This window comes from Urocampus carinirostris, chromosome 17 (assembly GCF_059441175.1).
Source record: "Urocampus carinirostris isolate Australia breed hairy pipefish chromosome 17, RoL_Ucar_1.0, whole genome shotgun sequence".
NCBI classification, from domain to species: Eukaryota; Metazoa; Chordata; class Actinopteri; order Syngnathiformes; family Syngnathidae; genus Urocampus; species Urocampus carinirostris.
This window is the reverse complement of record NC_142365.1, coordinates 7037351-7144771: the sequence shown is the minus strand read 5'-3', so window position 1 is coordinate 7144771 and position 107421 is coordinate 7037351. Positions and strand designations below refer to the sequence as shown.

General features: G+C 42.0%; 9 protein-coding genes and 1 pseudogene across 13 annotated transcripts; 8 read left to right on the top strand and 2 right to left on the bottom strand.

The window, feature by feature from the left end:
- Positions 1 to 2599: 2599 nt before the first annotated feature.
- Positions 2600 to 6977, top strand: crcp (calcitonin gene-related peptide-receptor component protein). The gene is made up of 6 exons (XM_088321398.1): positions 2600 to 2855; positions 3002 to 3038; positions 5344 to 5442; positions 5813 to 5907; positions 5996 to 6053; positions 6329 to 6977. Exons 1-6 carry the CDS (start codon positions 2848 to 2850, stop codon positions 6455 to 6457), a joined length of 426 nt encoding a protein of 141 aa, XP_088177524.1. The 5' UTR covers positions 2600 to 2847; the 3' UTR covers positions 6458 to 6977.
- On the bottom strand, positions 3474 to 3620 carry LOC148349045 (5.8S ribosomal RNA; annotated as a pseudogene).
- A 4542-nt stretch (positions 6978 to 11519) lies between the features above and the next one.
- On the top strand, positions 11520 to 25402 carry tpst1l (tyrosylprotein sulfotransferase 1, like). Its single transcript, XM_088320812.1, has 6 exons — positions 11520 to 11740; positions 16036 to 16559; positions 20506 to 20664; positions 21461 to 21714; positions 23588 to 23780; positions 24969 to 25402. Exons 2-6 carry the CDS (start codon positions 16152 to 16154, stop codon positions 25002 to 25004), a joined length of 1050 nt encoding a protein of 349 aa, XP_088176938.1. The 5' UTR covers positions 11520 to 11740; positions 16036 to 16151; the 3' UTR covers positions 25005 to 25402.
- Positions 25399 to 34818, bottom strand: htatsf1 (HIV-1 Tat specific factor 1). Its single transcript, XM_088320811.1, has 10 exons — positions 34632 to 34818; positions 32892 to 33050; positions 32610 to 32820; positions 32257 to 32304; positions 32019 to 32173; positions 31756 to 31919; positions 31587 to 31683; positions 29647 to 29736; positions 29440 to 29577; positions 25399 to 28191 (listed from the first exon to the last, which is right to left on the bottom strand). Exons 2-10 carry the CDS (start codon positions 33048 to 33050, stop codon positions 27958 to 27960), a joined length of 1296 nt encoding a protein of 431 aa, XP_088176937.1. The 5' UTR covers positions 34632 to 34818; the 3' UTR covers positions 25399 to 27957.
- Positions 34819 to 35210: 392 nt separating this feature from the next.
- bod1 (biorientation of chromosomes in cell division 1) lies at positions 35211 to 38932 on the top strand. Its single transcript, XM_088321392.1, has 3 exons — positions 35211 to 35528; positions 36437 to 36561; positions 38650 to 38932. Exons 1-3 carry the CDS (start codon positions 35385 to 35387, stop codon positions 38837 to 38839), a joined length of 459 nt encoding a protein of 152 aa, XP_088177518.1. The 5' UTR covers positions 35211 to 35384; the 3' UTR covers positions 38840 to 38932.
- Positions 38933 to 46084: 7152 nt separating this feature from the next.
- Positions 46085 to 50889, top strand: LOC148349040 (stanniocalcin-2-like). Its single transcript, XM_088321391.1, has 4 exons — positions 46085 to 46455; positions 48082 to 48224; positions 49264 to 49475; positions 50204 to 50889. The coding sequence occupies exons 1-4, from the start codon at positions 46311 to 46313 to the stop codon at positions 50433 to 50435; spliced, it is 732 nt and encodes a 243-aa protein (XP_088177517.1). The 5' UTR covers positions 46085 to 46310; the 3' UTR covers positions 50436 to 50889.
- A 1897-nt stretch (positions 50890 to 52786) lies between these two features.
- On the top strand, positions 52787 to 62977 carry LOC148349039 (clathrin interactor 1-like). The gene is made up of 12 exons (XM_088321445.1): positions 52787 to 52966; positions 54852 to 54956; positions 55028 to 55124; positions 55228 to 55336; positions 55415 to 55585; positions 55679 to 55847; positions 55918 to 56149; positions 58305 to 58386; positions 58448 to 58528; positions 59290 to 59576; positions 59660 to 59843; positions 61387 to 62977. Exons 1-12 carry the CDS (start codon positions 52926 to 52928, stop codon positions 61608 to 61610), a joined length of 1782 nt encoding a protein of 593 aa, XP_088177571.1. The 5' UTR covers positions 52787 to 52925; the 3' UTR covers positions 61611 to 62977.
- Positions 62978 to 63258: 281 nt separating this feature from the next.
- On the top strand, positions 63259 to 76064 carry tcerg1b (transcription elongation regulator 1b (CA150)). 3 transcript variants are annotated; one of them, XM_088321379.1, is made up of 21 exons: positions 63259 to 63361; positions 66944 to 67205; positions 67292 to 67444; positions 67771 to 68149; positions 68353 to 68592; positions 69563 to 69622; positions 69948 to 70154; positions 70934 to 71040; positions 71200 to 71288; positions 71364 to 71524; positions 71612 to 71693; positions 71768 to 71903; positions 72362 to 72451; positions 72523 to 72641; positions 72746 to 72896; positions 72963 to 73127; positions 73221 to 73403; positions 73468 to 73647; positions 74913 to 74996; positions 75119 to 75219; positions 75301 to 76064. In XM_088321379.1, exons 1-21 carry the CDS (start codon positions 63315 to 63317, stop codon positions 75500 to 75502), a joined length of 3198 nt encoding a protein of 1065 aa, XP_088177505.1. In that variant the 5' UTR covers positions 63259 to 63314; the 3' UTR covers positions 75503 to 76064. The 3 variants fall into 3 exon arrangements, with proteins under 3 accessions (XP_088177505.1, XP_088177504.1, XP_088177506.1); XM_088321378.1 differs by having other exon boundaries at positions 68350 to 68592; XM_088321380.1 differs by lacking the exon at positions 69563 to 69622 and having other exon boundaries at positions 68350 to 68592.
- A 2045-nt stretch (positions 76065 to 78109) lies between these two features.
- pcyox1l (prenylcysteine oxidase 1 like) lies at positions 78110 to 85148 on the top strand. Of its 2 annotated transcripts, none has more exons than XM_088320997.1 (7): positions 78110 to 78382; positions 80093 to 80299; positions 80362 to 80536; positions 80609 to 80820; positions 80900 to 81040; positions 83967 to 84366; positions 84679 to 85148. In XM_088320997.1, exons 1-7 carry the CDS (start codon positions 78250 to 78252, stop codon positions 84932 to 84934), a joined length of 1524 nt encoding a protein of 507 aa, XP_088177123.1. In that variant the 5' UTR covers positions 78110 to 78249; the 3' UTR covers positions 84935 to 85148. The 2 variants fall into 2 exon arrangements, with proteins under 2 accessions (XP_088177123.1, XP_088177122.1); XM_088320996.1 differs by having other exon boundaries at positions 83964 to 84366.
- A 5257-nt stretch (positions 85149 to 90405) lies between these two features.
- Positions 90406 to 105275, top strand: crebrf (creb3 regulatory factor). Of its 2 annotated transcripts, XM_088321036.1 has the most exons (11): positions 90406 to 90577; positions 92899 to 93018; positions 93239 to 93364; positions 94674 to 94852; positions 94913 to 95889; positions 95958 to 96155; positions 97018 to 97207; positions 97270 to 97343; positions 98339 to 98458; positions 99200 to 99314; positions 99425 to 105275. In XM_088321036.1, exons 2-11 carry the CDS (start codon positions 93010 to 93012, stop codon positions 99549 to 99551), a joined length of 2115 nt encoding a protein of 704 aa, XP_088177162.1. In that variant the 5' UTR covers positions 90406 to 90577; positions 92899 to 93009; the 3' UTR covers positions 99552 to 105275. The 2 variants fall into 2 exon arrangements, with proteins under 2 accessions (XP_088177162.1, XP_088177163.1); XM_088321037.1 differs by having other exon boundaries at positions 99200 to 105275.
- The last annotated feature ends 2146 nt before the right edge of the window (positions 105276 to 107421 follow it).

Sequence of the window (107421 nt, the reverse complement as noted above, 5' to 3'; positions counted from 1 at the left end):
GGCCCTGTTTCCTGTTGGTATTTCCTGTCTGGTATTGTTCCCGCTTATTTTGTCCTGTTTAATATCGGTGTCCAGTTTCGTTCCCGTCTAGTTTGTCCCGTTTAATTTCGATATCCTGTTTTGATATCACTCCTGTCTGTCCTGTCCTGTCCGGTATCGACCACATCTGTACAATATCTGCTCGGGCAATTGATATCGATCTCGTCGGCCTCTGGCCTCCTATCATTCCACGCCAGACTGCTGCCTAACGTTCATGACTCCCCATTTCTCGTAAAATAAAAGGCTTGTGTGAGAAACGTCACGCATTTGGGTCCAGATCTAGTTCCAGTTCTTGACAGGCAATGGTCTCAACCATTACTGTAATAAATCGCGGACAAGTTCGAAGTCTGACATTATTCTCGCCGCCCATCCTACCAACAACATTAGTACTAATAACAATAATAATCATCATCATCAAATTAATACTAATACTAATAATGATACTATTAAGCTTTTATCTGCTATGTTAATTACATGGGGAACGTCATTAGATTTGATCTCCTCATCACACTATTTCAATCACAGTGTGCTTTTTTTTCTATCTTGAAGGAGCACGTGATCGGTCAATCGTAGTACGTTGTTTTGGCTGAATCATTCCCTCAAATACTCCATTACAGGGCCATGTTGTACAACATTGTAATGGAGCATTATGGGAATGAAATCAGCCAAAACAACGTTGTACAACGATTGACCAATCACGGGCGCCTACAAGATTTTAAAAATGCTCGAGACAATGTGGTACCAAGAGTGAAAGTGTGATAAGAATCTAATGCCTTTCCTTATGTCATCAAGAGTGCTCTCTTTGCTACAATCCGGACTTGATTCCCATTGCATCCAATGTTGTGATATAAGTCAAGTGATTAACCAAATGCTATGGTTTGCCACTATAAAACCTTACAAACTCTGAAATTATTATTGCTAAAAACGTAATTGATTGTATACAGTACCCAAGCAAATACTATAAGCAAAAACCAAAGGCAACTTTATTTCTTTCTGTGCGGTACCAAACGACCCACGGCCCGGTGGTTACCGACGACTGCCGTAAAGAACTTTTCTTTGGACACATTCCAATCTCGCCAAAGTCCATCTGGATTATTCTACGTGGCGTCCAATAATTTAGAAAACTGTTTAAAAACTCACAAAACTCTTTCAGAAATGTCTTGATTATGTTTTTGTACATCTGTGTTGCTTGCGCACATGTTTAAAAAATGAATTTCATTTATTGAATTTGTCTCTAGTTTATGTCAACGCAAAGTGATGACACAAAGGTAGATAGGATGGGAGTAAAATTTGTGAAGCAATTGTGAAAAGCGTGATTTGTTCAACATTAGATATTTTCAAGACTCTACATACCTGTCAACCTGTACGTTTTTGCAGTACAAAGTACGTTTATTATGCATTTTAAGACGTGTACGACGTACAAGAAAATCTGTACGGAAAAACGCAAATTTGTCAATTATGGGTACCATCCAGTAAACACCGACTATCACGAAACAGCAAATCAATCAAGTCTAACGAGTTCGCCGCGGTAGCCTCCATCTCGGTATCGTTTTTCTCGTTGCAAACGAAGCGAGTGGTTTGATGCTACTGTGCGCATGCGTCTGCTGCCTGGAGATTTCCCATCGTGCCTCATGGTGTAAGATTATTTCGTATTTTGTAAGGGAAAATACGACAGTTTGTACGGGCATGGAGCCCTGGAGGTTGACAGGTATGACTCTAGTTTACTTATGATCGCTCCATTTTCTTTTTCCTAAGAAACTTATTTCCATCTTGCCACCCGGCTTTTCACAGGGAAAAAATCTCAAATAACATTACAGAAAGCAGGTTCACAACTTTAAATTAATGTAGCACCCTTTGCTCTGCACAGCACTCTTACGGAGTCATCAAAGCAGCCCAGGAATTCATTGGCAACATGATTACAAAGTACTCTTAAATTGCTGCCCACTGGCAGACACTACAAATAAAACAAGAACCAACAGCCTCAGACAGTTTCTTCCCCAGGGCTATCATCACCCTAAACAAGCACACAAGACTGGAAAAAAAATTTCCCTATGAATTGAAAATTGCAGACAGTATAGCGATTTTATTTCTAGACTCTTATTTTGAAAATATGTTACTGCTAATGTTATTGAACTATTTTTCCTTGCAATATTGTTCTGCTGCCACAAAAAAATGTGAGCCACTTCTTACCTCGGCGTTCATTTCCCCAAAAAATGTCCTTTTGGTGTGGATGAAAGGAGCTGGTATATCAGGTGAAACTAAACTTAATTTGTGTTAAAAGTAATTGAGAGGTGAAGAAAAGGAATTCAATAAGTCACCCGCATCAACGCTTGGAGACAGACCTCCAAAAACAATTTTTTTTCCTCGACTTGTTTTTGCCTAGCTAGTTTCGAAAACTATGCTAACTGCAGTTAACACGCTCCAAATTCTTAATTTAGTCCTCAGAATGGTGCCAAGAAGATGAAGATAACTCAAACGAGATAAAAAAAAAATCTGTCTGAGACGGATCCAATGCAATCAAACGATGACGTCGGCGTCGGGAGCGAAAATCCAACCTGATGGGGCGAAATGCATTCTGGGATGGGTTTACACACAAAACCACGGTGCCGTCTTTATTTGTTATCTGACGCAAAAAAAATAAGAATTTAAAGAGCAATATTTTTGACTTTATTTTAAAATACAGTGTGGTCATTGAAAAAAAAATGTATTGTCACTATTTAAACCTGGTTTGTTTTGACAACGTGGAACTATAGTGTACGGCGGCTTGTTTCACACGGACTTTTGCACAGCATCCAATTGCCTGGTATTATGGAAGTGTAAGTCCAATTGATTTCCTCACATGTTGTCTATTTTCATTCTAGCGAATAATTGAATGTACAAAATGCTACCTTTGTTGTACATTCAAAGTACATGTTGATGATTGAACTTCGATTTAAAAAAAAAAACATTTTCTTCCAAATAGGAAAAACGCAAACGCTGCCATGCTCAGCAACTATGAGGTAAAATGCTTTTTTTCCTGTTGTTTTTATTGTGTTTAAATCTCACTGATTGTGCAGATATGGAAAAGAAAAATATTAGGACAGCAATGGTTGGTGGCGAAAAAGGACGAGTAGAGATTGGATTGACGATAATAAGCATTGGACAAGGTCCCTTCTCAAGGTTTCTTCCTCATGTCAAGTCAAGTCATGTTTATTTGTATAGCCCGTCAAGTCATGTTTATTTGTATAGCCCTTAATCACAAAGAGTCTCAAAGGGCTGCACAGACCACAGATTATTGAAAACTACAGACTACAGTGGGACCTCGGTTATCGCGGTTAATGGGGACCAAAACCACCCGCTAAAAGTGAAAATCTGCAAAGTAGCGACGCCCCTTCAAAAAAAAAATCTCATCTCATTATCTGCACCGCATATCCTTATTAAGGTCGCGGGGGGGCTGGAGCCCATCCAAGCTATCTCCGGGCAGTGGAAAGGGGACACCCTGAACTGGTTGCCAGCCAATTGCAGCTGCAAATCACATCAGTTCTCGCAGCTAGCTGCGTTCCTCATCGACGCACGAGCCGAGTGATCCACCGCTAAGAGTCGTACAGCTGGGCGATTTTACGTCCGCCCGGGACGATCGGAGACAAATTCACGACAGGGATTATACTTGCGCCGCACCGCGGGTGCCATTCGGTCGCTCCCGTGAGCGAGCCCCTAACCCGCGGCGTGGGTACTTTCGGGTGCGATACGCACGACACCGACACAGTTACGGGGATCCCGCACACGTCCGCTGCGCGCTGCGCGCGGACGGCCGCCTGTCGTCGCGCCGCGCTACTGGGGTCGTCGGACGAGCGGGCTCCCCCCAGTTACGGGGGTAGCCCGATCACGCCCGCGGCCTTTTCTTGTGTGACGCCGCGTCCGCCGAACCCGCTCCGTCGCGCGGCCCGGGAGTGACCCCCGCCGTGACCCCCGAATTACAGACCGCAAAGCTCTGAAGCTGCGAACGTCGAACCGCAAAGTAGCGAGGTCCCACTGTATCATTATACCATTTTCTGATCCAAAACCTACATGAGGGCAAGGAAAAACTCATAAACCTAAACATGAGGAAAATGACGAAACCTTGAGAAGGGACAACACATGAGGGTAATCCCCCTTCAAGGATGACCAGGCTGCAATGGATGTTGCAATAACAAATAATACACAGATATTGTCAACATAAAATATCGGTTATTCATATGCTATAGAATAGAAGTGTGTTTTAAGCCTAGATTTAAACAGTTCCACTGAGGTTGCAGATCGAATCTCAGGCAGGAGAGCATTCACAGCACCGGGGCCCGAATGGAGAACGCTCTCGAACCATAAATATGTATTCATGAAAAAGAGCCATATATGGCTATGGCTCACAAGACATGTATACTCGTGAAAAGAGCCATATATGGAGAGCCATATATGGCTCGCAAGCCATATCATGTTGAGTTTTTTGAGTTTTTCCTTGCTCTCATGTAGGTCTTACATCAGGGGATGATGTCATAATAGTCTGATTTGCAATAATCTGTGGTCTGGGCAGCACTTTGAGACTCCTTGTGATTAAGGGCGTCACAAATAAACATGACTTGACAAAGTGCCTTGAACAAATCATTATAACTGATGAAGAAACATAGCACTGGATTGTGCAAAGAGTGTCTAAATGAAGAGTCAGTGGAGCATGTTATAAAGGGATGCATAAAGAAGGAGATGGTGCAAAAGGGAACTTTTAATTTGTCACAGAAAAAATTGCTGGACTCAAATTATAGGCCACAATGAGGGATTCTTTTGCATTTTTTGTGGAGTACGGGACTTAGAGCACTTGAATTTACGTTGATTATTTAAATCTACTTTTAAATTAAATTAATTTTTTTGTTGATTGGATCACATTTGGCGTTTGGATTCTATTTAAACCAAGGTACATATTCACTTTTTCCACATTTTGCAGAAAATATTTCCGTTCCCACAAGAATATTATATATCGCTGATTTTATACTTTACTAGTCAGTTTTTGTTGTTGTGTCCTTTGAGACTTTTGGTGATAAAGGGCTATACAAATAAATATGACTTGACTTTATAATAGAATTTGAGGAGTGGAACAGAGAAGAGAATCTGTGATGATAAGGGAGAGTAATGCACCAAAATGATGGTGCCAACTCAAAGAAGAATATATGTAAAGGAATAGCGTGACAAAGCTCGGTTTTAAACGATAATGCACCAAAATTTTGGTGCCAACGTAAAGAAGTAGTAAATTCTTGAATATGCCTTGTTTTTATGTGCAGACTTTATAAATGCTTTCAGGTGTTCCAGCTGCTAACCGATTTAAAAGAACGGAAGAAGGACGGTGGCAAAAGCAAACACAGCGCCGGGCAGCAAAATCTCAACACTATTATGTATGAGGTGAGAACATTGCATCTTTTTAATTTTACTGCATAAGTGACGTGTTAAAAATTGCTAATCACACTGATGGGATATTTCGATTTCCCAGGAATGTTGAATAATCAGATAAGAATATGAACGCATTAAAGGATTTAAAGAAAAGATGTGCACGGATCTATAATTCTTCTGTCTCCTTTCATTCAATGACAATCTCTTCCTATTTCGTTACACTTTTTAAATGTTCTAGTCTGCCTGGGACCTCTTTTTTTTTTTTTTCAAAGTACAATCCTCATTTTGACTAGCTAAGGAAAGAACATATTTTTCAAATTTAGGGAGTATAAAATTGATCTTTATTGACACTTTAGTCCCTCTCTCATTAACTGCAACCCAGACCCTCAAGTACTTGTCCCAGACTCCGTGCAGCCGCCAGCGTCCTGAGATGGTCCAAGCGTTTCTGTCCACAATGATGAATCACAAGCTTACCAAGTAAGTCCAATTGTTTTCTTCGCAAATTAGAACATGTGCTTGTGCCCGCCTTGCTATCTTACTTGATCCCTTTTTCGTACTTCACTAGGGCCGAGAAGCTGCAGTTACTCAACCACCGACCACAAACCGCTGTAGAGATGCAACTAGTAAGTCGTTTTACTCTCCATCCATCCATTATCTGCACTGCTAATCCTGAGTGGGGTCGCGGGGGTGCTGGAGCCCATCCCAGCTATCTTCGGGCAGTGGGCAGGGGACACCCTGAACTGGATGCCAGCCAGTCTCATATGTTATATTTATTCATTTAAGTAACTTGTCGGTGATACGTCCATTAGAGGATGCAGCGCACGGAATTTGGATTACATTTTAAAAATGCTTCCAAATATTTTCATCACACTCTCCACTGTGTGTGTTTTCATTCGAGATGGTGGAGGAGAGCGAGGAGCGACTGTCCGAGGAGCAGATTGAGGAGCTTATTCAGACCATCTCCGAAATTCTACCCGGTGATCCAGAGCAGGAAAACGCTGGGACTTCCGATCAAGGGGCGACGTGAATGTGGTCGAAAAAGCCTTCTCCAGCTCTTGTACAGCCACCGGCTCGTTCAATATTTGGAGTGTATCTTCAACTAAGGCTGCAGTCCCATTTCAGTATAGCTGCTTGTATTGTGGAGGTCAATCCATTGTCTATAGCAACTGGAAAATGTGATTTTCAGTGGTTTTGCGGAGTGTCTTTTGGATGCCGAACAACAAAAGTTTTTCATTTAATTTATTGAAAGCAAACACACTTGGATTTTCACGTTTGGATTTTTCCTTTTTTATTTCTACATGTGTTTTTATCGTCCTATGTTTGAATATTTCCTAAATTATTGAGGCTCATTTTCAGTACTGTGGAGACAATGAAATGATGAATTTGCGAATGTTTTGAACTTGTGTAAGAGGACAGAAGATCATAAAATGATCATGACCTGTAATTTGCGACAGTTTTGTTGCTTTTAAGTCACTCAATTTTGCAAACTGCAGCATTCTGATGCGAGTAAAAAAATTTGGTTTATGAAATAAAATAATTTTAACATATTTATGTGCCTTTTCCTGCCTGCCAGCTGTTCAAATACCAATATAATCAAGTCATGTTTATTTGTGACACCCTTAATCACAAGGAGTCACAAATGGCTGCACAGACCACAGATGATTGCAAACCACAGACTATTATTACACCATCCCCTGATCTGAAACCTTCATCCACCTGCTACTCCAATTGACCAGTTAAAGTAATGTCACACAAAAGGTAAAAACAATGTACCTTTTCCTTCACATGTGTATTTAATGATAATGTTATTTAATCATATTACATATAAGTTGTATTTCCAAACATCTACCTGTGAAAACATAGTTTATATTTGTTGCTCATTTAGTAGTACATACAATTTTTCTATGATAGAATATATCAACAAATATTTTATTACCAAACATTCCAATAACCATGTAATTGCTATATTTATTTTTTTACCCAGTGGTCTGGAATTTGTTATTATCAGTTGTCTAATAGCAATGATGTGAATCCAATATTGACCTCTCTGGCCCATAATACAATGCACAAATGATCTGAAGCAACTGACACTTGGAAGGGGTTTGTACTTCCTGTCGGTTTGTCAAGTAACAGTTCCTGTTTTGGGAGCAACACCAACGTAGCATAAACGTTGGATAGTCGATTGCCCCAACTTGTATTTGCACTCGTCTAGGTATTTATTTCTCCATGTTTTTTTTTTTTTTTTCCTTTTCTGCTGCTGCTTTTTTAGCTATGGTCCTGCAGGAGTTCATCTCAGCTAAACATGGGGCTGGTGTGACAGTTGAGAGCAAATCTGCACAGTGCAAACAGAATATTTGAGATATAGTGCCTGAAGCTCAGGAATGCTAGGCAGACGTGCTTGGAAAAACACGCGCATTAGATTTTTCCAAATGAAGTCATGTTGTGGATGTTGGCTGGAAGTGCAGAAAGAATTTAGACGTGTCCACTAGCAATGCGTGAGAGCAAATGTTTCTTTGATAACAGGGCCGGGGAAAAAAGAGTCGATAACTGTTTTACATCACTTCCTGTGTGACAGCCCAACCATCTGTCTTCACAAATCAATCATTTATTATTTATTGACGCATATAATTCAGGATGACTGTGTCCGTTTGCGCATGCGTGCGTAAAAATGCTTAACAGAAAATACACTAGTCACGTGGGGTTTTCTACTCAAGATCGGGATTTTACAGACACTTTTTTTGCACTACAGAAACCGAAATAGAGCATTTAACAATTAAATTGACCTCAAAAATGGAAAAGCTTAGCCATTCCATGATCGTCTTTGTTTTATATTCTGGCAGCGAAAAAAAGGCAGAGTAGGATGAGAGCGGAAATGTGTGTTGTATCTATTGACAAAATGCATTTGTGTGTGTGATTTTGGGGAATCAGATGGTGTGATGAAATATGACGGTTTATAAATTGATTACAGATGTCATATTAAGCTCATTTCCCTTTCAAAAATATATGCTTTGCAACCTATTCCGATATGAGTTTCTATTTTCTTTTAACAATGGTGATATAGTGTGATAATCTGTTATTATCACTCTGTTTCTAACGTACAAATGCAGGTTTCATCATGCTTTTTGAAGCTCAGGACTACTATTTGTTTCGTATAAGCTTGAAGGACTAGTTTGATACGCATTTCTAAAATAACTTATGTTATTACTATGTTGTTACTGTGTTATTACCAGGTCGCAGTGACGTGCCGTGCATTTTCACACCTGGGCCTTCAGTAGTGCTACGTCCAAATCAATCCAACTATATTAATATTAATTATTTACTGAAGCTACAACTGCGACACATATAAAAATAAGCATCAACAATAAGCTTATTGTTAATAACAACAAGGTTATCCTCTTAAAATTTCAATATTATTAATGAATATAGCCCCATTTTACTCACCAAAGATCTTTTTTATTTGAAAACAAAATCAATTTTCCTTTTTTTGCTCAAGAAAAATTAAATTACTCTGTCTTACAGATTTAATGTGTGTTTAAGTTCTTTCCTATCGCCATCAAAGCTAATGCTGAAAGTAGAGCTGGTCCTGTTCTATTTCTGGAAACAGTTTTTATTCTATTTTGGACTGAAAGACCCCATACGACAAAAGCAGTGGACATAGGGATTTTTTTCTTCACGTTTTTGTTGTGATACTTCCGTTAACACCCCCCCCCCCCCCCAGCCAGCCAATTATAGTTTACAAAACCAGTGACATTTCCAGGGGCCCCCTAGCAGGCGCTGGCTCGCTTATTCCGAATCTGATTGGCTAAACCAACAGCTTGGTTGTCACTTATTTCATGCCCACGGCCTGCAAGGCTGATCGTGAAGGCCTCAGGGCAGACTTTCGACCCTGGTAACAAGTAAGGGATGAAATGATTTGTTTAATGTTTAAATATGAAACTACCTATTCGGAAGCAGCACAACCAGGGGAAAAGCAATGAAAGAAAGTTGATACACAATATGGAATTATTTAATAAGTATTCATGAACAAAATATAATTAACATCACACGATTCAGATATTTTATAACCCTAATCCTAGGACAGCAGAGAAGACCTTGCAGGCACTTACCGCCCACCACTGCCAGGTTGTAATTAGTAGACGTAAAATAGGCCCAGTCAACGGCTAAAGCATCGTGCCAATTAGAAATCTTATTTCCTAGAAAATCACAATGTCGAAGGCCCCTGTACTCATGAAAAAAGACAGTTGATGGGACGGGACTAAGATATTCCCCGTATTTTTCCCGTTAGCCCTTCATATTTTCATATTACCTGGGTGCAAAGCGAGTATGGTGATAATATTTTTGTTTGGATCCAAGTATATTTATATAAAGGTGTGTTTTTTATTTCTATGTTTGTGTGTCTGTCCACCCAAGAAAAGGGGGAAGGGGTTTAGATACAACCACCACATGCGGTCAAGTAGGTTACCCTACATGTAAAAAATGCCCCACAAAAAATCAGATTCAGCACTTTTGGTTTTATCGAAGTAGCATTTTTTCCATGGAAGACATTCAACTCTCCCAGGCCTTAACGACATTGAATTTCAACACCATCTTTTACAGGCAGTGAGATAGGTTATCCCAGATTTGAAAACTGCCCCAGAAAAGCTGACTTGGCATTTTTAGTTTTGCTGACTCCGCAGCTTTCCTAGAAAGACATTCTGCTCTCCAAGGCCAGAAAAAGTTTGCACTCAATCTACTGTTTGTGTTTTCCATTTTCATGTGCCAATGACCCTGCTAAAAAGGGAAATGCCACCCAAAAATGGTTTCGCCTCTCAGCGCAGGTGATGCTTTAACGGCTGTTGGAATTAAATATCAAAATGTACCGTTTACCAAATTGTTCGAATTAGTTATCTAACTCCATTAACCAAACACAACCTACATTCACCCAACAATTTATGCACGCTCGTTTCTTGAGGGAAAAGATGAACAGGAAGCCGACATTTCCACATGGGGGCAGATTTAATTTCATTAACAATTTAACTAAGTGTACTCCATCGAAAACGGACGAATTAGTGACGTTGGAGTCTGTGTGAAGCCTTCTTCTGAAATCCTTTAGCTTTTTCCTATTGGCCATCTTCTCCCTGCATAATGGCGTGCCGGCTCCTCCCTTGGGCATGCCAAGAAAGCCCCCCCTGGGCTTCACCATCTCGTTGAAGAGCGTCGCGATGTCTGGAATACTCAAAACAACACCGAGCGTTTCTACGTCATCAGGGCCTTCCCGCCGTTCATGTAAACAAAATTTTCTACCAGGGTGCCCTGACTTCGCACCACAGCCCAGCCAGTGAATATCTTTTGAATTAAATGTAATTTGTATTCTATCGTATAAAATCCTTTATTGTCAAATGTGTAAAATCCTTCACGGCACACAGCCGTCCTATCCATCCATCCATTATCTGCACTGCTTATCATCAGTAGGGTCGCGGGGATGCTGGAGCCCATCCCAGCCAGTGGGCAGGGGACACACTACACCTAGGGACAATTTGAACCGGTCAATCAATCTGACATGGAGGAAACCGGAGTGCCCGGAGGAAACCCATGCAAGCACGGGGAGAACATGCAAACTCCACACAGGAGGTTCGATCTCATGACTTCAGAACTGTGCCGCACAGGCGCTAACCACTGCGTCACCGTGCTGCCCACAGCTGTTTTAGTTTTTATTCATTTTGTGATTGCAAAATAGTCAAGTTTGAATTCATTGTAACTTTGCATTTGAATGAACAGAGATGTAGAAAATAGAATGTCAACAACTTTTGAAAATTTTTATTTCCTGTATATTTTTAGATTTTATATAACGTTGATTAAAAAATAGATTTTTCATCCCAAAAAATCGGAAATACTTGAGGTACGATTTGTTTTCAGTCAAAGTCCCCGGTGAGCTTTTAGTGGAAACATAAACAATCGATGAGCTGAAATCTTTTTGGTCTCGAGTGCGGAAGTGGAAAGGGGAGGAGAATGAAAAGAGTACTACTATGACGGACTTGCCATTTAAGGCCTCGGCCAATGGGAAGCCTCTTAGAAAAACGCTTGTCCAATCAGGGGAAAGCTTTCACAAGGGGGCCGCTTGCTCCTTTTTGCCTTTTCCCTCCATCCTCGTCGTCAATTCGTCGTTTTCCATCTTGCACTCGAGACTGGCTCGCTTTCACCAACGACGACTGGAAAACTTGATTTTGCTGGGATCCTCGGTGACTACATGGCGGAGGCATTTCCGCCGCGGGCTCAAAGCTGAGAGTTTTTGCAAGCGATCGCTGTGTTTTTTCCTCCACGGGAGGTTCGGGTGAGTCAAGTCCATCGGAGAAATGGTGTGGCGTTCACGACGCCTCGTAGCGGCGGGCTAGCTAAGATCACGTTCGGCTGGCCGTTGCTCATTCGGCTCCGGGCCCGGCCTGCTCTACGTTGGTGGCCCACCTGGAGCTTAGTCGGGCAGTCGGCCAGATGTGCCGACGCTGGTGGCCGTCAGGCCTCAAGGAGACCTCGGGGAAAATTGACCTGTTGATGGCGCTGCTCGTAAATTTGAGATACCTCACCTAATAGAACACACGTTCACGCGTTTTGGGTCAGAACCGCGTCTACGTCTTGTGGGATTACGTCGGTTGTGAGGCCTCGGTTCTCATTTAGAGTCATAGTTCGCTCAATAATTACTTAAATACTTCATCAGCTATCAAAATATCTGGGGAAGTTATTTATTGCACGTTTGTAAAGCTGTACAGTCAGTATGGCTTCAGAGATAAACATTATAGGGCTCTGGCATCGATTGATCTTAAGATATAACACAAAAAATAGACTAGCTATATCCCGTCAGTATTTTTGTAGATTTAAGGAAAGCTTTTGACTGAGTAAATCACAATATACCACTTCAAAAGCTACAGCAATGTGTAATACGCACAGATTGGTGACAACAATTCAAGTCTTGGGAGCATATGCTGTGGAGTCCCTCAAGGGTCTGTGTTAAGACCTTTATTGTTTATATATTATACAAATGACTTATTTCATGGTCTGCATTTATATAGCGATTTTCAAGTCAATGAAGACCTCCCAATGTGCTTTACACTTACCCAGCCATTCACACACACACTCAAACACCAATAGCGGCCATGCAAGGCGCCGACCTGCTTATTGGGGGATTCAGTGTCTTGCCCAAGGACACTTCGACATCTAACACGGAAGAGCCGGGACTCGACCCTGCGATCTCTTGATCCCAAGACGAGCGCTCTACCTCCTGAGCTATGTATCATTCATCCATTTTCTGCACCGCTTACCCTCACTAGGGTCGCTGGAGTGCTGGAGCCCATTCCAGCCATCTCCAGGCAGTAGACTAGGGGACACCCTAAACTGGTTTCCAGCCAGTCACAGGGCACACAGAGACAGACAATTCACTTGCTTATCCGCGCCTAGGAACAATTTTGGACCCGCCAATCAACCTGACATGCATGTTTTTTGGAATTTGGGAGAATATTGGAGTGCCTGGAGGAAACTGCACAGGGAGAACATTCAAACTCCGCATGGGGAGACTGGTAGCTGGAATTGAACCCTGGAATTACAGGCTGATGCACTAACCACCAAGCCGCCATGCAGGAATTAAAATATATACTATTTGCTGACCACAATACAATAAAAGGCTTGGGTACAAATCTATAGGAGTTGCAGGAAAAAGGCCTGCAGAACTTAAAAAAGTAAAATACTGGTCATTAAATGTCTATAAAACAAAGGTCATGGTATTTAGGAAATCTAAAAAATACATTGAAATCCCCAAAAATATAGGAAACGGTAAAGAGTTAAAAGTTTCTCTGAGTGATTATTAGCCCTAATATAAGCTGGAGACCCCACATAAATAATATATAATCCAAATATCCAAATAACATTGCAGTTATGAGTAGATAAAGACATATTTGACCCCAAAAAACATTGACACAATGTAAAGTTCATCAGTTTTGCCTTATTTAAGTTATTGTATAGCGATTTGGGGAAATACATATAAGAGCAATAAAGAATCAATTATTCGATTGTAGATTAAAGCTATTAGCATTGATAACGCTGGTTATCAAGAACATACAAACGGTTTATAAAATCCAACGTGTTAAAATTTGAAGGTATAGTGAAACTTTAATTCTTATTAGTAGTATACAAAGCAAGTAAGCACTAATTCCAAACAAATATTTACCAGTTGTTTCTCTACATAGCACACTTATCATCTCAGGGGAATTCATAACTTCAAGGTCCAATATTATCGCACAACAGGGAAAAACCATTATGCCATCCGAAAAGGTAATCATTTATGGAACAATTTAGATAATGACTTTAAAAATATCCCTCATTGACATCAGTATTAAAAAAAACATACTTTATACACGTTTTAGATGTATACACAAAAGAAGATTAATCAAGTTTCTTTTGGTATAATACGTTATAGGAGTCCCTGATGATACACAATTCTAAGTTTGAATTATCAGGTCTCTGTTTTCGAGCTTTCTTTTGTTGGGTATGGTGCTGTTTTCTTGTTTTGAGTTTGAATGTCTGTCCTGTAAGGACAATTTGGAGTAGGGGTAGTCACTTTAAAGCTTTGGCTTCAGCCTACTTCCTTTGGCCACATGTTTTTGTATCGTATTTTTCGATTGTACGGCTGTTTTTTGTGCAAATGGTTAATTGTTTCCTTTTGTTGATTAAAGATCAATGTTGTTTTTTTGTGCTGTGCCTAAACAAAAAAGCCACAAACGAACAATTGGTTCCGATAAGAAACTACAAAATCCAACCGTTTCAGTAGAACCTTCACTTGACCCATTTGTTAGAGGTTCTAATCCTCAGAACCTGAGCCAGCAACAATTTACTGCTTATGTGGTGCACAGTCCAAGCATAACAACAGAACCAGCTGCTTGGACCTTAGATGACTGGACTTTATTAGAGATTAGTAGTATCCCAAAAAATTGCTAACGAAGTGACTCACTTCACATGCGTGCAATTGTTTAAATCGAATTTTCATAGGGAGTTAAGTCCTTCAGTCCCAGTGCTCGTCCTCATTCTTCCTGAATGAGCACATGAGGACCTTCTCTGCTTAGAGCCAGGAAACAAAAGTTAGTGCAATCTTACGCGGTGGGTAAAGGGAGTTGTTGTAAATGAAAAAAAAGCGGGAATATGATCCACCAGTGCTTAATAACAGTGAATAATGAGGGAGTTCCTGGTTCCTACAGACCAATAGGAATGTGATCCAACAGCTCAGCCAAAATGTCAATGAGACTGAAAACCAGAGAAACGATTAATCAGTGACAGCACTGCACAGTATTGCAGACCAAGATCCAATTTCGCTCCTTAAGTACTTTAGTCCTATTGCTCGTTCTCAGTCTTCCTGAATGAGCACCTGAGCACCCTTCTCTGTTGAGATCAAGTAAACAAAAGTTAGTGCTTGAGAGCGTTCTGACCCAGTAGGTACAGGAGTGTTGCATTGTTGTAAATTGAAAAAAGGAACCAGATCCGTCGGTGCTTATTAATGCGAAACTTTGCGGTTCCTGCAGATCAATAGGAATGTGATCCACCGGCTCGGCCAAAGTGTCAATGAGACTGAAAACCCCAGAGATGCTTAATTAGTGACGGTGCCGCACAAAATTGCAGACCAAGATCCTCTTTCGCTCCCCTAGGAGAGGGCAGATTGTTCGGGTGATAAATTCTAAGGAATGTTATGGAAAAATCCAGAGGCTGGCTACCTGGTGCTCAAAAACAACCTGGCGTTGAACATACAAAAAAACCAAAGGAGATAATCCTAAACTTCAGGAAGAACAGCAGTGACCTGCCACCTTTCTATAGCGATGGCAAGTGTAGAAAGGGGGTCCACACATTCAGGTTCCTAGGAGTCCTAATCTCTCATGATTACTTCTGGACAGCAAACACCAAACCCATGCAAAAAAAGGTCCAACAGCATCTACACTTCCTTAGAGTCCTCAGGATTAACAACCTAGACCAGAACCTGCTGCTGGCCTTCTACCAATCCTCTTTTGTTTCCACCTGGTCCTTGAGCTGCACCGAGGAGGCAGGCTGCAGAGAAAAGGAAAGGCAGAACAGCAGAGCCATTTCAGGAGAGCCTATAACATCATCAAGGACTGTTTACACCCAGCTCCTTGACCTTCTGCCCACCTAGTGGTCCATCAGAGCAAGAACCAACAGCATGAGGAACAGCTTCTTCCCTAATGCAATTAGCACCCTGAACTTCTATCTACAGCGTTAATGAGTATATTGTTCTGTACAACTTCCACTGTAAATATTCACACATTTAGTACATATCATTAATATATTGTATTTTAACATTTTTTTAAATTATTTTGCATGTTCACCATTTTAATTTGTTTTACTTTCTCTAAAAGGAAGCGGCCTCCAATTCTGTTTTACAGTACTTGTATAATGACAATAGAGGCTATTCATTTATTCGTGATGAGTGGGTCTTGACCTTCATGGCAGTAACTCCTTGATCCCCTAAGACTGACTGACATAACCCCTAGGGTTTGATCGAACCAAGGTTAAGAACCAGTGTTCTGGACAACTTGCAGTGGGTCCACTCTGATGCATAGTCCTTTTTTGTTGTTTCAGGTGGACAGGATGGACGCAACCTGGCCTGCGGGCCATAAAGAGACCGCCATCGCCCTCACCTGAGCGTCCCGGCTGGCTTGGAACCTTCCGTCGGACTTTGCTGACTCCCGGAAAATATGCGAGTGAGCCGCTCCAACATCTTGTTGGGCTGCGTTCTCCTTTGCTCCGCCTCTCTGCTCTACCTGGGCCTGAGCGGGCTGGACTGTCCGCCCGGAGGTCGGCGTTCCCACTGGGCAGAGCTCCGGCAGGGCTTGGCCAATCCCAATGCCTCGCTGGGCGAGCGCCTACCTGAGGAAACGCCCCTCATCTTTATCGGCGGATTCCCCCGAAGCGGCACCACGCTGATGCGGGTCATGCTGGACGCTCACAAGGCCGTCCGATGCGGCGAGGAGACCCGCGTCATCCCCCGCCTGCTCACCATGCGGGCCTCTTGGAGCCGATCCGTCAAGGAACGCATACGATTGGATGAGGCCGGCGTCACCGACCAGGTCCTCGATTCGGCCGTACGCGCCTTCCTCCTAGAGGTGAGGTCATCACGTGAATCGCGGCACTGATTAGGGAGCCATTGTGCCTTGCTGAATTATTCAGCAGCCCCCAAAGTGGTTTTGTAATTGCTTTGAGATGCCCCCAGACAGCGGCAAAGCTCTAGATATGAAGAAGGCTGTAAACAGAGTATCAAAAGTGTGTTACTAGCAAGTACTCAGTTTACTATACAGAGGTACCTCTTCTTGAAAGCTTAATCCGTCCCTGGATCATTCTCATATCCTGAATTGCTTTTGTAACGGGAACATTTTCCCATTTGTAATGTTTGAAAAAATAACTTTCATCAAAAATCACTATTTATATAAGTTTTGTTTTATGGCTAAAATAAAAACGTTTATATTTTAGGACATTTTAATCAACCTCAAAATATGTATGCTGTATTTTCCAGACAATAAGGTGCACTTGCAACGTCAAATTGGCCAAAAATTGGAAATAGTGCCTTATAATTTGCTGCACCACATATACAGTGGAACCTCGGTTCTCGACCATAATCCGTTCCAGAAAAATGGTCGAAAACCGATTTGTTCGATCCCCGAAATCATTTTTCCCATTAAAAATAATGTAAATCGTTTTAATCCGTTCCAACACCCTGAATATTTAACCTGAATGTTTAACGTAAAGCTAACCCAGGCTAATCGTACGTTCGCGTGTAAAAATAAAAAAAAAAGGATAAAGAAAAGAATTTTGAATAGGATTTCTTACCTTTGTGGTGGTCAGCAGAATGCGCAGGTGGACGGTGGGGAGAGGAAAATCATCAAAAGTTTTTCAACCTCTTCCAAAACTTGCGGCCGTTGCTTGCTTATAGCACTCACTCCCTTAGCCACATCACTAGATTTCCCAGCCTCCTTATTCTTTAGTATCGTACTGATCGTAGATTTAGCCATGCTGTATTCCCTAGCACACCTCCCTCATATTTTGCTATTATTTCTTTCTTAAATGCAATAGTTGTACGCACTACTTTTCTTTTTCACCTGTTGCAACTTTGCTGCTTGCACAGACTTTCTTCGGAGGCATAATAAGGGGCTAAAACACTCGTACGCCGCACGGCATCGCACCCTAGCGTACGCACTCACGCATTACCGGCGTTCGAACTCCAATTTTTTGACCGAACGGCGAAGCAAGAATTTCTCGAAATTTTTGGTCGGACTCCCATTTGTTCGAACTGAGAGGCGTTCGAAAACCGAGGTTCCACTGTACTGGTAAATGAGGTGAATAAAATTGTAAACGCATAGTTTCAATTAAATAATACTGTTCGCTGTAACCGTTCTGTCTTTAAGAAACTCTTGTGCTTAACATGTTAATCGTTCAATCATGCTTTTTACATTTCAACCAATGATGAAAGGATTTCTTATAATAACCAAGTGCAACTATAGTATTTTTGGGGGCTTTATTCATTCTTCAGGGCTTGATCAATTTGAGCACTCCAATTGTTTGTGATTCTCAAATAATCAAATTGAGTAAAGTCAAATGGATAAATAATAAATAATGTTTGGTTCACAACTTGATAGTGTGAGGTCACTGTTCTGCCTTTGAGAAACATAGAGTGGTCATGGAGCAAGCGCCTACTTTTGGTTAACATGTTAATTGATTGAAGAAAAAATGAAAACCACGGGATAGTGTATTAATAGTCTGTGGTTTGCAATAATCTATGGTCTGTGCAGCCCTTTGAGACTCTTTGTGATTAAGGGCGTCACAAATAAACTTGACTTGACTAATTGGTTTGCTCCCGTCCTCCGAAAATGATTCAAGTGAACAGCCCATCTTCCTAAATACTATAAATACATTCAAATAGTAATTAAACATAAGAAATACAATAATAAGATAAATAAAAGGATATTAGCGCACTAAAATGCAAGTTTAATATGAGTGCAGTAACGAATGTGTGCGTGTGCTGTCAAGTAAGAAGGGGCGGTTGCAAGGAGACATGGAGATTGCCTACCTGTCTACTGATTTAATTTGTTTTTTTTGATTATTTCACATTGTGTACGCCGTATAACAATTTTTATTTGGGAGTTTTTTGTTTTTTATTAAAGACCATTTTGTCTGTTATCCGATAGCAGACGACATCATTAGCGTATATTGCTAATATTGTCATGGTATTCTACATAGTCTGTCTTGCGTGGTTTTTGTAAGGTTTATTATTGCTTAATAAGGAAGATTTGCTGTCATTAATAATGGGAGCATTGGTGGAGTTTAAAGGTATGAGATCGAGAGACAAAATTAAAAATACTGTAACGTTGAAAAAAAACATACGCACACACACAAATTTACAGCACAGTTGACTTTTTTGTCCGTAGTAGTTTGTATGTGCGAACTGGACAAGCTGATGCTGGCTGTGAGTGGTCTCAAGCAGTCTCTAGTGATAGCCTCTGGGACTGCTCATGAACTGGATTCTATTTGTACTGTATAGCGAAGTACATTTTTGTTTAAAAGCGAGCGAGACGGCTAATACTACTTTTTTGCCCGTAGTAGTTTGTATGTGCAAACTGGACAAGATGATGCTGGCTGTGAGTGGTCTCAAGCAGTCTCTAGTGATAGCCTCTGAGACTGCTCATGAACTGGATTCTATTTGTACTGTATAGCGAAGTACATTTTTGTTTAAAAAAAAAAAAAACACAATTTGTGTACTGACATTTTCGTTTAAAGGGGTATTTTTATATTCCCGACTTTTATAAACTACGAGTCACCCATTTCTCGAAATTGGAGTTTGACTCAAAATCCACTAACTCTGTGTTTTTTAACTGGTGGGTTGGGACCCAAAAGTAGGTCTTAGGCCTTTGCCTTGGCAAAATAATAAATAAAAAAATAGGTGGCAATTACACTTCTTAACAGTAGATGGTGATCATGTCCTGCAGGTGCGAGTTGACACTCCACAGAAAATATTGATAACGTTTTTTTATCGCAAAATGCAGTCACAGCATATAATAAATGAGATATGGATTTTATTATGTGTAAGAAAAAGGAGGATAAAAAGCTCAGTGAGTTTGTACACATTAAAATAGGAGGCTGTTAAAAATGGCTGACGCTACAGAAGTGAAGCGATTTGTATTTAATGAAAAATTCAGCTTATTGTGTATTGAAAGGAATATTATTAAAGTAGGTTTTGGTTTTGTTTTTAAAAACAGAATGTATAATATGATCCCTGGTTTAACTGCCACAATCCTTTTATTCAATACATTTGAGAAATGGCGGAGTTGTGTGTCCTTAAGTCAAACCAGTTAAGAACTACTGCCCTAATTTATTGGCTAATCCTCATTTATCATTCTATTCTGCATTTTGGCAACTGTTATGTTTTTTTGGGTGCTTTGAAAAGAGTTGCGTCAAGATAATTAATTTCAAAACCAACTCATTAGCAAGCGACGTAACAAATTGAAGATGATTAAGTTTGTTGGAATTTTCGAAATTAGAATTGTCTGTCCTGCGAGGGCGTAGGTTTGGTCTTGGCATTGGTGCATTTTTTTAAGTGATCACGTAAAATGGGTGGGGCAAAACCATGAATGCTTGATGTTAGTGGGGACACGTCCCATCCATCTATGCCAAAACTACGCCCTTGCTTTAATGTCATTAATAACAATGTAGTGAACATTGTTTAGATTAGAGGTAGCATCCCAGGATAAGCATGTAATAAAAACAATGATTTAAAATAGAATATTAGGATATGCAATATTCACAAAGTAAATGGTTTTACTTGTAAGTGCATCAGACATTAGCAGGAACATTTTGTAAAATATAAAAATAAAGAAATACAAACGTAAGAATTTTTTTGCGGTCTTGTGTGCTTGTGTAGGATGACTTCCATAGTTTTCCGCCATGGACTTTTCCGAAATGGCAATTGAACAGGTTCTACTTTACAACATTCTGAAATAAAATCACATTTTGCCCAAGATAGCAATAGCTAACATGTCCAATGTTGGTTTTGTGTGTCAGGTGATCGTGGGACACGGCGAGCCGGCCCCGCGTCTGTGCAACAAAGATCCTTTTGCCTTGAAGTCGCTGACGTACTTGGCTCATATCTTCCCCAAGAGCAAGTTCGTGTTGATGATCAGAGATGGACGTGCCTCCATCCATTCTGTGATTTCACGAAAGGTGACGACCGACTCCCTTAAGTTGCAAATGCTGCTTTCAGCGTTTATTGTGAGGGTTAGGGTAGAAGGTAATAGTCTTGTTTGTAGTCTATTACAATACTTCCTTTTTTAAGTTATTGATTTCAAATGCTTTGTTTTGATATCTCGTTTACTGGCAGTCGACATATCAAGAAGTCTTGTAATAAAACTGAGTGAAAACAGATATTAAAAAACGTAAGTATTATTTTTTTCCGCAAACTCATCTTGTTTCTTTGGTAGATCATTTTGCAGGAAAAATGCTTAAAATATGGAAAACCTCCTGCTACTTGTTTTATAATACTGCATTTTGATTATTTGAAATGCAATTTTAAAAGTCTATTAAAGCAAGTAAAATACTCCATAAAATGAATTGGCAACCACCCATCCATTATCTGCACCGCTTATCCTCAGTTGGGTCGCGGGAGTGCTGGAGCCCATCTTAGCTATCTTATGGCAGTGGGCAGTGGACACCCTGAACTGGTTGCCAGCCAGTCACAGGGCCATAAATCCCCATAAAGATGAAAATAGAAGAGTTCATTCGAGCGTGTCTAGGAAATGCAAAGCTGACAGTCTGCTATGATGGCACAAGCCAGGAGATGGCGGCAGTGAGTAAAAAGGTTCCTTATTCTGTACAGCTCCTTTAATTCTTTCAAATTAGGGGTCAACGTATTGCAAAGCTGACACAGCATAAAGAATGATGTTCCATCATGATTTGGCACAATCTTCCTTCAAATACAGCCTGACCACGCAAATTCTTAACCACTGTTCTTGCCGAACAGGTAACCATCTCCGGCTTTGACCTGAACAACCCTCGGGACTGCCTGACCAAGTGGAGCAACGCGGTGGAGACCATGTTCAACCAGTGCGTAGCGGCCGGCCCCGAGCGCTGCCTTCCCGTGCGCTACGAGCATCTGGTTTTGCACCCGGAACGGGAGATGCGCCAGCTGCTACGATTCCTGGAGCTGCGCTGGGACCCGGCCGTTCTGCACCATGAGGAACTCATCGGCAAGGCTGGCGGCGTTTCGCTCTCCAAGTGAGTCTGCAGACGTGTGATGCCTGCTGAATGGCAACATGGTTTATTTTAGAGGGGATGTTTTATGCTGTTCTCCCCGTGCTTGCGTGGGTTTCCTCCGGGCACTCCGGTTTCCTCCCTCATTCCAAAAACATGCATGTCAGGTTAATTGGGCAGTCCAAATTTTCCCTAGGTGTGAATGAGCGAGGGAATTGTCTGTCTCTGTGTGCCCTGCGACTGGCTGGCAACCAGTTCAGGGTGTCCCCCTGCCCACTGCCTGAAGATGGCTGGGATAGGCTCCAGCATCCCCGCGACCCTACTGAGGATGAGCAGTGCAGATAATGGATGGATGGATGTTTTATGCTAATGCAGATTTTGCATAAAACAAAAATCATATCTCCAATGTAAGGTATATAAAAGGTGGGATTTGAAAGCTGTGGCTTGCCCATTTTGATTTTTTTTGCGGGCCAAAAATCTTTTTTTTTAATCAGCAAGGATTTCGATACCTTTAAAGGAGCAGTGTGTAATATATAGCATCTCTAGTGTTGAAAAAACTATTGCTTTAAACAGTGTCTGAAACTCCTAACAAAAATAAGACGACTAATCGCAAAAAAAAGCCATTATTGCAAAGTATTAAGGATTGATAATCAGAATATCTAACAGAACAACACTTTAAAATTAAGTTTATTATAAATCTACTTACAGCATTCGTTTCATAGGACATCGCTGTTTTCCATCTGCCATCAGTATGTACCTGCATTTACTCCCCTTCATTCATGTAATGTTTGCGTTGCGTCGTCTGCTACAAGCCACGTGAACTCCACTTTCCACGATGCTTTACGTTTTGTAGCATTATAAAATTTGTTAGCTTCTTTTTAACATTTCTTCCTGGGCTGAGGTTTTGGCTTGATCCCTAACCACTTATCCATTCTTTTTGTTTTCGCTGTGCGTCTACTTTGGAAAATGATATGCAAATGCACGACCTTAAAAGGCTCGGGAAAGTCCGGAAGTACGAAGTTATTCGATGCAGGCTTCTTATTGGCTGCCGGGTATGCAAATTACCAAACGAACCGATATTCGGAAACTTCCAAACAGAATGAAGATTTCGATATCGGAATAAAGCAAACGCTTGATTTGGAAAAAAAACTAAAGTATTTTTTTTTTTTTCTTGAAAAAGTTGTCGGTCACCCGGGCGGGGACGTTTTGTAATTTGTACGCCCGACGTAAAAGATGCACGCCCCAGGTGTCCGGGCAGACGTTATTTCAGACACCGATTCAGAAAATAAGCAAAAATATAGATGTGTCTTTTAAAATTACTCTTTGTTTGAAAGTTGTGCATTTATTTAACATAGCACGATCCTCACTTTGATGGAGATTACATAATTGTCGGTAGAGGTAAGATTCTAACCCAGACACAAAATGAGCCCGAAATGTCAATCATGATGTTTGGGTTCAGGTCGGGCTTGTCTAGCTGTTTCCTTTTCTTTGAGCCAGGTGGTTCAGGGATCTATGAACCATGACCTTATCAATTAGTTTTTAGTTTTAGGGAGAATGAAGATAGGTAGATTGTTAGCTTCAAGTGTATATAACTCCAACATAGATCATGAGTTTTGTCTCTTTATGCCCTTGAAATATCCAGTATTGCCAGGTCATAGGGATATTACATTTACGACCCCCTTTTAAGGTTTATTACATTTCCTCAAGCTGTGTTTTTTTTTGCCCTCGTGTGGGTTTCAGATCAGTTGTAACGGTGGTCTGAACAGCCCTTTGAGACTCTGTGATAAAAGCCAATAACACAGAACATTTTGAATGCCAGTACAAGCTTTAAATGTGACGTGACTATTGTTCAAGGTGTTTGGTCATAGGTCAAGCAAGTAACGCGGTTTTGTCTTAGGGTGGAGCGTTCAACGGACCAAGTGGTGAAACCGGTCAACACCGACGCGCTGGCCAAGTGGGTGGGCCACATCCCCGACGACGTCGTGGATCACATGGCGGAGGTGGCGCCAATGCTGGCGCGACTTGGGTACGACCCGCGTGCCAACCCGCCAGACTACGCTCGTGCGCCGCCGCTCTCCAGTCCGGCACAGGTAAAAACCTAGTTCACCAATACGTTTGTGTTTTAAGATTCTGGCGGGCCGCCAGGATATAATTGGTCAGAGTCTCATAAACTTGTATTATTAAAAAATATATTTTTAAATACAATGGTACCTCTAATTATAAATGTCATACGAAAGTTTCAAGTTGCAAAGTACCTGAACAGGAAAAAAGAATTCTAGTTATGAAGATTGCCTCTCGTTACAAAGTCAAAAATACAGTACAGGTTGCTATTTGCTGCGCACAAGCATGCTCCCATCATGCTCTTCGTATCACCGTCATAGTTAAGAGTTCACAGACGAGAGGGAGGGTTTCATCATTCAATCAGTCCATCCATCCATTATTTGCACCGCTTATCCTTATCCTGGTGCTGCCGTTGCAAGCAAATAGAAAAATCCACTCAGTGCAGGAAAAAGCTTGTTGACACGGCCACTAACTGTAGCCATGCATGCCAACCTTCAAAAGCGGTAGATTCTATCGCCATCTTTACTTTTACGCGCAAAACACCATCTGTTTCCAGAATGTTTGTTTGTGAGCAGAAGTGGCAAACTCTTACCAAAACGGAAATATAACGCCATGGGTTGAGTGGTTATTCCTGCACAAAGACTTCAAAATAAAGCTGCCGTAAACTAAAAAAAAGTGGTAGGAGTTTCTAAGGGGCGAAAGAAGGGTTTGCAGGTATGTGTTGCTCATAAGTTTCCCGTTACAATGACCTCCTGTAAACCATCGAAGAACTGGCATCCTTTCGTAGCATTACATTAGAATTGAATTTAAAACTCACATCAGTTAATTGGTCTTATAACGATATAGTATATTACAGCATCAGAACAACACTTGTTATATTTAGTCTAGACGAGCAGATTTTTTTTGAATTTAACTCCTGTCTCGTTTACAAAGCTTTGTAGGGGTCTTGTTTTCTTTGTCATTGCCTTTTCTAACTAGTGTATTTATGATTCCATAGTTTATAAGGTCACAGATTCATCTTGATTTTGCTCTTAAAATGCATTATATCGATGTATTTGAATTAAAATTTTACAACATTTTCTCACAGGGGAGAAAGATCTCCCCAGACTTTCCAGGCATCATAAAATTATATGGAAATCACTGCGTGTGGATGGAAAACTTGTGTAAAGTTCATAAACATAGTTTATTCCTAGCATCTGCTTTGGTTTTCTTTTCAGTCTTGGAAGTTGGCAGAACCTTCTGGAGCCTCTTAAGGAACAAAAGAAGGCAGCAGAACCTTGCGGACCCTCCAACACTTCAGCGCTGAGATTCCCAGAAGTGAATGAAAAGCACTCTTCCACTACCGCCCGTGAACCCACCGACAATGCCTAGTCATCTCTTGGCCTTTTTTTCCTTGTGGCCGTTTGTGAACTCATACGCCATCAGCTGCCACCACCACTGACCCAAGAGGGTCCGTGTATACACACCGCTAATGTGAACCACTCGATGGACTTTTTTTTAAAAGACTATTTTCTTAATAAATTATTATGAAAAGATGGGTGCCCCTAGTTGGCGGGCAGGCGTGCTAGCGCATGTCAAAATGCTACGGTGGTCTCATTACTGCACAGCTCGTCTCCATAGCCAGTCAATAATAAACAAATGACACAATGGAGTTCTATGGACGTTTATTTGGAGTGGCTACAGGCATCTGCAACTGTGTTAGTTTAAGGTGAGAGATTTTAAATCAAGTTTTTTTTTCATCCCTTTTGTAATAATATTACCATTTAAGAATATTTTGTTTTTGCAGTGAGGTCTACCAGGGTTGGGTAGGGTTACTTTAACTGGATTACTTTCAATTGCTTTTGGATTACTCCAATATCAAATATGCCAATAAAAGACAAAATAAACTAAATATGAATAAAATTAATAAGTTTTGTACAGGCTTGGGGAGTACTGGAATACATGGAACGGCAAAAATGATGGTGGCTAGCTGTTTGGATTTATTTTCATTTTGTTTGTCGCATTTTATGTTCATTTTGCAGGAGATCAAAGCCAGGAGAGAAAGCTTACCACGTGTTGTGAGTCATTTTATTCATATTTAGTTTATTTTGTCTTTTATTAGCATATTTGGTATTGTGGTAATCCAAAAGTAATTGAAAGTAATCCAGTTAAAGTAACCCTACCCAACCCTGCTAATAACTACCATAAATTCTGGACTACATGACGCTACCTTTTGTTCTACATTTTAAACACCGCTGCTAACAATTTGTTTCAGCTTATTATTTTTTTCGCGAGAAGCTAGCTTACAACTGGTGCAGACTAGGGAAATCCAACAGTTTATTTAAAACAAAGCATTCCGGGGACATTCGGCGGGTGATGACATGTGATTTCTGCTCTCAATGTCCACCTATCCATACATTATGTGCACCGCTTATCCTCAGTAGGGTTGCGGGGGTGCTGGAGCCCATCCCAGCTATCTTCAGTCAGTTGGCAGGGGACACCCTGAACTGGTTGCCAGCATACAGACCACTTACTCGCTTATTCACACCTAGGGACAATTTGGACCGGCCAATTAACCTGACATGCATGTTTTTGGAATGTGGGAGGAAACCGGAGTGCCCGGAGGAAACCCACACAAGCACAGGGAGATCATGCAAACTCCACACAGGAAGGTTTGATCTCATGACCTCGGAACTGTGCCGCACATGTGCTAACCACTGCGGCTCAGTGCTGCCCCGTTCTGAATGTCAAAGTAAGGAAATTCAACAGGAAACAGCGGGGAAATGTCTAATACAGAAAAGTAACACATTGTGCCGCAATTACAACACTCCTATGCTGACCGTCAATATCATCGACCGGCGCAGCAGTCAAACGGGCTTTGACATATATGCACGAGTGCCCTCAAAGACATTCTACATACAAAACTCAATGCACTGTACTGAAGCCAGTACATTTGCTGTGCCATGCAACTGATCTTTGTCTCTTCTCCATCATGTGCACAAGGGATGGCAGAGCTAAAGTATTGCTTCTAAGAGATCATTATACATGCAGACTAGAGGTAAGATAGGGCCTAAAAAAATACAGGCTGACGCTCAGGTATTCAAGCCAGGTCCAATTTGAAGCCCGACAACTTGACTTGTGGGACTGTGCCCAAAGTAAATCGGAATCTTCATATTTTTTGTGAGGGCTTCTCTCTTGCTTTTTTTTAATGAGCTATCCGCCATTGTTTTTGGTTTTTCTTTGTGGTGGATCAGCTTAATGAATTCCTCTCCTCTCAACGCAGCCCGCATGAACGTGCCAAATACGATATCTAATGGCTAATTTGCCCAAAACAGTGTCGAAAGAGAAGCCCGGCTTGAATCAGAGGTAATGATTCACAATTTAAGCCAGACTTGAATTTCGGTTCGGCCTTGAGCTTAAAGGTCGAATGTGTTATACTTGTCCACTAGATGGCACTGTTGTCTGGTATAAACAAGGACCAGTAGATTTACGCAGGGCGGCATCCTGCTAGAAGACTATGGCACCTATCCAAAAAGGGATTCCACAGTGAAAAGGAAGACATTTCCAGACCTATTTGATTTTTAATAAAAATTCACATTGGTATGATGGTTCATGTAGTTTTTCCTAGTATTTAAATCAGTTTATTGTAGCATTAGGAGGCACTAAATAGTACACACAGTCCCTTTAAAATCCTACATGTAATGCTGACAGTTACATAATCCTTATCAGGCTGACAATTATTGGAATGATAACAGGCTAACATCTCATTATACCCGATGAGTCATCTGCTGCCAAACCTATCAGCTTGATAAATATTTTTGTATCACTCCTGCGTTAATATAAACTTATTAAGTAACAAGCTGTGGGTATAGTCCACAAATAAATGTATGAATTATGGCACAACGTGTTACTTTTCTGTACTAGACATTTCCCCGATGATTGTTGTTTTAGAAACGGACGTGAATGAGTTCTTTTTTTGTCTGTCTAAGCCCGTGGCTTAAAGTCCGGTGTGGCTTATACAAAAACAGTTGAGTTTCATCCTCAAATTTACACACTGCGGCTTTAATCGAGTATGTTCTGTAATCCGGAATTTACGGTACATGAAAATGCCATGGCGAGATTTTTTCAGTGTCTAATGGAAATCCTAACTTGCATGATGATGAGTTTGTCGTCCTAGATGTACGGCTTAATGTTTCTGGTCTGGGCCCAAGACAAAGTGACATCTCGTCAGGCATCTTCGTTGTCGCTCCCCTCTAAGCTGCTGTCGGTCGACTTGGCGTTGTCCTCGTCTTTTCCTTCCTTTTTGTCGGGCTGCTGCGGCGGTGGGGCCGCAGCTACATCCGTCGGAACTCCCGTCGGAACTCCCGTCGGCGGGGCGGTACCCGCTGCAGACCCTGACCCCTCCAGGAAAGACGACCAACCTTTCAAACGCTCTTCTCGTTCTCTGCTCGTCTCCTCCACCTTCACGCACAAACAAATGAGTCATTTTTTTGGCCAAATTCAAGCACTTTCTTACAGACTTTTAAAGCCTATTTTCCCAATTCTTCACGATGCTTAATAGAAGCAACAATTCCTTATTATATTGTTAATATTAGTTATCATTGATCTCACCAACACTAACGATGTATTGAATTTAAAAGCAAGCCAAAGAAAGTCAATCAGGGTTCGTACGGGTGCTTGAAATCCTTAAATGCTTCATTTTAATGTGTTTTCAGGGTTTTAATTGCTTGAATTTTTTGTGAAATTTTAAGTTACAAAAAGTTTTTCTCATTACAATTTTTCCAATGGAAGACAATATCTTATTTTATTACATGGCTCATAATAAATGTCCATAACTGGTAGGTAATACACGTTTCATAGAATCCTGTTTAGGTGTAGGTTTTAGCAAAAAAAAAATAAAAAAGTTAAGTGCCACTAATCACTTTTCATGTGACTGGGCAGCAAGAACTCTTCCATTGTGAAGAGTTGTACCTATCTTTGCATACTTAACCATTGGTTATATTTTCTGTTTTTGTTGTGGAACATGGATAATAACAAATTAAGTATGTATGCATACGGTGAAGGTCGTGGGATGAGGTTGTTGCAAGAGGTCAATAGCTGATATGCTGAGGCAGCCGACCTTCATGAGATATCTTAACTTTATTTGAGAACACTATACAAGCCAATGTTGAACGTCTGGAACTCTGAACGAGTCCCGAATGCAGTAAAGCGCGTTCCCTTTTTGCCATATCTCCTCTCTGCATATTTTTGGGAGCGACGCCAAACGACGATTTCTCAAAAATTTTCAAGCCATATTTCATTCAAACTTAAGCCTCCCGGCATCTTAGTCTAGTGGACCTGTCATTTTAAGGGCGTCGTGTAGGGGTAGTGATGCATCACATGACAATGCCACTCAAACTAATACCAGCTGCCGTTAATCACGATGGAAGAAGAAATGCAATGGGGAAAACAAAGCCACCAGAACAGTCGTTCTGGCACCGTTTCTGAAGTCATGTTTATTTGTATATCCCTTAATCACAAAGAGTCTCAAAGCAGACTTGTTATATTTTACTTTAACCGTCTGTCAAGGAACTTTGCAACAATTTCAAGTATTTGCCAGACATTCACCCAAAATTCAAGCAGTTTTCAAACATTAAACACATCAAAATTCAAGCACCTTCAAGGATTTCAAGCACCCGTACAAACCCTGCCATTTGAAGCTCTTCCCACCTGATAATCGGTAGCGCCGTCCCAAAGCTGCGCGCTGAGTTGTCGCCCTCCGAACCAGCGTCCGTGGAAGGACTGGATGCAAGCATCGGCATGCTCCTGCTCCTTGAAGGCCACCGATGCCACCCCATCTGGGTGCCTCTGCCCGGAAACAATCGTCTTCAAGAAACCTTCTCAAAATCGACCGACCTCGATACGACGACCACTCACGTCAAACAAGATGACCTTCTTCACTTCGCCAAACTTCTCGCACTCCGAGCGCAGATCGTCGCGGTATTCGTTTAGAACCAAAGGATCCTCCTGCCATGCATTTACAAAGGAGTTGAATCGTCTTAGTGTGTGTGACTGTGATAAATTTGTGTTTGTCAGGGATCGGGAACCTTAACTCATATAGCCATGAAAGAGAAATATAGACTTTTTCCTGTGAGAGCTACACCATTCAGACAAGAAGATCATCGGCTGCTCTGCCCAGTCTGGAAGACATTGCCAACATTATAGCGACTCTTCTCACCCAGGCCAACAACTTTTTGACCTGTTGCTCTCATTGGCTGCGGCTGCATCGGCTCGCTACAGTTTAACTGTACGGGTCAGGTGTATCGACATTTCGTTCTGTGTGCATGGTTACAAAGAATGACAATAAAAGTAAATTCTATTCTATTTAGGCGCTACAGGTTTCTTAAAACAAACAGGCTCAGAGATGTTCTCTTCCCTAGGCCCAACACTCTCCTTAACAAGCATGCAAAACTGTAAATATATATATCTATATATTCTGGGTTGATCCACATTTTCATGGCAAAATTGAAGAACTTCCAAAGCAAAATTTTCAAACTATCCAGTATCATTAAATGGTCAAATCTGGTGTAATCATGCATTTATCACAACATATATATTTTTTTTAGATCTGCAAATATAATTGTTTTGGGGTAGAAATGATTAACATGTAGCTCACATTATTAGTTGCAGGAAGTTCTTCCCATTACAGTTTACCACTGTGAAACACTATTTGAATTCTTTGCATGGCCCGTAGTCAATTTCGATAATTGTTACGTAATCCTTGCACTAATTAAAATGACATAGTGCCCGGTTAAGGTGAAGCATGCTCCTGTCCTCATGGGCACGTCCCGTAGGAGGCAATGTCGCTTCAAAGGACAATGTCAAGTCATGTTTATTTTTGACGCCCTTAATCACAAAGAGTCTCATCTGCAATTAATCACGAGTTAAGAAGAAATGCAAACGCAAAGTGAAGCCACCAGAGAGCCTTGTCAGCGTCATTTTTAAGCTTATTGACTTGTTCAAGGCACCCTGTCAAGTCATGTTTATTTGTGACACCCTTAATCTCAAGGAGTCTCAAAGGGCTGCATAGACTACAGACTATAATTACACCATCCCCTGATCTAAAACCGACATGAGGGCAAGGAAAAACAGAAAAACCTCAACATGAGAAAAATGAGGAAACCTTGGGAAGGGACTGTACATGAAGTAATACCTCTTCCAGGATGACCAAGCTGCAACAGATGTTGCAATAACAAATAATACACAGATATTGTCAACATACAATATAGGTTATTCATAGGCTATAGAACAAGTGTGTTTTAAGCCTAGATTTAAACAATTCCACTCAGGTTGCAGATCGAATCTCTATTACACTATTACAAAGGGGGGTAGAGATAAAGAGAATGAAAGAGTGGGGAGCAAAAATTAGAAAAACAGAAAAAAGAAAGAGAATAATAAGAGAACACAGGAAAAAGAGAAAAGACAAAGAAAATTAAGAAATATAAACAAAAATAAATACAGAAATAAAGAGAGAGAAAATGCGCTGTCCCTTCTCAAGGTTTCTTCTTTTTCCTCATGTTGCGGTTTTTGATTTTTTCCTTGCCCTCATATAAGTTTTAGCTCAGGGGACGGTGTCATAATAGTTTGTGGTTTGCAATCGTCTGTGGTCTGTGCAGCCCTTTGAGACTCCTTGTGATTAAGGGCGTCACAAATAAACATGACTTGACTTCTTCCTAGCCTTAAAAGAAAAGCACTACAGCGCTCCTGCACGATGATGCATTCCTGGCCCAAATGCTTTAAAAATGAAAAGAGCCACACGTGGTATGCGAGCAATACGTTCCCGACCCTTGGTGTATGTCCTCAACACGCTTTTCAACCTCAAAGTCGCTGGGATGAAACATGTTCCTGATGATGACGACCTTCTCGTGCCGCTTCCTGGCGTCCCCTTGCTTCTCGGGCCTCCAGTCCAGTTGTCTGTTTGGAAAAATTGCACGTCAGTGTCACACCGACATTAAGGTCCACATCTTCTCGCACGCGCATGCCTACTTTTGCTGCTGCTGCATCTTCTTGCGGTACTCCTTGTTCTTCTTCTTCTTTTTGCTGGCGTCGTATTGTCCTTTAAGCTCGAATCGAGCCACCTCCACGTGCAACTTGTAACCTCTTACTTCCGATTCGTCGATCAGACGCAAGGCCAACTCCACAGATTCCCTCTGAAGAAACAGATTCAGTTTGTGTTATTTTCTTGCTCATTCGTCAACAAAACTATGGCCAGAAAAAGTCTTGTGGGATGACTTATGCTTTTGAGCGACCTTGAGGTAGCAGCAGAGTCCGTCTCCTTTCAGGTTGCCCTCTTTGTCCTTGTAAAGTTTGACCTTAAAGTCTTCAGTAATGGGGTCCCTCATGACAATGCCGCACTTGGACATCAGTTCCACAAACTCCTCAGGGCTCGTGTCTGGGGGAAGACCTGGGAGAACACATGCAGTGTCTTATTAGAGCGAGAGGACAAAGACGAAACAAGTTAAACGGGAGCGGAATAGCGCTACTCACCAGAAACGTACACGTTGGTGTTCTTGGTGTCCTCCATGTCAAACCAGCCTGAAACGCAATCGATATAACAGCATCACTATATCTGACATTATCATCGTGATCAGCACAACAAGTTAAGACAAGAATTCTGCTCCAAATTAAATAATCGAAGCACTGATATTTTAAGATGGCTAATCCATAATATTTCCTCCCAAGTGTTAGACAAAGATGCAAAAGAGTTTTTTTTTGTTGCTTCTTTTTTAAACTAAACTTCCGTAAAAAGTTTGAAAGCCCTTTTAAACTGTACAAGATCATGACTTTTTGGATTGAAACACAAGCAAATCATTTTCTAGTGTGCTGCTGGGTTTTGTTACCTGGATCCGTTTTCCTCTTCTCTCCTTTGCGCTTTTCATCTTTGGCCATACCCGGTTGCTGCTCTGATTTAACTTCCTGAGGCTTCTCCTGCGCAGGCCGCTTCTCTGTTTCGGGGACAACAGCTATCGCCGCCGCGCTGCCGGCATCCGGATTGCCATCTTGAGTGAAGCCATAGTTGGCCTGGTAGCTGGCTATGAAGTCTTCTGTGATCTGAACACAACGGCAATATCAATATCTGCGTAGTGTCACCAGGGTGTGCTAAATTAGGTATGCAGTTGTACTTTGGGGAACCAGGCCTTCTTGTCATGGTCCCAGTCATACACTGTGCCATCGTTTGGGTCTGTGTACGTGATGGGGTTGGACCCATCCTGATTTTTCCTGCTGTACAGCTCCTGAAGGCGCAGCTGCTCCTCAAACTCTTTGTTGGTATTGTGACTCATCTGCGATAAAATGTTGTCATCATCTTGCACAACAATGCAGTGAACAGTTAAAAGTTACAACTAGCAAGTATCTGTATTGGTCCTCAACATTCAATTAGAAAAATTGCATAACAGTTCATTGTGCTTTTCAAATGGTAAATGGTCTGCATTTAGATAGCGCTTTTCAAGTCAATGAAGACCTCCCAAAGTACTTTACAATGTGCTTCACACCTACCCATTCTCACACTCTCACACACCAATAGGGAGTCAGCCATGCGAAGCGCCTACCTGCTTATTGGGGGCATTAGGGATTCAGTGTCTTGCCCAAGGACACGTCGACATATAACACGGAGGAGCCGGGAATCAAACCTGCGACCTCTACCTCCTGAGCTAATGCCGCCCTATTCTATTCTGTTTTGTTTTACAATTTAGCATTCATTTTTTATTTCTATTAAAAATACAAACCAAATCTGATTACAATGGTTATTTCTGAGCAAAGTTATTTCCTTATTGCTCTTAAAAAATAATCTTTTTAAAATTTTATATATATATATATATATATATATATATATATATATATATAGTATATTCATAATTAAAAAAAAACTAATAACAATGAGGATAATTATTAATAAATAATCTAATAAAAGATGGTTAGCTGGTAACGAACAGATTACAATCGGAACAAAAGTAATTACAGTACTGTGATAAGAGCAAATCTTCTGCAGATGTTATTATTTAAAAGCAACAAGGGAAACATTTAAGGAGGAAAACACAAAAAAATATTTTCTATTAGGAGGTTCAACTCCATATTATTGTCACAATTTTCCATTAGACACGATGGTCTCTAAATATTCATCACAAACTCCAGAATTCATACCAGATTATTATTATCCGTCCAATATTGGTGAGTGGTAATTTATGTTGCCTTCGTTATGATTAATTAGTAACTAGTTGTTTTCTAAATTGTGAAGAATGGTGTTTGTTTTGCAACATGGCAAGAATTTAATGAGCTTTGATTCCGTCCTTTTATTTCAAACTATGGTTTGAATATATAGCGCTTTTCAAGTCACCAGAGACCTCCCAAAGCGCTTTACCATGTGCTTCACACTTACCCATTCACACACATTCTTACACACCGATAGTGTTATCAGTTTCAGTGGAATCGTTAATAACTCAATGTACAAATTAAGTATGATAATTGTTTGAGTGAACATTTTCAGTACAAAAGATGAACAATGTTTGATTTTTCTTTTAATTATTCAAGTTTTAATAGAAAATGCACAGGAGAGCCCCTTCCTCTTTCAGTCATATAAACAATATATCGAACTTACATCATTATAACAAATCATTTGTTAATCCATCTGAAAATAATCACATTGTTTGATTTTCAATACATACAGTATTTTACGATTTAAAATGTATTATTACAACTAGGACAACAAATCAATTGCATTAAATAACAAAAACTATCAAGGCTACATAAGTGATCAACCAAAACAAGCATGACATGCCAGGTTATTTTGGTGCATATACGTGTTTGCTATTTATAGCAGCACGAGCTCACTTGGCGCTGTATTAGCTTGACTAAGCTAGCCTTACCTTTCTACGGTGCTGTAATCCAAATGGTGACCAAAGAAGCTGCAGGCATTCACGAAATGACTTCCTAACTCGCTAACATTATTCTGCACGGTACAGTTTTCATTGAGATAGCATGAAAACGATAACTATGTGCTAACGTTGGCTCGGTGCTTAATTCGCGGTGAGGATTGACGAATAACTTCCGGGGTCATGTTCCGACTGCGCAAGTGTGTTTATTTTTTTGAGGTTTTTATTTTTATTTTTTTTTAATTTTTATAACAATTTTATTGACACTATTAACAGCAAATAAACAATGTGAGGTTTGAACATTTTCTCTCGGCAATCTTAACAGCAATTAAGCATATTCACAATTTCGTTATTCACAATTTCGTTATATCTGACAATATGACGTTTTAATATTTTTTTCGATATTTTTAACAGCAATTAAACACACATTTTCATTGTATCATATCCCAACAATATGAGTTTTTATCGACACTTTTAACAGCAATTAAATACTTATTGTTTTGGTTTTTTTTTAGAGGGATTGTTCGATTGGTTGTCGTGTAGTTCCCGGAACTTTCGTGTAGCGAGAGGGTTGATGTTATATAGCACGACCCCGCCCGCTCGTTTGGTGAAGGTAAGCAAATCTGCAGTGCTATTAGTCACGCTGTATAAATCGCAAGTTAGCTATTCCGATTCACAGCCATTGCCGCTAAGGCTATGAGGTGCTAGGGGAAGTTAGCTTGTGGTCCTAATTGAGTTTGGCGGGCGATGGCTGAAGGGAGCGGGAGCCAAGATCCGGCGAGCCTGCCCCCAGGTGACCCGCACCTCATTGCCATGATCGTCGAGCACTTGAAGAACCGAGGTCTGTTCGACGAGTTCCGCCGAGACTGTCTGGCGGACGTTGACACTAAGGTAGCCCACTTTTGACTAACAAATCTAATAGTCATGATTTTGATTCTTTTCTGCACGGAACCCGAGTGGTTAGCGCGTCCGTGGCACAGTTCTGAGGTCTTGGGTTCAAATCCAGCCTTCCTATGCGAAGTTTGCATGCTCTCCCTGTGCTTGCATGGATTTCCTCCAGGCACTCGAGTTTCCTCCCACATACCAAAAACATGCATTTCAGGTCAATTTGCTGGTCCAAATTCTCCCTCGGTGTGACTAAGTGATTGAGTTGTCTGTCTCGGTGTACCGTGTGACTGGCTGGCAACCAGGTCAGGGTGTCCCCTGCCAACTGCCTAAGGATAGCTGGGATGGGCTCCAGCACCTCGCTGAGGATAACCTTTATACTTGTCAAGTGATGTTCATTTGTATAGCCCTTAATCACAGAGTCTCAAAGGGCTGTACAGACCACAGGTTATTGCAAACCACATACTATTATTACACCATCCCCTGATCTAAAACCTACATGAGGGCAAATAATACACAGATATACAGATATTGTCAACATGAAATATAGGTTATTAGTATGCTATAGAATAGAAGTGTGTTTTAAGCTTAGATTTAAACATTTCCACGGAGGTTGCAGATCAAATTTCAGGGGGGAGAGCATTCCACAGCACCGGGGCCCAAATGGAGAACGCTCTCGAACCTGCGGATCTCTTTTTGGCTCTTGGGATCACGAGTAGACCAGCATTTTCAGAGTGAAGGCTCCAGACCGGAACATAGGGGGAAATTAAATTCGAAAGATATGAGGGAGCAAGTCCTCGCATGATTTTGTATAATACCAACAGAACCTTACTTGCACATGCAACTAAGGTGTGTGCATGTGGAGAAATTCCCCGTGTGTGTGCTTTTAAAAATTTTAAATCTGTCACTTGCAGCCTGCCTACCAGAACCTTCGTCAGAAAGTTGACAACTTTGTGACATCGCAACTTAGCACCCAAGAGTGGAAGCCTTCCATCAACAAGAACCAGATGAGGAATGGAATCAGACAAAGTGTGGTCCAGTAAGTCAGCACTGCTAACGCTGCATCTACAGTATTTTTCTCCTTTTTTGTGTCTGTAAGTAGGGTCACATCTACTTTGTATACCCCTTAAAGATAAGCCCAAATTCTTAAACATGCAAATAGTTCATGATTTTTTGAACGATATATATGTGCGTGCGTGCGTCATCGGCATAGTTTAAAATTTTTTTCCCTACAATATGCATTTTGAAGGCCGCATGTTTTCTCTTTCATCCTGAGCTGTGATGTCATCGGAGGAACACCAGTACCTTACCAAGCCAGTCACCATATTGTTTTACATTTGAATTAGTCAAAGAGGTTTCGTGTGTTTTAAGCAAAGTTTTGGTAGTTTTTGTGGAAAAAACCCAGGCGTTGTGTCGCAGGTGGATGCAGTATTGGTACAACAAAGGGTGGGCAGCGAAAAGGGCTTAACTGTCGAAAAGAAAAACGCGTGAGGTTGCCACTCAGGGATAACCGGGACAGCTCAACAAAAGCAGCCTCGGCGGAAAAACGCAAGGCAACCCGACCAATAAACATGCAATGAGCAGCAAGGCTAATTGGGAACTAACAACAAAAAGCTGCTACGAGAATAGTAAGCCGAGGAACATTGCAAAACCGGTGTTAACACCGGGCTATCCAACCAGACAGTGGCAGCTAATGAGCGCCAATCAGGATAAAAAAGAAAAGATGGAAAGCCCTCTGCAGCTCCGACGCTAACGGGGAGCTAACTGGACAATAATAAACCAACGACGACACACACTGCAAAAAACAAATGAAAAGCCACAATCGCCTAACTAAATGGAGGCAAATGCAAAAAAGGAAACGCATGCTGTAGCGGCAGCAGGTAAACTTACCCTAGGCAGCTTTTGGGGATCAATGCATGCAACTGTGGCACAAGGCCACCAATGACAGGGTTAGCAAAGTTATGAATTCTCCATGCAGAAATGAGTAGTATGCAATCACTGTTCTCTATAATAGCTGTTTACAGCTTCCTCACATGTTGTGTTATTGGGATTTGCCATGATGAAGGTGTTCTGTTCTTTCAATGACGTCACTGCGTTGGAGGAAGCAAGCCAAATCAGTGTCCTTAGAGACTAAATTTCACGAGTCCACCTATGTGTGGAATATTTTGCTACAGTTTTGCATAATTGTGGGAAGGAACGCTACATGTTTTATGCCCAACCGGAAAAAATAAATTCTATTTGGGAATACGTTTAATCACCGCAAGTCTCAAAGGGGTGCACAGCCTCACAGTTATCGTGGTTACTACATCCCTTGATCTCAAATTTACATGAAGGCAAGGAAAAACACGGCATGAGGAAAAAAATAAAAACCTTGTGAGGGAATCTCCCATGTTGTAATCCCCTTGAGTGGGACTAGGCACCAATGGACAGAACAGAGTCAACAGCAGGACGAAAATGATGACGTCTTAACAAAATTGGGAAATAGAATTGTGGAAAGCTCCATCTATACCCAGCCAGTCCATGCAGAAGTCTCCAAATGATGCGTTGTAATATTGAAATAGTCACTGCACATATTGTCATGATTGTTTGAGTTCTTCATAATCTCTTTATTTTAGTCCTTTACACTGTTTTCACTTATTTGTTTTGTCAAAATTATCTGACTACTTGATTAATGCGTTCATTCAGTGGTTATTATCTAGCTTCAGTTGCGTTTTATTTTGAAGTCAGGACATAGCCTTGAATGATATGGGTACCCGTTTAAAAAGGCTCAATGTGCGGTGGAAATTCCCACTACCGCTCTCCTTGTTTTGTCTTCCTGTAAGTGGAGGTTTTGTTTTTACCCTGGACCGCCCTCCCAGTATAAAAGTAATTGTCATCCATTTTGACACTGCACTTGTGCATATTGCAACTATTGTTCTGTACCTCATTTGTGCTGGGAATATTCTGTTGTCAAAAACCCCAACGGAGGTGCTCATCTCCTGCTCTTGTTTTGCCCGGCCTGTCACCCGGATATAAACGAACACGCGAGGGAAGAAAGGCACTTCCTTCTTCAGATGGCATGCATAAGATCTAGATGCTAGTCTGCTGTCTGAGAGCATTTACCAATGGTTGCGTTCTGTGTACGTAGGTCCGGCATGTTGGAGTCTGGGGTGGACCGGATAATCACTCAAGTGGTGGACCCCAAGATGAACCACACCTTCAGACCGAACATCGAGACAGCCATCCACGACTTCCTGTCCGGAGACAAGAAGGATGACGCAGCCGGACCCTCTGCCTCGGAGCAGCCGGAGTCCTTTGAGGAACCCAAAACACCTTAGCGGGTCTAACTGATGGATGTACATACTATTTTTTCCAATGAACATTTTGAGTTTGTAATTAAACTGGAGTCATGTAATCAGGAGATCTGCTAACTTGTCTTTTGGGTTTGTTTGTCAGCCACAAATGGAGGGTTAAAATTGCTCAACATGGTGCTAGCTACTTGCAAGATTGCCTTGTGGTCCCGTCCATAGCCAAAAACATTTGCCTATGATGAACACCATTTTCATTGTCAAGTCATGTTTATTTGTATAGCCCTTAATCACAAGGAGTCTCAAAGGGATGCGCAAACCACAGATTATTGCAAACCACAGACTATTATGACACCATCCCCTGATCTTTAACCTACATGAGGGCAAGGAAAAACTCAAAAACCTCAACATGAGGAAAAGGACCAGGCTGCAATGGATTTTGCAATAACAAATAATACACAGATATTGTTGACACAAAATATAGGTTATTCATATGCTATAGTCCTCTGCAGTTTCGCTGATTTAGCTCCCTTAGCCTAGCACCATGGCCCAAGCAACAGCTCAGCTTTTGTTTGGGTTGCCCACCCACGGACATCCCGCAACCCTCTGTATTTCTTGCGGGATATCAAAGGTGGTATAAAAAATGCCCAAAAAGTCAAAATCTAGACGTGGACCCAAATTTTTAAGTTCCTCCCGACTATAGGTACTATTGGCCATGCATCTGCCCAGAAAAGAAAGAGAAATAGACAAAAGAATGCTAATAATTGGAAAATTAGCTGAAGAGCTGTGAGCCGCTGTGTCCATGCGCGCCACCAATATCATCACAGATGATATATCATAGAATTATTGCTATTTCAATTTTTTTTAATCTATCATGAAGTGTTGATAAAATGGAGATTATGCAACACGTGGGACTTCCTCTCGGTTCATTCCATGTCTACGTTCACATATGTGACCTCAAAAACGGGTCTTATGACCTTTGCATGTTGTAAACATGTTTGCGTTGTGCATCACATAGGATAGACTCTGTCAAACTTCTTTGACTTCACCTTTGAGCCTCAAAAGAATGAAATTGATTCTTACATTTACGTCTTGGAAAATACATTCCTTATTTGCACCAAATGGTATGGCCTATTTTGACCACCAGGGGTGGTGTTTGACAATTTTCTCCACATATTACCTCAGGGGTCAGAAAGCTATGGCTCTTTTCATGAGTACATTTGACTCGGTGATAAAATAGCAACTGCAACTTTTTCCATATATTGCTTTATGTAAAGGCGATCGTGGCGCATCAGTGGGAAATAGTTTGCTGGGAGGGTTTGGTCCAGTATACATAGGACACAATTTTATATACAGTTTACTGTTGGGTTGTCACACAAACAGACCCTGTCTGTGGATGTAAATCACTTAATAATCCTTTATATAGAAGCTCATTAAACTTATGGTCATTGTAGATACACTTAATGATGAAAACTCACAGAACAAACTTGAACCCAAATCAAACATTTACCCAGAGGCTTTAGCAAAGCACGTAGAGCAATTTGATTGGTTGAGCGGCAAGAATGGGCGGAGCTATACACAGGGCTCGCAGACTCTCCTTAGCCCAGTGCCGTCTGCACTGAAGGTTAATACGTTGGTATCCTTGTTTGCTGTATTTGGAAATTTTAACAAATAAACTTTGCTTGCACCTTGTTTTGAAACCCTTATTTAGGACAAAATGAGCCTCAGTACTCTTAAAGTAATTGGTATCTTTATATTGATATGGGGCACAGGGACATGTTTTATCGATTTGATCATATCTTATATTGTCACACAGTGAAATAAAATGCGCTGAAGAATAAGCTTTTGTCTGGAAAGGGGGGTTGGCGGTTTTGTTGAATTTTGTCTCAAAATATATGGTGTGGCTCTCTCTCTCAAAAAAAAAAATCTAAATCTTTTTACTATGACTTTTAGTGTCAAAAAAGTTCCCGACCCTTTGTGCTAGCGCGTCAAAAGCATTTTCTTTTACGTATTAGCATAAAGCTAGTGGTAGTATTTGTCAAGGCCCAATTTTTATCCTCACAAAATTTTGGTTGTCTGTTTCAAACGTGTGTTTATTTCTTTTTTAAGAACTTTTTGTATGAACGTTCCATTTCCACAATTTGATACGTGCTTGTTGTCATTGTGTCTGTTGTGAATATCAGTTCTTTATTAGCAGTGTTTTGTGTATGGCTGAAAAAAATAAATGTAAATAGTCACAGTGACTCGTTACTTCGTTTAAAAAGAATTTAGTTACCTCCCTGATTACCGTATCCTTTAACCGGATCGTAGGGGTACCACTTCCTGTGGTGTGTCTTGGGCAATACAGCCTGGCGGTACCCTCCCTCTACATCCCAATATTTTGGGTAGGCGTTTGCCCCCCATAAATAACATAATAATAAAGGCCTCCATGGTTACTAGTCGCAGGAGAAGCCTCCTGATTTGACTCCGATACAGCACTTTTATCATCTGGTTGCTGTTGTTTTTCATTGCAAAGGGCCATCCTGCTCTTCAGAGATGAACCGGACCATAGCAATGACGGACAGCAGTGTGTGACATTATTGAAACCAAAAAAGCATGTTACTCTGTAACTAACTAGTTACAAATTACTTTATAAACTCATATAAAAGCAGACATCTAAACTGCTTTAAAACAGCCACATAATGAAAGAAACAGAAGAAAGTGTGTTCCCCAACCTGTGGAAGTAGTGAAGCATCCATATTTCTAGGCTTGTCCAATATTAAGCGCTTGCTAATAAACACTTAGCTGAGACACTGCATATCCATTTTGTCTCTTGACTTCAAACCACTGGAAGATCTCCTACATTTTTGGGTACTGTCCAAGACCCTTTATTTTTTCTTTGCGCATGGTGTCTTGCAAGAATTGTATTACAAATAGAAAGACCACAATACGCACACTTTTACTATAAATTCTGTGCTCATGTTTGTCCCATTGATATTATTGTTCCTGTGTAAGCCACTCCTCTTTCCCCACGTGGTACCTACTATTGGTGACACGCAACCAATTATGCACATATAAGTTGACTCCCTGATTTCAGTATTTCATTTAAGAGTTGGAAATTTGGCTCGGGTGTGAGTACATACGGTAGTACAGGGAGCGTATCAACATGAGAAATTCAGCATCGTTGTAGCCTGTGCCACCATAACTATATTCGGTTATATTTTGTATGTAAATATAAGCACCCTTCAGGGATATTTCAATCAGATCTAGAGATGTGCAGAGGCTTGCGAAATTATTTGGCCTCCTTCAAACTTTGTGACCTTTTGCCACATTTCAGACTTCAAACGTGAAGATATAAAACTGTAATTTATTGTGAAGCATCAACAATAAGTGGGACACAATCATGAACTGGAACACACTGCATTGGATAATTTAAACTTTTTTAACAACTAAAAAATGAAAAAGTGGGTCTGCAAAATTATTCAGCCCCTCTACTTTCAGTGCAGCAAACTCTCTCCAGAAGTTCAGTGAGAATCTCTAGGTGATTCAATGTTGATCTAAATGACTAACGATGATAAATGGAATCCACCTGTGTGTAATCAAGTCTCTGTATGAATGCACCTGCACTGTGATACTCTCAGAGGTCTGTTTAAAGCGCAGAGATCATCATGAAAAATGAGGAACACACCAGGCAGGTCCGAGATACTGTTTTGGAGAAGTTTAAAGCTGGATTTGGATACAAAAAGATTTCCCAAGCTTTAAACATCCCAAGGAGCACTGTGCAAGTAATAATATTGAAACAGAAGGAGTATTTTGCACACCCATTTTTTTGTTTTTTATTTGTTTAAAAAAGTTTGAAATATCCAATAAAGTGTGTTCCACTTCATGATTGTGTCCCACTTATTGTTGATCCTTCACAAGAAATTACAGTTTTATTTCTTGATTTTTGAAGTCTGAAATGTGGCAAAAGGTCTCAAAGTTCAAGAGGGCCAAATAGCTTCGCAAGCCACTGTATGTGACAATGTAAGTAAAGCAAATGTACTTATCAACTGTAGGACACTATAAATAATGATCCTTGTTCATAAGGTAGCATAATAACGTGGTGACAACATGTTATTGATAAGGCATTGACAGTACTTGTTACCGAGAAGTTATAGCGCACCAGAACTGCATTCCTTTGTAACACAGTAGTCCAAACACTGGTTCCTTATTCGTAACATCGGCTGAATTTTGATTTAAAAAAAAAATAAACGATTCCAAGTTTGATATGTTTTAAGCCAAATGATCAAAATACGTGGCCTTGGTTCTGTCCTAAGTAGCACGCCCACTCAGTGTTTGTGCGTGAGTCAGAAAATGAGGGGAAAGGCCCCTAAGGGGCTTTAAAAACATGTCTGAATCGCACTTGCTTACTAGAAAACGTTAGTAGAATCAAGCATTTTGGTTGGCAGACGGTGCTGTCACATGACTGAGGGTCAAGGATCACGGCGCTCAAAGTCAAAACATGCTTTGAAAGTTCAAATGAACCTTGACCTTTCACCAAGCAGAGGCAAAGCAACAACACGATAGACGCGCATGCACAAAAACATGTCTTGTTTGGCTTGTCTGAAAATGGACGCTTGCGTGCCGAATAACAACACGGCGCATATAAAGAGCTGCATAATCACAAAGTAATGTTTCTCTGTCAGGACTCATGAGCAACGAAAAATACATTTAGGCTACTAATTCCGGCTCTTTTTCGATAACCGGCTCTTTCAGCTCGGCTCACTAAAACAAATGGCTCTTTCAACTCTCAAACAACTCTTTAGATTCGATCCATCCATTATCTGCACTGCTCATCCACAGTAGGGTTGCGGGGGTGCCGGATCCCATCCCAGCTATCTTCGGGCAGTGGGCAGGGGACACCCTGAACTGGTTGACGCTTTAGATTGTTTTTGTTATTTTGATTTGTAAATCACCAATAATTATATAGCATTATGTAAAAAATGACTTAAAAGGCAAAAAATAAAGCAAAAAAGGAAAATAATAAAAACTGTACTCATCTACGGAGGTGTCCTTAAAAAGTTGAAAGTATAATACTTTAATAAATATGTGTTAACAATGCCCAACTGAGTTCAAAGAGCCTTTATATATTTTTTTCCTCCTGCGCCTATCTGCTCTTTTCTTACTCTTAGCACAGCTGTTCCAGGACATGTAACACATTAGAAAAGCAGGAAGAGGAGCATGTGATTTCATGCTCCTCTTTGCTGGTTTTTTTTTGAGTGTAGTGTGAAAATTGTGAAAGTAAGAAAAGGCTTGCTTCATGTAAAATCCAAATGCTAATCCAAAACCCCCCAAAAATGAAAAGAGAAAAGTTTATTTTGAATGCCCCAAGACTGGGGTTTTAAACGTGGTGCCCACAGACACCGGGGTGCCCCCTAAGGAAAGCTGAGGTACCCGCAGACCTGTTCTCAAAATAGCTTACCAGGTCTGGGTCATTGTTATTTTCTCGATTTTTTTTTAATTATTTTTTTTAATTTTTTTGTGTTCTTTACTGAGTCTATTTAACCCTGCATCCAACAATTAACCTGTTAATAACATGTTAAGTTAAGATAAGTTGTTATTTTAGAAATCCATATCAAACTGTGTGCCCTTTGCCTAATTACCATTAAAAATAGTTATTAGCTTGAAAATGGTTGGAGCCCTCTGATCTAAGATATGCACCTACTTTATAAATAAACAGTGTGAGGCTGCGATCATGACTTTAAGCCAGGAGATGGCGGCAAAGGGCAATAAAGTTTCAAATTCCGGACAGCATCTCTCGATAGTCAAGTCAAGTCGTGTTTATTTGTATAGCCCTTAATCACAAGGAGTCTCGAGGGGCTGTACAGACCACAGACGATTTCAAACCACAGCCAATTATTACAACATCCCCTGATCTAAAACCTACATGAGGGCAAGGAAAAACTCAAAAACCTTAGCATGAAGAAAATGAAGACACCTTGAGAAGGGACCGCACATGAGGTAATCCCTCTTCCAGGATGACCAGGCTGCATTGGATGTTGCATTAAAAAACAATAAAATACACCGATATGTTGCTGGGATCAATAACAATGATAACGACAACTAATCAATATTTATTATTAACAATATAAGAATGTATTATTATTAAATTCATATTATGCAAAATATACATTAATAATGATTTTAATAATGTTTCTATTAGTTAGCACACAGTGCAGATGTCCAGGGTTAAATTCTAGCTACTGGCCTTCCCGTGTGGAGTTTGCATGTTCTCCCCGTGCCTGCATTGATTTCCTGCGGGCACCACGGTTTCATCCCACATTCCAACGACGTAAATGGCAAGTATTTTTATGACTCCAAATTGTCCCTAGGTATGAGTGAGTGTGTGAATGGTAGTATGTCTCCGTGTGCCCTGCAACCAGTTCAGGGGTCCCCCTGCCCACTGCCTGAAGATAGCTGGGATATTATATTTATTTTAATGAATTAAAGCCACAGGCTCCCACAGTGCTTTTGAAAAGGCCTGTTTCTTCTAGGACAGGAGTGTCAAGCTCTTTTTAGCTAATCCTGCAGGTGCCGGACTAGTAGGTTTACAAGAAAGAGAGACAGAAAAAGGGAGAGAGAGCGAGAGAAAGAGAAACAGAAAGAGAAAGAGAAAGAGAAAGAGAAAGAGAAAGAGAGAGAGAGAAGGACATAGAGAAAAAGAGAGAAATACTACTACAGCTTTGCAAGTGGTGCCTGGCTTGGGAGACATTAAAGCTTCAGCTCATTTTTCTCTTGTGCTTCTCGCTGTGATTTCTTGCGGGCCGGATTAAAACCCTCGGCAGGCCTGTTTTGGCCCACCGGCCTTCTGTTAAGAATATGACAGAGTGTGCAGTTTCCTCATGCGTGAGAAGATAAGGAGGACATTGTGGTTCAGCCTTTAAGAATATTTATTCTTAACAGCAAGCAAACAAGAACACGGCTCTATCCAATTAGCAAAACGAAACATGGTGCGTGCGTAATGACGTCACTCAATACAAAGTGTCTTACCGCAATTTCACGAGTAAGAGCGCTATAAAATTGACCAATCTTAACATGATCGACACCCATACTCTGGGATTAGCAAAGAAATATGTTCTTCAAATTGCAATTTATAAACCTGTAAAATACACATAACAGTTGGGTTTGTTATTTTTGTAAATCGCGACTTTAAAACCGGAAGTCAACACACACTGCCACTCTTGCTGTTTTGGGTCAACAATGCGTGCGCATCCTGTGGCGATCCAGTGATGAGGTCTTTAGAAAAAAAACTCATGTTTTAATATTTGTCAAATGTATGCTCCCTTGGCTTCTGAGTTGAGTCACGTGCTCATGTGTTTATGCGTCCGTCACCGCCGTGACCGCGCACGTCCGTCGCGGGAGCGTGCGCATACATTTAAAGCGCGGCAGACGCTCACTCCAGAAGGAACGCTCAAGTCTCACGTGCTCGATTGACGCGTCGCAGTTTTTCTCGAAGGTTGAGCCATTCCAGGTTATTCGCAAGATGGACAGGAGCGCGCAATCGTTAGGTCTTCTTGTTTTTGTGGTTTTGCTGCTACCACCGAGGTCGAACGTCTGCGCCTCGGAACCGTCACGTGACGTCACGGAAAAGCACGTGTGGAAACAGCGTCTGACCCTGCAGGGCACAGGTGGGCACGACGACGTAATGTTATATTTTTGGCTTTTTCTTTAGGCACAGCACCAAAAACTACATCAATTATTGACAAAAGAAAACAATCAATTGTTTTCACAAAAATAGCTCTACAATTCAATTATACAATGCATAAACATGTTCCCCAAAGGGAGTAAGGCTGAAGGCGAAGCTTTCTAGTGCTTCCCCCAGTCCATTTTTTTTCCTTGCAGGGAAGACATTAAAAATAATGGAAACTACTCCATACCTTACAAAGGAAAAGTAGAAAACAAAAAAAAAGCTATTTCGAACTACCAATGGTATTACTGGTGACTCCTAAACCATATAACACCTAAAGAAACCTGATATATTCTTCTTTTGTATATTTATCTAAGATGCGTATAGTATAGGCTATGGTTGTTATAAATTCATGGATATTTTTAAAGGGCCAGTGTGTAATATTTATGGTCTTCTAGTGGTAAAAAAAAACATTGATTTGAATAATGGACACAAATGCATGAACCATCATACCAATGTTCAATTCTATGACTATTCGAAGTCACTGCCATGAATGCTGTGCTTGTTCGGAACTGGTTTTATTCGCGTTAGACCAGACCTGGGCACTCTGGTCCTGGAGGGCCGTATGTTCTGCATGATTTTTGAGGTTTCTCTGATCCAATACAGGTGATTCCAATCACCAGTATCGTTAACGAGCACCTGCTAGCTTGCTAACGAGGTTATAATTTGTATCACCTGAGTTGAAGAAGAGCAAAATCTGGCAGGACGTATTGGCCCTCCAGGACCGGAGTGCCCAGGTCTGCGTTAGACAATACAGTGCCATCTTGTCATCAAATATTACACCATGTACATTCATCTAAATCATTCATCTTACCTCTTTAGGTGGCACAATGGTTTTCCAATGTTGTGTGAGAATATCAGGCCTTGAAGTTATGGATTCCCTTGAAGATGAGAAACAACTCTTAAATAATTGTTGGGAGTTGGTGCTTACTTGCTTTGTATACTATTAATAGTGAATCTTAAAAACCTATCTTCAAATTTTAACTTGTGGATTTTATACACTAAACGTTCTTTATACTCCGAATTATGCACAATCCTAATAGCTTTCTTCTGTAATCCAATAAGATATTCTATATAGCTCTTGTATGCATTTCCCAATTTCTCTACAAACACTTAAATAAGGCAAATTAACGTCCTGTACATTATGTGAAGGGTATTTTGGTCATATATGTCTTCATCTACTCATAGCTGCAATGTTCTTTGCTTTTTTTTTGATTGTGTACTATTTATGAGGTCTCTAGCTTATATCATGGCTAAAAATTACTTTTACGAATTGTCATCGCCTTTTCAACGTCTTTAGGTCTTCCTATTGTCTTCTCAATGGGTTTTTAACCTTTATTGTTCTCAGTGGTAGGTATTCATTATAAGCTTTTTTTGTACCTGAGGGGAAAAAAATTTAAAGTAATTTTTATGTTTTAAAAAAATAGATACGCAATATGAAAAAGCACAGTAAATTTCACGCTCAACTAGAGGGAGCCACCATAGGATACTTTTACAATGGGGACCTCTTTTGGAAACGAATGCCTGTCTAGTTTCTTAATCATGGAACCTCGACCCTGTTATCCAGCGGACATCCAAAACTGCTTGGCGAGTACTGGCGACGCTGGCTGCGGGACCTTCCAGTGTTTCAGCAACAACTCCTGCCAAATGGATGGTCTGCACGGCATCTGCATCACGCTACTGCAACACGCTGGACGATACCATGCGCAGGTACCACACACAAGAATTTTTCATTTATTACTTCCGTAACACTTACAAAATTGTAGCATGGTTCAATAACATGTTTTCTTTGGGTCTAGTACTGATTCTGGGTAGTCATTGATACTGATACCATTCCAGGGCAGTAGCTCAGGAGGTAGAGTTGTCTTGGGATCAAGGGATCCCAGTTCGAATCCCGGCGCGTCCGTGTTACATGTCGAAGTGTCTTTGGGTAAGACACTGAACCCCTAATACCCCCAATAAGCAGGTTAGCGCCTTACATGGCTGCAAGGCCGCTATTGGCAAATGTGGAGCACATTGTAAAGCGCTTTGGGAAGTCATTGACTTGAACAGCGCTATATAAATGCAAATCATTTCATTTCATTATCTGCACCGCTTATCCTCAGAAGGGTGCCAGGAGAGCTAGAGCCAATCTCCGCTGTCCTCGGGCAAGGGGCAGGGGACACCCTGAACTGGTTGCCAGCCAGTCACAGGGACAGACAACTCAATCGCTCATTCACACCTAGGGCCAATTTGGACCGGACAGTTAACCTGACATGCATGTTTTTGGAATGTGGGAGGAAACTGGAGTGCCCGGAGGAAACTCACGCAAACACGGGGAGAACATGCAAACTCACAGGAAGGATTTTAACCCATGACCTCAGAACTGTGCGGCGGACGCGCTAACCACTCGTCTTCCATGCCACTATACTGATACCACTGCAACAAAATATCTCCTTCCTTTAGCAAGCAAACATATTTTTTTTTCAGTTTGCTATTTTGTAGCCCAAAAACATTTACCATTTATTATGATACGCAAGACAAACAATCCTTTAGTGTGACAAGGGAAAATCAAAGACTTCCAGCTTGACAACTTTCGTTTTAAAATGATTTTGTGTTGAGGACCAAAAGGATCAGATGTCCCAACTTGTCCTTTTATGAGTCGGTTTCATCAATATTGCCATCAATGGGACAATTTTTCTCACCTGTTCTGTCAAGCCCTGAAAATGCTGCTGTCCTAAAGCCTGTGTCTTCTGTTGGTGTGTCTCAGGGCAAGTGGCAAGTGAAGGAGTCCCTGCGCTGCCTTTCATTGGGCCTTCGTCAGCGTTTGAGCTGCGTGAGTCGCCGCTGCGCCGCCATCAAGGAGTTGCTGTCAACGCTGCAAAGGGAATGTTTTGCCAGACACCAACTATGTCTCGCTCTGCGGGACCACGAGGACACCCTGGGGAGCCTGGTCCACTTCCACCTGCTCTTCCCGCCGGGGTGAGTCATCGATGAGATGCATTTTCAAAAACATGCAGTACCTTGCACTATATTAAAAACAATTTTTTCCAATCTTTTCATAATAGTTGTTGAAATATATATATTAAATGTGCAATATATTGCCCTAGATTTTTTTTGCTAACTTTAAAGGGTGTTAATCACATTTGCGTTTCAGAGAACCTATAGAACAGAGTACAACCGTCGTTATGGGCAGGGCATAAGGGCCTGGCCACCCCAACTAAGGGCTTGTTCTCATACAGTCCCCTCTTAACATCCATACTTTTGTTGCTCATCACTCTCCTCAGAGCGCCAAAATAAGATCTAAATAATAATTTATTTCCAGAAAAGTAGGTGGAAAATGACTAAAGTTTGTGAATTTTCAAAAATGTAAGCGTCCAAGGTCAAATCAAAGTTCTGCGACTCATGCCTGCTACAAGGTTAGCGCACACTAACTCAAACGACAAACAAGAATTGAAGTGACTCAGAATGAGTACTCCTGTACATTGAACAATGAGGGAGACCATGAATTACAGGAGTTGACAAAGCTTGGCATGTTGGCAGTAAAGACTGAATGATAATAAATCTGCATAGCAGACATGGGCAGTTCTGAAATACCATCATGTGAGAAGTAGGGTTTAAAAAGGCTCAGTAAACCACTTAAACAGCTCCATTGTTTTGGGGCACTGAGTTATTTAAGTAAATCAATTATAGATGCTTTCCTCTACCAGGCCTCACGCCGAACTCATCAACTTCCTATTGACGTGCGATGGCGACGTGGGTCCTTGGGTCAGGCGGCGGCTGCAGGTTCAGTGCCAGGAGCACTGGGGCGTGCTGTGCAGCAGCCTCGGCAACACCTGTAACCGCAACCACACCACCACAAACCCAAACGTCGGGACGACCGTATCCGGACAACTGACTGCTGAGGATATCACAACCGCGGAGCCGGACAGACATCAATAGAACATTTTGTCGTCGCAACAACTACCTCACGGGCTACTCCCAATGTTGAGCTGAAGGAAGTTGTGGCTCAACTTCATCCGCCCTCTCGTGAATTTTTTTTTTTTTAAACTTTTGAGTTAATTTGACTTATTGTCTAACCTTTTTTTTCCTATTTGGCTTTTAAGTTCATTTACATTTGTCTCGGAAAACTCTACTTCAAAGTTTTTCTTTGTGGTAATATGGTGCATACTGTTTTATAGTGCAGTTTTTTTTTTTACAAAATGTCTTTTTATGCACGTTTGTAAATTGGGTTTGACAGCTTTGTTCAGGGCGCAACCTGCTGGTGTGGAGAGTCAGTGAGCCCATATTTTATTAACGGAAAATGATTACTTTTATTATCTGTTGTAATACAGTATGCCAATGTGTGCATTTGAATGCGGCTTTTTAAAGATGTCAATAAATTTTTAAAAATGGTGCTGAATGTCTTTGATTGGTTTAGTGATCAAAAACCTTCCAGGACTTTGAATATCTGACTTAAATGATTTATATTATAACATACCTGCAACTTGTTTTTAATAATTGTTAATTGTGTCCCTGTACAAAATTTTTCTAAAGTTTGGAAAATTTTCAAAAAAACTGTTATATGGTATACAGATCTATGCTTATTCGGATTGTCGGTTGCTGGTAAACGATATCATAATACATTGCTAAAATTGTCGCAGTACACATTATCTTCAATCAAGCATTAATTTGGCACTAAATTTTATTCTATTCTACTATTTTTTTTTTTTTTTTTTTTTTTTTTTTTTAAATACTATGAGAAGATAGGTGCTGCATTGTGTTAAGGTTGATTTATCTCGGAGTATTGCAATCATTAAGGGGAATGTATTGGATATGTTTTAGTATTGATCTAAGAAATTTGGTAGAGGGATAGTAAAATTTAGCATCATAAGGGAAATATAGTATATTAATCTAAAATTACTTTTTATGCTTTATTGAAATAAACTCTTCTATACTTAAGATAATCCCACTGCGATGTTGCCTTCACATAAGAACCAAACTACTAACCAAATTACAAGACTTTAAACAGAGGGGAAAAACTCATACCAAATGTTTACGAATATATTAAAATCTGTTACAATTGCCTTTTAATGTAAGGTAAATATAAGATTTTTCTAACCATAAATTTGCACTTGTGAATGTAGAACTGAGCTATTGTTAGAATAAAATTGAAAAGATTTTTGTTTTTTGGGGCCGTCGTTTGTTGAAAAAGCGCCAGGTAGCCACTGGGAAGTGCTAAAGAGCCACATGGCCACATGCACCTCCAGAGCCATTTGTACATCCTGTGGAAACCCGGGAAGAAAAGACAGGTTATTCCTCTAAAACACTAAACCAAGAGACAGCGTTCCAGATTTGAACAAAAGGTTTGACTACTACAAAACGGTTTTGTGAAAATGAAGGATGAGGTCCAAAAATGAATGTTCTTCTCCGATCAGTAGTAGGCTTCCTGTGGTAGGTGACAGTGAAATCAAACAGTTAAAATCCAATCAGACCTTCCTTCACTCTCCAAAAGGTCAGGTTTCCATCCATCCATCCATCCATTATCTGTACCGCTTATCCTCAGTAGGGTCGCGGGGGTGCTGGAGCCCATCTCAGCTATCTTCGGGCAGTGGGCAGTTGCAGGGCACACAAGGACAGACAATTCCCTCGCTCATTCACACCTAGGGACTGGCTTATTAACCTGACATGCATGTTTTTGGAAGGTGGGAGGAAACGGGAGTGCCCGGAGGAAACCCACGCAAGCACGGCGAGAACATGCAAACTCCACACAGGAGGTTCGATCTCATGACCTCAGAACTGTGCCGCCGTTCTGCCCCGGGTTCCATCCAGTCCTGACATATTTACTCTAAACGGAATTCCTCTTCTTACTATCCTAAAAAATGATCCAGCTTCTGGCCACTTACCCCAGAGTTTCAGGACTGGTGTTCGCTCTTCCCCAGCTTAGTTATCTTCTCTTTCCTTCTTCAGGTTCAAGGGTGGTTGGCATCCATCTATTTGGTGCATTAATGCTCTCTCTCTCTTTTTGTCATTATTTTTTTCCGTCCCTTACTCACCTTTTTTTCTCTCATTTCTTTCTTTCTGCACGTCTCTCTCTTTTTCATTCTTTTTCTGTCTCTTTTGCACTTTCCTTTCTCATCTCTCTCTCTCTCGCTCTCTCTGTTCTCTCTTTCTCTATTTCTTTTCAATTTGTCTGGTCTTTTTCTTTCTTATTTTCTCTTTGAAATATTCTAGTCCGGTTCCCGTAATAGTTTTTTTTGACCATGTGGCCCCCAAGCTAAAATGAGTTTGACACCCCCTGAGTTAGTGCATAGGAGTATCCGATACCTGTGACGTCACAGTGACGTTTCTGTCTCAAGCGGTCAAGAAAAGCTCGTGCGTCGCGGCACGGCGTTTTGCGCGAGCTGGCCGTGTGCGTGAAATCGAAGAAAAGTGTTGCGGGTGGGCCTGGAGATGCTAAACATGTGGAAAGTTCGGGAATTGGTGGACAAAGCGTAAGTACCAAACCGCTAAACAAGCCAGGGATAAAGCCGGCTAGCAGCTCTGACGTCACGAACGCTCGTAGACTCAGCTGTTAGCCGCCGCTAGCTGGCTAACTGCCAATTGATTGTAGACTAGACAATGGTGGAAAAATAGCTTTCAAAGCACATTCCCCCAGTTATGAATTGGTTCATTTAGGTTTAAACTGCGAGTCACTGTTGTGAATGAGATCGGAGCTTGTCTGGCAGGTGGCTATCATCTGGTTTAGCTGGCTAGCATACCTTGGTTTGGTTGCGGCCGTTATCTGCTGCAGGAGCATCACGCCCTTATCTAGCCCGTCCGTGCACGTTACCTGCAAACATGCAGATCAGCAAGGATTGCAACGTCTCCATCATGCTAATCTTATGTTTCAAGTGCAAGCAAAACTTCTATTTGATGCTAGTGAAATCCATCACACAAAGAGCTCGTTGACCCATTAAAAGCACTGACTAAAGATGGGTATCTTATAGGTTGTTTTTGTCCAGTCTAGCTTTTAAATCAAAAGTGTTCACTACGGACTTTTAGTACGGTATTACTTTCTATCATTATAATGAAAACATGCCACACACTTGTGTAGTTATTTATGTGTAATTTCTGCATCTCTTCACTGTCTACGGATCCCTTAACTGTCTGGATCGCCAGGGCACCACTGAGAAAGCAACTCTGGACAGATTTCTCCACTGCTATCAGTTCATGGCCTGTTTTTGGGTTGTAGAAAAGTTGGAACCAGTTCATTCCTTATGTTGACAGACTAGTTCTTTTTTGGTCTTCCTCTCCACCTGAATTGGTCTGTGTGTGATTTAAGATCATTCAACAGTGTTCAGGCGTGTCACTTCCCATTTGTGAGCATTACATTACACTTTGTGAGTAGTAGAAACTCTATTAGTACTCAATGCCCAGTTTTTACTCATCCATCCATCCATTTTCTGCGCCGCTCCCTGCCATCTTCGGGCAATGGGCATGGGACACCCTGAACTGGTTGCCAGCCAGTCACTGGGCACACAGAGACAGACAACTCACTGGCTCATTCACACCTAAGGATAATTTAGACCGGCCAACTAACCTGACATGCATGTTTTCGGAATGTGGAAGGCGCACAGGGGTCAGAACATGCAAACTCCGCATGGGGAGTCTCTGGTAACTGGAATTGAACCCTGGACCCCCGCACCCTGGGGCTGCCCTAGTTTTTATTCATTTATTTTTAACTGGGTACACACACAGAAAGAATAAGAAGGATGCAACTTATTGGACAATAATGCATTCTTTTCAACACTTTCGAATTTGGGGGTGCTTAGGCACCTCCAAAAACGGACTTGTTACGCCCATGGACTGTGCCCTGGAGAATGATCTGAGCCAGTCTTGATGATCTTGTGATGTGACTATCCTACTACAGTTTTTGTCATGGGCTATGTAGGTGATGCCGAAAGATTTACTGTAACATCGCATCTCCATGGCCTGGATTTTTCTTTCCAGCTTTGCTGTGAGATTCCTTGTCTTGCAAGCATAGAAGAATATGGAAGTAACCAGCGCTTGCATACGTCTGACATTTAACTGCTTGTTCTTGTTCCACCAGATGGGTTTAAGTCTGGTAAGTGCGGCTGTTGATTGAGCTATCTTGGTCAATATTTCTGGTTCTGACCCCTCTTTTGATATGATTGCTCCCAGATACTTCTATTTGGTGACAAGTTCAAGCCATTGATAGTTGATAGTGAAGTTTTTGGTGATACCTTACGGATTGTTGATCATTACTTATTTGTTCTGAGCTGATTTTTATCCATACTGCATCTGTTCATGCATTCAACTGCAAGTGGTATGTATCTTTCTCACTGTATTTGTATTGATGTGTGTGTGCATCACCAGCACCAATGTGGTGATGAACTACTCTGATATAGAGTCCAAGGTGAGAGAGGCAACCAACGATGACCCATGGGGACCGTCCGGCCAGCTGATGGGAGAAATTGCCAAGTATATAGAACACCCACATTCACTCCCTTAAGATCCTTTGTCTAGCTGATTGTGTTTGTCTGCGTGAGCAGGTCCACCTTCATGTACGAGCAGTTCCCAGAAGTGATGAACATGCTGTGGACCAGGATGTTGAAAGACAACAAGAAGAACTGGAGGCGTGTTTACAAGGTAGTCGTGGAACAAGGTTTCTGACTATCCACACACAAAAGCTGAAAATCATTCAGAATTTCCAATGTCCTTGTTCTGTCACATTGGTGTGATATGCGCGCAGGCGATGCTGCTGTTGGCCTACCTGATCAGGAACGGATCGGAGCGAGTGGTGACCAGCGCACGAGAGCACATCTACGACCTGAGATCGCTAGAAAACTACCACTTTATAGGTCAGTGGAGGTCCTGCTCCTCTCAAGTCTGGTACAGCTGCTCTCTTCGGTCTTTTTTAAAAAGTTTATCTCGGGCAGATGAGAACGGCAAAGACCAAGGCATCAACGTGCGCCAGAAAGTGAAGGAGATTGTGGAGTTCGTCCAGGATGACGAGCGACTGCGGGATGAGCGGAAGAAAGCTAAAAAGAACAAGGACAAATACATCGGGGTCTCCTCGGAGAGCATGGGAGGAGGAGGTGTGAAGAATTGTAAGTAATTGCCAGCATTACAGGGTTCCTCTCATTGGCTTCATACTTCTCTGAGGATTACCTGACTGAATGTAGCACTTTGTCCGCATCCAGCTTGCGAACTGGAGCGGAGTAAATTGGAGGAGGACTGGGACAAGAGCCGAGCAGCGTTCCCCTTCAGCGAGAAGCTGGGTGAGATAGGCGAGAAGATCGGCAGCACGATCGACGACACCATCAGCAAGTTCCGCAAAAAAGAGCGAGACGACTCCCCGGACAGGAGCAGGTAGCTTGCTGGACATGTTGTCACTATAATTTTCCTGCACTTGACTTCACACTCATCTTCTTTTTGTCAGCGACAATGAGGAGGACAAGACGTCCAGAAACGGTCATCCGGAAGCTCGCGAGTTCAAAGACGAGGATGAAACGGTCACCACCAAGAGTCTCGCTATAATTCAACCAACGGATACTAACACCACTCCCACCACCACCTCAACGCGGAAACGCAGCGGCGTCCCCGCCAACAAATCATTGGACCTTGGTGCTGCTGCCCACTACACTGGAGACAAAAATTCTGATGATGACAAGGTACACCACTCACCTGGAATTCAACGTCGTAGTATGCTTGATTTGATTATTGGAGAAAATACAGCAAGCATTCGGTAAACTTAGTTGGTAACGAGGAATTTGTCGCAAATGTTGTCTACCGCTGTCTTATATATGACTTATTTGGAATGTCAGTTTATCTAGGAAAATATAAAATAAAAACTACAATTTCAACCTTCAATTTAAAAAAAAATACTCTCCTGTATTGATGTTCATATATGTTTGCTTATTATTTAAATCAATATTGTTTCAATATATTTTTTAACCTAAGAGGCTCTAAATTTTGCACACCCTCCCTTTAGGTTTACTAGATTTTTAACTTGTTTTTTTCCAGCAAAATAAGAAAAAATATCCTTAAAATGAGCAATGATGTGACAGAGCTCACACACGCACGCACACGAAATATATAATTGTGTAATTCTATAGATAATGTCCCTGGTTATTTTCTATTTTTTATATCAAAAATATATCAAAGATTTTTCCTCATTTTAAATATGTTTTTATCACTGTACGAAAAAAAGCAAAATAGGCAAAAATAATTTTAAATCAAACAGCAATAAAGTTTTACCTGGAAAATTTTATTTTAACAATACTTTTGGTATTATGGTAGTTTTTCAGTACACAATTAACACAGAACACGATACAAATTGCAAAGCGGCATTACAGTACTACCTCTTATATGGAGGCACATATATTCAATGATGGTACGTTCCATGCAAATACGTATAAATGCAGTTTTTTAGCGGTCTCGAGTTCTCGGCCCTCGAGTGGTATTGTCTGCAAAACAGCACTAAGCACTACTAAACAAAAGAAAAAAACAAAATATTTGCACACTAAAAAAACAGCTGAACAATACTAGGATATTAAACGTGTGCTCTAAGGGCGTAGGCTGAAGCCGAAACTTTTAAGTACCCACCCCCTGTTGCAGAAATATTCAAAATCAAAACAATTACACGGAAGGAAAATAAGAAAACAAGGAAATGGCATTTCAAACTTAATAGTATTGCAATAAACTCTTATTACATATAATACCCAAGAAACATCTTAAGTAAAAATGTTTTGAAAGTAGGGTATTAGCAGTGTCTGAAATAACGTCTGCCCGGATGCCCGGGGCGTGCATCTTTTACGTCGGGCGTACAACTTACAAAACATCTCCGCCCGGGTGGCCGACAACTTTTTCAAGGGGAAAAAAAAAAGCAAAGAAAAAAAGGGAAAGATTTTTTTTTCAAATCAATCGTTTGCTTGATTCCGATTTCGAAATCTTCGTCCGGTTTGGAAATTTCTGAATTTCGGTTCATTTAGCAATTTGTATACTTGGCAGTCAATCAGAAGCCTGCATCGAATAACTTCGTGCTTCCGGACTTTCCCGAGCATTATAAGGTCTTGCATTTGCATATCCTTTTTCAAAGAAGACGCACAACGAACACAAAAAAAAAAGATAAGTGGTTAGGAATCAAGCCAAAACCTCAACCCCAGAAGAAAGATTCAAAAGAAGCTAACAAAACTTCTGACGCTACAAAACGTAAACGTACATTAAAAGCATCGTGGAAAGCGAGGTTCACGTGCCTTGTAGCAGACGATGCAACGCAAACATTGCATGAATGAAGATGAGTAAATACAGGTACACACTGAATGCAGATGGAAAACAGCGATGTCATATACATGCAATGAATGTTATAAGTAGATTATAATAAACTTAATTTTAAAGTGTTGTTCTGTTATATATTCTGATTATCAATCCTTAATACTTGGCATCAATGGGGTTTTTTGCGATTTGTTCTCTTATTGTGTTTCAAGTTGTGAAAAAGGGGGCAGGCAAGTGCCCTGGTGTCCGCTAACTTTTTCGCATGAGTTTCAGACACTGGTATTTAGCCAACGTTTTTTCATGTTGAGATTTTTGTACATGTCAGTATTTAAACATGTCAGTGCAAGCTATCACTGTGATATTCACTTACAGTTCTTTACAGCACAGGATCAGGGTAACCAGTCAGGATGGCAAGGGTCTCACTGCCTAAGATCTGTTAGATATTTTTTAATTCCCAATTAGATTGCTCTGGCAGCTCAGAAGCTATCAAAGACTCCATCAAAGACACATAACGGCTGTGTTTACCTTTGCCCTCTCCCCACTTTCTCCTAGGCATCCAGCAGGCGGCCATCCGGCGGGGGATTGGCCGACCTCATAGCCATTGACTCGTCAACCAATCAGAACTCTGCTGCAGGTAAGCTTTGCGTGAGTTTTATTGTGTTGTTATGCAAATTTGTCTCATTGCGTTTCATCAGGGAGCATCTCAAACGACCTCATCTGCGGTTTTGCCGATTTCACGTCGCCGGCAGCGTCTGCCAGCCTACCCAGCGCCACTGGTAAACAAAATAAAAATCCCATTATTTTTATTTTTTTTGTTTGTAAATCACAGCTTCTACAGCAGGGGGTCAGCAAACTACGGGTCATTATTTCCCTTTTCTTCTTTCTCTTATTCTCTTTTTCTCTCTGTGTCTTTTGTTCTCGCTCTCTTTCTCTCATCTTTCTATCCCTCTTTTTATTTTTATTTTTCTCACTATTACTTTATTTACCTCTATTTTTTTCCCTTTTCTCTCCTATCTTTCTGTCATTCTTTCCTTGTATCTTTCTGCCTCTTTTTTCTCTTTCTAACTCTTTCTATCTCTCCCTTTATTTCTCTCTCCCTGTCTCTTGTATCTCTATTTCTTTAACACTTCCTCTCCTTCAATTTCTCTTATTCTCTTTTCTTTTCTGTTGCTCCTTCTTTCTCTTTCTCTAGTTCTTATTTTCTTTCTCTGTCTCTCTCTTCTGTTCCTTTCTTTCTCTCAAATGTTTTTCTATATTTTTTAAATTTCTGTCTATTTTCTCTTTCTCTTACTCCAATTCTTTGTTTCTCTCGCTCTCTATTTTTTCTTTTTCTCTATACTGTACTTTTCTGGCCCCTGCTATAAAGCTTTTACTACCATGAGGCACCTGAGCTCAAATGACTTTGACACCCCTGTTTTTGGTTTTTAGAACCACATGTAACACATGAAAGGGACTCAGTCATGGAAATTGATAACAAGCGTTGATATAAAAATAATGTTAGGTGATAAGGCTAGCATGCGGTGTGTTCTATGATCAGCTGCAGCGTCGACCAACGGGAGCGCAGAATTTGGAAACTGGAGCGCTTTCGCCGATCTCCCTGCGTCCTCGAGCTCCGTTTCCTCTCAGCCAATCGGTGACTTGTTTGTCACCTCCGTGGCTTCCAACCCCGCTTCCAAACCGGCTTCCGTCTTGCCCTCTGCCGAGCTGTTCGACCTGATGGGCGGATCTAGCCAGCCGATGGCGCTTAGCGGCTCACAGAGTTTGACTTTCCCTTCCGTCGTCATGCCGACCGTCTCCAACATGGCGCCGTCTCGCTCCCAGCAGGTTTGGACACGACTTTGGTGTTCTCTCGTCACGTGTTGCTTTCTGTTCCTGATGTATGTTGACGGGTTTCCTTGTGATCTCAGAGTCTGGGTTGTTTCACATCTTGGGCGCCCGCTGGACTTCATCAGAAGGTCGGGGCGGGAGGTCAGGGGCCTTTGAGCTCCACCTGGTCTGATCCATCGGTCAATATCAGTCTGGACTTCTTGTCGGCCGGCTTGCATCCTGCCAAGTCACCGGTCACCCACAACAACTTAATGCAGCAGCAAGGTAGTGTGACACAGCAGTTCTCAAATGGATTGGGCATATCTTGCCCTATTAAGTAGCTTCCCTTACAAGATAAGTTTGTTCCTGTATTTAGTCAAGTCAAGTTCGCCATCTCGAATGAATTTCCTTCACAAGAAATAACTGAAAACAAAATAATCTGTTCCCGGCCTCCATAAATGGCTATGAGAAACATACTCCTGATCATTAAAGACAAATTCAAATGTCAATTAAACATCAAAATACTTTTTTTTTAAAATGAAATGAAATGATCTGCATTTACATAGCGCTTTTCAAGTCAATGAAGACTTCCGAAAGCGCTTTAAAATGTGCTTCACATTTTCCAATAGCAGCCGTGCAGCCATGTAAGGCGCTAACCTGCTTATTGGGGGCATTAGGGGTTCAGTGTCTTACCCAAGGACACTTCAACATGGAACACGGAGGAGCCGGGATTCGAACTGCGATCTCTTGATCCCAAGACGAGCGCTCTACATAACTGTTATTAAGATGATTTAAACTAAATGCGAGTTTACTACAAGCACTTACCATGGAGGATTTCAGCAGTTGCTAACTGGAGGTGTGTAGACGAGTGGCGGAGGGAGGTTTTGGAGGAGCGAAGGGAGCACAAGAGAGCATGATAAAAAGACACAAGACAAGTCTACAGGGTCTATCTGTATGGCGGGAAATTCCCGTAATAACTTACGAGCTGATGCTGGCAGTAAGAGGTAGCGTTTGCAAATTATCCTAACTTGAATGAAGTTCTGGCAAGATTTTTGCATGAAAGACAACTCTCTAATTTCTGTAACTGTATACAGACGCTGCCCTACTTACGAACGAGATAGGTTCCGGAAGATCATTTGTAAGTTGAATTTGTTTGTAAGTTGCTTCAGTGCTATATTTTGTATGTTTAAGGTTTATAGAAGTATGTTCAAGGCTTGTGTAAGTAACCTGAATTGTTTTGTACTAAAAAATGAACATTTCATAAAATAATATGCTCTATAAGGTTAAGTTTAACTTACTTTTGGGAGATGGTCTTCAAGAGGTCCTCCTCTGTGGTAGAGAGTGGACGAAAAAAAGCGATCCAACCATTTTGTCAACCGCATCAAGCTTTCTTATTCCACTTTCATTTCAAAAGAAACTTCCCCCCCTTTTTTCTTTACACTTTACAAAAACCATATTGAATGGATGCACAAGGTATTAAACAAACAATAAAAAGTTTTTAGCACGCTGGAGATTCAGTACAGTATGTTTACAACCCGAACTAGGAAGAGGAAGCGGATTTCTTCTTTGGGGTGGATGCGGCGAGCGCCACCACACACCAGTAGCGGCTGAAATAAGCACTACGGTAATGTCCTGTACTCGGCAATGTACAGCAATGTCCTGAAAAAAATGTTCGTATTACTGTTATTCATAAGTTGAATGGTCGTAAGTCGGAGAGCGTCTGTACTAGTTTTGCGATGGCTGTTGGAGAGTTAAATGTGTCATTTAAGTAAAAAACTGTTGTGGTTGACATCAAAGTAACTTCTGTCCCCCTATGTTCGTTTTGCAGGCGTTCCTCCCGTCCACCTGCTGTCCAACAATTTCGGAGGCCTGGACCTTAACCTCGGCTGCACCCCGCCCAGTGGACCTCTAACCAATCCCAGCGGGACCTCGGGACCCACACCGCCATCATTTACAATGGGCATTGCTGCTCCTGTAAGAATGGGGCTCGGTGGTGTTAGGAATCCTACAAAGCAAGATGCCTTTTCTAACTTGGGCAACTTTGGACATTAAAGAAGGGTTATGTGTGTGTTTTGTGTGTGTGTGTGTGTGTGGGGGTGTTTGAGTGAGGTGAGCTTCGGACACCAGGCCGGATGGGTAGCTTGCTCTTTGGCATACTGTCCTTTTGTGTGCACCTGACCCAGGTTTGCTGTTTTGGCCCTGAGGGTAACGTGTAAAAATGAAGCTGAATTGCAGTTTATACTTTACTGATCAGCTTTATTTGACCTTTTGAATTTCAAAGTGCTGAATGTCTCGGTACCGTTTTGTAAAATCTCCTGGAGCTGAATGGTAAAATTGTGGAGAATTTTCTGTAGCTCTTCCTGTTGATTTGTACTCTAAATTTGGACTTTTTGCAGCATTTTTGTAACGAAGCAGGGTTTGTCAATGTGCACAAATGGTGATCACTCCTGCTGCGTGTCTTGTCATGGTAATGCAAAAAGTACGGGAACTTAACAGCTACTTGTGCATTGGGAAGTTCAAAGGTCAAATGGAGGGGAAAGTATTATTGCTTCAGTGCATCTCAGACTTTCAACACCATCAAAACGTTTTTTCAATGTCCAAAGTCAAGAGTAAAATTACAACTTAAATTTAAAAGTATGATTCGAAAAAGTTTGTTTTCCTTTTATACGGAAGTCATCACAAAAAAGTTTAATCTGCGTTATAATATTGCATTCTGGTATTCTCTTTGTAAAGTATGACCAGAGGAGGAGGTGTTCTTTATTTCAGCAGGCAGCCATTTTGACACTCACTGTTGTGTAACATCAGGTTTGATCAGGCTTTAGTTGTAGACAAATTACAACTCAGTTTTAACAAAACAGGAACTGTGATTGGTTATTACCTGGGCTTTGGCCAAATGTGTCAAATTGTGTCGTTTGCAGTCGACTACAAATAGAATATAACGTCGATTTCGCTTTTTAACTCATATTTTCATAACAAAAGTACTACCGACCCCTAACATACTATTGTTAGAAAATCATTTGGTGGACTTTTACTCAAAAATCAATTTTAACGTTGAAAAACACAATTCTACTCAAAGCTGCCTGGTTGTTCAATTTTGCTCATTCCACCCTAAAGCCATGATCGCAAATTTCTTTTAAGTCTTTTGCACATTCATGATGGCCAAAATCAAGTATGCGTGCATTTGTGATTTTATGTGTATGATGGGCTGGCACACAGTTAAGCAGAGCCTTTTGTGTGCTCCAAACGACCAAATCTTTATTTTGTTACTCTTGGAAAGACAACTCCATAGATCTTAGTTTATCATTTGCGTTACTTGTCTATATACAGAGTGCGATGTTGATTTGTTTTCCTTGTATACATATGCCTGTTTCTTGGACATGAGGACTTTTTTGACATTCAAATAAATTATATGATCCTCATTGAGTCACAATTATTATTTTGAGTTGGAATGTTAGCAAAGTATTGATGCATGAAATAACGTACTTAAATTGTAAGCGTTTTTAATTGCATTCTCCTTTTTTCATTCAACAATCAAGAACGTTTACCAGAGTATTTAAACAAAGGAAACTTGACCAATGAACGTGCGACTTGCAAAGGGACTAAACAGACGCGAGTTTCAATTGGAGCCCACCCAATAAATCATCTGACCAATTGGGGTTCCCTTAACATGTGATTGACAGTGCAAACTGTCCAATGGGAAACTAGAACTGGACTAAGAGGGCGTTTCCAGGAAGAAGTAACTTACATTTTCCTGTAATGGCGGACCAGACAGAGAGCGACGCTATCGGATTCAGCGACAATAGGTCAGAAAATGATAGAATATGATATTCGAGGAGCTATCACCTCCAGTGGAGGTTTCACGTTCATTGTTGTTGATAAATATATTGTTTAACTGTTGTTTTCTGCCCGAGTGCAGCGAACAAGCCTACTATTTTTGGATGTAGCACACAAAGCTAATGTAATGATAGCTATGTAGCTATCGGCTAGTTTCAGCTAGCCTACGTCCACGCGGTAAAAAGTGTTTCCTTTGAGTGTTAGGCATTTGCATACATTTTTATTTAGAAATAAGAGTTGTCACATCTCTTCTCACATTTCATCTTTCCTCCGACTTGTGATGCTAACCGGCGCTAGCTAGCAAAAGTGGCTGCAAGCTGGCTGCTTCCTAAAAGAATACTTACTTTTTTTCTGTCTCATCCAAACAACCTTGTCTTGTTGTGAAGTCTTCTCCAGTCGGGATTTCCATTTTGAGCCAACTCTCAATAAACTTACACATCCATCCATTAGCTGCACCGCCTATCCTCAGTAGGGTCGCGGGGGTGCTGGAGCCCATCCCAGGTATCCCTCGGGCAGTGAACTGGTTGCCAGCCAGTTGCAGGGCAATAACGTTATCACTTTTGTAATTAAATGGACGAGACTTGAACTATAACATCTATAAACAAACTTAAGTCTTATTTGGATTTTCTCTTATAAACCCGATAGCCAACATGTGAAAAGTGCTCAGGAGGTAGAGCGCTCGTCTTGGGATCAAAGGATCCCAGTTCGAATCCCGGCTCGTCCATGTTACATGTCGAAGTGTCCTTGGGTAAGACACTGAACCCCTAATACCCCCAATAAGCAGGTTAGCGCCTTACATGGCTGCAAGGCCGCTATTGGGAAATGTGGAGCACATTGTAAAGCGCTTTGGGAAGTCATTGACTTGAAAAGCGCTATATAAAATGCAGATCATTTCATATAAAGATATAACATGCTGATTATAATACTTGCGTGTTTGCATAAACAAAACAAAAACGGATCCTTCGATTTATTTTTCTTATAGTAAAAAAGATCAAACCTCTTATTCGTGACATTGTGCATTGTTTGATTCCTATATCTTGCTGTAATCTGACTTGCAACGAAAAACAAGTGCTAGAAGCACAGGGTAGAAAACAAACTACAGAGACTGAAATTGACCAAACTGCATAACTTTTCAATTCTTTTACCAAGCCTTTTGCAACGTTAATGGTTTTAGGGTCCCTGCTGCAGCAAGATGTTGGAAAATTATGTATGCTCCTTCTGGGTGAGGATCATATTATTTAAGTTAAAATTCAAGTCATGTTTATTTGTACAGACTACAGATTATTGCAAACCCCATACTATTACACCATCCCCTGGTCTAAAACCTACACGAGGGAAAGGAAAAACTCAAAAACCTCAACATGAGGAAAATGAAGAAACCTTGAGAAGGGACCACACATGAGGTCACCCCCCCCTTCCAGGATTACCAGGCTGCAATCGATGCTGCAATAACAAATAATACACAGACATTGTCAACATAAAATATAGGTCATTTATATGCTATAGAAAAGAAGTGTGTTTTCAGCCTAAACAGTTCCACTGAGGTTGCAGATCGAATCTCAGGGTGAAGAAAAATCTTACCAAATGAATATTAAACAATAGCATGTGTATCATTTAATGAAAAAATGGTACCATTAAATAGCAAAGTGTCCCTTACACAGAAAATGTATTATTAGCATAACAAAGTAGATTTTGGGATGTGAACCTGGTTTGATGTTCACAGTAGAGGTAAGATCATGGGCCTCGTTCGGGCATGAAATGTCGAGCGTTATGTCAGGCCGGGATTCTCTCTCGTCCTTTTCATTTTTTTTTTTTTTTCTGGGAGAAGGATCTTTAATAATAATAATAATGACTACTTTTCACTTCTACTTTAGTTGTATAATTCCCAAGTTTGCTTGACTAACACACTTGAGCCCTGCACAAAAGTGCCGCACGTATTTTTCAGGCCGCTGAAGTGAACACTTGATTTGAGGGACCAGGACCAAAGAAAACCCGAACTTGCACTTTGGAGCTACTCTTCGGCCAAAGTACGCACTTCCGCGCCTAAGTGCAGCTTCGGGTTTACTTCGGTCCTGGTCCCTTAAATCAAGGTAATTGGTCAGGCTTGAGCTAGTCTGGGCTTTTATACCTGCGGGTTGGGTCGGGGTGTATTTGACTAGGTCCAAACTTACTTCAAAATCACAGTATCATCAGTACTCAATACGTAAGAACTCAGTAATTTTATTAGTTGTTTTAAGAGACATATGCCCCAAAACAATGGCAGATATTTTCAAACCCATATACCAGGGCTGGCGAACACGTTTGACACAAAGAGACAAAATTTGTAATTGTGAGAGTCAAAGAGCCACACCACGCACTGACCTGCCATGACAGACAGACACACAAACACACAATTAAAAACATTATTTCCATTGACACACACAACATAACACTATTTTCGTTTCGCTTTGCCATTTTGACCGTGAGGGTAACAGTAGATAGATAGATGATTTATTCATCCCTGTTGGGAAATTCACACTTCCAGCAGTATCTTTGTGTTGAAAATAAACTAATGATAAAATAAAAGAAATAGAATACATAAATACCCAATATAACGTATGCATGCTTATGAAATGTTTACTTAATTTCCCGACATTAGACGTAACCTATGCAGATGATTGGCAGTCAGTTATGTGTCCGGAGCAACATAAAAACAACAAATCTGCCAAATTAATTTCAAAATATTATAGATATTATTTGTTATTATCTCTGATGGATTCATGTGTCTTAAGAGGGAAAAAAATAATCATGAAACGAGGCAAAGAGTCACGGTATATAGTAAATAGGATGAGGCAAAGAGCCGCATACTGATTGGCCAAGAGCCGCATGCGGCTCTATAGTCGCATGTTCGCCACCCCTGCCATATACGGTTAGTTGTTAATTTGTCTATTATGTTTTTATATGAGTGGCCATCTTCTAGTTTCCTAATTTAGCTCGCCGGGTCAAATACAGTGGTCTGTAACCATTTCTGCACCACAGACTGTTTTACTGTCTTGTAATATTCTTGTGCGGCGCAAGCCTGGCCCATAAATAATGTTGGTAATAATAACCTTAAATCCACTGTGTAATCACTAGTCCACTAGGGATCTAATTAACAAAGAAACAAATTCGATTTTAACTCATCACATTATTTTTACTCACATTAAAACATTGGACAACGCGGCACTTTGAGTAAAAATAGTGTGATGAAAATATAAAAATCGAATGCCTTTTCATGTGTCATCTACATTCCCAGTTGCCTAATGGTTAGGAATTGGCGCTCACACTGTCATGTTCGCGGTACGATTCCTGTTGCAGCTATTGCTGAACGTAGGTGGACATGGTATAACTAAAAATAAGGCATTTCATTCTTTGCGACCTACAGCTTGGTACCCGGTGGTTGCCGACCACTGATGTAACTCTTATGCTGCATATCCAGAAGGTGTACTTGTGGGCTTTGTTACAACTTCTCCTTTGGAGTTGCTTTACTGCACTCTAATTCTTACGACGGCATGTGTTTGTGTGTCTTGTAGAATGGCCCAGCAGGCCGTTCGGTTCGGCGGACCCGTCCCGACAGCAGTGTCCAATGCTACCCCTCCGATGCAGCCTTCTGCCCAGACGCCCGTGCTGCGTGGCCCTCCGCCTCTCCTCAGGCCGCCACCCCCGCCCTTCGGAATGATGAGGGGGCCGCCACCCCCTCGTCCTCCTTTCCCGCGGCCGCCGTTTGACCCCAGTATGCCACCTATCCCGCCACCGACAAGCATGCCACCTCCTATAGGACCACCCCACCTGCAGGTGTGGTACACGCATTGAAGTCCTTCATGCAATGCTGTGACAAGGGAAACAAGATTTTTGTAAAAATGAGTGTGTTTATTCTACAGAGGCCCCCATTTCTACCCCCTCCAATGGGGAATCTTCCGCCCCCACCAGGAATGCTATTTCCGCCTGGGATGCCACCTGCTCCGACAACCGCGAGCCCCACAATTAATCCGCCAGAGGAAATCTGGGTAGAAAACAAGACTCCAGAGGGCAAGGTAAAACAAATCTGGCATTTTTACAAGTTATCTTTAAGAAGGCTACCCTGCACCCAAACCTTGTATTTTATTTATCTACTCTTTGAAATTCCACTGTGTAATCCTTGACGACATTTTGTCTAATTCTAATTGAAACAAGTGCCACAAGTTAGCAAGTTGCCAGACAAACATAAAAAAATATAATTGGTGTGATAGTCGAGGTATTTATGCCTAACAATCAAATAATTGTGTTCATTTTTTTTTTGTGAAAGTGTTTTGCCTCCTAAGAAGCACTAAATATTACACACTGTTCCTGTACATTCTCCCCTTTTCACAACACCTTTCAGGCTTACTACTACAATGCTCGTACGAGAGAATCCGCATGGACTAAACCAGAAGGTGTGAAAATCATCCAGCAGGCAGAACTCAACCCTATGCTGGTGGCGGGGACCGGAAGCACAACCGGAGGGGCTACAAATGTAGTGGGGTCTGCCGGCATTGGTACCCCCACATCAGGGCCTCCTTGCACTGGGGTGTCGGGAGCAGGTGCTACCAGTGTTGGGTCCATCAGCATGGGGGACAACGTTCCTGTCAGCTCCAGCAGCATCAACACCACAGCTGGCGCAGTCGCCTCACCCATCAACGCTCCTTGTAGCACACCATCCCGCACCATCAGTTCCAGTCCAGACCCCATTGCCAGCCTGGTCCCTTCCGTCACTGTAGCAGGTTAAACCACATACACATAGGCCAACTTCAAATCAACTTCAAGTCAATGTCTCCAAATTGATCCACCAAGGACAGCATTAAAAAGTCAACTCAATTTCTGTTCAATTAATGCAGCCCTTGGTCAGGACTTTGGACACCTTTGGACTTGATACGCCTTATCTGCACAAACTCAGTCTCTTGTGTCCTGGTCTTTCCCCCAGCAGCCAGCATGGTAGCGGACCTGGCCCCTGCCGCCGCTAGCTCGCCTTCGTCGATCGCGCCAGTCGCCGTTGTGACAACCTCAGCGGTGCCCTCCCCAGTCACAGCTGTGCAGACGGTCCCGCTACTGCCTACCGCCCTCCCGCACAGTGTCGCACAGCCCACTGCCGCCATTCCCACTTTCCCACCCGTCATGGTGCCGCCCTTCCGCGTGCCCTTGCCCGGCATGCACATCCCTCTGCCAGGTGAGGAACAGTACCTCCAAAATGCACACATTGACACATTCTTTATCTGTCTTCTACCTATGTTTTCTTAGCAATTGCCAATATTCAGCTTTAAAACATTCAGATTGTTGGAGTTAAAAGGTTGAGGATTTATTGAATATCAGTTTAAACGAAAACAACACTATTCAATAGAAATAATATGGCGTAATCCAATTCCAGGTGCTGTATACTGCTAAGCTTTGGCCTATGTCACAGCTGGCTAGAAGCAACCATTTTGCAAAAAAAAAAACAACAATCGATGTCGGAAGAATCTTTTGTCCCTTTTCCTCTCCTTTCCCTCCTCATGCTGTACTGTTTAGGCATTAAACAAGGGATATGCAAAGTAACATCAATGCAGCGGGTAACTCCCTCTGGTTGAAAACACAAATGTGGAGCATGAGCACCAGTTTGCCCACCCTGATTGAGCAGCATGACTTCACACCCCAAGTCGGTCCGTGCGGCTGGCACTCGTACACTAATGCTCAGCATATGTGGGTTCATGTCCTGAGTGCTGGTCAAAATTAGGAAATTGCAGCCTATTAGTATCAAGGACTTGTGTTCCCTGGCACTGGTTTAAGGAATAGCTGAGAATATACCAAGCACTGTTCAAGGTCTTATTTATATTTTTCAAATACTTCATAGTATATACTGTATGTAAATATCATTTATTATCCTTGACAACCAAGTAATATTTTTTTGCTATTCACAATGAGTTCACGAACCAAAAACTGCTGATTCTAGAAGAATTAATTGCAAATTCTCAATTTTATTATTCATTAAATAATTTGCTTTACATACGCTGGTGTTAAAAAAAATGTTGATCCGTTATAAAGTTGCTCTGTTGTCGATTATCAGACTGCTCTGAAAAGAGTCTTTGTACAAACACAATGACAGTTGTGTGTTGCCAGTGTCCGCCGCCAACCAGATGCTTGCTTGTGCGTTGTTGTTACAGGTGTAGCTATGATGCAGATAGTTGGCGCTCCTTGCGTAAAGGCCGGCCCAGGCGCCAATGGTAAACGCATGCAGCTAACCGCCCGCCTCTTACTCGTCTGCTAGATGGCATGCTAGTTCTTCAGTCATTCAGCCATGCAAAACACCGTCTTACATATTTGATTGCTTTTAAAGGGTGTGCTGAAGTGTTCTCATTGCTTTTGTCTGCTTTTCTTTCTGCTGATTTCACTCATTTTGTTTCCTTCATAAACTTCATGTTCTTTTAATCGACGGTTATATTTTCCTTTATTTTCCTTGTGTATCTGACTGTCCGCACACTGATTAGCTGTTAGAACAAGAAGTGCTTGCCATTTGACAACTCTGTTCTTTCCCTCGTCCCCCTTTAGGTATGCTGCCAGGCATGGGCCCACCCTTGGTGTCCATGATGCACCCTCAGTTGACATTGGCAGCAGCACCTGCTGCTGCTTCCATGGCCGCCACCCTGCACCTACCAGAATGGTCTGAGTACAAGACGCTGGAAGGCAAGGCGTACTATTACAACAACCGCACTCTCGAGTCCACTTGGGAGAAGCCGCAGGCGGTGATAGACAGAGGTAAAAATGTCTGCAAAAGTTAAACACAAAATTATTTGGATTTAGCTTCAAATTGTCTAAATAATCTCAGTAGTTTGGTGTTTCCCATAGAATTTTGTGAGAACCTGGTGGGTGGACAGTCCAGTGCAGTCCAGGGAAATGGTTCCCTGGAAGAAAATATTGTACATTTTTTATTCAAACGCATGGATCCCTTGATCTAGATCTATGATCAACGTGTGCCCCTCTATCTTTGAATCAAGTATTGTAAGTGACAAATTCACTTTCATTGTAACATGTGCAACGCACAACAACGTTACCATTCGTCTCTGGTACTGTGACTAAAACAGTGTGATAATGAAATAACATCGAATACCTTTTCATATGTCATCAATGTCCACTTGTGGTTTGGTTTCGGTGCTCTCACCGCTGTGACTGGTGTTGGGTTTTTTCATCCAACAGTAAAGATTGAGCTCAGAAAAAGTGAGACAAGTTTACCCCAATTCCTGATAAACAAATAGGGGTGCATGTTATGCACATTTCTAATAATATCACATTTTCTAATAATTATCACGTTTTCTAATAATACAACTTTGGGACCAATTAAACTCTGGTGGCCCGCCAGGCTCTTCCTTTGATATGGGAAACACTGCAGTAGTAAATAACGTACAATTACTCCCTTTTTTTCCACAATAAAAAGTAAAAATATTAATTGTTAAAATATTAATGCAAGAAAAACTAATTTGAGTGGGTCAATGAACCTTTCAAAGTTCTCTCTAAACTGCTTTTTGATGTTGGTGCAGAAAAAGAACTTGAAAAGGTCAGGGAGCGTATGGCGCAGGAGGAAGCAGAAGCCATTGAAATGGAGGAGGAGGAGGCAAAACTTCTCATCATGAGCAATGCAAAACAGGTACCAATAATCCCTACCTTTTTGATTAAAAACACTTCTTTTTCGCTATTTTTTTACTCGTTGTTTGATCTTGGAAAGTGGCTTTAAAACTTGTGACAATTCAAATTAAATAAGAAAAAAAGGCAATCATGTAAGTGCAAATTTTTGTGTCTTCCACAGGAACACAAAGAAGAAGAAATGACTGAGGAAGAGCGGGCCGCACAGAAGGCGCGTCCAGTGGCCACCAACCCCATCCCAGGAACGCCTTGGTTGGTGTAGTCCGTGCTGAGCTGGCTAACGGCGGCTAGCTGTGTGGCTAACTGTTGTGTTTTTCTGGTGGCAAGGTGCGTCGTGTGGACGGGAGACGAGCGTGTCTTCTTCTACAACCCGACTACACGTCTGTCCATGTGGGACCGACCAGACGAGCTACTTGGCCGCACTGATGTTGACAAACACATCCAGGAGCCACCGCACAAGAGGGGCCTGGATAATGGAAAGAGAACAGGTGCCCGCCTTTACACTACACAATGTATCGTCCAAGTTCTGTTTTAGCTTTTGCATCACAGGATCATGATCATCTTTGTATGTGCAGTTTTCAGCAAGGACGACACTGACATGACATCGACCACAGACGATGCTTACGGCGACGACTCCACTAAGGCGAAGAAGAGAAAGTCAGTCGCTCACGAGCATTCATGGGAGCTTGCAGGTGGCCATCTTTTCTGACGATATGCTTCGTGCCACACAGGAAGGACGACGCCAGCGAGGCAGACTCCGATAAAGAGGCAGTAATGGAGGCGGAGCTCCGGGCGGCCCGTGAGAGGGCCGTGGTGCCTTTGGAGTCCAGGATGACGCAGTTTAAAGACATGCTGCTGGAGAGAGGGGTATGTTACACTCGACCCCAACGCTGGCGCGAAGGGATACGTTCACGAGCAACAGGTGAAGAGCTGCAAGCATAAGAGAGCAGACACATTTCAAAAATATAATTTTGATCCAGTCCACAACACTCTGGAATTCCTGCTAAAGTTTTGCATTTGATCAAAAGAGAATGTATTGAAAATGTCATGGACTGTAACGTGCAAAATACAGAAGCCTAACAAAAATGTGTATGGATGTTTTGGTAATTCTGTCCCTCACAGAAATAAATAATTTCACTCAAAATATTTCCTAAGATGTTTACATCATAAGTTTAACATTTGTTTATGAATTGCTGTATTTTTTTTATTTTTAGAATGTAAATCCAAATAAAAATACTATGTAGATATGAACATTTTACAATTAAAACTGAGCTAATTTACATGTATTATGTATATATTTTACCATATCTCCCATTTGCCCACAGGTTTCTGCTTTTTCCACATGGGATAAAGAGCTCCACAAGATTGTCTTCGACCCTCGATACCTTTTGCTTAACCCTAAAGAACGTAAACAGGTCATTGGCATCTATTGCTCTTGGTTTCATGTCCCATGTGGAGTTGCCTCACCTTGTGGCTGCGCTTGCAGGTATTTGACCAGTATGTTAAGACAAGAGCGGAAGAAGAGAGGAAGGAAAAGAAGAACAAGCTCATGCAGGCCAAAGACGACTTCAGGAAGATGATGGATGAGTCCAAGCTGACAGCCAGGTGAGAAGGCCTGCATCTCTCAAAAGTTGTCATTTAGTTTTCTCCATGTTGGCATCACTGAGCAGATGTTCAAACACCTTTCCATCCACTTACCCTCTTTACAGGACTTCCTTCAGTGAGTTTGCAGTCAAACACGGCAGAGACCCTCGCTTCAAGAGCATCGACAAAATGAAGGACAGAGAAGCTATCTTTGTTGAGCACATGGCGACCATGAAAAAGAGGGACAAGGAAGACTCCAAGTCCAGAGGGGAGAAGGTAAGGAGCTCATCCCCTTCAAACCTTTCTCATGACTGAGTAACTGAGCTTGTGTGCCGACGGCAGGTGAAGCAGGATTTCTTCGAGATGCTCAGCGACCAGCACGTCGAAGCAGGACAGCGCTGGAGCAAAGTCAAAGAGAGGATGGAGACGGACCCACGTTACAAAGCGGTGGAAAGCTCCGCCCACAGGGAAGAATACTTTAAGCAGTACCTAGACAGGCTAGCTAAGGTTACTTTGCTTTGTTTTTCATCAAATTCATCTCTGTTGAAACAACCATGTGTTTCTTTATGACTAATGAGCTGTGGCAACATGTCCACACAGAGCATGGACTTGGAGAAGGAACGTGAGCTGGAGCGTCAGGCCCGCATCGAAGCCAGCATGCGTGAACGCGAGCGCGAGGTCCAAAAGGCCAGATCAGAACAGACCAAAGAAATTGACCGCGAAAGAGAGCAGCACAAACGAGAGGAAGCCATCCAGCACTTCACAGCGCTCATGTCCGACATGGTGAGGAAAGTGCACATGTCGCAAAGAGACGTGGCCCATCTCATCCTTGCATCGTCCCTCACAGGTGCGCTCATCGGACGCCACGTGGTCGGACACAAGGCGGAACCTTCGTAAAGATCACCGTTGGGAGTCGTCGTCACTCCTGGAGCGTGAGGAGAAGGAGAAACTTTTCAACGACCACGTGGAGGCACTGGCAAAGAAGAAGAAAGAGCACTTCAGGCTTCTATTGGACGAAACCACCACGGTGGGTAAACCATTGATAGTCAGCAGGTTTATTATTATTATTATTATTATTATTTTTTTAATATATTAACAAATTATAGATGAGCAGTAGCATTTCAAATTCAAGCAAAATGTAATAAAGCATATTTTCAGATTGGAAACTTTTAACTTTAAAAATATTTTCCCTTGCCCATTTGTATTTGTTTAATTTTTTTCTTTTTAATCACGTTGCAACAAACATCTCACAAATTAACAATCAGCCTGAAATAATAAAGGATGACCGGTTGAAGCCAAAGGCTTATAAGAGATCCGTCCCCAAAATACCCTTCCTCTATCAATATTTCAAACAAAATGTCTTTTAAATCATCATAGAATAGAATAGAATATACCTTTATTGTCATTGTTACAAAATACGTTGAACATATTGTGACAACGAAAGTGGGCGTGGCACTCCAGTCTCACATTAAACAGTGAGGATAAAAGAAAACAAAGAAGATAAAGGAACAAAAAAGATAAGGTTATAATCTACACAATATAAAGGAAAAAAGAAGATAAAAGTTATAATTTACACAATATTTACACAAGAAATACGGGCAATTATTTCCTAGTCCATTTACAAATTATCTATCTAACCTGGTCATATCCCCTCAAGAGGGGTGACCGACAGCAAGACAAACACATACGAAAAAGGAAAATAAAAAAGGGGAAAAGTAGCAAAACAACCACACAAAATATTGTGGATCATGGCCAACCCAAATGCCCAAACACCCAAACAAGTGAAGCACCTCGGCACCCAAGTCGGTCATGCTTTCGTCCCTCCAGATGAAACGGGACACAAGAAAGCGGCCATGTCACCCGGGTCAGGGTGACACAACACACTCTTCTGTTCAACAGCAAGGCCCGACAGCTTTCACTGGTTTACCCTTGCCGCATCATACGGGTGCCCTGCCCATCCCTTAGAACACGCCTAAACATCCCACTATTCTTTCACAACACCTCTCCACTCATGCGGCCCTCTCTTCCTCTGTCTTTTATTCTTGGCGTTCCTTTATAAATTATCAGATTGTATGAATCACAATATATATTTTACTGTTTTTGAGGATTTTTTTTTCCCTGTCCTCCTTACTCTCTAACAACAATACAATATGTAAAACCTAAGACATAAAGGCATCTTTTCGGGTACATTTTGAAATGGAATTGGATGTGAACCAAAAGATTGATTAATGAGGGTCTGACATCTTTTCCATACATTGCTTAGTGGTGATTTTGTTTTTTTATTTCTTGCAGATCACACTGACAACCACGTGGAAAGAGGTCAAGAAGCTCATCAAGGAGGACCCTCGATGTATTAAATTCTCCTCCAGTGACCGCGTAAGACCTTGATAAAATGCATGCCTCAATATTTTTAACAACACATCTGTTTCCTAGTTTTCTTTTTGTCATTAAAACTTTCGCTATGTCCATTTTGAGGCTGATGGTGTTCTTTGTTGTAGAAGCGACAGCGTGAGTTTGAGGACTACATCAAAGACAAGTATATCACGGCCAAAGCCGACTTCAGGACCCTCCTGAAGGAAACCAAATTCATCACGTACAGGTTTTTATCTCAGTTATTATCCATAAACTACATCTAACAATATTTCAGTGTCTCATCTGTCACGTTTCCCCTTCACGACAGATCCTGGAAGCTGATCCAGGAATCGGACCAGCACCTGAAAGACGTGGAGAAGATCTTACAGAACGACAAGCGCTACTTGGTGCTGGAGTGTGTCCCCGAGGACCGCCGTAAGGTCATTATGTCCTACATCGAGGACCTTGACCGACGTGGCCCGCCCCCTCCCCCTACTGCTTCAGAGCCTACGCGCCGATCCACAAAGTGAACGAGTGCCTGGGTTCTCCCCTGCCAGCTGTCAGCAGAAGGCTGATTTTCCAAGGGACGTTCGGGAAATTGCAAACTTTCCATGGGAATCGATGGCGAGAGAAAAGAATCAAACGTTTACCTTTTTAACGAGTTGGTGACTGTGCAAAAAAACGTGAAATGTTCAAAGTTGGACTTCCTGTAAGTCAAGTTAAGAGAAGTCTTGCATGAAGTCTGTTTCCAGAATGAATTTCAAAAAACTCGTTTAGCTCGAACTGCTTAAGTTCCATTCATTCCCACGTAAAGTTTGCAACTCCTCCCCAAGTTTGGAAGCTTGGCCATGTACAGATGGAGGGCCCCCCTCTCCTCCCAAGGACACCAGGTCGCCTTTGACCCTTCACCTCTGCCTTGAGGGATGATGAGGAATTGGCCGTGTGGCCGCTGGTGTACGATAGCTCGTGTAAATCATATTTAGTGCGTGCGCATCGGAGGTGAGCTCAAGCCTTACAGCGCCGCCGCCATTCGGAATGTTCCCCTACTTTGTCTCCATGTTCTAATAAACACAACTTCTTTGTCTTTTTCAACTTTTGGCAACGCCTCCTTGACAACATTCAAATAAGATAGATACTTTATCCATCCACGTAGGAAAATTCACACGTCCAGCAGTATCCTTGTGTTGAAAAATAAAATAAAAGATATAGAATACAAAAATACCCAATATAACATGTCGATATAGAGTATTTATAAAGTGCTACGGAAAATACACATTGTTATAGGAATAGGGTAATATGCCGTTGTGGGGGTGTGGTTTAATGTGGGCTTTTACTCCCCCAAGTAGAGTTAAAGAGCCTCATAGCATGAGGAAGAAATGATCTCAGTCTGTTCGTGGAACAAGACTTTGAAAGCAGTCTGTCGCTGAAGCTGCTCTTCTGTTTGCAGATGATGCTGTGCAGTGGATGTGATAAATAGAAGACGGTAAAAGAGTTAACACGAGGGTTGTGGTTCACGAGATTAAAACAGTTCAGAGAAAATTAGTGCATAGATGATGTATCCATTATTATTTTTGTCTATATACTGATATCTTAAAAAAAAACAATCATAAAAACTTAGTGGTCACAATTGAAGGTTTTTAGACGAGGTCAATCGGTATTTGAGCCTTTTCAAAGAGTTCTCACATGGGGTTTGTTTTTTGTAAACTGCGTTTCAAGACAATTTTGGGTTTTAAATGATATGAAATGATCTACATTTATATAGCGCTTTTCAAGTCAATGACTTCCCAAAGCGCTTTACATTGTGCTTCACATTTCCTAATAGTGACCGAGATCTGTGCAGCCATGTAAGGCGCTAACCTGCTTATTGGGGGTTCAGTGTCTTACCCAAGGACACTTCGGCATGTAACACGGACAAGCCGGGATTCGAACTGGGATCCCTTAATCCTAAAACGATCGCTCTACCTCCTGAGCTACTGCCGCCCTACAAGAAATGTTTTTAAATGTTTTAAATGAAATTGCTTTAAAAGATTAAGGATTTTAATTGAGTTTTAAGCAAGGATAAGGGTTTCAGATGATTGCTAGGAATTCAAGACAAGTTTGGGTTTTATATCTGGATTTCAATACAATATTGGGCTTAAAAAATATTTTGTATGTTAATGTTGAGTTATTAGCAGTTGTAGGGTTTCAAGACAATTTATGTTTTTGAATTCGGGTTTTAAAAGATTGCCGTTTTAAATTTGGGTTTTGAAACCAGAATTGTGTATTTCCTGTTGATGTCCCTGCAACATCCACCGCAGCCTGGTCGTCCCAGAAAAGACTACTTCATGTTCGGCCCTGGCTTAAGGTTTATGTTCCTCATCCTGAGGCTTTCGAGTTTTTCCTTGCCCTCATGTAGGTTTCAGATCAGAGGATGATGTGATGGTGGCTTTAAGACGTTTTATGATTAGGGGCTTACAAAAAAGCCAGGGATGTTGATATGAACTCGGTATATTAAGAGCAGGGTTGGGTAGTGTTACTTTAACTAGATTACTTTCAATTACTTTTGGATTACTCCAATACCAAATATGCTAATAAAAGACAAAAGAAACTAAATATGAATAAAATGACAAAATTTTGTGCAGGCTTGGGGAGTAACGGAATACATGGAACGGCAAAAATGATGTTGGCAAGCTGTTTGGATTTATTTTCATTTTGTTACTGTCGCATTTTATGTTAGTTTTGCTGGAGATCAAAGCCAGGAGAGAAAGCTTACCACGTGTTGTGAGTCATCATTTTATTCATATTTAGTTTCTTTTGTCTTTTATTAGTATATTTGGTATTGGAGTAATCCAAAAGTAATTGAAAGTAATCAAGTTAAAGTAACCCTACCCACCCAACCTTGATTAAGAGAAAGCTGCTATAAAAAAAAAACCTCAAATATAAAAATTCCCAAGATGAAAAATAAAGTCATGCCAATATATTCGAGAATCAAACAAATGTATAATTCAAATAAGTGAAGTTGATAATGTAAAAACGTTTTTTGAAAAACAACAGCGTATCATGTACATTGCGGGTGGCGGCTATATAATAACAGACGTAAAGGTACGTCAACTGTGATTGGTCCCCATTTGGCAAGGGTCCAGGTCACCTGACGTATTTCCGCCAGTCTCGATCAAGCGATCGCAGCATCCGTATCCGCTGTATGGATGAACCAAATTTCTGCTAGGTGTTAGCCGAGAGAAGGCAAACGTTTTACACTACTGTCGCCACCTCGTCGGCCCGCAGGCGGGTAGGCAAAATGCGGCGTATACCCGGCTTCATTGGCGGTGGTTTTGGGCCGTTGCTGGCCGCCCTGGCGTGTCTTTTAGCGGCGGCCGCCGAGTCAGCCACCGAGTCCGCTCAAATGGATGGAGCTCCGCCTTCTAAAATAGGCAAGAACATTGACTCGTATTGATTATTTTTTCAGAACGCTGCTGCGCAACAATTTCAGGATTCTAAAAACAGAGTCCTATAAATAAATCTTAAATTTCTATTCCACATCATGTAGTCAACATTCTCCATGGTGAATTCCCAACTGTCTGGAGCGTGATTTTCAACTACTAAGCAGTTCTCACAGCCAATTTGCTTAGTGACGTCATCAGAGGCCTTCTGGAGAAGAAGGTGCAGAAAGTTGAATATCTGATTCATAAAGAGCAATTAGGTTTTCATCCATCCATCTAGTATCTGCACCGCTTATCCTCAGTAGGGTCGCGGGGGTGCTGGAGCCCATCCCAGCCATCCTCGGGCAGTGGGCAGGGGACACCCTGAACTGGTTGCCAGCCAGTCACAGGGCACACAGGGACAGACAATTCGCTCGCTCATTCTCACCTAGGGACAATTTGGACCGGCCAATTAACCTGACATGCATGTTTTTGGAATGTGGGAGGAAACCGGAGTGCCTGGAGGAAACACACGCAAGCACGGGGAGAACATGCAAACTCCACACAGGAGGTTCAATCTCATGACCTCAGAACCGTGCCACACACGCGCTAACCACTGCGCTGCCGTGCTGCCCGCAATTAGGTTTTCGTTGTAGGTACCTCTCATTAAAGTAAGGTGATTACATAATATTAGTGGGAATATAGCTCACGCATCCTTTAACCGCCAGGGTCATCTGAGCACCACTCCCTGTGGTGTGTCTTAGGCAAGAACAGCCATCCCTGTCCAGGCTGTTTTTCGGGGTATGGGTTTGCTCCCTCACCAGAAACAGACTGGTTTTCATGGTTACCAGTAGCAGGATAAGTCTCCTGATCTGACTCAGATACAGCACCTTCATCATCTGGTCTCTGTTGTTCTTTAGTGTAAGTTGTCATCTGATTCATCAATCACATGATTTTGGTGGGGACGCGCCTCTTCGTCACTTTGGTCTCCAGGAACGGCACAGGATGCAACTAGTCTTTGAGCTGTCTTGGGGACACGTACAATGGCCCAGGTGGAACTGGAAGAAGTAGCAAGTGAGACTTTTATTAAATACAAACAACTGACCAATAATTTATATTTGCAGGAAAACATTTTCCTGTTTGACTCGTGTTTATTTGTATAATTCTTAATTCTAAAAGGGCTGCACAGGCCATTATTACAACATCCCCTGATTTGAAACCTTCATGAGGGCAAGGAAAACCTAAAACCTCAGTGAAGAAAACTTGAGGTAATCCCCTTTCCAGGATGACCGGGCTTCGATCGATGTTGCAAAGGCATCACCAGACAATACATAATCATCATCAACACTACATATAAGTAATGTCTATATGACAGCTTCCTGTCCCAAAATCTTGACTGATGCAGCAGATTCTAGGATCAAGTGCTGGTACGATGGCTCAGAACGGATGTACGTTCGAAATCCAAGCTCATCCTTCTCCTTCAAGGACACAAAGACAAGAGTATGAGGTCAACATCACTCACAAGCTATAGAATATTATTGTGTCTTAAACCTAGACTTAAGGAATTCCTCTGAGGTTGCAGATCGAATATCAGGTGGAAGAGAATTCCACAACACCGTGGGCCAAAGAACACTCTCGAACCTGCATATTTCTTCTTGGCTCTTGGAACCACTAGTAGACCCCCATTTTCCATAAATCTTTTGTATCCTTTTGTGGTTTCAGCGGTGGTGGGCGCAGGCATCGGGGGAAGCGCCACAGCGCACTTCCTGCGGCAGCACTTCGGGCCAGAGGTGCAACTGGACGTGTATGAAAAAGGGGAAGTGGGCGGCCGCTTGGCCACAGTCACCGTAAACCGCAACCAGTATGAGTCCGGAGGCTCAATTATACACGCTCTCAACCTGCACATGCATGACTTTGTCAAGCAACTCGGTGGGTAATGGCCACACACGCTATTGCAAGGTTTTGTCGTGATCGTGTGCGTGTGTGCGCAGGTCTAAAGCAGCGTCGCGGCATTTCGGGAAAAACGGCCGTGTTCGATGGGGCGTCTGTGGTCGCGGAGGAGACCGACTGGTACCTCCTGGACCTTTTGCGTTTGTGGTGGCGCTACGGCATCAGCTTCATCCGCCTGCAGATGTGGTTGGAGGAGATCATGGAGAAGTTCATCAGGTGTCATTTTTTTGTCTGTTTGTCTACTCAGAAGATTAAGAATATATAACTTGAGTGTTGTTATATGTTTAGGATCTACAAGTACCAGGCCCACGGTTATGCCTTTAGCTTGGTGGAGGAGCTGCTTGAGTCATTGGGCGGGAGCGGATTTGTCAACATGACGCGTAGGCCGCTTTCCGATTCGCTGCTGGAATTGGGCGTGTCCCAGCGCTTTATTGACGAGGTGGTGGCACCCGTCATCAGGCACAACTACGGCCAGAACGTCAGCATACCTGCTTTCCCAGGTCGGACCAAACAAACTCCTCGCCATGCTTCTAAGATTGTAAAAATATATTACTATTATTATCTAATTTTCGTTTATAGGCGCTGTGTCCCTGGCAAGTGCCAATTCCAATCTTTGGGCGGTGGAAGGCGGCAACAAGTTGGTTTGTGAGGGCCTGCTCAAATTGGCCAACGTCAACCTCATGCAGGCGAGGGTCACCTCAGTGCGAACAATCCTCTCGGGTAAAAAATCGCAGGAAGTGAACTTCCTGTATGGCCACATTTACTTCCTGTCTGCTAGTCCGACTTGACTTTGTGATCCAAACTAACCATCAGTAACTGTGTGTCCAATTGGATCACTTTGATCTCTGTGTGAAGGAACAATATGCACCAATCAATCACTTATCAACCAGTAGGTGATAAGCTCAAGCAACTAGGTTTGCTTCTTGGTTGAATAACATTTTGTGACAAAATAGATGACAAAATAGATGATAAAATAAACTGCAAAATACATGATGAAATACACGTCAAAATAAATTCAGTGGCTTGCGGAATTATTTGCCCCCCTTGAACTTTATGACCTTTTGCCACATTTCAGACTTCAAACGTAAAGAAATACAACTGTAATTTCTTGTGAAGCATCAACTATAAGCAGGGTTGGGTAGGGTAACTTTAACTTGATTACTTTCAATTACTTTTGGATTACTCCAATACCAAATATGCTAATAAAAGACAAAATAAACTAAATATGAATAAAATGATGACTAGCAACACATGGTAAGCTTTCTCTCCTGGCTTTGATCTCTTTGATCTCCGGCAAAACTAACATAAAATGTGACAGAAACAAAATGAAAATAAATCCAAACAGCTTGCCAACATCATTTTTGCCGTTCCATGTATTCCGTTACTCCCCAAGCCTGCACAAAATTTTGTCATTTTATTCATATTTAGTTTTTTTTTGTCTTTTATTAGCATATTTGGTATTGGAGTAATCCAAATGTAATTGAAAGTAATCAAGTTAAAGTAACCCTACCCAACCCTGACTATAAGTGGGACACAATCATGAAATGGAACACACTTTATTGGATATTTTAAACTTTTTCAACAAATAAAAAAACAAAAATATGAGTGTGCATAATTATTCAGCCCCTATACGTTCAGTACAGTAAACTCTGCCCAGAAGTTCAGTGAGGATCTCTGAATGAGTCAATGTTTATCTAAATGACTAACGAAAAAACATGTCTGCTGACAATAGCTGACAAGTGGAAGTCATTGTTGATTATTTCTATTATCAATTGAAAATGTTGACTAATTGTTACAGCCCTAGTTAATTTATTTATAAGATATATACAGTGGAACCTCTATTTGGAAATTTAATTCCTTCTGGGAGAAGCTTTGTAACGTGAAACATTTGTAAGTAGATACACCTTTTGAATGTAAACCCTCTAATCTGTTCCAAGCCCCACAAAAGTATATTTTTCTAAATAAATCATAAAAGAGCGTCAGAACATGAAATAAATACATATTTAAATTAGATTTGATTAAATTAGGAAAAAACAATGAATAAAGGAAATACTAAAAATATCCATTTACCCACTAACTGGCCTCTTGGTTTATTGGTCCTCAGCAGTGTATTTTGGCTCGCGTTTCTTGAAAAAATGATCCAATGAAGTCTGCTTTTGCCGACATTTTACGATCCATCAGAATGGCAGATGTCATCAGCAATAGCCCCTCATGTCAACACCATTTCTGGATGATTCCTTTCCACAAATTCTGAGACTATGGAAATTTGCCATAATGTCTTTAATTTTGGATGATGGAATATAGCTGCATCCTTCTCCTTGTCATCTCTGAACTCCTCCTGCACTTTGTTTTGATTGCCAGAAAAAGTCTCTTAGTCATCTTTTCTCCTTATCCACTTTTCTGCATGTCTTGTCCGTTGTAAATGATAGCTCCTCGTAGCGGTACCATACGGTAGACTATTTACAGAGCCGGAAGGGGACATGAAGAGCATGCCGGTCAGCACTCTGGGAGCGGCAAATGGCAGCGCGTATTCTACTGTATTTTTGACTTTGTATCCTAAAACACCATTGTAACTAGAGACAATATTTTTGTATGTAGAGACATGTGTAGGTAAAGGTACCACTGCACAGTGTATTTGTAGGTACAGTGGAACATCGGTTCTCGACCATAATCCGTTCCAGAACCCTGTTCGAAAACCGATTTGTTCGATCACCGAAATCATTTGTCCCATTAAAAAATAATGTAAATCGTTTTAATCCGTTCCAACACCCTGAATGTTTACCTTGAATATTTAACGTAAACTTAAAGCTAACCCAGGCTAATCGTACGTTCGCGTTATCGTAATTTTCCGTACGAAAGATTACGCTAACATGAACGTGTAAAATTGAAAAAAATCAGGTCGTTTACAAGTCATTTAGCACCCGGGTCTCCACAATAAGTGGTGAGCGGTTCATTAAAAAGGGGGCTCTGTTCCAACACCCTCAATGTTGGGCTCCGTTCCAACACCCTGAATGTTTACTGAATGTTTAACGTAAACTTAAAGCTAACCCAGGCTAATCGTACGTTCGCCTTATCGTAATCTTCCGTACGAAAGATTACGCTAACATGAACATGTAAAAATAAAAAAAAGGATAAAGAAAAGAATTATGAATAGGATTTCTTACCTTTGTGGTGGTCAGCAGAAGGCGTAGGCAAGATCAGCAATAGTTGTACGCACTACTTTTCTTTTTTCACCTGTAGCAACTTTGCTGCTTGCACTGACTTTCTTTGGAGGCATAATTAGGGGCTAAAACACTTGGTACACCTATATTAAAAGCGAAAGCAAAACGAAGCACGTCCGCACGGATAACAGTTGGTCACAAAAAGAGCGATGTACAACCGTACCCCGCTCAGCATCGCACCCTAGCGTACACACTCGCGCATAACCGGCATTCGAACTCCGATTTTTTGACCGAACAGCGAAGCAAGAATTTCTCGAAATTTTTGGTCGGACTCCGATTAGTTCGAACTGAGAGGCGTTCGAGGTTCCACTGTATTTCTATATTTACACATTTATTTCTACACCTGACAGGATCGGTCCTCCAGTGTCCAGGTGCTGCTTGAGTTTACCCATTGCATATGTGACCCATCCTTTTTTCCCCAGAAGATGGCGCTCTCCGGTACGAGCTGAGCCTGGCAGGCGAGGAGCAATCCACAGGGATGTACGACATGGTGGTTCTGGCGGCGCCGGTAAGGTCGGGCGGCATATCCTTCGTGGACTCGGCGGCGCCCTTGGAACTCGGTGAAGGCGAGTGGCAGGGCACGGTAGTCACGCTGGTGCACGGTTACCTCAACACTTCGCTCTTCGGCTTCCCCGACGCACGGCTTTTCCCGTATGCCGGCGTGCTTACCACCTCCTCGCCAGCGCTCTTTTTCAACAGCGTTGCAGCTGTTCACCCGGTAGACGTGCCGCCGGGCTTCCGTCGCAAGTGGGCGCACGAGGCCGGCGTTTATAAAGTCTTCTCACCTGAGGTTCTCACCAGGGAGCAGCTTAAGACACTTTTCAGGTAAGTTCAAAGCCGACAGGCTTGGACAGATTTGCGGTCACCATGTGACCGGGATTTGTATGGGTGCTTGAAACCCTTGAAAATACTTTTAATTTTCATGTTGTGTTTTTCTCTGTGATGACTAGCCTTACTCTTGATTTATTTTGCTAACCATTTGGCAGTTAATGCATCTCAAACCTAGGCCTTCAGTTCCAGTTTGAATTGGTGATATTCACAAACGACACATTACTAATTATTAGCCGGCCTTTGAATGTAAAATTTGGCCATTAAAATGTGTACAAACCTCTGTGACACCACCTCCTTTCTTTCCAGGTCCTACTACTCGGCGCAGGTGACGGAGTGGCAAGCGTACCCCCGCTACGGCAGCGCCACTGGCACGACGTGGCCCTCCGTGGAGCTCCTACCTCACCTTTATTACCTGAGCGGGATCGAGTGGGCGGGCACCGCCATGGAGATGAGCGCCGTGGCTGCCAAGAACGTGGCTCTGCTGGCCTACCACCGCTGGAACGGGCGCAAGCTCAAAGTGGACCACAAAGACCTTCTTCGTGCCGTCAAAACCGAGCTCTGATTTTCCTGTGCCTCGTTTAGTGGACGCTTATGACCGAATCCCCGTTTGCAGGCAAGAACTTACTGGTATGTTTTTGCTACTTTTGCTCAAATTAAATAGGTTGATTGCTTTTTTTATAAAATACAATGAAAAAATGGTCTTTTTTTGTAACTGGATTGTCATTGAGGTATATTATTTATTAACAGTACTCAAATAAACTACTCATTTTAAAGTATTTCATAATAAATTGTAGTTATGAAAACCTTTATTATATATTATTCAACCAACTTGGTGGCCTGGGAGGTCTTTTGTTTGAACATTTGCCAAGACTTCCAAAATTGGTACCTGTTGCTTCCCTGCTTTGGGTTGGAATTAAGGGGTTTGGTCACCTAGTCACTCCCAATAACAGGTGTTGCGACTTTTCGGTTGGGTTAAGTGAGGGGGCTGGGAATACCCTCCTTTAACAGATCTCCCAGAAAGAGTCAAGAATGCAAGATTGTGAGTGTGATATTTTTCCATCTCTTTTTTTTTTTCATTTTAACAAGATCTACAATTATATTTGAACATGCGTTGTACTGCATATGTAAAAAAAGATTGTACCACACAAAAAGTTTAGGTAGAGGATTGTCAAATGAAATAGGATACAAATGCAAACACAGACAAGAAAACCCAAACTAAGTGCTCGTGTACGGTACTTAAAAACAAAAACCCAAAAAATAAAACGAAAATGACAGCGTCAGGCACACATATATAGGAGGTTTTTTTGGGGTTTGAACAATTTTATTGACACTATTAACAGCAAATAAACAATGTGAGGTTTGAACAATTTTTCTCGGCAATCTTAACAGCAATTAAGCATATTCACAATTTCGTTATATCTGACAATATGACGTTTTAACAATTTTTTCCGACATTTTTAACAGCAATTAAACACACAATTTCTTTACATCATATCCCAACAATATGAGTTTTTATCGACACTTTTAACAGCAATTAAATGCATTCACAATTTCATTATATCATATTCTAACAATATGAGGTTTGAACAATTTTTATCGACACTTTTAACGGCAGTTAACCAATGTGTAAAGGGCAATACTATTGTGCAAGGGCATATCTCTGTCTTCTCAAGTGGGATTCCATCCCACCCTCCCAAGCAGCATCCTCCAGTCCTCTGCCCGGGATGCCCAGATGGGTCCTCTCCCTTCTTACTTCTACCTTCCACAACCACCCGAATAACCAGGCCGTTGCTGCCGGGACCCCCACAGTGGATCTCCGGTTCCCTCCTCCGGGTGGGTGCAGACGATTCTTCTTTATGGCTGCGTCCTAGGCTTGCCGCTCGCAGAATGTATGGTATCTGCAGCCGTTCGGAGCACAGCCACGGGGAGGGATCTGCCTGCACCTCCTTACCAGCAGGTTTCTGGAGGTCCAGATGGCGTCTTTGATGGCGACGAGAGGGAGCCAGTCCTTGACAAAGTCGTTCTGTGACTTTTTCGACCGACTCACCCCGTAAAGCACGTACTGTGCGTCAGGGACCTCCCCTGCTGGCAAGTCTGGGAAACTGTTTCAGGATTTTGAAATAAGAAATTAGGGGAAGCCATTCTTGGAAGAATTGCGTGGTGGATCCTCTCTAAAGTGTCCTTGGTAATGGTGTCCTTGAGCCACAAAGAAAATGAAGGGTATCTTGGTCATTTCCAATGTAGTAATAAACACCTCCTCGCCAGTATGAAGGCTATAATATCCTTTTGGGTGGAATTCAATGAAAAAGGAGTGTTCTGTTTTATCAGATTTTGCTACTAATGGAGAAGGTAGAAATTCACCTGGAGAATGGTTGGTATGGTGTCAAAATAGCCCTTCCAAAAGTCATGGAGCAGCATTAGAACATATGGCTTAAATCGCAGGGGGAATCATGGCGTAATCAAGATGGCACACCATGGCAAGGAACTCTCTGAGGACCTTTAAAAAAATGATGGTACCACATTAGGATGTAATCACAACAAGACTTGTGCTGGACGTCCAAAGAAGCTTAGTGGATGTGCCCAGTGTCACTTTCAAGTACTATCTAAGAAAGGCGTAGGAGTGCAGTCAGCATTGCTGCAGAAACTGAAGAGGTGGGGGTTCAGCCTGTAAGTGCTCAGTCCATATGCCCCGCACTTCATCAAATTGGTCTATATGGCTGTCACCCCAGAAAGAAGCCTCTTTTAAAGGCTGTCCACGAGAATGCCCACCAAAAGTTTGGTGAGGTTATGTAAACAAAGGCCATGGCTTACTGGAAAAATATCCCCTGGTCTGATGATACAAGATGTATTAATTTGGCTCAGATGGTGTGAAGCATGCCTACAGTTAAACATGGTAGTGGGGATGTCATGGTTTGGGGCTGCATGAGTGCAACAGGAGTTGGGACGTTCTATTTCATTGAGGGAAACATGAACTCAAGCATGTACTGTGAAATACTGGAGCAAGAGTATGCTCCCCTCCCTCTGGAAACTGGGTTGCAGGCTAGTTTTCTAGCATGCAATGACCACAAACACAACTCTAAGATGACCATGGATTTTCTAAAAGGGCTAAGAGCATGTCTCAAGATCTAACCCAATAGAACATCTTTGGGGTATCCGGAAGCGGAAGGTTGTCATGGAGGAGTTGGAAGAGCATTCCAGTGGCAACCTGTGAGGCTCTGGTGAAATCCATGCCCAGGAGGATTTAGGCGGTCCTGCAAAATCATGGTGACCACACAAAATATTGACACTTAAGGAACTTTCCCTTCAGAGTGTACTCATTTTTGTTACCAGAGATTCACATACTAATGGCTATATTTTGAGTTTTCCGAGTGTAAAAATAATTTACACCGCTAAATTAGCTTTACACAGACTACCTTTCATTGTGTCAAAGTGATGCTTCTTCTGTGTTGTTCAATTAAACATTAATATGAAATCTCGGCAGAAATGTGATGGGTGTACAGACTTTTGTGACATACTGCATTTGGAACCTTAGTTTTGTTATGCTAGAAATGAAGTGTGTTTACACATATGCATTCTAACTTCTATGTTCATAAAGATGCCAGCGGCAACAAAAGATCTTGTCAGGGTGAGTAAGTACTATATAGCGGCAGGAAGTCCAAATATGGAAGAAGGCTGCAGTTTGCCGCTGGTTGCATCAGTGGTTTCGTTTTCCCTCTTTAGACTGCCCCCTATCCTAACCTTTACCCTTTCCACCCCTTGTTGCACTTTTAATTGAAAGACAGTTTTTATGTATAAATCTTAGCTGATTTTCTTTTTTTTCTGTCCACATATTATGGTCTCAAAGCATCTCCTTGATCTAAAAGGAAACTTAAGGAGTGTGAATTTCCATAGAAACATTTTCACTTTCACATTTGTTTTCATACAAAGGTTCTGTTTGTTCATCTTGAAAGCACCCGACCCCCATTGACTTCTTTCTTCCGGGCAAGTCCGGCTCATGCTGCAAAATCCCTGGCAGTAGATATGTAATAATGATAAGCTCATAATATTATGACTTTTTTGTCATCTGCTTGGGTTTTAAATTAATATATTGAATAAATGATATCAGATCAGGCTCAGAAACAATATCTTCTACACTCAAAAAGCACACAAAACTGAAAAATATCTTGGCTATGTATAGAAATAGAATAGTTTATTGTTATATTTTTTTGCACAATATTTCTGCTAATGTATTTTCATTGCACTATTTTCTGATGGACTTAGAACTTAGGGCAGTCTACAAGCACTGATGAATAACCATTATCCTCAGTAGGGTCACGGGGGTGCTGGAGCCCATCCCAGCTATCTTTGAGCAGAATTGGTTGCCAGCCAGTTGCCGGGCACACAGAGACAGACAACTTACTCGCTCATTCACACCTAGGGACAATTTGGACCGGGCAATTAGCCTAACATTAATGTTTTTGGAAAGTAGGAGGAAACCGGAGTGCCCGAAAGAAACCCACGCAAGCACAGGGAGAACATGCAAAGTCCACACGGATGATCCGACAGCTACCGGACAGATGGGGTCGATACCGGACAGGACGGGACAGACAGGATTGATATCAGATACACGTGACTGGAGACAGATATCAGACAGGACGAGACAGAGGGGAACGATACCAGACACTGGAGACCGATATCAAACAGGGCGAGATAGACGTGAACGATACCTGATACTGGAGATTGTAGCAAAGTATCAGATAGGACGAGACAGACGGGATCGATACCAAACACTGGAGACTGGAGTCAGATATCAAACAAGGCGAGAAAGACAGGATTGATACCGGACAGAGTCAAAACACACGTCTTGCGGGTGCAGAGGTTCATTGACTGACTGACAAAGGGTGAGTGAGAGCACTGAGCTTAAATAGGAGGGAAGCCAATCAGTCAACGAGCCGCAACATTAGCAACTAATGTTATGATAAGAACTAATATATCAGTCTCCGGGTGGCTGAGTGGTTAGAGCGTCCGCGGCGGTTCTGAGGACATGGGTTCAAATCCAGTTACCAGCCTCCCTGTCCGGAGTTTGCATGTTCTCCCCTGCTTGCGTAAGTTTCCTCTGGGCACTCCGGTTTCCTCCCACGTTCCTTAAAAACATGCAGGTTAATTGGCTGGTCCAAAGTGAGTTGTCTTTCTCCCTGGGACTGGCTGGCAACCATTTCAGGGTGTCCCCTGCCCACTGCCCTAAGATAGCTGGGAATGGGCTCCAACTCCCTGCAACCCGGGTGAGGATAAGCAATGCAGATAATGAATGGAAATCAGCCTCCTCCTGAGCTTTGAAATGAAATGATCTGCATTTATATAGCACTTTTCAAGTCAATGACTTCCCAAAGCGCTTTACAATGTGCTCCACATTTCCCAATAGCGGCCTTGTATTGCAGCCATGTAAGACGCTAAACTGCTTATTGGGGGTATTAGGGGTTCAGTGTCTTACCCAAGGACACTTTGACATGTAACACGGACAATCTCTTAATTGCAAAACATACTCTTATATCACCGACAAGGGCATGTCAGGGCGAGTGAGCAGAGCTATTGCTCTAATGTTCCTGCTTTAGTGGCTCGGTCCCAGGACCCCTAATCCAATCAGAAGGTCCTTGGTGGGTAGCAGGGAGGGGAGGGAAGAGGGTTTGTAGGAGCAAGAGTGATAGTCTCAGGCGGCTGCAACTGTGACTTAATAACAATAATCGGGAAAAAAAAGCAGATGCTGATATCTGTCAAATTCCCAAATATGCCAATAATCAGTCGACCTCGACTTGAGGGTTGGATTGATTCAGACGTAACACTACTTAAGGCGTAGGGGTGAAATGCACTGCCCACCACTACATTTTTATCTTCATTACAGATAATAGGGACAGAAATAATGTCAAACACCACATGATCGTCCCCAATCAGCAAACAAACGTCCCACTTTATTTTTTCTGCCGCAAGATAAAAACCTCAAGCGGTTTGTTTTTTTCCACACCAAGCGTGTGCAAACCGTGTCGCCAGCCACGCCGCTCCCATTGGTCGAACCGCAGACCACGTGCTCAGGCAGTCACGCGCCTTCCAGGAAGCGTCAAAACAAAACAAAACAGCGAGCAGAAAACTCGGTCACAAATCGAAAGAAAAGGAAGAAGCCGAAAGGAACCACGAGATTGGGACGAAAGAAACTAGCGCGTTACGACCGGAGGTGAGTAAATAGGGGCGTTTCTGAGGGGGGCGGGGACCGAACAAAGCCTTTGGAGATTTTGGGCGCTGTGGAGGATTATTAGCTTGGAGGTTAGCATCACAGCTAACACATTCTCGTGTGAGAACGGGACGAACCATTGTGTGGCACTAAAAACCACAAAGGACGTTTGTAATGGCGTCTTTATGTTTTGGTTTTGTGGGTGCAGGTCGCCAAGGCCCCCCCTACTACACCTCGTTTCCATTGTTAGCATTTAGGGGGGCGTGGGTGCTTGTCTTGGATCAATTATGTAAGGAGACTCTTGTCACTTTCGGAAGAAGAAGAACTCTCACGCGCGCGCACAAGCACGCCAAATTTGCAGGGTTTGTTGTGTTCAAGTGGTCGTGTATAGTGTGGAATTCTTGAGTTTTGCTGTCAGGGTACACGCCCCCCAACACACACGCTTGCTAGAATATTCCCTCCACGTTTCCTTGCTTTTTTCTTGCGAGTTCAAAAACAACAATATTATCAACTCCAAGATGATTTCAAGGAAATTGGATTTTGTGGTTTTCCATTGTTGACGTCACGCGACTGCGGATTTTTATCGAGTATTTTGTTTTTTCCGTGTCCAGATGAGCAGTTGATTTCAAATTTCGCCCTCGTATGTTTACTTTCACTCGTTGTTTCAACATTCTGAGTGTTTTTTTTACATAAGAATCGCGAATTGTTTTGAGAGTTCGAATGTAGGCCAACCAGCGAGGAACAGGCCTCCTCCGACTTGTTTATCTGTAGTCTCAACCAAACTTGAGCGCAGGCTCCTCGTTATGTACGAGCATCTCAGCGCTGACTGTGAGATCGGCCAATAAGATGAGCGGGCAGGCGTGCTGTTGACGAGTCTCGACCAATGAAAAGACGAGGTTACGTGGGTGTTGGCGCTGTTAGGTTAGATTGACGTTTTGTTTTGCTTGCTTCAGGATGTGAGCAGCACACGATGTTCTTCATTGCTTTTCTACATTTTGTCGTTTTTCTCGTTTTTGTGTTTGGAGGGAAAAGTCAGATTACATATTCTTATTTTATACAATCTGGGAAATTATAATGTTTATGATCAGTTATAATGCCCAATGTTAAACGTCAATGGTTCTTACTTTCACTCATTTTCGGGCGATGACTCACAATTGATTTTTCAGTTAAATAATCTGTTGACCTCGTTTACGCTTAGGTCATCTATTTATAAATTTACTGTTTCAAATTTATTCAGGTGAACTTGCTGGCACCAGAAACATGACACTCCCCCAAACACCATAATGTCAACGTTTCAATAGAAATTCAGCGTGATTTATGTGTGCAAATGTATCAGAGAATCTAAAAATATGGTATAATGCCTTGCAATCTTAAAGAATATATTTTAAAAAATCTGTTGCCTTGCTGCAGATTTGAGTATGTTAGAGGCAGAATACATTTGATGATTGTAGCTATAGGATTCTCATTAAATGAGATAAGTGATTAGTCGTTAAATAATCAGTAATTTCCCATTTACTCCCCCCAAAAGAAAAGAGTGCTTGATTGAAGCTAAAACAAAATGTAAATGGAAAAGCTTCATAATCTTTTCAGGCTCCTTTACATGAGCAGCGTCACAAACTACTGAATCCCCATCGGCTCTTACTGCAAATGAAACAGAACCTCTTCCATTAATGTTCATTGCTGCTGGCCATTTTGTGGATCAATGTGGAACTACCATACCACACTTACGTCGTGCAAAGTTTGAGTAGTCGGTTTATAGAAAAATCGATCAATGTATTTGTTTTTTTTTCTTTAACATCCCAAAAAATCAGGTTAAGTTGAGGATGGAGGCAGCACTTTGAGGCATATCTCCACTTTGCTGAGTCACATTGACAATGCAGGACACGCAACTATTGCAAGGCCCCTAATTTTGTTTCGTTAGTAAGACATAATATGTATAAGTCTGTTTTGACTTTGGGGAGTCGGTTCTTGACCCAATCAGGAATTTCATCAATACCAGTATGTGTGTCTTAAGCATGGTATAGCTCCACACGTTTGTGTAATCATGCCTTGCTTTTGAATCAAAGTAAGATGGTGAAAGAAGCATTGACTTGTTTAGTTGTTTGTGCTTTGTCCTGTGTCTCATTGCTCATGCACGGCATGCAACACAAAGCACAAGCAAACACTGTCCGTCCCCACCTTTCTCCTGCCCCCTTACTGGACCACATGCCGTTTGCTACTCATTATTGCATTTTAAATTGAGGCAAGAGAAGTAATCTCATGAAATTTGTCTTGCAATGTTATCAATATGTCATATTTATTTCTGTGCTCTTTCATATTTTAAGTGTCTCTTCAATTTGATCATCTGGACTCCCCTTTCCCTGCCATCACGCCGCTGGGACTGGTCACCGGGCCCAGAGGTTCCCCACTGCTGGAGCGCTAAGTGGCGCCTTGCGATGCCTCAGGTGGGGTTTTGCCACAAGCTGCTATGGTGATAGGTGTCTTTCCCTGATATGTGGCCAAGGAGAGCATCAAATACAGCACAAAACACTCACAAGGAGTTAGTTGACTTCTCAATTGGTGTCAATTCCAGCTCAACACTCGGCCGCACACATTCATACTATGTCCTTTTCCTTTCAACGTCGTGTGCACATTTTGGAGCGATCATGATTGTGTTGTTTGCAGCCCAGCGTGAGCGGGATGGAGCCTCCCTTTGGGGACGACTTTCAGCAGTTCACCTTTGCCGATCAGGCGCTAACCAGTACCGAGTTGCTTTCCAACACCTCCGACCCTGACTTCATGTACGAGTTGGTGAGTGAGAGTCCAATCGTTTGCAGCTCATGGACGACTGGCAGATATTTCATAACAACTGAGTGTGTATGGGTTTGAGACTCAGCTTTAAATAACATATATAGAATCAACATTTTCTCCAAAGCTGACTCCAAAAAGTCTTTGACCTTGACACAGTTTTATTTTATTTGGCCTATTTTGGCTATCCACATTAGGGATCCTTACAAATCACAGAATGAAGTTTAGGTTTGTTCTGTTCCATAAATTGACTTTAATGAAAACAGGCAATGTAGTTAAACCTTATTTATAATTGTGACCTTAATTATGTAGGATCATATATACAAGGGGCGGCGCAGTGGTTGGCACGTGTGCGGCACAGTTCTGAGGTCATGAGATCAAACCTCCTGTGTGGAGTTTGCATGATCTCCCCGTGCTTGCGTGGGTTTCTTTCGGGCACTCCGGTTTCCTCCCACTTTCCAAAAACATGCATGTTAGGCTAATTGCCCGGTCCAAATTGTCCCTAGGTGTGAATGAGCGAGTGAGTTGTCTGTCTCTGTGTGCCCGGCGACTGGCTGGCAACCAGTTCAGGGTGTCCCCTGCCCACTGCCCAAAGATAGCAGGGATGGGCTCCAGCACCCCCGCGACCCTACTGAGGATAAGCGGTGCAGATAATGGATGGATTTATAGACAAGACCATTAAAAATGACTTGCCAAGCTGGTACAACCCAAAATATAATATAATGAAAAGGCTATATAAAAGTCTAACAAACCAAGTTAGTGGTTGTGTAGCATATATGAAATTGAAGGAAAAAAACAGGCACCAATTTGAGCCGTTATCGGTCTGAGCTAGCATGGTACTGCAACAGGGTCTTCCAGAGCCATCAGATGCAGGTGACGTTCTGGAAGAAAATGTTGTGTGTGTGAACACAATTCTCTTTAAGACTTTGTGCGGTCTTCAAAAGCCCACTGTTACATTTTTATGAATGTAGAAGTGTCGAGTCCTCGTTGGTTCTCAACATTCTATTCTTTTCCCTTGTGGTCGGCATTTTATCCAACAAGATTTCAGCCTAATTGTGTTGCTATATCAATGAACAAGTGATCCAATATCCATTGGGGCTGTTTGTTTCAGCAATGTCAGGATTTCCTTAACTTTGATGAAAATTAAACGTGATTTATTACTTTTGCCAAACTTCCTCTTCAATCACATTTCAAATTATCCTCACATTGCTCGCTGGCCCATTGATGACATCAACAATTGTTCTATACTGATTGGTTAGTCAAAGGAAACCCATGTAACGCCAATTCACATCCTGTCTTCTGCCCACACCAGGATGGAGACATGAATCATAGACAGAGTCCGTACGACAGCGTTTTGGGCGGGGCCGACGGCGCCAAGGGTTCTGAGGGCTGCACGGACCAGCAGCTGATGATGACGCTCGGAGAGTGCGATGTGGCGCAAGGCGGCTCGGCATTTGAGCAGTGGGACTCGTATTGGGAGGATCTCACCAGGTAGGGCTGGATTAGCCGTTCCCAAACAGAACCTCTGCTAAAATGCGCGTTTGTGTTCAGATACACGCGACTGACCAGCTGCGACATCTGGGGCACTAAGGAAGTTGACTTCCTGGGCTTGGATGACTTCTCCAGCCCCTACCAGGATGAGGAAGTGATCGGCCGGACACCCACCTTGGCTCAGCTCAACAGTGAGGACTCTCAGCCTGTGTGCGAGGCCCTCTACCCCCCTACCGAGTCCAGCCCGCCGCCCGCTGTCAAACGAGCGCCCCTATTGGGGTCGGCTGCCGGCCTCACCTGCGCCTCCACCTCCCGCCCATCCAGGAGCCTCCTCCCAGACTTTCCAGAGGGCTTCCAGAAGGCCACCCGGCCGGTCCCTTCCAGCACCGAGACTATGACCAAGACCCAGGCCCACTTGCGCGCCCCCCAGGACAAAGGTCCTATGCGGGCATCCAAGATGACGATTGCGCAGTTGGCAAACTCTGACTTTGTGCGGAAAGCCGAAGTGCGCCTTAGCGTTCGCAAATCTGAGGCCGACCCACCCTTGCAGGCCCACTCCGAGAAGGTAGACGCCCTACTTCCTCTCCAGCGTGCCGACGTGGCGTCCACATCAGCCTCCGCCACTGCCACATTGGCCCCAATCTCCACTCCTCCCAAAGAAGATCTTTGCCCCGCCCCACCGGTGGAAAGTGCCCCCGCAACCCCACTGGTGCCCGAAAACAGCGAAGAAGGAAAAGAAGAAGACGAGAACCAAGAAGAAGAACACAACTACTCATTGTTCCTCACACGTAGCCGCCTGGCTGGGAGGAGCCTGTCCCGACTGGACGAGGATGAGGAAGAAGAAGAAGAGGAGGAAGATGATGAGGAAGGCGACGAGGATGAGGGTCTGGAGGTCGACGAGGAAGACCAGGAAGAAGACCACGACGAAGGCTTCGGGAGCGAGCATGAGCTGACCGACAACGAGGAAGAGGAGGACGAGGATGAAGACTACGAAGCCGACAAGGACGATGACATGAGTGACACCTTCTCCGAACCTGGTAGGCATTCATTTTGCTTTTCATAATCTTCTCTCTCCTCATGTTATCCTTCCTTTTTCATGCCACAGGCTGCGACGTGACCTTTTCTGAGGACGTCAAGGGCTTGACCGCAGGCGTATCGAGCCGCAAGCGAGGCAAACGCCGCTACTTCTGGGAGTACAGCGAGCAGCTGACGCCTTCCAAACAGGAGCGCATGCTTAAACCATCGGAGTGGGACCGTCACACTCTGCCCAGCAACCTGTACCAGAAAAACGGACCTCTTCACGGTAAGGTTACGAAAACGCCTGTTGTGGGCAGTGTTTGGCGCGTTCCTGTAAAATTGTAATCAGTTACATTCACCGGTTAATTCATTTAACCCTGGAGAACACCTTGGTCCTAATTTTCCAAAGAAGGAAGGTTCTTTGGTTCTCCAAGGTTAAAAATTAATTGTGTTACACGCAAGATTACTGACACCGAAAAGTGGTGCGTTACTCTGAAAGTAACTATCTAGCTACAATTTACAGTATAAACTCAAATTAAAGCAAACCCCCTATAACTTCTTAAAAATAGTCACACAATAAAATAAATTGTAGACCAACCTGTGGAAGCAGTGAAGCCTTCATATTTCTTGGCTTACGCAATCTTGAGAGCTTGCAAACCAACACAGACAAGACACTACATAATCTTTTAGTCTTAAGTCTTCAAACCACTTGAAGATTTCCTCCAATTCTAGGCAATGTCCAAGATATTTTTCTTCCGCCATGGTCTATTGCAAAAATAATTTTACAGATAAAAAGACCAAAAATTCGGGACTCTTCCCATAAATTCGGTGCTCACGTTCGCCTCATTGACTAGGTTGTTCCTGTATGAGCCCCACCCCATCCCTACTTGCTGCCTACCTGTTGGCGAGTTGAGGATTGTATGTCTATTTGTGAGCAAAGGGATAATCGTCATAGGTTGGAAGACATAATCAACGATCTGGTTTCGAAAAGTAGCAGGGTAGCCCATCATGTTGTAACTACTGGTGGGTTACAAAATCTTATTAATAATGCGTTACAGTACTCGTTAACTAGGCAATTGGTTGCCTTACTCCCAATACTATTTTTGGGGCACCCAAATGCAGAATTGAACTCCCAGTTTTGTTCTCAGGCAAGTACACGCTGAAGAAGTCCCGGCGCACCGACGTGGAGGACCTGACCCCCAACCCCAGGAAGCTCCTGCAGATCGGCACCGAGCTGCGAAAACTCAATAAGGTGATCGGGGACCTGACGCCCGTCAGTGAGCTACCGCTCACTGCCAGGCCGTGGTCACGCAAGGAAAAGAACAAGTTGGCCTCCAGGTGAGGCGCTGACATGCTTGCCTCGATGCAGGTGCGTTGCATTCACGTGCTCATGTTTGCAGGGCGTGTCGTTTGAAGAAGAAAGCGCAGTATGAAGCCAACAAGGTCAAGCTGTGGGGACTCAGCACGGAGTATGGTACGTTTGAGGAGAGGTTTGGATTGGTTTCAAATGCAACCACAAGAGAGAGCTGTAAGGCTGAAATAGACGTGCGTTCTATATACAACCTCACAAGGGCAGCATCACTTTATATCACGGGTCGGGAACCTTTTTCAACATAAAAGCAAAATATTGGAGTATTTTCTTTGAGAGAACCACACCATATATTTTAGGACAACATTCAACCTCACCTCCAACCCTGCTCTCCAGACATTTGATAATTCTTCAGCGCACGCATTCTATTTTGCTGTGTGACGTTTGATAACATTTATAAAATAATAATAATGTCAGCGCCTGTGTCCCATATTAATATAAATTTGTCTCCCTCCCGCGGTTCTTTAAGAGTGTTGTGGCTCATTTTGACCTCAATTTCTGCCGTAAATAAAGGTTACAAACAAGGTATCAGCAAAGTTCTCGTTTGCAGTATTTTTTGACATTTTTACAAAAGAAGTATGCCAACGTATTTACCTTCGGCACAGACAGCACTTTGGAAAAAGAAGGGAGTGCGTGCATAGCTCCCCGCATCCCTACCTCTCACCCAATCCAATTGCTCTGGCTGCTTTGCAGGATTTTCGGGTGTTTACATTTTTTTTTATGGGTTTTCATTATGAAGTGTCTAAACAGTAAACATACATTGTTTATTGAACATCCGTGTAAAGGTTTCCTTCTTGGGAAACAGCCAAAACAGGGTCTGCTGGTGTGACACTCTGACTGTAGTTGAGACGGTGCCCAATATATACTGGACTGAACCTATAACATTACCAGTATTGTTTTGGCGTTGCATGTCCAGATATCACCTATGCCCAAATCCTAATTTAAATGACAAAAAAGATTTGTATCTAAATTTGTTCTCCGAGCCTTATGCACTCATAAAAGGAGCCATATATGTCTCCCGAGCCATAGATTACTGACTCCTGCTTTACACGGGACTCTTTTGACTTCTCCCCTGATTATTTTTTTCAATATTTCCGTAGATCGCCTGCTCTTTGTCATCAACGCTATCAAGGAGGAAATCGTGACCCGCGCTGAGGACCCGTCTCCCAGCGCCAGCAGCATGAGCGACACCCTCGAGAAGATGATCCAGGACAAGCTTGGTAAGGTCTCAAGCTTTGTAGATGCCAGCTTCTCTGGTTTGTCCTCCTCTTCGATAATTTTTTTGCAACAGGAACATAATCGACCTCAGAAATTAGCTCAGTTTAAATTCTTCAGCGGCTTTGTGATCGGCGCTTGCTGCTTCCCGATTGTACTCCATGGGGTGGTCACTCACGTACACTATACTCTATTATTTTTTGGTGCGTTTCAATTGTCATCATTCTCCTTTTTTCTCAGACACCTTACAAAAACTCACAAAGAGGGTATGCTATAAAATGTGGTTAAAAAGATGCGAGCAAAACGAGCTTGCTTTGGAATACAGGTCCTCTACAGGTATAAACAAGGGCTTAGGTGCCTGTATGCGCAAACTGAACCGAGCTGATGGCGGTCTCTATTGGTAGCCTGTGGGACTGCTCGCAACGTGACTGCGGGAGAAATATTTGTGCATGTGTGACAAGAGATTTTGTGTCGTGTTCAGAGATCTGGTTAAAGTGTTTAAACCTGAAAGACATGTGTATCGAATTTCTTGTGTGTGGAGGTGTTGTATAAAAAGGTAGCATTGTATTTTTTCATGTACATAAGGCACACCGGATTTTAAGGCGCACTTTCAAATTTATGGGCATTTTGGGATTTCAAGGTGCACCTTATAGTCTGGAAAATACGGTATGTAGAAATGGAAAATATTAAATGAAGAAAACTAAAGTTATTCATTTTGTGCACCTCACTTGTGTTTATACCTGCAGTGTCCCCGCCTGTCGCCGGGCAGACTTCGGATTTCGTCAACAAGATTTTGGAGAAAACCGGATGCGGCGATCCCACCGGCGGGCTGGTGGGATTGCGCGTGCCCACTTCCAAAATGTAGGCGGGTGCCCGAGAGGCGTGGCCTCAGATCTCCCGCCTCGCTGTCCCCCATATAACCGCGCCCCCTTTGCATGTCCTTCCCACCCGGCGTCCATGCACACGTGTAGTCGCACGCTCCTGGCTTCTTACGGCGCCACCCCCTGCCCCTCCCCACACCCAGGCCGCGACCACATGGATTCCCGTCGCCGCGGCGACCGGAGAGGCCTCGACGTTCCCCAGCGGAACGGGAAGTAGTTTGGTGCTAGTTCTAATTGGGCGGAGCCAAAAAGAGAAGAGGATGAAGATGGCTCCGCCCCCAACCCTTGTACAGTAGACGTGAGTGGGTTCATGCTAGTGTACCGAGTGATCCGATTCTATTCATTGTGCCTTGTGAGTGCTCGCAACGTGACGGCGGGAGAAATATTTGTGCGTGAGTGGAAAGAGATGTTGTGATGTGTTTAAAGATCTGGTGAATGTGTGTAAATCTGAGAGCTCTGCTTGCGCGATGCCACAGAGTCACTGTTTGTGTGTTTGTGTGTGTGTTAAGGGGGTCCTTGTTTTCGAACTTTTCATTTTTCATCAGCGAAGGCTTGAATATGGTGTGAAACCATGAGAAAACCTTTCCTGTGAAGTTTCACATTAATCAGACATATAAGCCATTTTGGTACAGTAGTCTAATTGGGTGGTCCTTATATATAGAATTTCCCAAATTGATATTTGGGCCGAGCCAAGTACTCTAGTGCAACTGCGAATGCAACAAGGAGGTCCGGCACATTGGCCTTCGTGGAGATCTTGGCCCTGACCTCCTCCACCACTTGGCTCGCCGCCTCCTCGACCGTCTTCTTTCCTTGATGGTGTTGGTAAAAGAACCAACTCATCACTTCCCTCAAGGAGGGTAGCTTGCTTTCCCATCATTGGCTTCGGCTGGCCAATGAGCAAAACCCTTTCCTTGTTGCATTAGCAGTCGCCATAGTTTTCACTCCAGTATTTGGTACGGCTTGAATAAAATCTGTAACTGAGTTGAAACAAAATTGGAGATAAATCAATTATGATACCAAAACACATGTTTTTAAGTCTTAAAAATGTAATCTCTTGGTTTTTGAGTATTATGCTTTTCATTCAGCCTATTTTAGTAGCCTTCCCTACATATTCTAATCATGGATGACAAAGGATCTTTTCTAAGCATAACACATTTATTTACAAACAATATGAAAAAAAAGACTTCTATGTTTGGCATTGAATGTGTTAGCTGGTTTATTTATAAAAGTTGAGTGAATGCAGTTTTACACTAACCATGCTTTTTAAACTCAAAAATGGAGCTATGAAAAAAAGTTTTTTTTTTGGCTTTATTGTTGTATCTAAATTAAAGGTTTTAGCAGGGCGTAAACTACATCAGCTCAAACTACTAGGCCGAGCGTACTAAAACTGAAAGTATATCCTTTACTGCGTTCTATCAGCCAGAGGGAGTATATGGTTCTCTTTTATTTAAAAAAAAAAAGTATAACTTGATAAATATTCCCTAAAGTCTCGCTTCTTTTTTGATAAAGCCTTACATTTATGGCAGGCCTGATTAAATCATCCATGAGCTGTATGTTTTAGACCCTACGAGAGTGTTTTGAACCCAAATTTTAAAAGCACAGCTCTGATTTCCCTATGTTACCAGGCCATATTCGCCTTGGGTTACGTCGTAAATTCGTCCAATTCATCTGAAACTTTACAAGATGTGTTTTCTCATGGTTACAGACCATATTCAGGCTTTCGCCCGTCGAAATATTCATTTAGGACATTCTCCCTATATATAAGGTCCGCCCTTTGTGTGTCTGTGTACGTTTGTTTGCGAGTGTGTGTTTGGAGGCCTCTGCAATAGATGAGCATTGCTTGTTGGTACTCTCCAGGTGGGCGAGGCTGAGAGCTATTTTTGCGTTACAAAGGAAATATTTGCACACTATTATCTATTTTTCATTGATTGTTTTGTACCAAAGACACATGCAACAAAATGGCCGCCCAGCCAGTCAACGTAAGGATTTGCACAGCTTAAATGACGCCGTATTGAATGTAGATGTGGGAGGGAGGGTATATATTTTTTTTCCTGAGATAGGTGGGGTCTAAGGGACCCCAATAGAACTGTGAAGCTGGTTGGGTCCACAAACGAAACATTTCTTTTCAGTTCACGCTACTAGCTAAATGTGCTACGTGCGCTAAATGAATAAGCTACGTTTTTATTTGGAAATGTCGTCCGCACATCAACCAAAATGTTTTCCCCTGCCTCGCCCTCGCCGTTTTACGTCCTGCGGTCGGTAAAAATGAAGAATCGAAGCTCGACGTTAAGAAAGGGCTTCGGCAATAACCGTTGAAAAGGCGCTAGCGACGTGCGCTAACTTTGAGGTCCAGAGAAAATCATCTTTGGATGCCAGTTAAACAAACGTTAAACAGATAAGAAATTATTTGTGTTTATATTTGCACAGAAAAAGAAAAACCTAAATGTAGAATATGCCTTGATGCTTTCAAAGATACGCCTTTCTTTTAGGAAATATATTTGTCCACAGAATTTTATTCGCACCTTCTTTCTTTATTTGAATGCCCTGTTGCACTTTTTCTTAAAGCCCCTGTAAAGTGAAAATGAAGACGTGGGATGTTTGTTGTCCGAGTTAAAACTGTGTCCCCTGCTTTTAAATGATGTGGGCCTTTCCACAGAAGCCCCGCCCTGTTCATACCATCAAATCCAATTACCTGGAAAAAACATTTGCTTGGTTGTCACGTTTTTAGGTTGACTTGAGTGGCAAAAAAACAAGGCTGCTTGAAGTGACCGGACAACAAGGCACTCTAAAGCATTGGTTCTCAACTGGTCCGACTTCAGGACCCACAATTCCACCCCAATGAGAGGCTGCGACCCAAATAAGAGAGAAAATTCCAATTCATCTAATCAAATGATTCGTCAGTTCAAAGCAGATATAGTTGTAATATAGCCACCTTTTTAAAAAAACAACAACAAAATGACCAGGAAAACCAAAATATCTTCAATTATTCTATATACTCGCATATAAGCCTACATCGCATATAAGCCTACATCGCATATAAGCCTACATCGCATATAAGCCTACATTGCATATAAGCGACATCCTTAATGCCCCATACTATCATCAATACAAAATATTAATAAAGTATGTAACCAAACTGATAATTATTTCATCATGTAAATAGAGATTAATATACTTGTTAAAAAGCTAAAAATATAACATTTTTAAACTGAGCTTTAATGACACCAATTTCCTATTTCACAGTCGTTACCTACTTACACTTGATCATTGTTGTCACTGTTTTCCACTTCCCCGCTATTACAAACTTTATAGGGACTCATTATTATGGGCAGAAAATAAAACCAACAAAATCGCAATAAAATGAGATGTAGTCCCTCTAAAACGTGGTAATTGTCTGAACCTGAAGACGACATCGAGCAGGGTATTATCTCCATCTACTGTTAACAAGTGTAATCAACCCTCCGTCTTGTCTTCTTCTAAGTAACATTTTTCAAGACAAAGGCCTGCTACTCAATAAAAACTGTTCCGCGACCCACCTTTGGGTCCCGAACCACCAGTTGAGAAACCCTGCTCTTTAGTGTCCTTTTCAAAAAAAAAAAAATCTCAATCTGAGAGATAAAAGAAGCCCACCAGACCATTCCCACTTTGAGGCAATCAGGGTCAACAACGAGGCACTCGAAAGCTAGCTAATAGCACCTTACCAGTAGAGGGAGTGCTCCCGTTGGAGTGTTTCAACCACGCACCCCCCCACCCCCAAACGGACAAATATAACCGATAATTCACTTTGCAGGGTCTTTAAATCCACCCGCGTCATTCAACGCTCTGATTTTGAGACGGACGACCTAAAAAGGTTCCTCGAGAGCGGCTGGAACAAACAAACAAAACAATGATGGTTCTATTTTTGTACTCTTTAGCGTGTCGGGAAAATCGACACTTACATTCCCGCCAATTGTAACGCAAGCAGCACGTTCCGAGTTCCGAGAATGTTTTGTTTTTGTGTCTGCATCGTGAGATTTGAATTGCAGCTTGTGCTAATATGTACGTGAAAAATATACACATATATATATATCTATAAATCTTTTCTATTTTTCCAATATGGTTCTGTTTAAAGAAGGGAGAACTTGGTGCTCTTTGAGGATGACGATCTAAGATTCTTATTTGATTTCCTCTCCTCTCCCGCCCATTTCCTCTTTTTGTAAATCGTTCAAAAAGTTACGTGTGCTTGATATCTACACCATAGGAGAGTTGATATAGGCAGAAATATATATGATAAATACATATATACATGTCGAGAATATTAGCTATGTTTAACGCAATTGCACTTTGTCCAAAAAAGAAAAAGGAAAAAAAAACAACTAAGAAAAGCATTTTTTCTTCCATTTGCTGCTAAAGAGGCCTGGTGTGAATGCTGCAAGTGTACTTGAGCGCCGCCGACGAGGCCGCTCCTCGTAGACCGGGCCACGACCCGGATCGCTGTAGTTCGTCAACCTCCGGGTCCGCGACTCAGACTAAGATTTGGTAAAGTGGGAGTCTGTTACTCTTCTTTGACCTTGACTATTCCAGTCTACAATCAGGTCCCAAAGAACGTTCAGGATTTGGTGGTCTAGACTCTGTCCAGACCGTCTATTAGGTGGTCTACGAGCAGGCCCGTAAGAAAGTCTAGAACCCTTGTGTCGTAGACTTGGTCCAGACTGTCTATTAAGTGGTCTACGAGCAGGCCCGTAAGAAAGTCTACAACTCTGTGGACTAGACTCGGTCCAGACTTTCTATGACGTGGTCTGCATTAGGCCCGTAAGAAATTCTAGAACTCTTGTGTCCTAGACTCGGTCCAGACTGTCTATTAAGTGGTCTACGAGCAGGCCAGTAAGAAACTCGAAGACTCTGTTGTCTAGACTCAGTCCAGACCGTCGATGACGTAGTCTATGAACAGGGCCGTAAGAAAGTTTACAACTCTGTGTCCTAGACTAGGTCCAGACTGTCTATTAAGTTGTCTACGAGCAGGCCAGTAAGATAGTCGAAGACTCTGTGGTCTAGACTCGGTATAGACTGTCTATGACGTAGTCTATGAACAGGCCCGTAAAAAAGTTTACAACTCTGTGGACTACACTCGGTCCAGACTGTCTATTAAGTTGTCTACGAGCAGGCCACTAAGAAAGTCGAAGACTCTGTGGTCTAGACTCGGTTTAGACTGTCTATGACGTAGTCTATGAACAGGCCTGTAAGAAAGTTTACAACTCTTTGGACTAGACTCTGTCCAGACTTTCTACGACGTGGTCTACGATCAGGCCCTGATATTCCGGCGTCTGGGCCAGGACGGTTGGGGTTTACGTCCTGGTGGGAGTGATGATGATGATGATAATGATACCTTTGCCTTGAGATGAGATTTCCTATGGAAAACGTGATTGTGCTTTGACTTTCTTCAGGGTGATGTACAGCCTCGAGAGCTATATTGTTAGTGTTTGTAAACTGATTTCTACTTGTGACTTAAAGAGGGGGAGGGGCTTAGAAGTTCTATATCACTGTACTGTATATGGCACGCCAACGACAAGACTCAATCTGGATTTAATGGCCTTCTATGAAACTACTTTTCACGCTCAACAACTAATCAATAAACGAAAAAAAAAAACGGCGGGCTAGCTCCGCCGTTCACGGTCTTCTTCAACTCAAACCCGATAGGCTCAGAACCATATTGACTGAAGTAGCAAACTTTGTCAGTTCTGTGGGGGGCGGGGTCAACTGCCGGCTGACTGACAGTGATTGGCTGTCGAGTTTGTTTGTGTGCGTGCGTGTATGTGTGTGTGTTGGGACAAGATGGGAACTCTGTGGCATTTTTCCAGTCTGGGAAAAGAAAGAGAGAGAATTCCCGCCAGTATATGTTGTTCTCTTTTCGGAGGTGTTAACGTGTGCTACTTTGTCAACTATTAAACGTGGATGCCGAAAAGTGTCTTTCTTTTTTCTCCTGCCAATCATAATTTGTCACTCACCTTTTTTTGTTTTTGCCCTATTCGACATAGGAGAGGTGCAATTTCCCAACTTCTTTGAATGCATTACTAAGAACAGGGTTAATAATTTTGGATCGGGTTTTCGGAAAAAAATACAGTATTTGGCATCAAGATTAAAAATGGTGTTAAGGATTTGGATTTAAACATATTTTGGAATTCGAAGTTTGGTTTACTTATTCCAATTTAGGATTAAGTTTATGTATATGAATTGGGATTATGGATCACAGATTCGGATTAAGGTTTGGGATTGAATGATGATCAGCAAAACCAAATTTAAATGCAAACTATGTGTAATTGGGATTACAGACCTTCAAAGTAGTATGTTAGTCCATCCATCCATTATCTGCACCGCTTATCCTCAGTAGGGTTGCGGGGGTGCTGGAGCCCAGCTGTCTTCGGGCAGTAGGCAGGGGACACCTTGCCAGCCAGTCGCAGGGCACACAGAGACAGACAATTCGCTCGCTCATTCACACCTAGGGACAATTTGGACTGGCCAATTAACCTGACACATGTTTTTGGAATGTGGGGGAAACCCACGCAAGCACGGGGAGAACGTGCAAACTCCACACAGGATGGTTCAATCTTATGACCTCAGAACTGTGCCGCACACGCGCTAACCACTGCTCCACCGTGCTGCCCAGTATGTTGGTCTGTTCTTCTAATTTAATTTGATTTATACTGCTACACTATAGGACAAATATGTCAAAGTGGAGGCCCGTGGGCTATATCTGGCCAACGAGATAGTGTTTGACGGCCCCCGAGATGAACTTGTTTAATTTTTAAAACCAGCCTACAATACGATTGGCAAGCTACTTCCTGCTGTGTGTTAATCAAAAACATCACATTTTTCTTAGGTTTCAAGTCGAATAGAGGTTTCATTTTACATTGTATTATCTTGAAAATGTATATTATGTTTTTAATTAGAAAATATTGTTATATTCATCTGATAATATGAGAATATAACTAGCAAATTTTCAATTAGGTTCACAAGACTAAATGCATCATTTAAAATGTTTTCAAAAAACATTTGATCATTCTGGCTGTCAGCTTGTCGCTAAATATTTTATTTGGTCGTCTGCCCATTTGACTTTTAGACCCCTGATACAGGAACCGCGGAAATCCTGAAACAGTAGCCAACAATATATATTTTTACAGAACTTTACAGAAACAGCAAAGCAATCAATACAGATGATCCATACATGGCACAATATACAAAAACGTAACAATGCAAGTACTGTAAACAGTGAAAAAAAAAATACAGCAATTAAAATGGTTGTCTTGGAGTGAAACACAATTTATTGATTTTTGAACGCATTAACATGTGTTAAACTGGACCATGATTAATAGATAAAACCAACATTTGGAACTACTGCTTGCCCAAACCAATCCATTAGTTGAAATGTAATGAGTTAAGTAATGTTTGTCTGATTCTGTTTGTAGATAGATAGATAGATACTTTATTCATCCCCGAAGGGAAATTCACTTTTCCAGCAGCATCCCTAAGCTGAGAACAATCGAAAATAACTGAGAACAATCGAAAATAACACGGGAGCTGTAGCAACATTCCATGTCTGCATTTTACTCTTACCCTGATTTTTCTCTCAAATCTGCAACGTTTATAAAAGAAAGTATTGCAGTTATTCACTTTAAGTGTTTACAATCATTTGACCATAAATAAAATGCATTTCAAATATTATTTTGTATTTTACATAACATTTTGGTAACACACGTGCTCTATGTTATTTTGTCCGCAGTGCAATGCCATCAACTTCCTCAAGAGTTTTATGCAACAAAATCATATTCTTTCTCCTAAATAATTTGATCAACTACACTAAACCCAATTTCGCTATTTAATTAAATCATAGGAATTTATATTATTACCTGCTATTTTGTTAAAACTCTACATGTCCCAGTGGTAATTTTCCACTCTCTGAGAATTTGCCCAATCACCCCTAAAAAAGACTACAATTCCATAAAAGCCATTTACAGGAAGTGACGTCATTTGATTTTGGTGAGAGTTCAACTGTGGATAAAGGTAAGTTTCAATTTTTACTCTCCTTACTTTTGATTTTATTTTAAATGTGA

Bases quoted from the DNA above. Each gene is read 5' to 3' on its own strand.
- bod1 (XM_088321392.1), top strand. From the start codon at position 35,385: ATGGCTGAAGGGAGCGGGAGCCAAGATCCGGCGAGCCTGCCCCCAGGT. The intron at 35,529-36,436 runs GTAGCCCACTTT...TGTCACTTGCAG, and splicing joins TGGCGGACGTTGACACTAAG to CCTGCCTACCAGAACCTTCG. The intron at 36,562-38,649 runs GTAAGTCAGCAC...CTGTGTACGTAG, and splicing joins ATCAGACAAAGTGTGGTCCA to GTCCGGCATGTTGGAGTCTG.
- htatsf1 (XM_088320811.1), bottom strand. From the start codon at position 33,050: ATGAGTCACAATACCAACAAAGAGTTTGAGGAGCAGCTGCGCCTTCAG. The intron at 29,737-31,586 runs GTTGAAAAGCGT...AATGCATGGCAG, and splicing joins TTCATCCCAGCGACTTTGAG to GAGGATCCTTTGGTTCTAAA. The intron at 28,192-29,439 runs GTGGGAAGAGCT...TTGTGCGTGAAG, and splicing joins ACGGCGCTACCGATTATCAG to GTGGAGGAGACGAGCAGAGA.
- LOC148349039 (XM_088321445.1), top strand. From the start codon at position 52,926: ATGCTAAACATGTGGAAAGTTCGGGAATTGGTGGACAAAGC. The intron at 54,957-55,027 runs GTATATAGAACA...CTGCGTGAGCAG, and splicing joins CTGATGGGAGAAATTGCCAA to GTCCACCTTCATGTACGAGC. The intron at 59,844-61,386 runs GTAGTGTGACAC...TTCGTTTTGCAG, and splicing joins CAACTTAATGCAGCAGCAAG to GCGTTCCTCCCGTCCACCTG.
- crcp (XM_088321398.1), top strand. The intron at 3,039-5,343 runs GTAAAATGCTTT...AAATGCTTTCAG, and splicing joins CCATGCTCAGCAACTATGAG to GTGTTCCAGCTGCTAACCGA. The intron at 6,054-6,328 runs GTAAGTCGTTTT...TTTTCATTCGAG, and splicing joins CCGCTGTAGAGATGCAACTA to ATGGTGGAGGAGAGCGAGGA.
- tcerg1b (XM_088321378.1), top strand. From the start codon at position 63,315: ATGGCGGACCAGACAGAGAGCGACGCTATCGGATTCAGCGACAATAG. The intron at 69,623-69,947 runs GTAAACGCATGC...GTCCCCCTTTAG, and splicing joins GGCCGGCCCAGGCGCCAATG to GTATGCTGCCAGGCATGGGC. The intron at 73,404-73,467 runs GTGAGGAAAGTG...CGTCCCTCACAG, and splicing joins CAGCGCTCATGTCCGACATG to GTGCGCTCATCGGACGCCAC.
- pcyox1l (XM_088320996.1), top strand. From the start codon at position 78,250: ATGCGGCGTATACCCGGCTTCATTGGCGGTGGTTTTGGGCCGTTGCTG. The intron at 80,537-80,608 runs GTGTCATTTTTT...TTATATGTTTAG, and splicing joins ATCATGGAGAAGTTCATCAG to GATCTACAAGTACCAGGCCC. The intron at 81,041-83,963 runs GTAAAAAATCGC...TTTTTTCCCCAG, and splicing joins AGTGCGAACAATCCTCTCGG to AAGATGGCGCTCTCCGGTAC.
- tpst1l (XM_088320812.1), top strand. From the start codon at position 16,152: ATGCGAGTGAGCCGCTCCAACATCTTGTTGGGCTGCGTTCTCCTTTGC. The intron at 20,665-21,460 runs GTGACGACCGAC...CTTGCCGAACAG, and splicing joins ATTCTGTGATTTCACGAAAG to GTAACCATCTCCGGCTTTGA. The intron at 23,781-24,968 runs GTAAAAACCTAG...TTTTCTTTTCAG, and splicing joins CGCTCTCCAGTCCGGCACAG to TCTTGGAAGTTGGCAGAACC.
- LOC148349040 (XM_088321391.1), top strand. From the start codon at position 46,311: ATGGACAGGAGCGCGCAATCGTTAGGTCTTCTTGTTTTTGTGGTTTTG. The intron at 48,225-49,263 runs GTACCACACACA...GGTGTGTCTCAG, and splicing joins CTGGACGATACCATGCGCAG to GGCAAGTGGCAAGTGAAGGA. The intron at 49,476-50,203 runs GTGAGTCATCGA...TTCCTCTACCAG, and splicing joins CACCTGCTCTTCCCGCCGGG to GCCTCACGCCGAACTCATCA.
- crebrf (XM_088321036.1), top strand. The intron at 95,890-95,957 runs GTAGGCATTCAT...TTCATGCCACAG, and splicing joins TGACACCTTCTCCGAACCTG to GCTGCGACGTGACCTTTTCT. The intron at 99,315-99,424 runs GTAGGCGGGTGC...GCACACGTGTAG, and splicing joins CGCGTGCCCACTTCCAAAAT to TCGCACGCTCCTGGCTTCTT.